Genomic DNA, 144,179 nt, shown 5'->3' with positions numbered 1-144,179 from the left:
AAAATCGTGCTGTGTCTGTCCTAGTGCTGTGCTCATGTAACCACGGAGACTGGACTGCTGAGCAGAGACGATGATGGTGTGAGGCTGGGATGGAAAATAGTGTATTTGGCAGCCATCAGCAATGCTGTCAGCACTGCAGCTCCTTGGAGAGGCTCAGGAGAGAGTCTTGAAGGTCTGCGGCACAGTCAGGCAGAGTCAGTGCTGACCTCTCCAGTGACTCCTCTCAGGTCAGAATCAGGCCCTGACCAAAGCAGGTCACAGCAAGGAAGTCATTTGAAGGGAGGACAGAGGTGGTCCATGATGTGACCAAGCTCTGACTTTGTGGCTGGGACCCAAAAACCGTATGGTTGCGCTCGCACGACTGTACCTATCCCCATGCTGGGGCACACTGTGCCGGGGCTGAACCCCTGCTCTCCACACAACTCAATGCGGGGTTCATCAGTCTTCAGTCACCAAGACTTGGTGCCACTCTGCCGAAATCTCAGTGAATTGGGGAAGTTTCTGTCCCCCTGCAACCTACCAGAGAGAGACACAGCCCACGGCCAGATATGGCTGCCTGCATGTGGGGAGGTGACCTTGAGTCCCCATGGTTCTTCACTTGACACTGCATAATAAATAAACCCCAAACCATTGCTGAGTACCTCTGATGGATGCATAAATCATACCACTTCCCTCCAAGTCAGCAGAATAATTCCAGGTGATACCAGCTCAACACCCAAAGCTCAGTCTCTCTCCCCTTGCTACATGCCTACGGCTAAAATTCCCGGCAGGTAAACGGCTCCAGACATTCCCTAAGCCTGAGGGTAGTAACAAATCCCAGCATAACGTTTGTCAAGTAGGGACAAGACTGGCTGAAGACTGGCTGTGTGCTTTAAAGTAAGCTTCTGCTTAAGTACTTACTTAATTGGGCTTTACTGCAGTGCTTAAATACAGTTTAAGAGATAATTTCTCAAAAGCATCTAAGTGGTTGGAGGATCCCAGTCCTCCTGCCACTTGCTATGGCTCAGGCTCCTAACACGCAAGGCAGTCACTAGATGATGTTCTCAAGGTGGTTTGAAACTCTACCTTTATTTCCTCAGCTTTCTAGAGGTCCTTATAGGAGATCTGTGAGGGAAATGAATGTCTGTAAGACACATAACTGAATGGAATAAATAACAATTAGTGAAATGAGAGGGTAAGTATTAAACTGATTAAAAGCTATCCAAGCTGAACAAAACTAAAAATAAATTAAATCCAGCTACAAGCCTAATGGCCTTCACAACTGTTCCTAACTCATCCTTCAAATAAAAACATACACACTTTTAAATAAAATTACAGGGTTTTTTTAAATAAAAATGTTTATTAAGAAGAAAAATTCAAATAGGGCCTTGTAAAGATTCATTTGTTGTACAGGGAGAAAATAAGTCAGAGCTCCTACTTTCCCCCCAGTATGTATTGTAAGAAATCACCAACTGCTTTTCTGCCCATTCATAAGCAAGTCATCTCTCTCCCCTGTGTGCTCATCCAGCATTAAGGACAGCCAAATGCAATTTAACCAAATTCACACCTTTCACTCCATAATAATCTGTGATCTCTGCATCAACTTTCTGTGCAGGTAAGGAGGGCCACAAGAGGCCAAATGCACTGCTTGGTAACGGTCTGTCCCTTTTCTTGGCTTTCATTCGCTTTTTGTTCTCTGCATGATGGCATCTCCCAGCTTTGAGATCCTATTTATACTGTGAGCACATGGGCACCTTGTGGTCAGGCCACTGCTGATTCTTTTTGTAGGCACAAAAGCCTCAGTTTAACACAAATCCAATTTTAAATGCAAAAGCAGGGGCTTAAAAAAAAAAAAAAAGGCAACCCATCAAGGTACCAGACTGCGTGATGGATACTTGCCATGTACTTAAGTGTCTTGCTGAATCAGGGCCATGGCCTATCGATTACAGACAAGATATTAATGACGTCATTTTCTCAGAAATGATGATGGAGCCTGTATCTTAGCCAAGGTACAACACGTACAGCAAGGCAGACCAACAGGAGTCACCTGCAGTCTGTATACAGTCCCAACAACAGTCCATGGATTTTCCCCCACTTCTCCTGGCCTGATAGCACACTTCTACATGTCCTGTGGGTCCAGCATGGTGGGTCCACAGGGGTGGCAACACCTTGTCCTGCCAAGGGCAATTCTGAGCAGGGAAGATTTGTGTTAATTGCAGATGGACTGTGCAGAGGTTTATAGCTGTGCCTAACCATACAAGTCACTAAATGAGACTTAATTAATAAAAATTAATTAGCTAGCATTAATCAAGTAAAATCAATTAGTGAACACTATAATAACAGCTGTACAGTAAAGTTGCAAAGGAAAGTCTATTCAAGATCTAAACTACTGCTCCGGCACCATTCCCACAGTCTATATTTAAAACCACCGCCGTCTTAATATTCAGGGCCAGTTCCCTACATGGAGTGAATCTGAAGACTGCTAGTTTGGTGCCTGCCAGGCACCAGGCATGGCTCTGCCCTCACTGTTACAGGCAGAGCTGCAGTCAGAATAAACAGCTATCACGCAAAAGATGGTGCTTTTCTCTGCAGTATGTTGCAAAGAACTGACCCAACTAGAGGCAAGGCCAGCTTGCTGTGTGGTCCCCATCTTTGCGTCCCCTCAGCCCACCCTAGGAATGTACAGAGCCAGAATATACAAATCTCATCTCATTTATCCTGAGCACCATCGTATACTCCTAACGGGGTCTGTGGCCTCTTCATCTTCCCACAGCATTGCCACAAGGTGCAAGCCTGTGCTTACAGCACCTTGTAAATGAAGCCAAAGTGCTTTAGAAGACAGGCTCCCACCAGTCTGGACCACTGCTCCCAGTTCTGGGGAATGGAAGTTTTGATGGTGGTAGCTCATTTCTCTTGTGTGAGCCTAGGAAGCTGGAGAACACAGTGTGAGCAAAGCAAAATATTAGGGCCATATTGCGCTATAAATGCTGCAGCAGGGGAATACCCGCAGACTGTCAATTCAACATCGCATTGGCAAGAGCTGTTTTTATTGACATCTGCTGTTTTCATCATTGCATAAGGAAACAGAAGGAAGAAGATGTTCAAAAACAGTATCCAGGCCAGGTCCTGGGAAGCTGCACTCTGTGTGTCAGTGTACCTGTCCTGAAGCACCCAAGCCATATGCTGCTGCACCTACTCAAAGCATGGGAGATTTCCCCTCTCCTCCCTCTCGCATCTTTTCCCCAAATCCATTTTCAAGCCACCCACACATAAGCCTATTGCCAGGGTGAGGTTTCATTTGCAATATATAGGGGACAGCAATCTCTGGCAGTTTCCCCAGGAGTGGTATGGATTCCCCCAGGAGGGGGGGAATCTCCTTCACTCCAGGAGATCCAGGCACCTGGGCAGACACAGCTTTGCCACCCGTGCCCTTCTCAGAAGCAACCAGCTTCCCCATTCACATCCCAGAGGCTGCCCTGAATTAAAGCTGGTTCATGCTCAGCAGCGAAGCCCTGGCACAGCGGTCTGCCATTCGGCAGGGCAGCGCTGAAGTTAATGATGCAGGAGAGCAGTCGGGTGTGACTTTGAAGAAAGGGGAGAATGTGCTTCTAAGCTTTCCCATAATAGTTAATCATTAAAACCTTTCATGGTCACAGAAGGTGCTGGCCTCCTTACAAGCTCCCCTTATCAGCCATAATTATTTCCTGATCGGCTCTCGCCTAACTACCTGGCAGACTTATGCACAACACCCTTGAATCACCTGACTGCATTTATTGCCCTATATTCCCAGCCAAATGGGCCTCTGCTGTGGCAGCTGCAATATTTACAGCATGTTACTTCTCCCAGCCCATGCCCAAACATAAAAGCTGTTCTGCCCCCTGCCTTCCCCTTTATAACATCCCTCTTTCCATGATGAAGCAAAACAGAGCAGTTATCTAAATATCCCAGTACTTCTTTCTCCTCTCCTCCCCGAAATGCCACAGCTCCTCTTGTGAAAAGCCCAGGGGGTACTGCTGCCATCTCCCTAATTCCACTTTAAGTTTTCAATGATCTTGTACAGGTATCTAAAATAATGCATTTCTATTTACACTTCTGTCCTTTTTTATTTTCTGACAAAGACTAGGTCACGTCCCTAGAGGACAGAGATGTAAATCCAAGCAATAGACCTAAACATGTCACCTACACGGTGTGTTATTTGCCATGTCAGAGCCTGCTTCCAGGGAAGGAGAGTTCAGAGTTACCAACTTAACTCTGTTATTGAATAAAAATGGATAACCCTGACCAGCAAGGTTGGTCTGAACAGATGAAGTCAAATCCTGAAGTCCTATATGGGTGGAGCCAGTGGAAATTTCCAAGAGCGGGAAGAGGTTTTGTACTTAGGTAAATAAAAGCAACTTACATAAATAAAAGAAAGAACTGGAAATCCAGTTCTTATTGCAGCTCTGATTAACAGGTAGAAATTCATCTGTTCTCAGTGAAGCAGAAGCAGCTGTATAGTCTATAGGTAGCACATGCCTATGTATACACACGAGCTGCAGAACAAGAGCTTTATATCAAAACATACACAAAAGGGGATGGAGGTCTCCAGATACAGAGGGGAAGAGATAAGAAATGGGAACAGGGTATTTCATGATCAAATTCATTTTCTCAGTGAGACAACAACATCTACAAAAAGGAATAAAAATGCATTGAAGGGGGATTTCATCTTCACTGCTTAAGTTTAGGTAAAAACTGTTTTAGGGAAATTCAAAACCACAAAACAAGCAGGGGATGTACACGGAATAACCCCAGGGCCAGATTACACTGCTGTTACTTAACAGCACCAGCATCTGATACATGGCTGATCCTGCAAGCAGGAGATAGCAAGGTCATTCTGAAACACTTGCAATCTACAAATCAAACCAATGTTTCCTCTTTCTTTCTAGCATAGCATCCACGTAAAACAGCTGGTAATTCAGAGAGTTCTCAAATATGACCAAGAATTTGGAAATGCTCTGTTCTGCTGGTCTTGCTCACTGCAGACAGGTCACTTCCAAGGCAGACCAAGCAGATGTGCACCAAAGGGACACCGGCCATGCTCCGAGAGCACAAATAATGCACTGGCAAAATATAAAATAAGAAGTGTCTACCTGCACGTGTGGTTCTCCACTTGGTGAGCATACTGTGCTTCTTTCTGCTCTCACAGACATCTATCATTTTGCTTGGGGTTGATGCAGACAGTGCTTTAAAAATGCCAGCTCAAGGCTCAGGAATGGTCACAAAGGCATTCAGGATCTCAGAAAGTGTTACTGAAAGGCTAGAGAAAAGGAGGGTAAAGCCTTCCTTTTTTAAAGCCACCTTAAAAAAATGACACTGTGATGTATCTAAATCATGATTCCTGGGGGGGGGGATGGGGTGTCTCTTCACCCTCTCTTGGAAAGGGTAGACAACACATGGAGAAGAAGAACAGACTGACCAGTGACTTTGCATCCTGCACAGCTCCTGTCTCCATGTGGAAGGATGGAAGGATTCCTCAGCTCAGAAAAGAGATGGCAGGGGGAGGTGACCGAGGTCTGTAGAGACAGAAAGGGCAGAAAGGCCATTAAAGCACAAGTGTTCAGTACTTCTCACCAAAAAAACCAACAAAACAAACACCAAAAAACCAAACCTAGAACCACTGCAATTACCAGGTCCACCAAAAATCACCAGGATGCTGATGCCAGAAGATGGAACGATGGGCCAGAGGTTATGCCAGAGGAAGGATCACACTACGAACAGTTTCTCTCTTATGCTTTTCCTAAGCATGTGTTACTGGTCACAGCCAGGGACAGGGTACTGGGTTAAGGTGAGCCTTTGGCCAGAGCCAGTACAGATGCTCCAGTGTTCATGGTCTCATTACTGGAGCATAAGCTGAGAGCTTATCTTGGGAAAAAAGACACCTTCCATCCAGAGCAACACCCAGACATGTAGCTCTTGGAAGCTGCTCATTTGATTTCTTGCAACCTTTTATTTCAGACCCTGTTCCTGTTGCTTTCTTTCAGCCTCTTTTCTTTAGCATTAAAAATATACCCAGATTTTAAATTACAGTGAAATAGACTGCAATAATACAGCCTTGGTATTAGCTGTCTGTCCACAAATAATAGCTCCACCTTTACTGCTGCCTGTCCATGTGCCCTGACCCTTAACTAAAAAGGTCTCTTCTAGAGCGAGCCCAGAGCTCATTCCCTGCGGTGCATTCAGTCTTCAGCCTCTCTGCCAAGGCAGCCAACACCAGTAGCAATTATGGAAGTCACTCACTGTAACGTGATGTCCCGTTCATGGGGCACGCAAGTCAAACTACGCCTGCAAGACCCACCGGAATGGGGGAATCACCATGAAGCAGAGCCCAGCTCACTTTTCTCTGCGCAGCACGTCTCACTTTTTCATTACGACGACACTGCAGCTTGACCTAACCGTTGAACTATCTAATGCAACATGCCTACTATAATCAGCAGCCATGAAAATTAATAGCACCATTCTTTCCATTTTTAATGCAGTTTGAGAGACTAATCAAATCTGATGAGGGGCAAAGTAACCAGTGATGAAGTTATGCAGGAGGGAGGGAGTGTGTTACCTCAGTGTTCCTAAAAATCTGCTACCAGAGAAGCTTGAACAACCTTTCAGAGGCTATCTCGGCACTACCAGACCACACAGGGCAAGCTACAGCCGTGCATTTTGAGCTGCGCCATTCCTTTATTCGAATTTACCTACCTGCTGAATTGACATAGATGGTGTTGAACTTTCTGCCATGGGTCCAAAAGGGATGCTACTTCCTTGGTTTTCCGTGGATTTCTGTGCAAAGTTCCCCCTGAAGACAGATTTAGGACCCTGGCCTTTAGCAAAGACCTGTATCTTCCTGTTCAGACCTTACTGAGCTGTCGCTGGGACACGTTCCCAATGCTGCAGTTCCTGGTTCACTGCAGGCGTAGGTGGGAGCTTGCTGGCTTTTGCCAGCTTAGAGCCTGTGCCCGCGAGCCCCAGGGTGTGCAGGGCCCTTCAGCACCATCAAGCTTCATCTTGCCCATCCGCTGCTCAGCCTTGTTTAACCACAGGGAGTGAGGCAGGGAATTGTTTCCTGCCTTCCGAGAAATGTTTCATGGAACTGGAAAAGGCTTATCAGTATTTTTCTGAAGGAGGTTTTGGTTCCCAGATAAGTCTGCTTTCCAAAAATCCAAGTGAATCACATATACAACCCCCCAAGAAATCTCACCTGGGGGTATAGAGGTGTGGGAAAAGTTGGGGTCTGGTTAGCAAAACCTGTGGATTTTTCTTAGGTTCCCCCTCTCACACACACTCCCCCACAAAAACCCTGAAATGTCCTGATAGAAATAGCTGCTTTTGGGACACACATACCTATCAAAAAGCCCCAGCTTCAAATGGGGGAAAAAAAAAAAAAAAGAAAAAGGCTTCTGGCTTGCTTTATGCTCTGAACCAAGCCAAGAGACAGGGCTAGTGACTGAATCACACCAGAGTGCATCTCATGAACCAGTGCAAATCACTGCCTTCTGCTCACACGCGTGCCCCAAAGATGCTTCCAGGCGTTCCTCCTGCTCTACCAAAGCTGCAGCTCCCAAGTCTGCTGCACCCCGTGCTAAGCTGCCAGGGCCGCTTGCTCCCAGGATGGGATCCCCACCACTGGCATGGACAGGTGGCATCAGTCACATCCATTCCCCGTGGCACAGCCAATGTGTCAGCCCCAGTGACAGCTCTGCGTTGTGATGGCTCGTGAAGCCAGCAGCACAGCCAGCACCCAGAGCACAGCCAGTGCTGAACACGGACGGAGGTCTGGGCCTGCCTTTGCACCTCTAAAGTCACAGTGGTCGCTCTGAGTAAATAGCTTTCACTCCACTTTCTGGGTCTCTTTTTTCCATTTCCCCATTCCTGTCTCTTTCTCATCACAAAAAAACAACCCACCCTTACTACTAGCTATATAGAAGAGTTCACGTGCAAAACCCCTGGACTTCAGTTCCCAGAAGAGAGCACTGGAAGACAAAACAGGGAAACAAACTGCATTAATATGATTTATCTTTCACAAGGGACTCCACCCTCTCTTTCAAGACCATGAATTCAGATAATGAGAAACAGGGCATTCCCACCCCTCATGCACAATCCCCTTTTTATTTCCTATGCAACGAGGAATGAAGACAAGAGACTTTCTCAACCACTTCCCACAAGAGCTGTCTCTGGCTTTGGCTTTGATAATCCAGTTTGACTGATCTTTCTTCGGCGGTGGCACTGGTGTCAGCAAAGTGATGGATGGGCTTTACAACTCAAACGGCCTTTGGGATAGCTGGTTGAAGATAGGTACCTAAAATTCTCAATTTATGCTTCCTCAAATTCCTAAGCCATTGGATGTTCAAGGACACCTTTTTTTCTTTACTGTTAGCTTTGAAACAGGAGCAAAACAAAGTTGAGACTCTCAAGTAGCTACATTGAATCCTTTGCTAGAGGAAAGTGAATTATACGACAGGAAGTGGCAGTAGCTCTGAAAATTTTCTACCATCCCATATTCTTGATGACATTAGCTCATACGCTGCTTTTCTAGTTTCTTTCCTTTATCTGAATTTTTACTCCATGTCTGCTGGGTCAGGTGTAACAGGAGTGAATGCTATTGCCTACAGGTAGAAAATGAAGGTCAGAGACATGGGAAGACCAATAGTCAAGCTGCCAAAAAGACAAAATCGCATCAGTATAGTCTGTGCATCCTGGAAAGATGCACACTAGTGACTTTAGACTGTTGCTAGAGACACCACAGTTGTCAGGTCACAATTTCAGCTAAACTCATATTCTCCTAAATCTTTGTCAAGTTATCTCTGCCCTCAGAGGATTTGTGATCACTCAGGTAATATAACAATGGCTGAAACTTTAAACGCAGTAAGATTGATAGGCCCCATTAAGACGCTCATCAAAAGCTACCCAAAACCTACTGATTTATGGCTACCAGCAGGAAAGTGTTGTTACAGGCAGTTATATTTTTCTTCTTCAGCTTTCAGAGGTGCTTTTGTAGAGGTTTCACTGTTTAAGTGTTTAGAGCTTAATGAATACTCAAACAATTGTTTGATTTTAAGCTCTCGGGACGGCCAGTGATGACTGAAGTTGAAGATAACTTAGAAAAGGGTCCAATAGCAAGAGGTGAGCACCAAGGCTCCTACTGATAAGCACAATTGCCTGGTGCCCTTCAGAGCTTAAATTCGTGACCAAGTTACCACAGAAAAAATGTAAATGCACTTCAGATGACACCATCAACTAGCTGTGTACACAATTTTAACCCTCAGCAAAGATAGAGGGGTCCAAGTGACACAGACATGCATGTACATAGCAGTAAATGTAGGCCAGAACTGAGCTGAACGCAGCCCCAAACACCCTTCAAAGTCAAAAATAGAAAAGAAAATTGTTCATTTGGTTCTTCCACACTGATACAGACCTATAACTGTTTCCAGGGCAGGGACTGAGAGGGTAGTCTGAGATGTTTCTTTTTGACATAAATGTAATTTGTACTTAACATCTTGGAGGTATAAAATCATGTTGGCCCTCCTGGAGCTCAGCAGCCAGGAGATCCTGAGCAAAAGCACACAGCAAAACTAAGCTGTGTCTCAACATCTGAGAAATATTGGGACTGACATGCACTTGTTTTTTATCAAGGAATGCAACATCCAACCTGCTTGCTCATTATAAAAGCAGTAGGACTACGTTTCTAGGAAGGAGCCAGTTTCGACTTTCTTTGTACTTGAGGACTTTCCCAACCATCATACAACCACAGATTAAACAGATGTACCAGGGTGAATTCGGGTAAAGAGTGACTCAGGATTTCTGAGGCAGCATCAAGTGCAAACAAGACCTTTGCAATGAATTACTGACTGCCTCAAAGTGAAACAGCACTGACAGATACACTCTGTGTCACAGGGCAGTCACCTTTTCCTCTTTAGAGGTGATTCCTCCCAGAGATCAGACATATGAAAGTGGCAACTTCTACCACAGAAGTGACCTGCAGCTATTTCCTCCCAATACATAAGGGAGACAGCCCATATGCGTGGTCACACCATGTGCCCTGTTGCCTCTGGGAATTGTTGTCCAATTTCAACTGGAATTGGAACAAGAAGAGAAGCCACCAACGTACCAAGTTCCTATGAATTTTGAGAAAACTGGGGCTCAAACAGAGCAGAAAGTCTCTGTTGGTGCCCTACTAGGGGAAGGGCTGATAAACTGAGCTCCCTTGATACCGGAGAATGCCCAGAAGGACATGTTAGAACACAGATCTGACTCCTACTGCTGCTTGTGGAACTGCTGGTTTCTTCCCCCATTACTGTGTGATGTACCCTGACATTCTTCAAGCAGTTGAGCTCCTGTCTTGTAGGATGCTTTCTGCTCCCAACCACTTGTGCCAGGCTTGCTTGTCTTGGACTTTTTGATACTCTGCCTTTATCCATAGCTTGGGGTGGCTGTGGATTCATAGTTCAAACTCTGTGCTTTTCTTCTCAGAAAAGGCAGTGGTTCCCGAAAACCTCTACTGGCTTTTGGAGTCCAAACTCTACTGGCTTTCAAAGGGGACTTTTCCTCTTCATTGCTCGCAGTGCCTGAAACCCTCTCAAGTCAGTTTGTTCCTGTAAATGCTTCGAGACTCCTCTAGCTTCCTAGAGTGCTCTGAGCTCTCATCTTTGGGATCCCTTTGGATGCAGGTCTGGAGGATGCCTAGCTAACAACCCACTTCCCTGCCACACTGGGGGATCTGATTCAAAGCCTGACTGCGCAGGAAGCTGAGTCCTGACTTCGGCAGGCCTGCAGAATGACTCATGTATCCACTATCTGTGAGAGAAATTCCTGAACCTTTGCTCACAGTGAGAAGCAGCTGACACTCTTAATCATCACAGAGAAGAAAGGAGAAGGATGGAAAAATGTCTGACTCCCAGCTCTCTTACTGAGGCTTTAGGATGAGACCTTTCCTCAGTGGGGGTTGGTTCTCCTCCAACTTTTTGCATTGTTCCTTTGAAGCATCCTGCTCTTAGATCCTGTTGAAGACAAGGTTCTGGTAGTCTTAGTGGGCAAGTTATTATGGTCTTCCCCAAGCAACTAAGAAAACTGCAGACAGGCCAAGTGAGAATCCTTCCCATACCTATTATGAAATGACCCTCTGAGACTGGAAATACTGAAACAGCCTAACAGTAGGATAGAGTACCAGCACAATATCAAAGCCTCTAAAACAGAAGTTCCCCAGATTTTCCAGTTCTCCCTTGTTGTTCAAAGACTCCTCCTCCATCAAAGCTCAAACCCTCGCAGGACCAACAGATCATGTGAGAGGCATCAGAGGATTATTAACTTGAAAGAAATGGGTGGAAAGTGTGTCAAGCACGCCCAATCTTTGAACTGGGTACTTTAGAAGATCATTGCAAAATAAAAGACAACTGCACATTCATTTCTCTTTAGAAAGAACATATTGCACAAAGCCACGAAAGTTACATGACCTTCATGTGAAGGAGAACAGAAAGACCAATCTTCACTCATTGTAAACTGAGTTGGAAAGGCAACAAAGCGATGCCAGTTTTCACCAGCTGAAGATACGAACAAATGTCTGCGGTACACTGAAGACAAAACTATAAGGCCTATTCATTGCAAATGCTTCTGGGCATGTGTTAATCAGTGAGAAATTTCTTTCCAGAGATGATTATGGTGCAAATAAAAGTCTGTGAATTTGGACTATTATGAAGACTGCATCTTCCTCTAAAGCATGCAGTGGAGGGTGGGATCTATTAACATCATCTGGCTGCAGGAAAGCCTACAGTCTCAGAGTTGTTTCTGTCTGATAGCTTGCATTTACCTGCAAGAACACCTTTACTGTGCCCTCTCCCAAATCCCTGTCCAGGGATTTGGGACAGGCCAACAGCAGAACAAACATTTTTTCCATTGACACTGACTGGTCCAGCAGCATTGAGCAATGCAAGAGGGATCCATGCCCTGTCCCCAGTTCTGGCATCTCATGGGAGAGATACGAATCAACACCTCTGAACTGAAGGTTGCTGTTAATGTGCCCTTAAAGGACAATGACACTGGCCATCAGCCTAGAGGTCAAGTCACAGTCGGTGCTTTGTTTAGGTTAATTTCCTTCTAAAAGTGAAAGGGAATGCTCTGTATTTTCTACAGCAACATAGAGACCTGAAAGAGGAACTTTGTTTTTGTAGAAAAACCCAGCTGCTCCTGTTGCATAGCAGATGGCAAAGAACAAACGGTGAACATACATACCATCCCAGTGCGTATTGCTGGCATCTCTAAAACACCCCAGAACTTGGTGGCATCACCACTGAGGTCATATCCAGCATTTTCCACTCTAAGATCCTTACAGGACTTTATACTGGGGGCACTAATGCTAGTCTCATATTCACTGACAGGGAAATGAAGATACAAAAAAAAATATATATATGACCAGTATTCAACTACCCAGCAACCAAACCAAGAATAAAAAAACTTCAACCATGGGGACATCTGGCTTGTCAGCCACCTACCTGAAACAGTGTATTGCTAAGACATCCAAAAACCACCGACAATCTTAAGCAGAATGAGCATATGAAATCATCTTAAATGCATTGCAAAAAAAAACCCCAACAACAACAAACCCCACCAAACAAACAAACAAACAAACTACAAAAAACCCCATCTATATGAATGTCAGCTAGATCTCTTATTTGCTTAGGGGAAACTCTTGGCAGGAAAGCAGTGCTGACCAATTGCACATGACAGAGTTCTGATTCCCTCTAGTTTTGATAACGACATTGTAAGCAAGGACATATTTTGTAATCAGAATTACCCGTACACAAACATTCAGCAACGGATAGTCACAACATCAAAAGAAAACAGATTTAGGGAGTTTTCTTTTTGTATAATACAAGTAACTACCACAGCTCCTCACACTTACAGAAGCACTGGCCGTGGTGGGACAGAGGGCCTTCTGTCCCTAATTCTTACGTGTACTGAATGTTGACTAAGGCAGGAAGCTGTATTACACAGACCAATCAAAACAGCATTTCAAAATAGCTTTTTTTTTTTTTTTCCCCCTGAAACTGTAAAAAAGCTCTCATGCAGGAGTTTGGCTTACTTCATGAAAAAAGATCTTGGTCTGTTTTGGAAAGTCAGCTCTTGACAGCCTGACCGTCAAGAGCAAGGCTGCTCCACTGTTACAGAGCTGACGTGACACTTGCCGTTCTCCGAGGTAGGACAGCATGCATCTTTCCATGTGCCTGACCTCCCCTTCATGCTGGAGTTCCCAGTTGGGTTCAGAGGTCTTTATCCCTTTCTTTTCATTGCGAATCCCTCAAGTATTTTCTGTGTAGACAGTTTGTGATAAGAATTTCTTGAAGAAGCACCACCACCTATGCAGACATCTTGTTTTATTACCCTGAAGTGTAAGGGCTTGTGGTGTGGATTGGAGAGAGTTGCTTACCTGGACAGCTGAAGTATGTAGCACGGTGTGATGTTCCATCTCTCTGAGCACATGCGCCGCATCTTCAGATCTGCACCAACAACAGGCAGCTATGGGATTTTGGATAGCATTGAACTAGGTGTCCTTCAGATCCTATATCACTTGTTGCCTCCCAGAGATTCACAAGATGAAAGATCTAAAACATAGATAGAAGGAAAGAAATAAATTTAAAAGGCATGCTAACTGATGTACATCCACCCACCTCCACTGCCCAGCCACAATTACCCATTTATTTTGTTACGGGCTGAATTTTCCGTCTTTGCCAACAGTTTCCATAATGTAAAGGGAGCAGCTTGGAAAATGTGTCATACCATTGTGTCACCCTGTCACCTTTCACAGCAGTCAGCTGCAAGCAGCCAACATGGTGGCACTGTGCTTCAGGGGACCTGCTGGCTGGCCTCTCTGGTTTCCACCTTCAGACAGGCAGGCTGGCATTGGCACAGGCTGCAGAGGGGCTCACACATTAACTTACTGTGCTCCTTAAAAGAAAAATCCTGAAAGGATCTCTAACAGTAGGGAAATCTTCCATAAAAAGCATTTTAACATATTCTCCATGGAAAGATAACTTCTTGGCATGTGCTGTTCCAATGTAGATCAGTATTACGATGCCATAAAAATGGAAGAAAATGGGTATTTTTTCTGTAGGAGCTCAGAAGGAATGGAGGCAAACCCACCTTCCCCCAACCTCCCAGAAGATGAGCCTCAAAGTCCAATATTGGACTCAAAAGTCAACTTTGTTGCCTCCAGCTTTGCATCTGCCCATTTCCATCGGCTCCACTGGAGCCATTCCCAATTTACTCCTTTCTCTTTAGTTTACAAGTTTATTAGCAGCAGACTGAAAGAAGAAAAGGCCATTATTTAATTTAAATAATGGACTGAGCCTCTTCTGGACACTGAGATGCCAAATTTCCCAAACTCCAGTAGAGTTCATAGGATGCAAACTTGTAGTTAACATGCCCCCCACCCAAATCTTGTCTCCAACATCTGCACAAGAGCACTGGGTGCTCTATACAACTTTGACATAACCTGCGCTGCTGAAGGGATCCCAGCAGCTATGTCCCAGCAGCTGAGCACACTCCTCAGTGGTCAGAATACCCCAGAGAGGTCCTTTTTGTGTTTCCACAGCAGGGAAGCAGACAATAAAACCCCTCAGCTGCACCTCCAGAGGCACGTGCTGTAGCACACAGTGCATCCGTGGTCTAGAAGGTTGTTTTAAGGCAGAAACAGTAAGTCACAGCTAGTGGGGTGAGAAAGGTGTGAAGCCTGGAGGGCTCTGTAAAACACAAAGGTGGAAGACAGATCCCCGAAGAGCTGTAAGGTGCAAATCTGGCTACAAGCAACACTAGCTAGTGCATACCTATACACTTAAGTGCATACTTACACACTTAAGGAGGAGTGCCAAAATCAGGACAGAGTTCACAGCAGTTGAACCTTTGCACCTCTGAGTCTGCAGGCTCTGCCCCAGGGAGCTGAACTCAGATGCCTCTAAAGTAGAAGGAAGAAGGCGGCTTGGCTGGGTGGATACCACATTGACATCCTAACCCCTGAGCAGGGGACAGCGAGAGCAGCAGCAAGCGGCACTCTACAAAACGAGCCTTTTACAGTCACCCTGCACCTGCTGTTAGGATCATCTTGGGGTACCAAAAGAAGAATCTCCAAAGTGCATGAGGTCCCAAATCATGCTAGTGACTGTGTCCCATGAAGGGAACATGAGCTCCTGCAGAGACTGTTACAACCCCACAGGCGCTCGTGCAATGCCAAGCAGTACAGCGCTCTGAGCAGCATGTCCCAGCATGACACTGTGGTGTGCACCACCGAGCCCCACTTAAATGGGACTAAGCAGAGCCAGGAAGACCCCGTAAACTTGGTGGATGCTTCCTCCTTACTCCTCATCCAGACTCACATCAGCTAGAGAGCAGAGTCAAGCGCTGTTTTCTATGTGCATGTGAAAAATTTGCACTTGGGTTCAGCAGGTTGGCTTTCCCAAAACTAGGGCTTCTCTCACCTACCCTACACAAGGCCCACGCGCACTGCCAGCATGCCTTAGTGCTCACTCTATAGAAATTAAATCAACTCAGCTACAAACAGTACTACAGCCCCATGACAGCCTCAGCCCTCCCAGTTCCCCTGGCCTTCAAGAAGGCTGTGAGCCCAGGAGCGACCAGTCTGTCTCACATCCACATCTGGCCTCTCTGCTCACCAGAACTGGCCTTGGTTTCTAAGTCGTCACACCTTGAAAGTAATCTTTTTGCCAAGGTAGTCCAGCTGATTTCCAAAGATGACACAAAAAGAAGCCAGATCAGAAAAAGGTGGCAGGCATGGGGGGGGGGGGGGGGGCGGGGAGAGAAGAAAAAGAAGAGAATAAAGGGAAATATGGAACAGAGTGATCTTCTGCTCTCTATTTGTGTCATGTTCTCACACACTTCAGTGTTCCTCTCTGCAGCCCCCATATCAACACAGAGTGCAGAAATCAGGCTGCTGTTTTGCATAGTGCTCAAGCACATGCACTGCTGAACAAGAACAGGGCTAAGTCTGTAACCAAGTGCCTTGCAGCCACCCCTTTCCCCATCGTCCCTGCCCTCCTGTCCAACCTGATCAGGGGGCAGGGGCTTTGATGCCCACTGTAGTTAAGCCCTACTCTATTTGGTCCCTAGGAACTGTCATAATAAACTCAATGAATAATGGATGTGTTGCTTAACTGAGACTATGAAACAGCTTGTAAAGAATTCACTAAAAGTCTCGGTCTTGCATTGCAAAAAGGAATGTGACGTCCAAGAGGAGTATAATTAGCAGCATGGCCTGGTCATGCCTGTGCTCCTGGTTTCTCCAAGTCAACAGAACTCTTTGACCATGAGCAAAAATGACAGGATCAGACCTAAGTCATTAGTGTCTTCCTTCCGCATCTCTGTGTTATCAGAAGTCTCACTATTTACAAAATTGTTCCAAGCAAATGCTTTAGATGGGTGGGAGAACCATGCACATGTTAAAAAATCACAGTCCTTGGTGGCTCTGGAGAAGTTCCTCTGAAGACCTCAGAGCAAACATGGCAATGAGCGACACAGAGACAGGCTGTGTCTCGGTTACATTTTCTCAGAGCATCTGCACAGAAGGCCAATATGGAGGCAGAGATAACAAATCACATCTGCCAGCCAATACTTTAAAAATGGTATTTCCCATATAGTCATCATTGAAAAGTGCCAGGGAAATACGATCTTCAAATGAAACAGTTCCCAAACAGATTCTATCCGAGGCAGTAAAATATGTTTACTTTAAGCCATTTTTTTTTAATGAATAACATTCAGTAACCAAATAGAGTCAGAGATTAATCATCACACAGATGGTATGCCTCCCTGTTAAGATAAGATGATTATTAAAGGATAAACCACAAAGCTACCTTCATTTGGATAGGGCTCCCATCTACTTTCAGATTAATATTGAAGTACAATTTTCTCCAGATCAGAGAGCACCATATCCTTCTCTCTCTTTAAATATCACAGATATATCTAGAAAAGAGAACAGAGCATAACTATACTCTGATTTTTTGTTTTCAAGTGCCAGGCTACATACTTGATTCCTTCCCTGTTTCCGAACTCAACTCTGCCAGCACAACTCTTGTTGGGCAACATGTCTTTTGAAGTCTTGCAGCAGGACAATGGTCTACTTAGAGTGAGTGAAGGTGACATGATATGTCCCGTACTCTTCTTCCCACATTTTCAGACAATCTTCAAAAGGCATTCTGCTGCTAACAAATGGATTGTGACTCACTGAGATGTTCAAAATTACATTCCTGTAATTTCCATTTTCACTTTGCTCATTCCAATCCAGACCGTTGTTGCTTGCCCAGCTTCTGTTTGGCAAATACTCACTAGCTGGCCTCATATGGCAGTAGAGTATGTTTGAACATCAGCTTGAAATGAGATCTAGCCAGGACAGTGTTAGAATAGACCATTTTCCATAGACAACAAAAAGCAAAATGAAGAAGTCCAAATGAAGAAAAGACCTGAAATATCAGTGTCTCCTCAATACTAGTAATAGTCTCAAAAAAATGAAAAACAAGAGCTCAAGACCAACAAGGGCAGTTACAAAGAAGAGCCAGAGTAGCAGCCAGCCTGAGACTTCCCACAAAACACATCGCCACTTTGTGTCATCACAACATCAGCACATTATCAAAAGAAGCTTATATAGTTACTCTCTGAGCTGTTAAGTCACAGTGCTAATTATTTTGGCTAGTTATGTGAGCACCACATAGATATGTCTTTAACTGCCATCATATCAGATAACTATCTTTCATGCTAATCGTTTAATCAGCATCAGGGAAGAAGCAGTGTTCCAGCCCAGATGGTTCTTCGATTTCTATCTCCTGCATCTAGATTACCCTCTGTGCAACCACAGAGCACTGAGCCATGCCTGTACTATTATCCTGCAAAGATGCAACCACTGCTCTGCCCAGCTGGGGACAGGAAGGACCCACCCAGCAGGCTGCCTGAGCTGGGCACTGGCTTTGCTACCAAACACGCAATGAGCTCTAACTTAACATCCCAGATTTTATTCCAAATCTTGTGATATTTAGACTCCGAGACCATTAGCTGATCACTCAGGAGGATGCCATGGGGCCTGGAGCATCTTCCCCAACATTCAAACTGCTTCCGGATAACAGATGGGGAAGACAGACATTCCTAGGGCTGATTGGGAGCAAAGACACTGCTAAGACATGTCAATACTTTGTCTGGTGTCTACTCTGCGATTCTTACAATTGTTGATCATAGTATTTGAATATAAGGCTTTTTAAGAAGAGACCCCCTTCAGCATTTTCACATTTATGGGAAGGTTTAAGGACTACATTACACTTAGAACATATTTAAGATGTTTTATTAATTCTTTCCTCCAAGCTGACTACAGGGCTCTACCTAAAGCAATGTTCATGCTTCACTGCCATGACTGACATGGAACCTTTCCCAGCTTCACACAGTAGCTTTCACCGGGCAGTGCAGTGAAAGAAAAGGCAATATATTTCACCTTCCTTGTAGCAACACTAATCCTAACTACCATTTTTGAGCTGATGGGACTGACCTGAGCCAGTCAAAGATTGCTGTTTCCTGGCTCTGACTCCAAGTTGTCCTGAAGAAATTTAATCACCCCACTACCCACCCAGCTTTCCTTTCCCACTCCCAGCTTTCCTATCCACATAGATGCCCCAGGAGAGCCTTGTTTAGAGGACAATAGTCCTGAAACTCCTTGCAGACATACCCCTCAATTAACATGCTCAGGAGCATTGCTGAGTCTACAGGCAAAAGAGAGGGAGGAAAAATCTGTGCTAAAAGACCTTCTCTTGAAGAAATAAGTAACTCAGAAGTGATTTGAGGAATGAGAGAGGCCATGGATTTCTGTTCACAAAGATGCTGAAAATACTGAAGAATTTATTTTAACCAAGTAACTGCATTTTAAAGGAATCTTTGTGGAGCAGAAACAGCCTTTATAACAACATGTTCAGCTTGATTTGCTTTTCCTAGGGCCGTTATGAGTTATATTTGCAGGTAGAGAAGACGTCTGGGCATCTGCTGGGTTTACTTTGTCCTGTAGGTTCCCAGAAGAACATTGCCTAAATGTCTGAGGGTCTTGACATTTCAGCATTTTCTACAGCAATATTTATCTGCCTAGCTTCCTAATCTAAATGGCAGTCATGAAGCAGGTTCTCTAACATCCATTTACAATTTCTCCAGAGTAAACACACCAGAAGCTGCTTAATGTTCTCTCTCTACCTATCAGACACTCTCAGCTATACTTTACATTATGGTAAATGTTATGTTTACATAATATATACTTTATGTTACAGATTACATTACTGTACTCCTGGCACAGCCTGTCCAAGACCTTTCAGCATCTAGCCCTGTTCTCTATTGCACGCAACTTAGCTAAGTTTTAGCTCCTTGTGTTGCAATTTTCCAAAACAGGCAACTACCTCAAGCTGGATTTTTAAACTATTTTTAAGATTATATCTAGGAAAATCGATGGTTTTTACAGTCTAACCCCCTCTCCCATGCCACCCCAACTAGACAACCATTTCACTGAGAAACGCTTATGTCTGTATGATTTGGAACAAGATTTGTGATTTGGGAGCACTATGAGGTTTGCCTGAGGCACACAGCTGTACTGGTTTTCCATTTTCCCTGCTTTCCTTATTCCTCTTGTTGCATATTTTAAGTTTTCCCTTCTCTAAATGAGATAGAAGACAAGAAATATAATCTGTTCCAATGATCAGCTGACGAAGTTTGGGATTTTTGGAAAGGACTGAATCAGTTCTGAAGAACCTAAAAATGCTCCATACATTGATATCGTCCTCCTTCTTATGAAGCTGTACTTGTAATGGAGAGGAATTATAGAATGGTTTGGGTTGGAAGGGACCTTTAAAGATCATCTAATCCAACCCTCCTGCCATAGGCAGAGATATCTTTATCTTTCATCAGGGTGCTCAAAGTCCCAGGTGAAGAAATAAATCTAATAAATCAACTGATAAACTGAACCTCTTATACATGGTTGTACACTGCTCTGCAGTTGCACCTCAAGTCTGACCTGACTTATTAGCCAGTCTTTGTCCTATTTTTAACAGTGTCAACTGTGCACTGGTTTACTTGACTGAATTTAAAAAAAAAAAAAAAAAAAGCAGCAGCACACACCCCCCTGTAGACTCTAGGAGTTGTTAATACTCATTTTATGCTGTGACCTAAGATCTGAACCTAGATATCCAGAGGATATTCACCTTTTAAGACACAGTTTCCAGTTCCCTGCTTATGGCTCATTCCTTAACACAAATACAATTTGACGGTATCTGGTGCATAAATCAACGATGTGGCTAAAGTCTCAGTCAACTCTTCTCAGAATAAATGTTGCCATTTAAAATGTGGCAATCAAGCTTGTAAAGGGAAGGAAAGAAATGTCACTTGCAACCCAAGTGATTCTTTTAACAAGCTAGGTTCCTGCTTCAGGATTTTGTCTGATAAAGCCACTTATCTGACTGTATGAAAGGTCATAAGTAGTTGTTGGAAGAGTGGAAAGTCCACACAAGGCTTTTTTGCCATCCTGCAACTTTTGTTTAACGTTTTAGTTGAATCATTATTTCAGTTCCTGGAGCTGAGTCATTTAATCTGCCGCAAAAAGCAGCTCTGCACTATGGAGCAGGCACAGAACAAGAAAGCAACCTTGATTTTACAGGAGTGTGTATTTCCCTGCATGTGAAATGCAATAAGCTGCTCCACTCATTTCAAAGCGTTCGCGTGAGGGTGCACAGCATTCCTCACAGCACAGCACAGCGGATGCGTGAGGATGCACAGCACAGAGGATTCACTGCATTCCTCATCAAACCTCACCCCAGCAGATCCCACGGCAAAACCAAAGCCTTCACCTCAGTCCCATTGAACAGACAGAGCCTCAGAGGAGTGACCTTGCATAAGATATGGTTCTACAAGGTAGAGTGTTTAGACAGGACTAACAACTTTCAAAGGTGGGGAAACCCAGTAGCAGCATTGTGCTAAAATCATGTGTCCTTTTATATAGCCCAAGTAATTAATTAATTAAAAGAGGTATCAACTCTCTGAAGGTTGTTTCTACAGCTGCCTTTGTATGATATGCACATGCCATTTGTTGAAATATTATAAGACCTTACAAACCACAAACGTTACTAAAATATTTTTTCCCACTCACGCTCCCTCCCCCTTCTTTATTTCAAGTCTATGCAAAACCTTTTGCTAAAGATCCAGATTCTCCCACTGAAACCAAGTGCCACTTGTCTGGAAATAGATCTTCTCTGCCTCAAAAAGCATCCAGAGCAGATGGCCAAAGACAAGATGCTCTGGTATCACGAGCTCACGCTGCCTCTCTGGTTACACATAAGAGGAATGGTCGTAGGGAAGCATTAACCATTACAGGTTGCTTTACTGAAGGGACCAACATCTGGCTGAAGTGGAGAAGAAAATAGTTCACGTCAGTATTGAGGATACCAAACTGGATCTGAGTTTAAAATCTGCTAATGCTCAGCTTCAGTGTCAGGCCACAGTAAAAGAGAGTGCTCCCAGAAAATGCTGTTCGGGAGAGCTGTCCAGAAACAGGTGATCCACACTAACAGTAAAATGCTCAAGTCTTCTCTAAAGAACTGGGAAAAAAAGGTCCTTTTGAAAGTTCAAGAGCTGCAGCCCTCATTTCACAGGATACAGGGCTGCTTGTATCAAGCTTTATTTTTACAGAACCTGAATCATTTCTCAAACGAAGGGAACTGGGATCATTCTGCTGTCAGTATCTCTGCCACCAACAGTGCTAAAAGGACAAAAAGCTCCAAAGTCAGCCATGGCGTGTTATCAGCTCTGGACCTTTCTACGTGATCGCTGTGTCTCTTGCATCTACTGACAAAGAGCAGGAGCTGACACCTTTCAGATCCACCTGTTTAAGAGCGTAGGACCAGGCCCACTCTCTGCACACACATACTGAAAAAAGCTCTTGCTTCTCCATTTACCCCCAGTAGTAAATATTTGATTTTTCCTCCTGTGCTGACAAAGAACAGCAGCCTATAATTATAGCTAATACCATAAAAGTTGCTGTGCTGTCACTCATTTTTGCCCTCAGCCATGCCTGAGAACCGAAGGACCGTACAGTTGCCTTCACTGCACTGAACGAGTTGCTTAGTTCACGCCCAGCTCAAGAAGTCACGCAGTTGTGACTCTTTTCCCTTCGATAAGGATGACGTGTGAACCAGAAAGCATCATAAGATCCTTTTCCAAAACCCCTTTGCATTTTTATGTCTTAATTTGCAACGACAGCTCGAGAATGTACATTATCCAAGTTTGTCTAACAAATCGCAGCTAGAGAGCAAGCCAGTAACAAGCCCTTCATTTTAATTGATCATTTACATATACTTTAACATCCACCCCCTCCAGAAGAGAAATTATCTTGCAACATATGAAGATAGCTGTGCTAATTATGATTTCAGTTGCCATGAAACAGTTTTCAAATGTGGTCCCTCCCATCTTGTTATAAACAAGGTCTTAGGGTGTGGTTTGCTCAACAAGGAGCAATATCTACAGCTTAACTAAGTGTATGTTTTCACATATGGTGGGATTGTGCAACCGCATGCCACTTGCCGTTGTAAAGGCCAGAACTGGGTTTTGCACCAACTTAGACAAATTCACAGAGAAAAAGTACATTGGATGTAGCCTCTGGTTCTGGAAACCATTAAATGACTGTCTGATGGAAAAGAGAAATGTGTTCAGGGAGGAACTGGTCTGAACAGCCTCCTCCTGGATCTGGTTGCACAGCTGGATTTTGGGAGATGGGCTTTGGTCTCACCTCCTTTGGCCATTGTAACAAGCCAGCTGGAAGTTGGGCTTCCCATCAGGTTTGATCTAGCAGCAGGCTGATGGGGTGACCTGTTCGTTCTCATCCTCACTTATACGAAAAGTGCTTTGTCTAGGGAAAGTGAAAGAAAGAAAATGCTCTTTGTAGTGCTGTTGGATAGGCTTTGAAACAGCTGTAGTTTGGTTTAACAGAGAGGTTCAGGACTCACATTTCATTTGGTTTATACAAGGTAATATTTCATTCAGTGGCATAGGAATCTCATCTCATTTCCCTTGGCAGAGTTGCTCTTTTGTGTCTTGTCTCTAACTAGGTGATAAGTTGATATTTGAACATATAAGAGTACTCTCTGTATATTAACAGGAGTTTTGATACCCAGTGAATTTCAGCTTGGCATGATCTATGAGAAGTATTTGTCTGGCATCATGGAAATGATGCCAGGGCAGAACACATATCTCTCAGAAGACAAGGTACATGACCCTGCCAGTATTTTCACTTGCCAGACAGAGCAATGGAAAGATAGAGAAGAGACGGTCTCAAATCCCTTATTGCTATATCAACCTTCTTCCACATGGAAAAGGGGGCTTCTCTTCACCATGCACCAAGCCTGACCTCCAGCAGAACAACCCAAGTCCTACCTTGGAAGCCACAGTGACAACAAGCCTGGCTTCCAGAGGACAATGGGGCAAGGAGCTGCTGTCCTGGCCATTTAAAAGAGCAAAACTATTTTGTTCAACTCCAAACTAACATTCTTGGTTTGTTCTTTTCAAAGAGCAGATTGGAGAGTTAATGCTCAAGCTGACCCAAACCAGTGTCACTGTTCCATTAACAAATGAGAGTTTTAAAACCAACTATTCTGACAGCACTAACAGCAAGCCAGGATAGGCTTGGCATGAGAAGGTTAAAAGAAAATGCTGCCTGGACTACGGAGATTGCTGGTCAAGACACGGAGGGCTCTTTCACCTTTTCTGTCATTTTTGCTGATGCATACAGGTTTTGCTGCAGAACTTTGTTCGGTGGAGATAAACCACGTGCTCTCTATGCCCAGCATTCAGACTCCTAAGTGCATTGCCCTTCTTTTTGCCCCTTGTCTTTGTAAAGATTTATATAACAAATTTTGTTGGATCACTTCAACGCTGAGTTATGTTCTGCAATAATCGTGAAATCCCTGCGTGGTAGGCTAGACATAACAGAGAGGATCACTGCAAAGGGCCTGCTATATATTTTGCCCAATGTCCTGTACATCACGAATGGTGTTTATTCCCAGTGTAACTATGCCAAGCCCAAGTGAGTTTCATCTTGGAGGAATTTTTCCAACAAGTCTCATCTCAATGAGGAAAACAAAAAAAAAATCATTCTCTGCCACCCCCCAAGGAAAACCAAACCAAAACATGTGGCTTAAGGCCAATACAAGGCTCTCCCAACCTTCGAGCTAAAGATTAAAATACTTTAAAAGCAAACAACTGTTTGGTTCTGTATTTCTCCATCACTTTCCAGACAGATAATGAAGCAAAAAAATGGAAGGACTGCAGATGCTACAGGCTTCTCCTTACATCTGTCCTTCATAGTCATTTGCTTCATCCTCCTCACACACCCTTTTCAAAGATAAAATCCTATCTTCAAAGCTACCTCTTTAAACCATCACTAACTGCCTCATTGTTTTTGTTTTGTTTTTCTAGACAAATTCTCAGGTTTCAAGCCACTGCCTTTAGGTGCAGGTGAGTCAACACCTTCAAGAGGTGGGAGGCACTTCAAGTTTTCTAAACAGGGTTCAAGCAGTGAGGACAAAGAACTGGACTCTGAATCATAACAAAGCCCAGTGCTATGAGATATCTGCTCATGGAGCAAGAGCAACACCCTGGCACCATGGAGGTCTCTGATCCAAGCTGGGTTAGGTACCCTAAAGGAAAGCTGAGACTTCCAGTGTCTCTTCTCCCCTTGTCCTGAGACAGTGCAGGAGCACAGGGCTGCGAGGGTGGTGGGACAGTGATGTAGTAATTACCCTGGAGCTTGATCCTGAGACCCAGGACTCACTCGCTCCACAAAGAAAATACAGTTAGGATCATTAATAGCTGAACAGCCAGAGCTGTGCTGTACATCTTCAGCAGATGCTGCATGAGGTGAACTTGCATCCCAAACACCTGGCTGCAGTCCATTTTGGTTGTGAGAAAAGGGTTGCTCTTTCCCAAACCTCACTGTCTTGCAAAGTGTGGGCTTTTCCTGCACCAGGGGTAGCCCCTGCTAAGCTGTGAGTCCCCAGAGCCATCAGTCTGAAGTGCACAGTGATCACAGAGGAGCTGATAATTGCATGCTGCTATTGCTAAATGGTTTAGTCACTTGTGTATTTAATAGCAGTCAACTCTGCATTTATATTCAAGACGAGATACAGTCCCATGTTAACAGTAGCATCTCCTAAAATGGGATTTCAAGAAAAACTTTACTATAAGGTCCTGAATTCATTCAAATCAGCACAGCCCATTGACACCAGCAGAGGTTCAGTTCACACCAGTTGGGGACAAGACCAATTGCTATTAAATTTGCAACACTCTGGGTCTGCGTTTGAACCAGGCTGATTGTGCCCAAACTACTAAGTGCTTCTAGAAGGCTGATGGACTGATGTTATTGATTGGGATGATGTGGCTGCCAACAGAGAGGCTGCATAGAGCATTTCAAAGCCCAATTTTATTGCAACACTAAGCTGCATTGTCCTGTAAAAGCCTCGGAAAAAGGTTGTGATCAGAGTTTTGTTAAAGTTGGAATCAGTCCCCTCCTAGAAATGCTGCCAAAAATGCCTCCATGAGGCTTCTTAGGTAGGTCTCATCGCTCTTGCCTTCACTTCCTATTGCCTAGGACTGGCTTTTCTCCTCCTAATTTTATCAACTTGCTTGTATCCCTCTCATCCCTCTTGCAGTCTCCAGCATTCCAGTCTCCTTAGCCATCTCCATCCCCATGGACTCCTCATGGTAAGGACAGACCTCCAGCATAGACCACAAACACCCAAGTCCAGTGGGTACCAGCTTGGCTCCCTCAGCATTGCTGGTACCTGGGGACTGCTAGCACAGGCTACAGGGCATGTCCATCATGCTTATGAATTATGTCCTTGCAGTTTCATCATCAAAATTGGAAAAAAATTATTTAATGCTTTCCTGAGTTTTCCTAGAGGGCTGATTCTTTGCTGTTGTCCTTAAAGAACAGAAGTACAACTGGGATTTCCTTGAGGCTGACACTAGAAGGTATATAATAATTCAGATTTACATTATGTTGCTTCTTATGGGATCCCCTGGCCCTTTACAAACTGCACAAGCATAACAAAACAACACAATAAAACATGCAAACATGTTAACTGAAAGATCTATCATTAAAATTTAAGTGCCTAGGTACTTCCCACCAATAGTCTGCAGTATAAACCAGTGAAATTGGGCTAGTACTACAAAAGCAAACACTTCTTTTAACTTTGCAGTCAAATTAGGACGAAACAGGAGGAGAGTGAGCCAAGCCCTTCCTGGTGTAATCAGCTGCAAAGCCATTCAGGCAGTGTCTTCACACCCGTTTACAAACTTCAGCTCTGACCCAGCTCCTCAGCATGCATCAAAACAGCGTCAGCTTTGAGGAAAAGAGGAGCAATGCTCCTGTCTCTGAGGCTCAGCAAATGTTGGCCCTGCCTAATTCTGTGAAAAACAGTTTCCCAGTTGGGACCACTGGCTGCCAGCTTTCTACAGTCTTGGTGTAATACACCAGTCAACTGGTGTAATATCTTAACTAAGCTGGATGGACAGGTCTCAAAGATATTACGTATCACATGAATACACCAAACTTAGTCCTCTCTTAAGGAATCATTTACTACAATGCAAATAGGTCCTTGCTCCCAGCAGGGAGCAGTTACAGTGCAGTCCTCCATCCAAGCAGGAACAACAAAAGAAAGGACCTAGATAATCACTGAGGAAAAGCATAGTTCAAAACTACCCAAGCACCTGACCACCGGGGCTTGAGGCCACCACTGCTCCCCCTGGCATTCCCCTGCGTACCTTGATGAATCCTCTCTTGTTCAGATATAGAAAAGGCTGCTGTGAAAATAACACTACAGGTCACAACAGATCACTTGACACTGAAAAATGCTTGTATTCTATTTTTCTTCAGTTCTGTTAGGCTTTTGGCCATCTTCCTAAATATGACAGTAACATCTGTCACGTAAAATCAATTCTGGATTATTTTTTTTTATGTCTTTATATGAATGTTCTGCATTTTAAAAGGCAGAAGGTTGATGAGAACAGGAGAAAGAGGGACTAACATATCCCAGTGTAGTTACAGAGAAAGAGGTTAGCAAATGCCTGTGCTGCTGCTGTTACAGCAATGTTGCTGTAGTCGCAGTGGTCTAAGGATGATTAACCAATTAATGTCTCCCTAAGCTTCTATTTCAGATCTGAAAAATCTCCAGGGCTACTTCTTGTCACCTTTATCCCCAGCTGTATCAGCTGGTTTATTCTGAGATACTCTTCTCAGAAACCTTGTCTTGCTGGCACTATTAGAAACAGTTTCACTATTTCCAACATCTTGTTCTTCATGGTCAAGTTTTACCAGGCATAAAACCCAGTTTATCATCCTGGACAACTTCTCACAAACAGTTACACAATTGGAAGAGCAGCCAACAAGGGTGATAAAATTCCAGCTGGAGTATAACCACACAGGTCCCACATCTGAGCCTGTCTCCACCAGGACAAGGACATCACCTCCAACAGGAACAAGGTGTTTTCCAGTGCTGGCTCCTCCTCTGGTCCTCTGTCTGAATGTTCGAGATTTCATTATAAGGCCTGGGAATGGGGATCATGTCACTAAGTGAGAACTCCAGTTTCCATTCATGTGGTTAGAAAGAAAAAAGGAATAACTGCTTATAACCAGATTTTTGATTGCCAGACGCTTTCAGTGCTGCAAATCTCAATTAACAGCTGTCCAGCAGAGACACACCAGTTTACTCTGCTTTCTGAATGAGCAGTGCTTACAACACTGTCAAAGCTTTGACTCAAAGCTATTTGTGGGGAAGGGGATGGCAGACTCAGCCTGTGGGACAAATGTGAACGCCTGACCTAATCAAGCCAGTCTCAGAAGCCATTCAGAAGGACTTTAGGAGATTAGCCCTTTAGGCAGAGGTGAATTCTAGATATCCTTCTCTGATACCACAGAGACATACATCACCAGTTTCTATCACTGTCAGTAGAAGCTAATGTCAGGCCTCTGCAGACAGCCCTGTGACCTTCTGTTTAAAGATTTATCAGCTTTACACCATAACACTGATATCAGCCAGCTTTTAAAAACAGCTTCCAAGTGCACAGGCATGAGCCTGCTCACAGTTACCCTGACTAAGCCAAGAACAGAATTCATTCCTTATGCTAATAGGAGAAATGGAACAAAAATGAAGCTGCTGTAAATAAACCAAAGTAAAGGCCAACTTCTGCCCTCAGCTGTATGCGAGCTGGAAGGGGTCATTCAAGGAAGACAAGCTAATTGAGTCTGGGGAACGATGCCAAGGACGGGGCTGCATACCTGTTTCTGTGCCTCACACTTCCCCCAGCATCACCAGCAAAGCAAATTCTGCCTATTTCTTGTGTAATCAGGCAGACTCTGGACTAGCCTGCAGTCAAACAGGGACAGCCACAGCCAGTCTAGACACATCCATGCCAGTAGTACAGGAGGTAGACTAGATACCCATAAGCAGGCAAGCTGCAGTGGTGCAGGATCAGTGCAGAAAAAGTTGTCTTAGGTGAGTTTTTCAACAAGGAGGTAAACTTCTGTGCCAGATGCTCTGCTGATATAGGTAGGCCAAGCTCCATAGATATCGATGCCTCTGCCGGTGGCTGGCAGCTAAAAGTTTGGCTCTGAATGGCTTTAACCACATCAACATCTGCTACATTTCAGGTTGGAGCAACATGACTTGAGGTTCCTCAAATGCACCTTTCAAACCACAGTGAAGGGAAGCCACAAGGGAAAGGCTGATGCAGTATACACATGAAGCAAGGAATAAATTTACTAGAAAAGCTCCCCTTGTGACATCACCTTTCTCTCCATGAGGTTTCATTACTTAGCTGTACTCCCCTTTGGTTTGTCAGCCTTCTTCTTCCTTTATTAAAAATAAATCATTCAAACTCTGCAGCTAATTCAGATGAGAAGACTATAAATATGTGCTCTGCACCAAAACACCATACAGCCCCACATTTTCTTTTACAAAAACAACCTTTCCAAAACTCAGTAGTAGAAGGATCAATTTAGGCCATGCTGCTGTAACCCAGCCATTATTTAGCTCCTCCTGGCACTGTTGTACATCTCTGCATTTCCCTCCTTGATGAATTACATCTCACAGAAACCTGGCCTGGCTCTTAGCTACTCCAAAACCTGAGCCAACACAGGAGTGGGGTTGACTTTAATCCACCTTGATGCTTTCATTAGTTAAGGACTATTAGAGGCTGTACCTATCTCAGGGAAATTTAGACTATGCTTCTCCTAATCCTGGCAATGGAAAATAAAGCAAATTCTACTAGCAGTAACAAGGGACTAGGAGTAGGGATAACATCTGGGCTTCCAGGGAAAGCTCCTAGGAGTTTGTTATGAGGGGACTGTGTCCTTTCTCTTACTATCTGTTTATTCAGCCAGGACTGGATGCTTTAGCCACATTGTAAGGGAGAGTCACCCCATTACATCTCATGGGAAACTCATTTTCATACGAGTTCAAGTTCACTACAGCTGAAGGGATTTGTGCAAAAGGAGCCTGTTAAAATGTAACCAGTCATCGGATGTGCCAGTTAATCATCTACTTTGAAGCTTGTCCCCTTTGATAATAATTTTCCATGGTCACAGAATTAAAGCTTAACTGGTCATTGGCTTCGAAAATGACCTTGTCTGACAGGGAATGTAGAAGAGGAAACAACAGTAACATGACCTTCTTGTGTAAATTCTCGATGGGGAGAGGAGAGAAGGGGAGAAAAATACTGCTGGCAATTTCCAATTGACTCAGCGATTTATCTCAACCGGCCTGTAACCTCCCCCCCAGTCATCTCCAGGCACCAAAGAAAAACCAGCTCTTGCCTCTAGGAGCTCTAGAGTAGCGTCAGATTACAAAGGCAGCCTGAACACTGCGTTTTCTCTAAGAGCCCTACCAATGTGGTGTATTAGACACACTCTGGGGAAAGCACTGAAACATTACAGCTTTTGGACTGACCGATGAGGTGCCAGCGGGGATGGATGCCTTTCTGCTCAGCCACCCTGAACATGGGGCCAGGACGCTGCTCGAGAAAGGACTGCAGGGATAAACTGGTTCCAGTGTCAGCAAAGACATGACGAGCTGAGCGCTTTCTTCCTGCAGTTACTGACCTGTCTTCAAGAAATATGATGGAAACATAATAAAGAAGTATTTAAAAATCCAAACTACAGGTGAGAGAATTTCCAAACAGATACTGAGTGTGAGAGCTTTCCTCACCACGTCCAGGATCAGTAGAAACAAGTAAGAGGTTAAAACACTGCTTTTCCGCTGAACTCACGGTGTTAACACAATTTTACTGCTCTACCTCCTATCACTCCAGCATTACATGTGGAGCTATTTTAGCTGGCTAATGATGGGATGGAAATGAAACCTAACTTTTCCTAGACAGCCAACGAACACTGCAAAGCAAAGGACAAGGATAAGACACAAACATCACCCAACGTGAAAGCCTCAACTTGCTATGATATCCATGCCAGACTTCACCTGGCATCCAGCGTTCACTCAGAGAAGATGCTGGGGAGTCAGGGCTGGTCACACACATGGTCACCAAAAGAATTTTTTGGGATGGGGCAAGAGGGGAACATAACTCACTACCACATTTAAGGAAACAGTCACAGAGTAATGTGTATAAGTGACTAGATGGATTGTCAAAACAGAAGAAGCTCTTAGAACAAGTCCTCTCTTTTCAAAAGCACCTTACATAAGACTTACAACTCCACTTCACTGACTAGGAGTGAAATTTAAGCTTAAAATCCCTGAAAACATGACTCAGTCCAGTGAGATGATAAATCAACGACATGAAGAAACAGCCATTCATTTATGTAATTATTTATCCCATGACCTAAGATAAAATGTAATTTAAGTTGGTAAAAACCACAGGGAGAATTAAGCATCTAAGAGAATACTTAAGTTTTTTTTTGTTTTTGTTTTTTTTTTTTAAAGATTTTGGGTCAAACCACACTGAAATCAGAAATTTTCAAAACTCCTCACAAATTAAGAGCTCCTCAGCCAGAAGTCTCCTTCTTTCCCTGCTTGTGCCCACTCATGGTCTTGGTTTCACTGGACACTTGCAATGTGCAGGCTTGGAAGAAACACCCTGTCAGGGCTGCTGAACTGAAGTCTCTGAGCTTTCCTAGGTGCTCCTTCAAGCCAGCTTCCCCAGGTGAATTGCCCAACAGCTGGAAACCTGGTATTTCCAGATCCACTCAGCTGTTTTGCCCAGAAAAATGGTTTTCAAGTCACCTACTCAGTAAGATCTTGCTGGTTTGGAGATTGTCCATGAGGAAACTTGGAGCTGCACTTTACACTCTGCAAAAGTTCAGAGCCTGAAACACCTTCATGTCAGAGACCTTGGTTTCATGGGGAATATACCAACCAACTCCAATGACACTACTTGCAGATACAGCTTGAGATCACAAGAGAAAAAAACCCACAGTAAAAAGGAAGAGAGGACGCTTGGAAGAGTCTTGCAGCTGTGAGGCATCAAGTACTCACTCTTGTGTAACCAAAAAATACTCCAGTGCCATGAAGAGCACAAAGATGATGTTTATATTCGCTGCCTGACTTCAGCAAGCTATTTTGTACTAAATTTCCCTGCTGATCCAGTTGCACTGTGATAGCAGGTGTCTGCTACCATCAATCACACGTTATTGCATTTTTCTCTTCCACCTTCAGGTGTAAGAGACACAATGCATCACTGTACAATAGGAGAGGAAGAAGACGCTGCCTAATTTCCCATAGGATGCAATATTTATCCTGTAAGTGCGGATTAACTGAATAACTTGCTAGCTTTGTGTCAAGGCTTGTAAGAAGTGGTGACTAATCCTAGCTAGTGGGGATTAACAATGTTTGCTGTGGGAAATGTGCCAGACTTTTCAATTATATCATGTCTTACAAACAGACTGCAATAGTTCTAAATGAATACAACTGTTTTCTTGCCGCAGCACAGTGATAAAAGGGTATATCCTTTCTATTTTGTAATGCCACAGACTAGAGCAAGCCCCAGCAAGAACATCACGTGAATGGACAGCAGTACCAGAGTCTGTTCTTGACTTGGAGTAGTGTAAGAGGAGGAGAAGGATTGGGTGTGCAGTCAGAAGTCCTGAAGTTACACCTTAAGAAGCTACTGTTGAGTGTGCATCACCTGTGCTACCCTTGTAGGTCAACACACGCATACTCACACACTTTCCAGAAGGAGCGAGAACCAGAAGGCAGCCTTGAGAAGTGGTATTGAAGACTCAGGCTCCAAGCAGTACACAAGGCCACCTTCACAGCTGTGGAAGATCACATGATTAGCACCCTTGTCATCATTAAGGAAAAAAAGCAGAAAGAGGTAAAAACTGCTAAGGAAAAGTGTGACCACTCCACCTGGTGCAAAAACCATCAGCAGCTCAATTTAGACTTAGTTACAAGAACACCACTGAAAGCAAATGCAGTATCATAGTCATTAATTCACCATGTGGGTGCTAGGCTTCCTATGGGACCCAACATCTACTGCAGCTGCAAAGCCAAGCACCTGTGTTTAAGTCCCCATTTTCAAGCCTCTGCCCTTTAGAGAAATCTGGTCCTGGAGTGAGCTATAGACCTATGAGACAGCTACAGATGGCCCTCTCCGTATGAGGACTTCACTCTAAACCAACTAGCTCAAGTTAAGGACAATCGATCTGAGCAGGACAGCCAGGGTGCTGGTCACCTCAGAGAGGAGGCACTGAAAGCACAGAAGGGAAGACCAGAATAGTAACTGTGATGAGCAGCACTGCTAGGACTAAAATAGAACTGCAAGAGCTTTCTGATGGTGTTCCACTCAATTTTTATGGTCAGCCACAACACTTGGGCAAATATAACTAGTATGTACTAAGCAATCCAAGAGGTCCTTGCAAGAAACCTTTCCTCCATGTCCTTTTCCAAGCAGCTGCATGGGTTAGCTAGAGTTGCAGAACACCACAGTTACAGATAGGTTTGGACGCCTGGCTTTCGAGGCGTAGTACCCAGTACCACAACACAAACAGCTTCTGCATTCTTTGCCCTGCTCTTGACCTGTGTACAGTCAAATTCACTATGCTAGTGGCTGGAGGGCAACAAAACACTGACAGAACATGGCCTACAATGGGAATCCAGGTGCCAAAACACTATTTTTCCGGCCTCTGCTTCTCCCCAAAGCAGCCTCTCACCCTGTGGCACAGACCATGGCACCTGCAGGCTCCGTCCTGGCTAAAGGAGAGCTATTGCAGGGACACTACAAGTGCTTCAGCAAACCAAGAGCTCCAGCTGGCAAGCGCAAGCGTCCCACTGTGTTCTTACCCAGAAACCCTTCCCCATGCAACTGTGTTGTGCAGAGGTGCAGCTCACTCAGCTTTTCATTTCACTGTATCACATCAGTATAATGGGGAGACACAAGACTCCTTACATTAAAGAGGTCTGTGATACAGGACTCAAAGCAGCTTGGAGTGATACAGCCCATCTTGACCACTTCAGCTCATTTCTACATACCCACAGTCAGACCAAGGGCTTGACTCAGCACCAGTTTGGAGCTTCCATTTGGTTTCAAAGACCTCTGGAGAAAAAGCAAACCAAAATAAATACAAAAATAAAACAAACCACAGAGGCTCAACTTGTAAGTATTGCTCTCCTGCTTGCTGACCTGACAGAGTTCAACACCCAGGAACCAAACCACTTCTCTTCTGAGTATAACTCTTCTGGTAGTAAACCTGCATTCAGACGCACCCATGGGAGCTTTATGCATTGTACAAGACAGAACCCCCTTTCTGTGCTCCTCCTGGAGCTCTCTTAATGAGCCAAGTATTAACCTTGATTTCTCCCACATGTATCAGTAGTTATTACTACTTAATAGTGCTCCAAGGTCCTTGGGAGTAACAGTAGCACAGAGGTAATTAGAGGAAAAGGAACATCTACTTACCAGTAAGGTATACATAGCTGAACAGAGTATTTCACAATGGCATGACTGCCCAGTGACAGCTGTTCCAGCACACCAGAGATGGGCTAGTCATTTTCCAGGTTGGCAACAGATTAGCCCATGGTGACTGCACCTACCTCCACAGGGACCTTGGCTAGAAAGGCAGAAAAATCACAAAATGGCCCCCAGCCAAGTAACAAGGCCATTCTGTGGCACAGAAGACTTAAATCAGAGATTCTGCATCTAAATATAGAGAAGGGATTTGAAACTGGGTCTTGTGCCTTACCTAGCAGTGCTCTGAGCAGCTAACTACAGGTAGGAGTACCACCACACACTGGTTTTCTGAATATTTCCATATGGAATATTTAATTTATGATTTATTAGTTTAACTGTAGTTATTTGCCAAACACAAACAAAAGCTGCAAGCAGCTTAAGACTGGTTGAAAATGCACTTTGGGAAAAAACATAAGCTTGAAGCAGTATGAATGCCAAAGGTGAATTTAGGCTTCATACATGTTTTTTCTGGCTACTGTTCATCAGTAGGTCTCTGCTGGCTGATGCAAATGTGGCCAGACACCATCACCCCCATTTTGCAGTCAAGAGAACAGGGGGACAGGGAAGGGAAGTGCAGGATGTCTCACAGGCAGTGCTGCTGCTCCGCTGAGCTACACTCAACCAAAAGGTTGGCCTGGTGAGGTTCTCATTGCTCATATATGGACATCTTAATATCAGCAGAGACAAGTTCCTCCTGTTTGTAAACAGTTATTTAAGTAACAAAGTTAAACATTTCCACTTATTTCTCATTCCTACAATCTTGTAAGTCTTCCTGATGATTTTCAAGTAGCTCTGAAATTTGCTGGGAGCTACAAGAAGCCTCTCTCATTCCAATAGGCAGGTCTCCAAGGTCACATAAGCTAAAACCAGAAGTGAGGCATGACGTGGAGCAGGGCTTAAGCTGCTGTGTTCCCCAGGCCTACCAACTTGGGGTGCCCATTTGCTTGGCCGCACCTAGCAGCAGAGCTGGGCAAGAATGCAGAAGCCTGAGGTGGGAATCAGGCAGGAGCAGTTGTAGGGGGATGGACAGGAAGGACAGGGAGACCAGACGTGGGTAGGTTTGGGGTAGGGGGGAAGGTGGTGACAGTGAGACCTACTCCAAAAACATTGGTCTTTGCTGCTTCAGATTCTTCAGTAAAATAAGGAGCCAGAAACCTACTGTCAACCTCAAAGAAAGCTTCGGTCATCTCCAGGCTGCTGCAAGGAGAGCTGCTCCCACAAGCATTTGGAAGTTCTGTCTCCACCTGTCCACTCCTGCCTTCCTTGTACTGAGTATTATGTTTAATGAATCATGCACCAACCTCCCTCCTTGACTTATTTGCCAAAAAAAGATTTGCATGGGGTGGGAATTAAAGAGGTAGAATGTGATATTCATCAGTTTGTGTGCCTCTGAACCTGACCACATCCTGGTGCAGCAGCTCCTCACAGGTGTTCAGATACTGTGGTAATGGGTGTTTGTACAAAAAATACAACACAACAATTACAGCAACACCCAGTGAAGCACTCCACAGCTGTGTCCAGGAGGCTGATAGGAAAAGGAGTCATGTATTAATTTCCCCAAAACATGCTTTAATGAATAAGCTCATTAACTCTATTACCGGGCACTGTTTCCAACCTGCTGTGGGACAGAGGCCACCAATGCCATAGACATTAAGCTGTACATCTGAGGGTCCCAACCCCAGATGCCTTAAAAATGGGCAGCATCAGGAGTGGGGCAGAAGTCCCACACCATTGCAGCTAGCTATGCATGGCTAGCGAAGACCACATATACATAACTTTGTCTTCATCCCAAAGAACTATATTGGCACATGCAAGGTGAGAAAAGGACACGGGAGCCACCAACACCCTTCTCCCTAAAACTGCAGGAAACCTTACAGCAAAGCTTTCCCTCCACTACTGCTCACAGAGCATCTGTCCCAGGACTCTTCCACTCCATGCCCAGATGCTTCCCCAGCCTCACAGGGAGCTGAATGCCTGTAACAGAAGAGACAATATCTACAGTGTGCCATAAGGAGGGAGCAGGAGAGACAAACAATGCTGCCCACACACAGCCTGAGCACCTGCATTAACAAGGGATTTGCCAAATTAAGATGGAGCTAAAGCAACTTCTACCTGAGCCTTGCACCAGACAGGCTTTTTCTTCTGGCCCTCCATCAGGATGGCTCACAAACTCACCCCAGTCATATCTACCTCCAGAGATCCATTCTGATCTCCAGGAGAGGCATGCCTGCCCTCACCAACACTAGGTAATCCATCCTTCCTAGCCATTTCCCAGAGTATTTAGTATTTGATGACAGTTTGGGATGTTCCTTACAAGCAGCCCCATTCACTCGCCATGATAGTCTGCAAACCTTTTGCCCAGTTCTTGCATCCTGGTGTACTCCTAACACCACAGAAACAACTACCATGATCACCATGCTCTTCACTGGCCTTGCAAGCAACAAGTGACTTAACACAATCTCCTACAAAGGTCAGGCTTTTGTGGATCTGAATTACAAACTCTCCCTGGGACACTGCTGGACTTGACAAAGTGCATAGTTATTATACCATCAAAAGCAAAAGGTGGGAGAAGAGAGAGGAGGTTCCTCAGAGGAAGAGAGGATATGGGCTGGGCAGTTCCATTCCCTGCAGTTTTCTGATCAACCTTCAGAGATTTCAGTCAAATGCAGGATTCTAATGAAAATGTTAGTGGATAATATTTAACAGATATAAATTTTACACACCAGGTACTCAGTATGCATACTATATAAAAATATTTTAAATAATTTTGTACTAAAACCCATACTCTCCTGGAAGCAAGTAAAAAAGAATATACTTATATTCTTTGTTTAGCTCACTTCCTTATGTAAAGTTCATATTTTCTTCTAACGCAGTTGTAGGAGAGTTGTGAAATACAAATAGTTTTTCTTTTTACTCTTCATCGTTATGTACAATATTGACTGCTCCCACTCACTAAGATTAGCTATATTTTGTAAACAGCAAATGCACTTTAGCAGTGCAGATTTTTTTCAAGGCTTTCTCAATTCTGCTGACGTAAAACTATGCATTGATCTATTAAAATTGCTCTTTCGTCTAAGTACCTTCTAAAAGGCCATATTCCTTTCCATGGCAATGACCATGGTCTTTAACCTGTACTTTTCACCACTGTTACAAAACTGTCTCCTTCCCCCAGACCTACACCACATTTTTGACCAAGTTACAGCTTCATTTGAGAATATTTGATTTGTGATGATCCAAACATTCTGGAAAACATTCCCCAAAACTTGGCTTTTTTCTCATTTTCCAGGCAATGCGCTGAACATTCTGGTACTTTTTGTCCAGAGAGATAAGAGCTCTATAATTTGTGAACCTTCCTAATGGGTTGGTTTCACACTTCTTTTCCTAGTATTTAGATGAACATTTTAACAATGTCAGATATTGTTTAAAAGTCTAGTCCTGTACAGTATAAACATTATCTAAAAGTATTTTTGTAAAAAACCTGTATGAAATGCCTGTGTCTTTCAGGTCCTCAACATACACTTCATTTCTCTAAGTACTATTTGGGCTATGTCTTAGTACAGGACCTCATTGCTTCTTCTATTCAGCCAAAATCATCATCAACACCAGAGTATTCGGCTTCTCAGGTGAGAATGGAATGTGCTTTTTTGGCACTAGAATGGTTAACAGCTGACATGATACTTTTAAGTTAGCTATATCAATTATTATGTCAATATTTCAACTTTTCCACTGACTTGGGAGTTTAGTGTTGCTTCTGTTGCTTTTCCACTCTAATGTTCTAATTTCTCTTGAGCAACATACCCCCACCCCCCATTTGTTCAGCTGTTTAATAAACCATTTCCACTTGTATTGTGCATGTAATCTATGCCAGAAGCATTAGCTGTAGATTTTATAACTGTTACTTAGCTGGTATAAATATCATCACTCAGTCTTAATTGCCAAATTTCTGCAATATATCTTTAGTGTCAATGGTTACACTATTTAAAATATGAACCAGTCGGTGTTGGTACAGCATTTTCTCATTTGAAGAGAGATTTAATAGATTTTCTTGGACTACAGACGCTTTGGAGATATTAGTCTTTGAAATCTAGACTGTCCAACTGGACTGTTTCTTAATTACAACAAAGAACAGGCTATTTCTCTCAACTAAGACTACTAAGGATGTAGTTGCTCCCTTCAGCGTTGCTTTGATAAGCAGATGGCCTGTGGTCATTTCTTCAATGCAAAGCATATACTGGTTGAAAACGGAGCTGGTTCAAAGTGAGCACTGCCTTCTTGTTAATGCCCATGGCAGAAATGAGTTAAAGGTAACAGGTTGGCACTGACTCCTGTCTTGTGCTAGGAAGCGGCACCTTTAGAGCGGGAGATGTCAGGAAAAGGATTCTTTGTAATGGAAACGATGCTTCTTCATTACATTACCACAGGGAAAAGGTGTAAGATGATGCTGATCCTGTCACATCTTTGCCTAATAGTCTTCCTTCCTCCTTTCATTCCGATTCAGTTTTGGCCCCTCACTACAAGATAGAGATTGAGGTCCTGGACTGTGTCCAAAGAAGAGCAACAAAGTTGGAGAACAAGTCTTATGAGGAGCGGCTGAGGGAACTGGGATTGTTTAGTTTACAGAAGGCTGAGGGGAGACCTTATCACTCTCTACAACTACCTGAAAAGAGGTTGCAGTGAGGTGGGTGTTGATCTCTTTCCCAAGTAACAAGTGATAGTATGAAAGGAAATGACCTCAAGTTGCGCCAGAGGAAGTTTAGACTGGATATTAGGAAAAATTTCTTCACCAAAAGTGTTGTCCATCATTGCAACAGGCTGTCCAGGGAAGTGGCTGAGTCACCATCCCTGGAAGTATTTAAAAGATGTGTAGACGTGGCACTTAGGGACACAATTTAGTGGTGGACTAGGAAGTGTTAGGTTAACAGTTGAACTCGATGATCTTCAGGGTCTTTTCCAACCTAAATAATTCTAGGATTTTTAAGAAAAGGTTTTCTTCCTGCTGTTTTCTTCAGTACTTTAATAACACTTAAAAAAGGTGAGGATTGGAAAAATGCCCCTCCTCCTTTTGTCCAACACTTTCCCTGTGCTTTGGACTACCTTCTTCTATACCTAGTGTAGGCTTCTTCCTACATACTTGCGTACTTCCTACATACTGCTCTTTGTGTTTACATCATTGCACAAAATAGGTACCTAAAATATCTTGGATCATGTTTCTTTACAGACACTATCTCAGTGAAACAAAGAATATAAGGACACTTTTGCAGGTGTCAGGGGTGCCCAGCTGAAAAAATTCCTGAACGGGGCGCTGGGATGTCCAATGCTGCAGCTGTCCCCCTTCCTCCCTGCAGACCCACTCTGGGACACAGCCAGACACAGCACAGTCCTCTCATTGCCTACAGCCGTTCAACACAGCTTCACTGACTCTGGGCTCTGGACTCCCACCACCAGTGGCTCTGGGAGTGCAAAGCAACAAGTGTTCTTCAGCAGGTTCTCCTCTGGCCACTCTGGAAGCTTCTGCCAGGGCACCATGGCAACCATCACCGTGGTGTCCCACATGCATCACGGCAACGGGTCAGGAGAGCCCACTACCAACAGTCAGCAGGTGGCAGTTGGCCTGGGCTAGCTGACTGGTAGGACAACGCCTGGCTGTCCAGGGCGATGGCCAGCGAGGGAAGCTTCGGTCCAGCTGGGACAGAAAAAATGGAAAGAGAATTTTCATCCCTCAGCTTTCCACAGAAGCTTTGGAGCATAGTGGAAAGCGACAAGTTTCAGTCCATTTGGTGGAGCGAGAGCAGAAAATGCGTGGCCATCAATGCGGAGCTCTTCGAAGAGGAGGTGCTGAGCAGGGAAGGACCTCTGCGTGTTTTTGGCACACAGAAGATGAAGAGTTTCCTGCGGCAGCTGAACAACTATGGATTCACCAAAATGCGGCGGGATCGCCAAAGATCTGCCTACCTGCCTGAGTTCCTGGCAGAAGAAGCAGCGGCTTCTGCTCACCACCAGGTACAGCAGTTGCTCTGCACATCAACTAATGCTCACAATAGTCTTGGGGGAGAGACAGACCTACACATCAAATAAGGTCTTGCAATAGAGGAGGTGGGGATGGTAGCACACGGCCTGGTTTTAATTTCCTCCTCAGGTCATTTTCAGGAAGGTTTGAGTTAGTCTTTCTGACTAGTAGGAATGCAGCTAAAATATAGTTTGGTTGTATCCACTGAGTCTGAACCCGTTAAATGGAAAGACAGACTCAGCATAACCTGATTTCTCTCAATGTCTTTGCTACACGTCTTGCTGTACCAAATCTGAAACCTTCCTGGGGCAGCTGCTGAATGCCGAGGAGATACATCTAAGGACCATAGTATTGCCTGCTTGCTCATATCCACACAGAAGCTGCTGAAAAGTCATGGTATTTGGCTTTCAAAAGCAGTTTTTCTGCTTTTGAAAATTCCTACACTGCTCTGTTCCTTGACGGCAAAAGCCCAGGAGTGGCGATGACTGAACAGAACCATCATGTAACATTTTAGCCTGAGCTTTAGGCGTCAAACGCCTCTCAGAGTCCTTTTCAATGCCCATGTTCGTCTTTTGACACTCAGAGTCTTAGTTCTCGTAGCTTGTGGTTTTCCAGCCTTGAGATGGCGTCAACTAACTCTTCACCTTTGTTTTTTTTAGATACTCCACTACTATAACCCCAGCTTTAACAGAGAGCATCCCCACCTGCTGGCACAGTGCAAGAGGATAGTTGGCCGCAAACGGAGAGCCCCGAAGGCACCGGAGGTGGACAAAAGGCACCCGGCCAGCAGCCCAGATGGTCAGTCTGCAGGGGACACGCCAGCATCTCCACCCGTGCTGACCATACCCACCAAGCGACGGGCTGAATCACCTCCCAGCCTCGGCAGTGCCCATCCATCTCCACAGGCAGCTGCTCTCACACCTCCAGAGCCTGCCGGAGCAATAGGCAACGTGGGGTTCACCCTCGGCCAAATCCTGGGTGGCCTCCAGGATGCTGCTGCCGCTTCTTCACTGATTGCAGCGCTCATGCTGGGAATAGCCACAGGTCTGGCGGAGCCACTCCAGAGCCAAAGCCCAGCAATCCCCCACTGCCCCACCTGCACCTGCAGCCTGCTGCCATTGTGGCCCAGCCTGGCACATCCTAGAGAGAGCGTGGAGAGCTGGCAGCAGGGCAGTAGCGTTTAATTAGTATGATTAGTATTAGTATTGATAATAGATATAGATTAGAAGAGTAGATAATAAACTGTTTGAATGATAAACCTTTCCCAGTTGTCCTCTCCTGTTTGTACAGTGTAAGCCCAGACTCAGCTTACGCTCACAAGACCTTCCCCCATCAAAGTAGAAGCAACGGGTCCACAAACACTTTAATCGCTTCCCCTAACAATCAAGCTTAGATTTTTAAATTTTTTTTATCTTTTACACATGTATTATAGCTCTAACTTTAAGAGGGATCACCTCCAGCTGCTGGAAGGTGCAAGCCAAGAGTGGGACACAAAATGAGAGCCCCAGATGCACTGTGCTTTGGTGAGGAGCTGGATGAGAAGTGCCCCAGAAGTCGCCCAGATCTTTGGCCTGTGCAGGGAACCACTGCTGGGGTGGGGAGGAGGTGCTCACACCGGCTCCACCACAGGACACGCAGGCATCTGATCACAGAAAGTCCACACTGGCCCCACTAAAACAGCTGATAGCTAACGCCCGTCCCCGCATCCACAGACCCCGTGCAGCTTCAGACACAGGGGCTCCCCCCTCCCGACCCTGCTGGAGCAGCGGGCAGGGAGAGCTCCAAGCCTGGGCCCCAGCCCCAGCCCCCAGGCCCCGGCTGGCCTCCAGCGTGCGGCTGCGGCCCTGCCCCAGGCTGCACACACACACACACACACACACCCCCCCCGCCCCACAGCTGCCCCCTTCGGCCCCGGGGCGGGGCTCTCCCACCCCCGCCCCGTGCCCCCGGGCGCCGCTGGTCCCCTGGGCTGGCCACTCTCCCAGCTGCAACCCCGGGCTGGCGCTGCCCGTGCTGGCAGCAGCCCTGGCCATGGCCCTGCCACCGCCACCCACCGCCAGAGCTCAACAGCCCCGCGTTGTCCTGCCCGCACCTGCACCTCCGAGGCTGCGGGGGACGGGGCTGGACCCAGCGCGGCACATGGCAGAGAGAGCAGAGACAGTCGCTCCGGAGGGAGTAGAGCCCAACAGCCCTGGAAATAAATAGGGTCCAATAGAGTTAGTAAGAAATAGAGTCTAACAGAGTTATGAATACATAAAGTCTAACGGATTTTGTAATAAATAGAGCCTAATAGAGTTAGTAATAAACAGAGCCTAGCAGAGTAGGAAACAAACTGTTTGAACAGTAAACCTGTCCCAGTTGTCCTGTCTGGACAGTGAAAACCCAGATTAATTTTTTATTTCACCAAAGTAGAAGCAAGTGGTCCACAAGCAATTTAATGACTTTCTGTAACAGTTAAGCTCCAAATTCTTAGTATTACTGAGTAAAAGACGGATTATGCATTGAGGATGTTCTTCTAAAAGTCTAATTACGACTTTTGAGACAAAGGGGTATGCCATCAAAAATTTTGGAAACTATGGCTCTAAAGAATAAGATTTAAACAATTGCCCTCATTGTTTAAGGACATTTTTTCATCTGTATCAAAACCATGTGTCACTGCCCTTTTTAAGTCGACACCCTTCAGAGAAGGCAAAGAGATTACTCAGAGACAGGTCCTGACCAGCATAGCTGTGCATAAGCAAGCAAAGTTGAAGAGAGTCCTTTGGCTGCTTTTTGGATGGGAAAGCATCGTCTTGGTAGTCTCGGGACGACGACCATAAGCACAACTTGCAACCACCTGACCCCAGGCTATGATTTGCCTTTCTCAGAGCACAACAGGACTGGGTGTGGGCAGTGCTGAGCAGAGATCCCACAGGAGAACGTGAGCAATTCGGGAAGTTGCGTCTGACTCAACAGGCAGCATGCAAGCACAGCATTAGGGCACTGCACTATTTTAGGGACTAGGCCTTGGATGTAATGTAACATGTACAGCCCAAACTACAGTCATCACCAAAGACTTTAGAGCTGCTCTTGGGAAAAGGCCTATTCCCAGTGATTTGATGATTGACAAATAGCTACTGTTTATTCTTCCAGAGCTTAGGCACTTTGGAAGTTTAAGCAAGAAGTAAGAATTCTTCACTTCCCATCCTGATAAACCAGGTGATGTTGTTCTGAATGGTTTATCAGCAGCATCTTAGAGAGCACCATTTCAATAGAGAGGTAAAGCTTGAGTGCATATAATTTCTTCAGTGACCATTTTGAATATGGAGTGTTATTTAAGTGCATGATCTTATCTGTGCAGTCACAATCATATTGGCTTCTTAGCAAGCTTTGCCCAACATCATGTCAACCCTCAGCCTTGCTTTCTCTGTTGTAGCCTGTTCCAAAGGGACATAGCAGAAGATTCACATTACTGACCAACTATAAGCCATGTAAATAGATGAGTGCTTCATTTGCATATGCATATATCTGATAACCGCATGTAGGGCAAGCCTACAAAAAAAAAGCACCTCATTTTTTCCTCATGAGGTGGGACTGATTCTCCACAAAGTGGTTGTAGGATAGAAAAGCTCATCTCCTGTGCAACTGGCACAATATAAGCCTTGGACCTGAAATGCATTTATTCTGGGTGTTTGATCTGAGATACCACAAGGGACCTCTTTTTCTGATGTTAGGTTGTTCTGCTGCCTCAAGATCAGTATCCTCCTGGACACCAGAAAATGGACTCACTCAAGCTCATTAGTCCCTTCCCTGACCTATGAGTCCTCACTGTCACCAACCACATACCCCGATGCCTCCAAACCCAAGTTAGTCTCACTGTCACATTGACCAGCTTCTCTTCATGAAATATTTTAACAGGCACATAACTCTCCACCTCAGTAGCTTGGCTGTAAGTCTATATCCAATTTTAAAAGAACCCCCTGCATATTGTATGGAAAAGTTGCTGTGCTCTCTTACAGTCAGGGATAGAAGGGTGTAGGGGGAAGACCTTGAAGTCTTCCTGTAAGTGATAGCTTTCACCCTTATCTTCAGCCTTTAAAAAACTCTGTTCAAGGGGAGAACTACTACAGTCAGCGTGTCCAAAGAACTCTGTTTCTATGAAGGCCAGTCAGTCCTATCAAAAGATCTCTTAACTTCAGTGGTGGCTGGATTGGGCCCTTAAACTGCAGCAGTTCGAGGCAATAGGCACTGACAGAACAAAGATGTTATTGTTGTTGAAGTTGTAAGCAGATTGTTTGAAGATTTGGAAGAGCCTATTGTTAACAGCTTTGTTATATTGCAATAATCATCAAAAATACATTTATCTAAATTTCCTGCATGCTGATACTGAGCAGAATAGCCTTTAGATCATGGCCCTATTTCCTATAAGCATATATAAATGTGTATAGAAGAGCACTGTCATGATTCAGTGACTGTTTATATCAAACTGCCTAGGTAAGTACTGACTTTTCAGAAGGATCCAGTGAAAAACAAAACCAAATGCCAAATATTTGGGAAATACAGGTATTTAGAAATTAGATTACAACATCCATGTCAGAAATACCTAGAGTTGGAAAAGGGTCAGATAAGTTGCAACATCGATTCTACAAGTAACCCCTCCTCTTGAAACTCACTTTGATGTTCTAGTCAAATATTTCAGATTGTAGATCAAACCCAACTCTTTTTTTGGTGGAAGTGTTTTTATGAAGAATTTCAGGAGTCAAGGATTTGGGGGTTGGCTTCTGTAAACCAGTAAGCAGGTTTTCAAAATAATAACCACCACAGCTATAGAGCAGAGGGCACATGTAGTGCTGTCACAGCACTCCCCTTCCGAGCAGCTCTGGGGTCTGTGCAGGAGGGAGTGCTGTGGCTGGTATGGGAGACTTCAGAAGAACACATACTTGCCTTGACAGTGTCTTACAATTTGTAAAATTTTCTCCCTTTCCTAGCACTGCCAGAAAGACTGAATTAGTGTTTAAACTATATATGTATATTCTCACAACTTCAGGTTCTTGGTGCCTGTGCATGCTTTTAAGGATCCACATCAGTCAGCATAGCAAGTTTCTACAGCTATGGCTCAGAAATAGTTATTTTGCACTAGAGAAAAAGCTAGACTGTGGCAGCTTTGTAGCTTCTTCCAACGGGAAAAGGAGTTGCTGTCTTCCCAAAGACATCCTCCCAACACTGCCAGGACAGTCCTTCTGCAAGAAGAGCTTTCTTCAATGGATACTACAAAAAGAAAAATACTAAAAATGCAGAATTTTGACACAAACCTTCAAAGGATAACACCGTCTTGTGGGGCAAACAGTACTCTTCTCAAAAAATGCACACATAGCTTAGCTTTCTCCTCCCCCTGGAACAGCCAGGCCAGGAGCATCATGTACCTTTACCCTGACCTCCTCAAGGTGCACAACTAGGGAGATGACCTTACTTTGACAGGCAGGTCTGACTGTCTGAGACTGGATGCTTGCAATCGTATCAGGGCATCACAGAACAAGCCTTGCACCAATCTTGCCTCTAAATGGCAACACCCCCTGACTGAACACCTTGAAGGCTGTGGGGAGCTCAAAGACTGGAATTTGACTACTGTGAGGGCTGAGAACTGACCAGGAGTGTTTAATTTCCATGAGGTTAACATTTCTGACACAGAAGAGCCTGAACTGTCCAAAAGTTAACACAGAAATTGATTGTTCAAGGTACAGGGACAGAATGGTAGAAATGGGCCTGGAAAAAGCAAGTGTTTGCTCTGCTTGGAAGACAGAATACTGCCCTGGGGGGTTACCATAGTGCCTCATGCACCTAGGTCTACTATTTCCAGAGTGTATCAGCGCTATCCTGCAGAGATTTCCTGACTCTTGAGATCAGTGTGTGACAGCCTACCCATGGATTTCTCCGCAGCGTGTCCCAGGCCCTGATAAGGAAAACCGAGGACTTATAAAGGAGAAGAGAAATAATGACACTTTTTCAGTTCTCCTACACTGTCACAGATAGACCATTTGCAGAGCTTTTCTCATAGATGAGTTAACGACCTCATGTCGAACATCTGTCAGTCTGAAAAACAGGCAGAAGAAACGGGAGATAATGGACTGTATGTGAAAGAGTATGAAACACCAGGGTCAAGAATAAGAGAGGAAGGGCTGAAGAGCAGGGATTCACAGCCAAGGGCTCTGCTCGTGTCATGGATTCACCCTGGCGCCTTGGGCAACGTAGTTTGCTCCTGTCCCCAGCTAAGGTCAGGTAGAGCTCTCCATATGACCCGTGTCAGAAGCAAAACACTTAAAGGAAAGCAAGGGAGAGAGACTGGCTTGTCTGCGACGCAGCCACAACACCATTTCCAAGATACTGAGGACCTCAGATGAATGGAGTTCTATCTCTGTATACACTTAATTATCTCATTTAGTCCCAAGATAAACAGCAGGAAACATAAATAACTTTATGGCAACATATCAAACAGGACAAGACAGCCAAACAGTTTCCCTCTCCCTCTCCAACCCTGCTAATGCTGTTTCAGGCTGCCTCTAACCACCATTCCCCTTCTTCTGAAGGGGATTTTTGGGGGTGAAAGAACATAGGTGGAACAGGAACTCCTCTGACAGAAGAGAGGAGTCACAGGCCTCATTGGGTGTCACTTGGAGATGGCTCTTTTGCCATGGACTACTTTAAATTTAAATGTTTTCTGCCCCTCAGCACCTTTTTTTTGATAAAATATATCGATGGTATAAGCTGTTACAGCAGGAAGCAAAACACATGATGCTAACCACTGAGTCAAATACAGTTCACTGGAAGCATGGCAGACTTCCTGACATGGGGAAGCAGGGAACATGCTTGACAAGGAAAGCTGGTCTAGTCCAAGGCAGGCGAGACTGGAAGGGTCACATCCTGACTGTGAAATGGGAAGGCAGACCAAGACTGTGGAGGGAGATCAGTCAGAGGTCAGGAAAAGCAGCATCCAGGACCAGGATGAGGATGGCATTCCCAGGACAGCCTGTTATACAGCTTCTGAGCACTGGATCAGTGCAGTTCTTTTCACAACATAGCCTCACCCTTTGTTTCAGGCTCCTCTTTCTCCCTCCCCCTCTGCCCGCAGTGCAAGGGGCAGCACACTGCCCGGGAACTGCCAGGGAGAAGCAAGAGAAATAATCCAAGCATCTTTCAGACTGCTTGGTCTGAGCAAGGAACTGTCATCTTTTAGGATCAAAGAGAGACTCCAGCTGTCCCCCACAAATTAGGGAACAAATTCTGTCCATGTCAGCTAGTCAACGGCCTCATCTTTCTCCTCATGCAGGACCTCTGACTCCCCATGCTCTCTCTAATCAGGGGAAAGGCAGAACAACTTCAAGAGGTCGTTCAGTCCCCTAAAAGTCAAAGCTGACTGCAGAAGGCAGGCATTGTGGGCAAAGGGAGAACATGTCCCCAGTACAGTTAAATGCTGAAGATCAGGTGATGGAAACCTGCCAGGAAGATGCTTATGATCCTTTCCCTCTCAGAGAGGGACACTGAAACAGCAGAGGCAGCGATGGGCTGATTTGACTGCAGGAAGCTCCTGCTTGACAGAGCTGTTCTAAAGCTACCACAAATTATTTTCTTTATAAAAATATTGGGTAGAAGTAGGCACTAGGAAAATTGAGGGAAGAAACATGGGGAAGTACTAAAGGCTCCAATATGTCTCTAGCAAGAAGCAGCGCTCTCTCTTACTAAATCAAGTTCGACCTGCCAAAACTTTTTTGGTCTGCTACTTTAAATGGATAAATTGTGAAAGTTTTTAATCACAGAAGAGTGATTTAGGAGATGGAGTTGAACAGACTTCCCTGAATCAGTCAGGTCTCCATCTCGTCTACACCAGGGTACTTTGCTGGGAGAAGGCAGGACATTTCTGGCCAGTAATGTGGGGCTCAGCAACACCCTCCCCAAGCTGAGGGGACCATAGCACAGCTGTGACTGTCAGAATGGCTTTATTTCCTACACATGCCATGAAGTATGCATTGAGATGAGAGATGTTTATTGATTTCACCATATGACACAAACTATGAAATTATTAAGACAAACGAGAGTCTAGTCCTGACATGGTCTTTAATTCTGAAACCAATATTTATCTCTGTGTGACAGAAGATGAAAGATTGGTAGACTGTAATGAAAGGGAAATGAAGGTTCAGGACAAATTCCATTTCCCTGCTGTAGACAAGTTACAGTCAAGATACCAACAGCTTGGAAAGTATACAAGAAAAAGTGAAAAAAATATTATAAACATAACATAGGAAGTTCAGAGCATCTCATGCTGTTCTCAGCTACTCAAAAAGAGACAATATGAACTGTTTTCCACATCCTGCTGTGCTACCTTGTTGACAGAGCCCCCAAGCCTGTTGGTCCTTTAACAACAGGCCATACGTGCATGGATCATCCATTCCTCCTTATCTCTCATTCGATGCCTGCACTCAGGATGAGCCATCTGGGAAGACTATCAGAAGTAACAGTAGAGAATAGATGAGATACATTCACAACCTTTTCCCTTGTGAATCCTGGTGCCCCAGGCAACAGCAAGAGTTTCGCCTATTGACTTCATAGGCATGTGGGTTGAATACAGATAGTAGCTAAGCACAAGCAGGGATAAAATCCCAAATTATTCATTCCTTACAGTCTTTTGCAGTGAGCTCAAGGAGAGCTCCTACACAGTGGCAGCAGTAGTTCTGGCAGTGGCAATGTCATTTCGGGCACACATTATTGGCAGGCCAGCAGTGAGACAGTGGTGCCAGTGGGAAGTCAGGCCTAAACAGATGGGGAATCTTCAGACTTGTGGCAGTCACAGACCAGAAACATCATCTCTCTCAGGATGCACTTGAAACCACCGAGCCAGTGGGTGAAGGAAGCAGACAAGGAGCATAAGCAAGAACGAGGTGAAAGCTTACTTGAACTTTGCCATAACTCCTCAGCTGTCTGTATTTTATGGCCTGTCATTATTTTTGCAATCAAGAAAGAAGCAAGGAAGAGCCCTTTCCCATCATTTAAATTCATCTGTCCCAAACACCTCCTCAGAACAGGCCCCAGGCCAAAGAGGTCTGGCCAGGTTTGCAGACCCCACGTGAATTGGTCAGTCATCGTGGAGGAATGGGAGACATGTGTCTACGACAGACGGGCATAGCAGTCTCTGTCAGCAACTTACTCATCTGCTCCTGTTCCATAACACAACCTGTCTGCTCAAAATTGGGTGGAAAATCCAGGGATGACTGGGCAAAGGCTTCACACACTGGGTGACTCACATACATAATGCCTGTACTGCTCTGAATTTTCTCAAGCCCTCATATCCTGGGAAACTGGCAAAAAAGCTTATTCCAAATATTAAAGAGAACAAGGTTGAAACATGCTAATGCAAATCCAGCCTACACAATTGATATATCACATTCAACAGGAGTCTGTTCTCTAGCTTCAGCAGGCTGATTATCAGGCCATAGTTAAGGAAAAGAGAGAGAAGATCGCCAACTTCTTGAATTAATAGAGCTTAGAGAAGCTTTGATCTAGCCATGCTCTCTGATGCCAAAGAGGACAGGGCAACAGCCCTAGAATGTTATGATGTTTTCAGTACACTATAGCACATGGGGTCTGTTTTGTCACTCACACTACAGTCCCGAATGCTGGATACAGAGGAGAAAACCCATGAGAACCATTCACCTTGAATACAGTTTTCTCCACAGGCCACCAAACACCATTTAACTGTGTGCCTAAATTCACATGCATGAGCAATCTTACTAAAAGCAGGTTGGAAGTTGAGCACCAGCTTTGTTAGATCAAGTCTCAAAGGGCAAACTAAGCCTTGTCTAGAAAGCACAATTCTGATTTGCAGTATGGTTACAGAAATGCTTCTCCCAGCTGAAGCTACACACCTCCTAGCTCCTATTCCAGTGCAAATTCTGAGCAGTAAATTGAACCATATGCATGTTTGGGGATGGGGGGAATAGGGAGAGGAGGAAACACAGGGCAAGTCTACACTGTACAACAGAGCACAACACAGTATTGGGATGGCAGCGCTGGGAAGCTGGGTTGCCCTGTCCACACACGCCGAGAAGTACCAAAAATATATAACGAACCAAAAAATAATATTATATGTAGAAGTCTGACATAGCGAAATCTAGAGACATCATTCTGCTGGTCAGCAGTCATCCCAAGTGATTTTTTGGCACACATGTAATACGTAGGCTGGTAGAAACACAAGAAACATGTTACAAGTAAATGTAAGGCAAGAAGGCAGCAGTGGAGAGAGGGGTGCACTTCCATCAAAGCCCTTGGAGAGGAAAAAAAAAAAGTATGAGGAGTTGTAGTGTGTGGGTTGTTACATTTTGGGCAGGTGTAGTAATCCCTAGGAAGACAGGAAGAATTTAAACAATGACAACTAGTGAGTGTTAAACAGACCAGTTGAGAAGCGTGGTAGAGGGTTAAATCACGTAAAAAAATGGATTCCTTCTGTAGCTTGCTGGTGCTCTGGAGAGTCTTGGAAGCTATCTCCAGCACCTGAAAGAGGTGGAAACACACATCCATGCAACACAGCCATTCACAATACTCATGCCAAGGGCCACATGCCCTTCAAGCTCCTGTTTCTCCCCTACATAACGTAAGGCAGCCATGTCCTCTTTACCTCCCCAAGGGCAGGATGGAGAAGGTGACATGGGACTATGTGTTCACAGGGTCCTGCCTGTATTCCTCTCCCTGCTCCATCCAATGTCTCACCAGCTGCAGGGGACAGACCTCAGGGATGGCCCAGTACCCTGAAGTGGAGCACTAAAAGGAGCTGGAAGGAGACAGGCCCACAAAGGTCTGACCTTTTACTCTTATTTGATTGACATTTTTTCCAGGAACTTGTTAAAACTACAAATAAAATTGAGTTTCAAATGGATTTTTGTGCCAAGATGGGAGGAGGGGAGAGGGGGAAAAAAATAAGCCCTTCATATAAAAGGGAATCATATGTCTACAACTTTAAACTTGTTTGCATAAGTACTTTCAGAACAGGAAATTTATTAAATCTGATCCTTTTCCACAAAGGTCTCAATTTCAACAAAATTTTCTAATAAAAACCCTTTCATGGAAATATTTGAGGCCAGCTTGCATTTTATTCTATTCCCTAGGACATGCACCTTATGAGCCTGGAAACAAGATGGTAGTTGTCGGGGGCATAGGCAAATTTTTCACTTTAGTACACAACAGTTTTGCCTAAGCACCTTACTCTCACCCAACAATTGGAAATGTTCTATTTCACATTTGGTTTCTATTAGCAGAGATTTTCACAGCTTCATGGAAAAAGGCTGAAGCTGGTACTTAACTGTACTTCTGTCTCCCCAGATTCAGAACTGAGCCTTGACATTTATACATGATTTCACAATTTCACCATTCAAACAAACCAAAAGCCAAGCCTAGTCCTGCCAATATCGACTCTCTGGAGCTATTAACCATTCCCTATTGCTATGGGGCTTCTTTGCAAGGGAGCCTGCTTAATCAACAGCTGCAGGTCTCTATCAGTATTCTTCTGCTCTTCAATACCCTCCCAACATCTTTGTGCCCACCAGCATCTGAAAGGAGTCAGTACACACACAGACATCATGACCAAATTCATGCCAGGACAGGAAGGACAAAGTCACAGGTGTAAGAAAATGGGATTATCTGCATGGCTGCTGCTTGCTCTGAAAAAGTTGCAAAGTCCAGCACAGTAAAATTTCCACTGATCTTGCATTTTCTGTGATGCAAGTATCTTAAATGATTTAAAAAACATAAAAAATGCAAACCTGCTGCTGACAAAATCCCATGTAAACTACGTCACTTGTGATTAGGCCTGCCACAAGTCCACTAACATGCTGAGGAGCTGGAGGCTTTTGTTCAGCAAATAGATTAAGCATGTGCCTGTTTCAACCTCAGCACAAAGAAAGGGGTAACGCTCCTCAGGGAAGCTCCGATACCCAACTCTCCCTCTGCATGGCCACCATGCCCAGTAGCTTCACCTTCTCTATGTTCCAGGTGTCCCAGAAACAGAACAAAGCGATTGCTTCTCCCTAAAGAGCCGTCAGCAATAAATACAGCAAGGCAAGCCCACAGCTAAGTGGCCAAGATGCAGGTGCACGGGGGAAGCATGGGCTCTGCTGCTCCACCTCTTTCCTCTTGATTGCATCAGCCATGTTACACCTGATGCAGGGCTGTGTCCAAACAGGAGATGTATACAAGTCACCCTCCTACTGTTAACAGCATGTTAGGACGGAAAGAGTTCAAAATAATCAGTCTTCGTTTAAGTGCAGGATATTCTTGGGTACCACATTCCTATTGCTTTACCTTTTCCATGTCCAAACTGCATCCCAGGCTTGGAACTGGGTGAAGCTCAGTTCCACTCCAGAGGCACAGAATCTGGATGCACCCGCACCAGATGCAGGGAGCTCGGTCATTGCTTCAGCAAGCACAGTATTTATCCCAGACTGAATCCCATAACATGGCTGTAAGAACAGGACCAGAGCTGAAACCAAGAAGGGAAAAGGCATTAGTTTTGATGCATTTAATTTGCTGTTATTAGGGCCCCAATTCCAAGTCTCTTCTACAATCAGCAGAATCACCAATGAAACGAAGCTCACATGCTTACTTCTCTCATGTCTTTTGGTTGATCAGCTTACTAGTTAATACTTTAAAGAGGTTAAAAAGAAAACACATTTTGAAATTACATGAATGTTTGTCAACGTAAACTTACTATTAATTTGATGAAGGCTGTATCAGATACAGCCTGCATTCAGCTTCCAGGTACATCTTCAGGATAAATTCAGTAGTGATGAAAGCAGCCACACCACTTACATTTCAGATAAGAAAACAAATGCAAGTGATTAAATATTATTACTACCTTGTTAGCAGACAGGAGCAGGATAGAGGGAAGAGTTTCTATTAAATCACTGTAATTTTATGGACAAAGGTAGGTGATTGTAGAAGACTACACTAAAGCATAAGTTATAAGCAGCACCAGCCTATAACACTGCATTGAGATGATGCTGTATGCACCTGCTTGGGACTTCCCTTGGTATAAAACGGGCTCAGCTGCAAACAAGTAGCCTGGAAGCAACACTGACTCCAGATCCTGAGCCACTGCAACATTTACCCCCTAGATCCATTCAAGCAATCTGAAATACAGGCATTAGTTGCAGACTAAAATTTCCATTTTATTATTTTCCAGTAGAAACTGTTTTACACCAAATCATCCCCTGCCAGCACTCATTTGTATCCTGCTGCTCTGTTTATCACCACACACTCTCAGGAGGTCATGAAGCAGAGGGGTCCATGATTAGATGTAGACCAAAACAGATTCCCATTGGGGAACCATCTCCACATCCCCTTGTTGAAGACACTTTCCCAAAAGCTTACCGTACAGCAGCTAATTAGACAGCGGAACTAAACTGTAGCACCTTTTTTACTCCTCCTCTCCAAATAAGAAAAGCCCTTCAAACTGCTTAGGTTGCTCTTTGCTGCAACCTAAGCCTGATCAGAAGTGTGGCTATGGGAGCCCTGAGAAGTCTGAACCCACCAGCTTGCCCAGCCCCGAGTCCAAGATTGCCGATTCTCTATCCTTCAGTCCCTTCTCCTGAAAGCAAACACTTCACCATGATATTTTATTAAAGGCACCTTGCTTGGAAGCTTGCTCAGACTCCCCATCCCCAGAGCAAATCTGGATTTTCCAGGTCAGGGATGGGAGATGAGCTTTCTGACCCACCTCTCACTGGGAAGACTGGCACATTCAGGATTTCTCTTGGGATCTCCTTCCTTTGCTCCCTGCTTCCGGACAGCAGGACCCTAAAAACCTTGCCCTGAAGGTAAGCAGTGCTTTGTGACATCCTTGTTCTTCCTTTCAGCAACAAGACAAGCCTTTCCTGCCCTGTCAGATCTAACTGGAAACAAGGGTTTGGGACCTCCTTTTCCAAGGATGAGGCAAGGCACTCAACTGAAATTGCAGGATTCACCTTAACATGGCTTCTTGAGGAGATCGGAGTTTAAAGGGACAAGTATTCCCATTCAATTGAACAGGAGTAACAACCAATGGGAGCTCCAGTTTCCCTTTCATGGGACTCAGCCTTGTGAATTCAGTGATGGTACAATACAGCTCTCAATGGCAAGTGCTTGTCCAAATATCACAAAAATTGCTCTCAAATTCACAGAATATTCCACAAGTCAAAAAATCCTGGTATGAAATTAAGTATCGGTGAACAAATCCATGCAAATTTTCCTTCAGTTCTTTTTCCGAATCTCAGAAAAGACAAAACACTAGGGAAAAAATTTGAACATGCATCCACACAATTATTAGTCGACGCATTTTTCAGCTGTCTCAGTGTAAAAACTGAAAGCCACACTTTCTAGGAAACACATTTGAACTTTAAGCAGCAAGATCTCAACATGATCCAAACTGCAAACTGCATGTGAGATCCATTTGTAAGACTAATCTATCCTAGAGATTTTTGCCAGAGCTGTAATTGTTGTGGAGTTTTGTAGACACGTTTGTTTTAAATACACTAGCAGGCAAAAGGGATAGGAACACATTCTGCAATGGGGGAGGAAGGGGATCGTTTGTCCAGGTAGTACTTGTTTGGTTCACTGATATTCTCAAGACAAAAATAATTGTTTTTTCTCCTGGAGAGATGAAAGGGACTGGTCCTGCTACCATCACACAGTGCGACTGAGTTGACCAAGAGACCAGACACGCTCCAAATGATCCCCAAGGAACAAGCTCTCAGAAAAATGGGAAGCTCTCTTCATTTGAACTTTTGGAAACCCTCCTGTCCCTAGTAGCAGGGACATAGCAGCAAAAACCCAGGTCACAACATCATTCCACCAGATCTAGTCCCCTGGGTCCCTGCCACGTCTTTCTCAGCAGACAGCCAACATCCCTGCCACCATAAGTCCTTTCATAGCTCACAGAAAACAGATCCTCCAAGTGCCTCAGTACATAACACCCTGGGATATTCCCCAGATGTAGGCCGAGCGTGGCAGCATGGTGACAGTGCTTTGGGCATGTTTTGGGAAGAGCGTGCTAGCATTAGTCTGGCACTGACCCAACTGCCAAGTCACCCAGGGCAGCTGCCTGCCAAAGCCAGCCCTAAGAACTCATTTCCCCACCAATAATTTCTACAATGTTTGGGCTCCTCACTGTTTACCTTAAACCCCAGACATTTCTGCTAATCCAGTGAAGGCGTGGAAGACTCCTATGACTATCATGTTGATCAGCACAACATCAGCAACAGCTTTTCTGCAACTCCCTGCCTGGCACAAGTCTTCTCTTATCTGTAGGCTCTTGGCAAACAGGGCACTGCTGGCTCTCTCAGGCTAGCCTTTGCCTCCACCACCTACCTCTCTGTTTATGTTACTTTCCCAACACATTTGCAAATATGATAAAGGTTAATCTGGTACAAAAGGTAAATAGGGTTACACAAAGCTGGATTTAGCAATTTAGTTTTATTGGCCACTAAGGAAGGCAATTCTTCGATGCAGGTAATGAGGAGATAGCCAAGGCAGATAAAGGATCTGTGCAATATAAACATCCTCCCAAAAGCCAGCTCCCCACTTGCATAAGCGCTGTAATCATGAAAGCAATTCTTAATGGAGCCACTTGGCAGAAGCCCTGGTACAGCAAGCTGTGAGCCTCTCCCTAGCTGATGGACCGGCTCCAAGAGCATGTTACTACAGTGCTGCAATGGGGGAGGAGGAGGGGCAGGGCAGTAGGGGGGTGGTGCGAGGGAGATTGATTGAAAGCTGGATCGAGTCTGTAAGCAGTGGCACTGGAGCAGGACCAGGTCTCCTCTAACACGTCACCTGTGTGGTTTGGAGCAGGCCAGTTATCCTCCTGTGCTCAACTCTGCATCTATAAATTAAAATTGATGATTTTCCCTTTATGCCCCATCTTTCATAGGTAAATCCTTACAATGAAGGTTGTTTCTTACACATAGAGGTAGGTGCTTCTGGCTGAAAGTGTTACTGTCACTCAGAAATTTGCAATAATATTCCTGCTAATAAATGACTTCTCATTCTTCCTGACCTTCCAATATTTGCCCTTTGCCTTAAAGAAAGAAGAATAAAACAAATCAAGATCTGAGTTTCCTGAACTAGCATCCTGCCCTCTTTCACCTCTCTACACCAAAACCTAGGGACAATCTGGAAGACTGAACAGAAAACCTTTTGCACCCTGTGTTTTGGGCTGTTCAGTTTTGTTTTCTCCTTTGATATCAAATTTAGGATGTCCCCCAAGGAGCACAGAAGTGCCAGATCTGCCTTGTCTCTCAGCAGAGAGATCAGCAGTGTTTCACACTTTCCCACTGCGTGGCTTCCCATCAGGGTGATGGCTTAGGCACCGCACAGCAGGACGTAATCCTCAGCAAATTCAGTCTGTTGCACAGCTCTGTTTTCCTGGCAGTCCCAGGACTAGTACACTCAAGGCAGGAAGAAGTCTCAGGAGTGTCTCTGTCCCTGTGTTTTACATGAAAGGTAAAAGAAGAGAGTAAAGTTTACTTCACCCCAGAAGTCACTAACTGCAAGATAGGTCTAGGAGTCACTTGCTCCTCTCGATGTGGTTTTCTTACCAGGGCAAAAGGAGCCTCGTTCCCATAACAAAGAGTACACACTTACCAGCTGCAGGACTGAATCAGAGTCTAGGCATTCACTCAAATATCCATTATGCTGATTTCCAGTACCATACATTAAGAATTCCTCCTTGCCTGCACTCATTTAGCTTTCAGCAGGGATCTTCATCAGATTGACCTAGGAATTTTTCCTATCCTATGCACTCTAAATAATTGTTGATAAATTATCATATTGGGAGTAACAGTGTCATCTATTGAGGGGTATTAAACTAGAACTAGCAAGAACCATTTTCTAGTCCACAGCTTGCCACTGGTCAACTTCAGATGAGTAACTGCACTTTGTATGACTTTTCTGTGCTCTCTAAAACACAAATAAATGTACTTCTGCAAAGTGCTTGAAGATCTATGAATAGAAAGTGCTACATGACAATTGGGGGTTATTATGCAGAGCAGGACCCACACTGGTCTATGTAACTGGCCATTCACCAGCTGTATCAGAGGCCAGTAGTGTTATATTGGCCAACAAGGAATTATCTCCAGCTGGCAGGCAGAATACATTTAGACTGACTATGCTTCTGGACTTAAATTTTTTTTTCAATAGGCAAGTTTAAAATGGACCTTTTGCAGAAGTATGAATCATATCTGTAAGGATTACGGGCTTTTTCTCTCAATGAAGATAACACAACTGTTTGCATCAACATCAATAAACTATCCAGCAAGAATTTACTCACCTAGGCAGCCCCACTGGCACAATAAGGAAGACAGTCTGTCTTTATAGGACTGGATCCTACAGGAAGACTGCAATTTTGTTTTCCATTCTTTCCAAAAAAGCCCAATATCTTTATCGCATCCATGTTTGAACCAGGACACTGGGCTAAGGCAGTCACTTCAATTTATATACTGCAACGATTGCCTAGCAGAGGTGACAGCACAGATATCCTCATGGTGCAAAACCTACTCAAATGTCCTTGTTTTTCTCATTCACCCTTTTGCAAACCACCTTCAAATGACTACATGTCACAGGCTGTGAACAAGCAGTTTTCTTCACTAAAGATAAGAGGACAGCTGCCAGCACCTTGGATTCTGGTTTGAGTTTTTTTGCAGCCACCCATTTGGCATCAGTATCTTCATACACTCCAAAGTGATATTACTAAAGACTGTAACTCTTCCATACTTAATCAGCACCTTAAAGGATAACCAACCTGCTTGCTTTCCTTTTCCTTATACCTGGAAACCCTCTGACCTATGAGCTTGCCTTATTCAACTTTCAACTTCAAATCTTATCACTTAACCACCTTTGACTACAGAAAAAGTAACATGTCTAAAGTTACAGTCATTTTCAGGACCAAAGCTGGTTTAAACTGACCGACCTCCACTGGAATTTAGGAAGCTATCTTGATTTTTTTTTTTTTTTTAAACCAAAAGATCTGTTCCTTTAGATGGCATAAAATAATACCTGACAAGAAAAACCTTATCACATGTGTTACTTAACCAAGTGAACAAGCAAGCAGCCTGGGCATTCTTCTGAGATCAAATAACAAGTGTTCTTCTGCTGATAATAAAGGCTAACTTAAGCCACCACGACTAATTCATAGTGCAGGCTTGACACTTGTTTATCTGGACAAACAATTATGAAATGTTCTTTTGTCCCTGTGAGTACTGCGTAGGCAAGAGTCATGACTTTCTGGGTTACTTTAAAGGGCCACTGTTTAGGTACCTATTCACTGCTCAGGAAACAAGAGATGCCTTGGGCAGACTCTGACCAAGCTTGAGGACCCCAGTTTCCTTCTGGCTCCCTTCACAGGACAAATTCCAGTCTGCCCCAGCTGGAGATCTGGGGCACGATTTCGCAGAAGTTGCAGGGTGAAGCAAGAAAATTATGTTTTCCCAAGGCATTTAGTTCCCTAATAGCAAACTGTAATCAGGCATACAGGAGCCCTAAGTAGTTTTTGAAAACAGAACCTGGGAGTCTAAACAATTTAAACACTTCCATCATTTTTACGCATATTTCTGAACTGGGGCTTTAAAACAATCTGTCATTTTTCTCATTCAGAAATTATTAATAATAATAGGCCACATTACATTCTAGACCAGTTACATACAGATACGACGATCACCTCTCAGCATCTTGCCTGGTAAAGATGATTGCATCCCCTTTTCTTGCAAGGGGAAGCAACTGCTTGCAGACCCTCACCCCAGGCATCAAGCTGAACTGTATAACCCCAGTCACGGGGCTAAGGGTAAAAGCTCCCAGGGAGCTAAAATCAACATGTTTTCCTGCCGTTTCAGGTTGAAGGTGCCCTATTGTCTGACTGCATGGTCCAGGGTGGCTCAGTTCTCATCACAATCTCTGCTGAGCTTCTGAGGAGCAAGTTCCCAGGGTAACGCCTGGGAGAAGGAAAGAAAAATCCAAAGCTAGTGCAAAATGACATCTTAACAGTTCTTTTGGGAAGCCAGGGCAGAGCTGGGGCAGAGCAGGGACAGCCACATTGTTACATCCTTCATATGTGGTCATGGGAATGCCATTACTTACACCCCACATCTGTTTCAGTGCAAAAAGCCTTCCCCATAGACACCTCTCAGTCACCGGTGAGATAAGGAGGCTTTTGAAATTTATTTTGCATATAAGAAATTGTATATTTAAGTAAACCAAGCCGGTCAAATACAGCAGTGACTTACAAAACCCCTGCAATATACTTGCATATGGAAAAACCTTATCTGAATGTTCCTGTGCTGCTAACTCATACCCCTGCTTTCAAACACAACACACTCCTAGCTGACATTGTGGACTTCACCTTTTTCTAACACAAAAGGAGGAGAGACCTGCTTATAAGGAGATTCAAGAGCACAGGCTTTGCCAGAGAACAAGGCTGATTAAAGCTTTCAGAATAAGATCCAGTACCAGGACAAAAAGTATCACAGATGGCTTCAACCACAACCTATAAAACCGCTAATTGCCAGCAGATGCCAAGGATATCAAGAGCTTACCAAGGGTTCAGACAACAATTTTACAAATTCACAGGAAAGCCCATTGGAAGCTATTAAACACAAGACACATCTCCATCAGAGAGCACATCCCAGAAGGAAGTATCACCACACACTTGGTTTATGCACTGTAGCCACTGTCAAGAGCCAATACAAGACTAGATAGGGGTCTCACCTGGATCAGCATAGCTATACTTCCCTTTTTAGGAAGGAAACATGAGGGAACAAGACCCAGAGTACAGTCTGCAAGAGTACAGTCCATTGCTCACACCATCCAACGGTGGGTGGAAAGCTCCTTCAGAAGCCTCACACATGAAGGAAGGGGTAAGGAGAAGAAAAGCTCCACAATTTGCGGTCACGGATGCAGTCAGCCTGTCAGCATTCCCATCTTCTTTCAGCATCCCCACATATAAAACCAGCTGATGGTACTTTCCAAATAGTCATGTCACTGTTTGCCCTTCCCCGACCTGGTCAACAGCACATGGTGAGCCAGATCCCTGGAACAAGAGCACAGGAACAGCTCTCAAACTCAGTCTCACCCACTTCCTTGCCCCAGGCGAGATCAATTACAGCTGCATCTTTCCAGACAGATGTCTACCTAACCTGTTCCTTGAGAACCTCCAGTGATACCAACATTACTCGTTGCCAGGTCATCTGCTCCACTGCTGAAAACCCCAAATCCACAGCAAAGAGTACAGCAGCAAACATATCTGTGCCAGGTTAATATGCCCCCCAGATAAGTTGCTTGCTACTATGAACCAGACAGACATTAAATGTATTGTCTTTTTAAGGTTTACGCCAGTTCACAGCAACTGAGAAGTTAACTTTATACTTTTTTTCCCTCCCTTTGTCTCAGCCTTATTCAAGATATTTTGCAGGTGGAAAAAATTAACAACACAAGGTCAAGTTAAATCAGGTTTAAGGGCACCCTCCATATCAAACCAAAAATCTATGGAAATACAACACTTCTCCCAAGGCAGGCAATTTATTGTAGCTATGCTTTTCATTAGCAAAGTAGAATATGATGAAGAAATACCCTTCACTTTAGATACACATCTCACCATAAATAGACTGCCTAATTAAACCACTTGTTTTTAAAGGGGAACTAGAGAGATTTGGCTTGTTCATAAAAATAAACGAGCTACGATTAAAGTTCTGAGACTTGCTATTGTCAGGACAACCTGCCAGCTTCTCCCATCGAGCTCAGTGCCTTATATAGTAGATGGCAACAGTAGGGCTGCTTTAGCAGCTTGGTTTCAACCACCACTAAGACTTCACCCAGGGCCAATGGACTTAGTCAGGCAACGTCCCTCTCTCTATTGCTGAACAGTGCAGCTGCATAATCATGGTGATTCATTAAAATAATAAACTCCACATAATAAAAATGTTAAATACTCAGTATATGCTGGTAGAAGTACAATAGCTTCTTTCCCTGTTAAATGACATCCTGATAAAGATTTATGTCACGTACACCATTTACAAGAGTACAACACTATCCAAGGTGACTGTCCTGCAGGTTTTTGATCACTGTAATCTTATTTTTGAGCAAGAAGTGCTGGTACAGATTGAGAAATGAGCAATAAGTCTTTATCACATAAATTAGCTCTCTTCAAGGCAGTGCTAATGTTGATAAGATGTCTGGTGATAGCATGTCATGCAGAGGGACAAGAAAAGCAAGTGACTACGTGGAACCCTGAGTGTAAAAGGGAGCAGGGCCCAGCTCCAAGAACTGCCCTGGACCTGTGAACTGTTGGCAAAGGCTTTACTTGGGGAAAATAGCTCATGTGAGCCATTCAGAGGTGAAGGCATGATCCAGAGTGGCCGTTTCATCTTTTCAGCTGAGGACATCTTCCAGCACGGAGATAAAAGAGGCACCATGAAGAACAGAGGGCAAGAACAACCCAACTGGAGATAGACCCTCTAACTACAACATGAACATCCACCCAACAGCCCAAATCCAGGCAGCTGTACTACTTTACCAAGTTTGTTTTTCTGCTCTTTCACATCTACAGCTCAGTCCTGTTCTGCTGAACCCATGAAGTCAAAGTTCAGTTTCACATTTACTTTCACTGGCTGCTTTTTGAAGGCTTAGGCTCATTAGGCAAATGAGCATGTGACAGCTGCACTGCTGTTGCACAGCCACCTTGGCCCCAAAATTGCAAGGTAAAGGCACTGAGAAACTGGCAGGCACCTCAGAAGCTGCAATCCAGAGTACCTTGTACTTGAGTACAGACCAAAGTCTTCTCTCTTAATGGAGGACTGAAGATTCACAGAAATACACTGAAGATACACAGAAATAGCCTGTCATCACACTCAGCCTCAGTGCTAATCTACCACCCTTTCTTATCAGGGAGCCAGATACCAGGTTGTGGGTGCATTTGGTAGCCCAGGCCACTGATGAAAATGAAAGAGCCCAGGCTAGTGCCACGGCTGTGACGGACACACACACACACAGATCCACTGCCCACATGCACCTGGGTGTGGGACATGTCCAACCTCCTACTTTCAGAGGTGCCTGTGTCGGGTGGCCTGTGGTGGAGTGGCAGGGAATATTACACATGCTTGCCAGAATCGGGGCCTATGGTCACTCATCCTTTTATCTTCCTTCTGTGCTCTCATTTCTCTTCTGCCCTGAGTTCCTGGCGGTGTGATGCTACGTAACAGGATGAGCCATCTCTTCTGCAATAGGATTGGCTCACCCTCCTCTCAACTGAGGGCCATTGGTCCCTTCACTTATCATATTATCATCATGACACACTTTTTTTTTTTCTTCCTGCTGTTTATTGCTGGGAATTGGTTTGATCAGAACCAGTGAATCATGAAGCCAGCAATAAAAAAAAAAATTCATGAAGCAGAGAGGCTCAAATCTCACGACACTTGTAGCTTTCCTGCATGAGGGAAGATGTGGGTCTCTCCCTTCCCTTGAAATGAAATTGCTTCTAACAGCCCGTGCTGGAGGGGAGTGGGATCTGCATATTCAAGTTAACAAGTAAAATACACCTGGAAGTCCAAGGTGCAGAGGCCTACAGCACTGCAACATATTCTAGCTAACTATGTTGTAAGCAAGCTGTTAGAGATGGAAAAGGGAGGAATGGCCATTTTTTACCTACATTCTGAAACTGAAGCAGTATCAGATCCTTTACGTCTGTTCAAAAACCTAAGTGCAATATTCAGAAAGCATACATACTACACAACACATTTGGGAGCAGGGAGGGGGGGAACAACAAAACCAAAAAAACCAAGGTCACCAAGCACACCAGCAGTAAATCTGGTAACGAACCCATCTCCCTCATACATCCCAGCCCAATAAAATATTTTGGTGTTACTTGCCCCCACCAAATTCTTTTCAATTTCCAAGTGTTTCTACAGTTCCTAATGTTTGTCTGGCATCAGAGAAGGCTGCCCTACCACACTGAAAGCCATTCTTGCAACATGCCTGAAAAACTTTGCCTTTGGCATGTTACAGCTGACATTAGATTTACCGCAGCTGCAACAGCAGTGCTTATAAATCTGCTATTTGGTGGTTGTAGATTTTGCCCAGATCCCCTCAGACGACAGGAAGTCTTACACTGGCCTGACAGTTTGTTTCAGCAGTCATTTCTCCAGGGCATGGTATTAATATATCTTCATTGTTAGTCAAATACCACACCGGCCAGAGCACTCTGGCAGGAAAAATCCTCTCCCATAAAAACATGAGCTTGAGTCAAAGATTGAAAAGGTTTGTATGCCCATAGAAATTACACTTTTGGGATGCGTAACCCATCTCAAGAGACTTTAAAAACACTGAAGGACTAAGAGTAGAAAGCTCTTAAGGATAGATTGCATTCTATAACCTGCTGCTCTCAGCCACCTCCAAGACACAATGCTTTTAAGAAAGCAAAAGAAAACAGCTGAGCAATGGGTTTCATTACTGTTATTAATACTGAATGGAACTTTTTTTCCCTGATAGTTTGACAGGCGAATCAATGGTGAAACCTGGCTGCTCGCCAACCCCAGTGGCACTGGGGAGTACACTTTCCCAACCCCTGTAGATATCATCTTACAACCTGAGGCATATGATTTGATTACCCTTATCTGAACTTGCATGTTATTTGTATCAATAGAGTTGCTTGGATGCAGAAATCACTTCAATGACTTCCCATAATGCTGGATGCCTCTAAGCTTGAGGGTCTGAAGAGGCATTTCAGATACTTGCTCCAGGTTCATTAGCAATGTGAACATTTGTCAGCCTAAATCTTAACATATAGTCCTACTGTGACACAATCACTTTTGCATGCAAACTTTTTTGAATGAGAATTTCTGATGCCCAGTCTTTCATCAGGACCCTTGCAGCATTAACTTTTTCTTGGAGCTTAGCTAATGGAGCCATGTTGTTATGTAAAAATAGCAGCCATCATTGCTACACAGAGGATCACTTTAAAAATGGATCCTAAAGCCTCAAACACCAGAATGCAAATTAAAGGCAGTTTCTATTCATTTATTCAAACTATTGTTTTTACAAAATATATTCTGAGGGTAGAAAAGTCCCGATCTATGATTTGACAGACCCCTAAAACAGGCAGTATGCAAAAAGTTGGGAGAACAGGGAAAATAGCTAAAAACCAAGAGCTTCAGCAGCCAACAGAATGATGCCTGACACCACAAAGATGACCAGAAAGCTGAACTCAAGTCCAAATTCAAGTGGAAATTAATGGGAATTCAGGTTCCCTTAATGCAGGGGTAGATACCCAGAAAGAGGTACAACAGTTAACTTCTCAACCACCATAGCAAATGAGTTATCTACATCTCATAATATTGAGAAAAAAAACAAAACTGAAGAGCAACAGATGGAGGTTAGCAAGAGCAGAATCAGTCTTCTTGAGCACTGCTTTTACCAGACAGACACTGCACAAAACATGGAGACTGCAAATCCATTTCCCGTTGGTTGACTCAGGTTAGACAGCCAGCACAACAGCATGGCTGTGGATTAAAACAAAAAAAAGCCCTAAGTCTCTGTCCACATCACCTCCCATATTTCTCCCTTTCCAGATGGACTCTTATAGGCCAGAAAGCAGAGATCTCTTGCTAGACCCACAACTTTTAGCACAGTGTTTTTGTAACCCTTTTCTTGAAAACAGTTGATTATATATTGCTGTCATAAATTCAGCCTAGTAACAGCTGGGACAGATTTACAGGGGATGTGTTTTTTTTTTTATGACTATCTATTATTCATGGTGTGTTAGCCCTTACAATGTGTTTAGCCAAGAAAAAAAAAAAGATAAGATATCCTCTGGTTGATTATTGACAGATACTTGGCAGCTTGTGTCTCCGGGACTGCCCGGTCACAAATAAAATGAATACAGCCTCTAAAAGCACTGATTCGATAACTTGACCATGTCAGACTGGGAAATGATATGGGCTGAAGAGGATACTGTATTTTTATCTCTTAAATCTCAGGCAAAAATTTGTCAGAGGCGCTAAGCTGCCAGCCCAGGAAGTGTGCAGTAAACACTCCCCTAGAAACAGCCCTAGCAAGATCTACTGACCCAGAAGCTTCCGCCACAGGAAAGCAATGTCTGCTCTGGAGGTACCACAGCCATATGCAAGAGGGTTTCAGGTGATGAGTGGGTATCCCAGGAGACTATGTCAGGTATCAGTCAATCACAGATGTCCTTGTAGGACACGGACAAGAAGCCAATCTCATCTCAGCCCAAGGAACACCTTTGCTAACACACACTGCTCTAGCTGCGTACACAGCTACTTGGGCACGTTCAGCTAAGCTATAGACAATACAGATCAGTGCCTGGCTGGTATGATTTACACCATGCCAGACTTCAGGAGACATGGGTATCAACTGCAAACCCACTAGCCAGAACAAAAGTCAAGAATCAGCCCCAGGCTGTTCAACATGCTGGTGTCCCCAGGACATCACTTTTCTTTCTAAGCAAACCAGAAGACCCCAGGACACAACACTGAACTGTGTTCCTCTTCAGCAGTTGAAGCCTGGTTTCTCCCCAGATTGTGCCTATTGAGCTTGCCTAGTTTTGAGCAGGAAGCAGCTTCCAGGGTCAGGGGGAATTGCCAGCGGCACTCCTGACACCAGTTTATCTTGCCAGTACCATCCTTTAAAAAGGGGTAACAGGGATGAGTTAGGTCCCTCACTTCACACACACACAGTTGCCATTAAAGCACTAACCATACATTTTTACCTTGCCTCTATCCTACAGAGTTCAGATGCTGCTCAGGAATTACATTCCTGCTGCACTTTAAGAATCTACAAGGCCTTATCCTAAACCATGGCATGCAAGGACTGTATCTTTCAGAGGCTGAGCTTCCCAAAAGAGGAAACCTAGGGAAGAAACCTGCAGACATGTGGTGTGTTGAGCAGAGGTACCAACAAATACAGAAGACTGCCCTCAACCCCTTTGAGTGCACTACAATTACAGCAGCTGGATTTTCTCCAAGGACAGGTTCACCCCCCACCCTCTCAATGAACAAAAATGCTGCTGGGCACATCTCAGCAGCTCAACACAATCCTCTCACTGGAATGTGACTGTCCAGACTCTGCCTACGCGCTACTTTCATCTCCCCTCAGTCTGGTTTGTTTCACTCCCCTCCAAGCCACCATTGCTCATGTAGGTGTATAAGCACCAAGACAAGCTTTACAGATGTAATTTCTTTAAAACTAGGCATTTCTATTGTGCTCTGAGCTGAGGATCTCTGCCAGCAACACAAGCAAGAGATTTTTTTGGTCAGCTGAGCAGGCCCCTTCTGCTGGGAATTACAAGGGCCGATTTCAACCCTGGGTTTATTTTAATCTTAGTCAAGTCACTTCGTCCCTCCAGAGCTTTTCTTTCCAGACTCGCTTGTCTGCTGTTGACTACTGAAGATGAACCTACGCCAATGAAATAACAGTTCTTTAATTAGCTTTTCCTTCTCAACAGTCACGTGAAATACTGTTTGCTTGCACAGCAGAAATAGTAAGATCCAAGGTGAATGTGTTTTGTTATTGATCCTGCACAGTTCATTGTGCTTGCAATTCCCTCACTTAGAAATAGCAAGACAATCGGAGATTGGAGATGGCTTCTCAGAAGAGTTTCCCTTCTCCTTATAACCCAAAGTGTTGTTTTAACTCTCATTCATCATCTGTTTGCTTTGCCTGTTGGCTAGGTACCTCACCCCACCCCTTCATATGACCTCTTCCTTTGGTTAGCTCCATGCATGACTTGACTTCTAAACTGCAAGAGGTTACCTGACACACAGCACTGTCAAACATTAACTCTGCAAGCACCCTGGTTTCACCAGGACACCAGCTGCCCATACATCCTGACTCATGAGTTGCCAAGCTAGGTCATGCCACCTAGCACATTCATGTACTACACCGCTAAGTCCTCTTACTACTCCATTAGGAGCCATGTGCCTTTTAGAGGAAAGATAAACTATTAGCTGCATGCTCATCACTCCAATGAACAAGTTCTAAGCAGCCTCCTGTCACTGGGAGAGAAACCAGGAATCCCCCTTGCCAAACATTTAACAACTCCCCTGAAATCCCAAATTGGTTTCTGTTTGTATATCTTTACTAGGCATTAGTGACAAAAGCCTGAACTTAAACAACAAATACCTTACTACAGTCAGCACTATTGTCATCGCGGGGGCTGTGTGGCAGCGTGCCCTGACCTCGGAGCAGTGCTTGAGCTCAGAGGGCAAAGCCTGCGTATCTACCCATGCCTGCCAGGGGAGAGTCCCCCACAGCAGGCGAGAAGTTGAGGCCACAGCAGACACAGAAAGCACAGCCGGGCAGCCAGATCACAGCAGAAGAGCTGTGACAATCAGCGAGTTGGTTAACTGAAATAAAGCTCAGCTTGTGCATGGGAGGGACAGACTCATCTTCACTCCTGCTAAGACCTTCAGAAGGTGCTAATTGCTTTCCCTAGGAAACCGCATTCCCCAAACTCCAGTTATTTCAAGACACATGGTTCAGCTCTGTTTCATCTCTGGTTGTGATACCAGGTGGGTGAAACTGCAGCAGGGAAAGGAAAAAAACAAGAGAAGGTCTTGTGTTTTGTGACGGAGGCAGTGACGCATATCAAATAGAAGACTTCAAAAGCTCTTATCCAGCGCAGGGCTGGGTGATGATGTGTCTCCTCAGAGAAAGCCGATAGCCTTGAGAGACAAAGGGCCCCCCTAGAGCCAGGAACACTGCGCCTCCCCGCCTGCCTTCATTAAAGCTTTGGGCCAGTTCCCAAAGAGCCATGTCTCAGCGGTGAGGCTGCTGCCAGGGTGGTAGATAAGAGCACAGATGAAAGAGCTGCATCTGCAAACCCTTTCCCTCCACTCCTCCTCCCTGTGCCTGCCTGTTGCACCAACACATTAACCTTTGTCACTTCCCATCCTTTGTTTTTTCTTCTCATGTGCATCTTCCACCATCACTCCAGTCCCCGGGTACAGAGGCTGCACCAAAGCACAGTAGCCTCCAGGCCTTGGAAACCTTTCAGAAAGCACTAGTCTGCCAGTCTTAGCCTTGGTTTCACCCAGGACATGCAAACCCAATGACCACAACTTGCAGGGAAGGCACAGGCATCCCAAGGGCAGACAGCCAGCTTCAAGCAGAGGCCTGTGAAATAATACACAGGAGTCACACTGCAAATTCAGACAGGAAGGAGGGAGATGTACCAGACCCCACCAGAGCCCTGGGGAGACTTCGGCAGGTAGGCTGCTTTTACTCATACTGTAATTCATCTGAGAGAGAACTTTCTTTGCTTCCCATTGTGCAGTTATCACCACCACATTTTCAAGTACCTTAACCCATGACTCAGATAACCTTCCCTCTTAAAACCACCAGGATTTTAAAATAACTTATCAATTTGTCTTAATCAATACCATGACCAAAGAGTTCTTAAATGTGTGAACTGGCCTGGAACAGGGACAGGATAGCAAAGAGGCAATACCATAAGAGATGAGAAAGTAAACGACACCTTTATCTTGCACAGTTTTTCCTTAGGAATCCCACCATTTGCTATTGCTGGACCCTTTGCAGCCCAGGTTAAAAAGGACACACATGAGCAAAATCCTAGGGGACAAGTTTTGAATTGAAGGTTGCATCAGCACAGGGCAGATTACAAAAGAGGCATACTATGATGTCTGCATCAGGTCACCCCTTCCTAATCATCCTCTCACCAGGGTGCACTTCTCTCTCAGGCACACACAGAGGTGTCACAGAAGACTTCAGCACTGCTGGCACACAACACTGTGGCACAACTTTTGGGCTCTGGCAAAGCCACATGCAGATATGGTGCATTCTTCTCCCAGTCCCCAACTCTGACACTCAGCTGACATTGCTCTTCAGCAACTTCAGGTTCTCCTCTCAACTGTGGCTGGAGAATTCATTTCCTTGCAAGCAGCAGCTTTGTAAAAACTCAAGTTACTTAAACCCTGTGACAGGAACTGCTGATACTCTGATGCCTCATGGGACCATGTTGCTTGCGACCTCTGCTTTCCTACCCAAGCCAGAGCTGCCAACAGACTTGGGGCAGCTCCCCATTCAGAGGCACAGAGAGGGGCACATAAATTTCAAGGCTAATGGGCTCAGCTGTCTAGAATTGGTGATTTGGGCTTACCTTATGTGCTACATTTCAACTCCCAGTCTGAGGCACCACACAGAGAGGCTTAGATGGCAAAGAGCATGCCTGCCACAGATCTGCCTGCTATGCAGCCTCAGGACTTTAGGCAGATTGAAATGTCAGCTCTCCTTAACCAGCAAAGCCTGCCCTGCCAGAGACAGCTTTAAGCAGCCAGAACACAATATTCCCTTGATACCTGGGAAGAACAAGAGGCCTTTTGGACCATCTGGTATTTGTTCATAAGCTACCTTCACTGCTCAGGTAGCAAAGCTGTAGCTCACCCTGCCTTGAAACAAAGAGACAAACCACCACACCACTGTTTCACACAAACACGTGAGAGTACCCAAAATAAACTTCCAAACACAGAACTTGTTTACGTCCATGGTCCTGGATGGTTCTTACTTCTCATTGCTTGCCAGAGTGAATCTTTCTCAAGGGCTCCTGAAAGTCTATGTTCCCCAATGCAAGACAGTCAGAAGGATCTCTAAGCACAGCTACAGGAGACAGCTTTCTCCTCTTCCTGAATTTTGGAGACAGTATTTCAAAGAAAGCTGCTTAAAACCACCAAACTAGCAAGATCCCCTCATTAAAAGGGAATTGCTGGTCTACCAGATACTGCTGCCATACTCCTGGCAAGCACTGTTTGCAGTATTGCCAGTACTAAACTAGTGGTAATTAGTAACATTATTAGACAGGTCACACTTCTGATGTATTTTACAATAGGCAGAGAAGGATAACTGCTCAAAGCCCACATACTTTGGTACTTATAAGGAGTCACCTTAGAAAGCCAGCTGCATAAGGTAACTCTGGATGCTGAGTTTTACATGAAAAGGAGACCATCCCTTTATGAGGATACCTACAAGCCCTTTCCATTAATTGCTTCGTTAGTGGAGGGAGAGTTCTGGGCACTCGAGCAGTAAAACCTAAGAAATGCACCCTGCTGGCAGGTGAAATCGCTGGCCAGAATCTGCTCGCTTTGCATTTGCTTCCAAACTTGAAGCTGTGCCCTAAAGAAACCACAAAGCAATCATTCTTCAAAGCGAACCTCGACAGGGGGATGGGATTGGTTTGGTTTTCCTTGTTGCTTTCCAAAGTCCTAGAAAAGAGAGGATATTATTTGTCTATGAAAATCTCATATGCAGAGTTACATCTGTGGAAAACAAGGAAGGGAGCATTAATGATAGAAAAGCCAAGAAATAGCTCTAAGAGTTGTGTGTTCATGAAAAAAACTACTATTTTTCTTGAGTGTAAACATATTTAGGGAACATGAAAATGCAAAGAACCAGGTTACATTACAGATCTGTGATTGCCTGGCTTATTTTACACACACACACACACACACAACCCCCATCCTTTCAAGTTACAGCTCAAATTCTGCAGTACTCTCAAAAAAACCTGTGAAACTTCCAAGTCTGAAAAACTCCTGGCTTTCACTCTTGTACCCAATTGAAACCCTTGACAAGATTTCTGACCAGTTATCACAGCAGCTCAAAATTAACATGGATGTGACTGAGCGAGTAGTTTTGATGGAACTTGACAAGCCAATACAAGAATAGATTGGTGAGTGGGTTTTTAATCTTTAAGTCTGAGGGTTTCTTTGAATCCAAAAATCAAAGCAAAAATGGTACAGTTGTAAAATCCCATAAGAAGTTTTGAAGTGATCTGAAGGGCCCCTTATAAGCCAAAGCCTTTGAGTTTCTCAGAATCCAAGCTTCTACCCCTTTCTGATGGTAACAGTCAGGTCCTGGGCACAATAATTGGGGAAAAGCAGTTTCCAGTTCTTCAGGTCAATGCCCAGAGCAGAAAAACATGCCACAAATCAACGGACACACTAAAGCACTGGAGAAGCCAACAGCAGAACAATTCAGAGCCACACCACCATCTCCTGCCGCCCTGGCTTAGGATGTATTCTAAGCATTCCGCACAACTGCCCACACTGCTCACCTTCCAGGAGCACCACGTGGCACACCACGGGCTGCCCACCACAGCCACCATGTGCTTAGTGGCACCGCTATGAGCTGCTCATGTGTAACAGCAGCAGAGCAGCACCCTGCAACGTGGATCATGCAGCCTGCTGACTCCAGTGGTGCAGGCTGGAATCCAGATGTCCAATTGCTGGAAAAATTAGGTTCCCTTTTTTTTTTTTTTCTTTTTTAAAATATGTATGGCCTGGACGAGGCGCTTGTGAGGCTGAAAGGGAGAATGGCACACTGAGGAAAGAGGGAACTCCATCTTTCTGTTCAAACACAGCCCAACCCCATGTTCTTGTGGTAAGCACACAACAATAATTTTTAAAAGTCCATTTTACATGTTTAGAACAAAAAGCAGAAATTAAAGCAATGTCAACTATTAGGGAAGACCAGCAGGGAGGGGAAAGGGTTATAAGTTCTTGGTACGAGCCTTACATCCTATTCGTCAAAGGAACTGCTCAGAGGAACATAGGCTACTCTCTTAAGAGACAGTTTCACCCTCTCAGCTCAAGGTGATTTTGAAGCACAAAAAAATGCGCCAGTGGAACACAGCATCACCTATATTCTGCTTCAAGGAGCAACTGTTCAGCAAGAGGAGCATTCAAATGAAGTGAATGGCTGTCAAAGCACAAGTTACTTGGGTATCCAAAATAAGAATACCTGCAAGATGCATTTTAGAAAGCAGACCTGTTACTGGGAGACACATTAAGATGCAAGAAGTATTTCAACAACAGCAGTTTACCAGAGCAATCTGTTAGAAGCATTTAGGCGAACTAAAAGAAAGTGGCTTCACAATTAGTCATCATAATTATTGCATTGAGTATAGTCAATATATATAGTACAGAGAATTTAGGTCTGTATCTCTTCTTATTTATTTTGATTTTTCCATCTCAGGTCCTCTTTGTTTGCATCCATTCCTCCAGCATAATTGCACCCGAGTGAGGCAAAACATCTTAAAAATCCTTCAGATTTACCTGTGGGGTTTTTTTGTTGTTATTTGCCGTTGTTTTGGTTTTAAATATCCTGCTTAAAATTGCTTGCTTACATTGCACCCTTTTCATATTTGGCATTTCTGCTGACACCAACAAGGAAATGAAGAAGGAAGGGCTTTGCTACTAGAGAACAGGGAAAGGATGCAGGTCCAATTACTGGCTGTCCTACAGGAGGCCCTTTTGGGGCAAATCAGCTTGAGAGGAATTTTCAAAATGCTCCACGATTCAGAAATAGATCAATTTGTTGTTTAATTACACCTTGCCATACATCAGTCCCCAAACTCTGCTTGCAGACTGCATCTTACCCATGCTGCCTTCTTGTGGGCACCTCTAGGCACACCCTTGGCACTAAGAAGATCATTTTACCATTACTATACCTTAATTTGCAGTGATTTCCCTGAAGCTTATGACTTTGAAACTTGCAAAGCCCTTGCACTTAGTGATACTTGAGCCTTTCTGCAAGCTTACGTGGACTTAGAGGGGATGCACTTTTACGTGTTCGTTTCTCGAACATCCCTAGAAAGCAAAGCTGAACTCTACAACCTTTGCACAATGCCAAAATCCAAACTGACACCTACATGATATGAAGATGGCTGAAGTGCAAACTCTTGTTCAAACTGAGAAGACTCCAAGAGGTGCAATACAACTGTCGTACATCACCTCAAAAGGAGAAACAACATACCCCAACCAAGAAGCCCGTACAGTAACATATGGAAGTCAGAAATCACCACTCACCTATGGTGATGTGACTTGTTACCTGCTGGACAAGGCAAAGACAGCAAAGCTAAAAAAGGAGCAATGAATGCTCTTCACCACAGCCAGAAACATGGCAACAAACTTGGGATTCTGGGGGAGACAGCACCGGCTGTTTGCCATCACACCCCACACAACAGATCTTATATTAATACTTTCCATTTAAGAAAGGAGATGGAAAGGTGCGTTTTCATTCCAATGCAGAGTTGTAGAGGATGAAGCTTGCAGCTTCAGGCCCTCCTGCTCTCTCCACCCCAGTTCCTTCACAAGTGCAAGTGTCACATATGCACAGGCTTTTGCTCCAGCTGCTTTAGCCAGATGACATTCCTGTTGCCTGTAGTTCTGGACCAGTGAGCAGTATTTGCTTGGTGAGGCTTTTAAGACATCCCCTGCTGCACAGTCCTATTTACCTTATATTCGGTATGTTTAGACATGAGCCTTGACTTGTACACACAACTGACTCCTGTTAGCCATGGTGCATTTAAAGTGATCATTTCATGCTTTCCCAGTGTGTTAGTTTAGCAAACACAGTGTGTTTGTCACTTAACCACAGCACAAATCACAGCACACTGCTCACACTCTTTCCTTTCAGATGGGGAGATACAAGACTTGCCAGGAACCCAACAGACAGCACTGGGCAGATGAGAGCTGCAGGGACAGGCTGCACCCCAGTCCCCCTGCAGAGCCAAAGACTCTCCCCTTTGGGATGTCTGAAAAATGCTTGTAGCTCCATCACAAAATAAAACAAAAATCACTTTAATCCTAGCAACTGCATTGGAAAAGATGAACAACAAGCCGGATGGGATGCCCTCCCACAACAATTTGTGAGGTTTTAAATATCCCAGTTCAGAGAAACTAAAAAGTAAAAAAATCTCAAAATTTCCCCAGAAATAAGAACACTGGGGGAGGAAAAGAGGAAGAGAACATTTTGTTTCTATTCATTTTCAGGAATTTCATTTCAGTTCCAACATTTTTTTTAACCTTCAATTAATGCTAGCTATCAAAATGAAGCAGCATTTGGACCTAAAAACATTGAAACTTTGCCATTTAGAAAAGGTCAAACAGTTTTCAAAACATTTTTGTCCAATATTTTTCAGCAACTGAAATTCATCAAAACCAACATTTTCCCACGAAATTGTTCCGTCTCAGATAACTGGCATTTTCTGAGGCATGATGCTTCTCAGAAGATCTCCTGGCCAGCCCAAGGTCCTTCCCTTTTGACGCTATCTAACCTCTTCAGCAGGCAGGGCACACTATACTTTTGGACCTTGGTAAAGTCACCCAGGCCCCAGTTCAGAAGATCAAGCCAATCGAGGTCAGACACCAAGCCAGGGTACACACTTCTACAAAGTTCATTACATACCTCACATCTCAATGTTATATTTGTGCATTTTGTATCTCAGTTTCCTCACCCAAAAACCAGTTACTGGGCAAAGGGGTAAGGAGAGGTCTTTCCTTAGATTTGAGATACTCTTACAGTCAATACAGTACAAAACAGCTTGTTTTAATTTAGCTAGGATCCAAATCTATACCCCACCCAGCTGAAGCTGATGCATGCACTAATAGTCCCTGTGCAGAATTACCTGTCTGGAACAACCATTTTGACCTAAAACTACAGCTGGCTTTTCCACCTTCTTTGGAAGATCTTAAATCCAAAGGCTGTCCTCCACTCACCTACAAAAGGTTAGAGATACCACATGTTACATGGAGTAAGGATATGCTCCAAGAGAGTGTGTTCATTTTGCACCTGAGCCCTGAAAGCTATCCTGAGGAGCAGAGTTCACGTGGCACCTGCTCCTGCTGCCCATGAGCATGCCATGAGCCCAGAAACCTGCAGGTCCCAAACACCTGCCTTCTCTTGGATGGGATTTAATGACAAATGACTGTACACAGGGAAGCTGCACAGCAAGGGCTTCCTGGGGGTAGGCATGACGTGCAACAGGGATGCAACCATCTTCTCAGCCACAGAAGGTACTTCCACGGGTTGTGAGCAGAGCTCTATAGAGCCTGGCATGCAGTTGCTTCTGCTTTGACTCCATGCTAAGAGGCATCTGGCTCACATTCAACTCCATCTTTGCATAGGCAGACAAGCTCAGGTTTGTCTATGCTCATCTGTGTAGACATGCTAGGGCCAAAGTCACAATCTAGTCTGTAAACACAGTCTCCAGCAGAGCAGAGCAAACCACATCAATTAAAGGAGGAGAGACTAGGAACTTAGAGGGGGCTGAGTCAACAGGAATGCAGACATGCACCTGCACTGCCAGTGTTGGCACGGAAAGCAGGAATATCACCAAACAACAGCCACAGACTTCCCCAAAATTTTACTGGATTTTTAAAAACAAAACACAAAAATCTTATCTCCTCTTCTCTATATACACTGTCTTTCCCCAGTCTTACCCATTTTGAAAAACAGAGCAGGACTGAAGGAGCACCTCCATAATTCAATACAACATAAACAACACCCCCACACCAAAATTATCAAGATCTGGGTCTGCAAATTCAGCTCTTGACACCCGTTACTCTGTAATAAAAGCTTCTTCCAAAAACACTCTTACAAACACAACCCCAAGGAGCTATTACAAGTGAGCAGGACTGGGAACTTGCAGGGTCATCACCTACTCATTGATACACAGACCCACAGCACTGTCCCCAATTAAAGAAGCATTGAGTTAAGACTTGCTCTCCAGCTCTGAAGCCTTCTTGCCAGACATCTACAAAAGAGCTGGCTGTTGAACGCTTTTGGACTGTGCCAGTCACCATTGCCTGTAGGTGGGAAAAGTGTTGTGCAAGGAAGGTTTTCATCAAGGACCTGTTTCCAGTAAATCCAGCTCTAACACAGAATGCCAGAGGGATTTCTCTCACAAACAAAATGCTGCTGGACTCCTTGCAGCGCTCCAGCCAGCAAGCTGAAAAGGGCCGTGGCACAGTGCCCTCCCTTACAGTACCACCACAGTGGCTTCAGCTCCAAGAGAGAGCAAATCAAGCATACATATTTTTCTTTCAACCTGGAAAGATGATAAAAGCCAGCATCGCGGGAACCCAGCGTGATGGGATCCAGGGCAGCAGATGGGAGCTGGAGAATCTGGACAAGACTAAGGTCACCTCAGTTCCCTACAACAAAAACCCAAACAAGCCCCTGAAGACTCCCAGAAACCAGGCGCAGAACTGAGTGCACAGGTTATATCATCACTATTCTGTGCTTCAGCTGGATAGTTCATGTTACTGAACGAGCAGTCACTGTATCTAGTAGGGGATGGGTGTTTTAAGCTGTTACAGGAAAATCACAATTCTATGACTTGAAAAACCCATCTTAGGGCTTTTTCAAGCTTTCAAGTCCTTCAAGACACACCCATTTCCCATATCTGGGTCCACACTGTGCAAGGGCCCAAAAGGGACGTTGATCCATAATCCCACTTTAGAGACTGGGTTTCTTCTGCTCACATACTCTCTGCAGAAATAATATTTCCCACCTTCTACATGAGCCCTCAGGAAGCTCCCCAGCAGTCAAGGGGGAAAGAGTCAAGGCCGTCTTGTAATTTACATACACAGCAGAAGCTATCAAACAACTTCAGGGGTTTTCCACTGAAGTGAGAGCTGCTTAAGCATTTTTCAACTAAAAACACATAGGAAACATTCATCTGTAGCCTTACCTTCAGCTTCTTGAATGTTTCTAACTGTAGTTTTTTAAGCAATGCAGAACAATGCCCCAGATCTAAACTGCAGGTTGGATTTAGAGGGAAAAAAAAGTTTTTCCAATATGAAGGATGGACAGAGCTCCGTTTCCAAAGCCTGTGTTTCTATCTGTGACAACCAGTAGTGGCTGGCCCTCCTGCACACTTCATCTGTCACATGGTGGTGATGTTCTACTACTCCTGAGCCTTTACTGGCCACCTGGAATAGGGACACAAGAGCTACCCAGACCCAGTTCTTCCTTACATACTAATTTTCACAAGATCTATGGAGCATGGGTACAAGCAAGAGCGGTTACTTTACACCCCTCTTCCCCTATGACCAAACTAGCTCTTTCAGATCACGTTTCTACCTCAGCAAAGGTAACAGCAACCCTTTTCCTGAGTTCAGCAAGTCTGTGAGGAGGCAGAGCTGGGCGCAGGCCCACAGCACGGGGACACTGGCAGCACAGCAGGCAGAACTGGGCCAGCTTGACACTGGTCAAGGATATTGGCCTTGGTTTGCTCGCAAACCACAGGTGGAAAGGAGAGGCAGCAAGAGAAGAGGGGAAAGAATTAATTTGGAAGAGCTGGAGCCTGCATCTGCATGTTATGCTTGACAGGATGGGGCTGGACGGAGAGAATTACTGTTTGTTCAGCATGTTTACACAGAGATGCTCTCTTTCTGGGAAATATTCAATATGTGATGCCACCCAAAAGTACCTGGCACCTGGAGACCTGCTAGGCTGGGCTGACGCTCAGCTGGCTCCTACACCAGATGGACACCAGTGTTTGTATAAGTGGTACTGACCAATTGCCTGGCACATAGCAACAGCAGATGGAGATGATTTATTTCTCTTCAGACTTATCCCCTTTTGCTACTGCTGTGCCTTGTTTTCCACCCACCTGCTCAGGTAAAGAAGGTAAAAGGAAACTGTCTGAATGCAAGAAAAGTCTTAAGTCTGTGGCAGAATGAATTTTCATGAATTCGACAAAAGAATTATCCAGTCTTTCCCTCTCTCCCTAGCCAAACTCACATTCCTGGGAGGAATTTTGGGCAAGTTGTTGGGTTGGTTATTTTTTGCAAATTCACACCTGAAGCCTCCTATAAAAAAAGGAAGATTTTCAGTTCTGAGATGCAGAACATCATTGAACCACTTTGCTTTGACCCTCATACACACAAAAGGGACACCAGAATACTACACAACATCCCAACAGTTTTGTAAAAATAACAGAGCCTCAGAAGGGACAGGGATTTTGTGACACTGACAGCATTTTCCTCAAGCCTGCTTTACCTTTTGGACCTCTATCAAGTCTCATTCTTTGCAAATATCAAGGTATGCCAGTGTAAACTGTTTGCTGAGGAGGTAAGAGTCTCCATTCAAGGAGGTGTTACTGCTGGGAAGCTGAAAAAGAAAAGTGATATCCTGCTGAAGTCTTGCTTCTCCTCCAGTACTTGTTCCATGCAGATGAATTTAGTTCTGCTGCACTAAAAAGACACGCAGCAATCAGGGTGAAGAGTGCTCAGGCTGAAGGGCAAAGTCAGCTTTGGATGGAGGGCAACTGAAAGCCAGTTAGATGAACATTAAGAACAGATCCATTATCTTGGACATTCCCTTATTATGCATTGCTCAACCAAGCACAACTAGCCCTGGAAATCAGGAAGAATTGAAAGGATGAAGGCAGTAGTGCAGGGTCAGCTGCAGCCTCTGGACATGGGAAGATGACCTGAGCCATCTACTCAAAAGTAGCATCTACTGGTTCGAGGCATCTATGGCTCATCTAATACATCGACCTTGCAGGTGCTTTGCTGCACTTCGTTGCACTGGCTGCTCTGGTACCCAGCCACACTGGTGGTTTCTGTGCCTTGGATCCCAGACCAAACAAGGGACAGACCCACATGGCTCTGCTCCTTTACCAGGTTCATCTCAGAGGCCATGTCACAAATGTCACACCCACACTGAGATGCAGCCTCTGCATCAAGTCCCCTGAAAACTTCAAACTTGTGTACTCATCAGAAGTTCATTAAAAAAATAATCTTTACATATATTTTACAAGGTACAAAAGAGAATGCTCCTTCCCATATGGTAGGGGGTGGCTTTCCAATATACAAACTATTCCCAGGAAGTTATAAAGCCAAATACAGATTTCCTGGAAGAAAACCTAAGCTCAAAACCGGTACATGAAGGACAGCCTCCACAGAAGCATACATTATTGAGCACTGCAGGCAGCAAACACCCCTGCCAGGCAGGGAGCTGGAACCCTGGTGACCAAAATGCTTGTCCAGCTCTGCTCCTTGCAAGCAGAGCAACTGTGACAAGCCTTTGGTCTTTGTTTCTTCATTAGTTAAAATCTGTTCTGGACTGGGCCAAATCAGACAGAACTGGAGAGGTGAAATTGCCATATCTGGTCTTGGAGGCAGCCAAGCCAGAAGTCAAAGGCTTCTGGCCCCATGACTCGGTTTTATTAGAGCACTAAAAAGGTACAAACAGGACAAGATAACTCTAAACAGAGAAAAGGCAGGCATACCACGTGAGACAAATTAAGTCAAAAGCTCAGAACTAAATCTCTCTCTCCCACTGTCTAATCTCTCCCAGGATGAATGCCACTCTCCAGTTTATTCCAGCAGCTTTTGGTGAGCTCCCAAGCTACACTGGGCAGCAGGCAGGTCTAGACCTGGGTGCACCAGCATGCCTCTCACCTTTCCTTCTGCTTTACGGCTGCTGCCCTGAAGTCTCCCTGCACTGTGCTCAGGTCACCCCTCCCCGAGCAGGAACACCCCTCAAGCATCAGAGGGGTGAGCTCATTCACATTCCGTGGAATTTGGAGGATAAAAGGGATTTAGGATAGGACAGGTCTTTTCCCCATCCTTGAAGTTGTGAGCCACAGCTGGGCTCCAGAATTGCACCACCAAGGCTTTGAGCTATTGTCCTACGCAGCCAGGCTACTTGAGGAAGCTCCCGACTTAGTCAGCAAGTGATGCCGGGGTACAGCCTGGCAGGAATTTCCCGAGGAGGTTTCTCACAGTGCTGATTCACTGAGGTCTAATCCAGCTACGGGAACAGACCAGTTTCAGCAATCTCCCAGTTTAACATTTTGGGAGGGGGAGGCATTTGGAACAGGCCAGAAACATTCTTGTTTTAGAAAGTTTGGGTACCTTATGTGCCTTTTCTGCTGGTGCCAACCAGTTTGGGTTTTTTGTCAATTATCAGGAAACACAAAACTACAGTAAAACTCATTCCAGTTTGGGAGAAAAGCACCAAAAAAAAAAAAATCTTGAAAAAATCTTACAGCATGAGAAAACTTCCTCCTCCCTTCAAATCCATCCTTCTGATCCAAAAATGAAGATGAGACTGCATGAACATTTGTTATTCCCAGAAAGACTCCTTCCAGCAAAACCAGAAGTTTCAGAAGTACCTACAATCACGTGCTGAAACATGAAATGACAGAGGAGAGGAAGAAGGGTATCAAAGTAGGGAAATAAGGCTCCGAATTTTCTAAGCAGTTGCTTTTGTTAAGTCCAAATCTAACTTGGCTGCTCCCAGACCAAGTGGTTACAATTTGGGTTGAAGCTGAGATGCTGGGTCAGAGTCTAGTCAAAGATTTGATCTCTTTGAGCAATTTGCTGTGGCACGTGTTAGAATAAGGGAACAGCCTCGAGGCTGCTCTAACTTAGTGCGGTTGCTGTGGTCTTGACTGAAGGATTAGGACAACACAAAGCCGAGCTTCAACCCAATGCAGGCAGTGTTCAAGAAGAAGCAATTCAAGTCTGCGTCAGCAGCAGGAGGAACAATGGTGCAACAGCCTCTCCCCGCACTTCTCTCTGCAGGGCGGATAAAGCCAGCTTTAAAAATTCCCACAAGAGGTTTAATGGCCTTGTTACACTGGAGAGTCTGGCTTTTGTGGCTGGAATTTCCAAACAGGTCCAGCGTTCACCAGCAGCAGTTGATTTCCAAAGGAGTTCAGTGCACCACATAGCGGGAAATAAGAACGAGGAGCAGAAGAGGTAGCTGTAGGAAGCAAAGAAGACTGGGAAGAGAGACTACTGAAGCAGCTCAACTTTTCTCAAGTTATAATGACAGTAAAACTCAGAAATGGAGCATGAAGGAATCTGAAAATCAATACAGATAGTATGTACAATATCAATAGAGATATTCTGTACAGATAGTACAGAAGTATGCTTCTGCCATTAAGATCAAGGGCAGAGTCCTGTTTCTCTACCACAGATCCGCTCTATGCTCTGGGCAAGCTATTATTATTACTTTTGCCTCTGCCTTCCCCACAAATAATCTAGTTATGCCAATGCCTTGCTGGGCTGAGACTGCTTGATCTCTATCCCAGAGAGGCTGTGGCATTGCAAGGGAGTAGGTACCAAGACACCCATCGCATCCAGGATGCACTGCAGTTAGTGTCACCCTGCAGAAACCATTTGACTGCTATTTCTGACCCACTGCATATATTTCCCTTCCAGGAAAAGTCCTGATTAGAAAAGTAAGTCTGGATAGCCTGGATGGATGGTAACTTCACACCAGGCTGTTGTAAAGGTACAGGAAATTAAGCATGTCAACAGAAGGTACAATGGGAACATGATACTTCAGTCTGATGGTTATCTAGAGCTACCTCCACTAGGTAGGACCTTCAAGGGACCTTGTGTCCTTTCTGGCCCACAGCTGTCATACTGAGCCTCATTCACCCCTGTTAGCATGGGCATTTCAGGTACCAGCAGGCTTGCAGATTTGTGCCTGCCCATAAGAGGCAATTCTTTCTACTAGTGTGAATAATTTGAACTCCCAAGGAAGCACAGGAAAAACAACTGGGGTACTTTTCTGGCACTTTCTCAGAGCTGCTGATGGAAGTACTTCAATTTATACCAGCTAAGGAATTACTCCAAAATATTTATGTTAGACTCAGAGAAGTACTAGAGACACCTGCTTTTAAGAAGAAAATACACATTCAAAGTTCCATGCTTAAAGCAATGAGGGTGGCTGAGTCCTGCCAATCCCCTAAAACAAAAACTTTGTTCACTGATAGCAGATTTTCCCCTTTTTTTATGGGAACAATAAAGGATAGCAAGCAATGGAAAAGTCCCTAGGTGGTGAGGGTCAAGTGGAGGTACTTCTCAGCAGGGAAACCAAAACAACTTGAATTTCTGTTTGTTTGCTTGTTTTAAACAGGTTAGTTCTGCATAAGATTAGTAAGCAAAAAAACTACCTCCACCATCCCATAAATTGCAATAAGCTAATAAAGTCATAATGTTTGTAATTCAACAATGTATGCGAAGGGAGACATTAATGAATTTTACATAACTAGCAAGCAAAGAACATTACTTGTCAGACTGCCTCAGAAATTCATTAAATAGTCCTTTAAGAGACATGGTTCAAGTGCAGAGCACTAAAATGATAACAAAACCTATTAAGGAGCCTGTTTAATTAAGCACATACTTGCTGGCACATCTGACACTCATACCAAGGTGTTTGAGCTAAGACAAATAAAGTCTTTCTTTTGAAATACAGCCAAGGAGACCATAGTCAAATGTATTCCTAAACCATAAAGAACTCTCTGACTAAGCAGTCAAATACCACACTGTGGAAAATCTATACAAGTGCTAAGGGAATTGTGCATCTTTTCTGTAAAGGCCTAAATGAGATTCGCATGTGCTCCCAAGACAGCTGACTGACACAGTTTGACTCAGAGTCATGCCAGAGATATCTGCTACATCGCAGAGGAGGATGGAAATAGCTCACGCTGGGCTGATCAACTCTAGAAGGCTGCTCCTGAGGAACCTGTAAAACACCAGCAAACCCCTGAGTTCGGGGGCGTGGGGTGGGCCAAGCGGGGTGGTCGTTGCACCACGCAGAAGTGGCTGAGAAGCAGGGAGGCCTCGTGTCTCCCTAGGGCACATTGTAGCCCTGTTCTGCACCTTTGTTTCCTCTCCCACTTTTGTTGCATGAACTGCAATGCACTGAAACCTTGTGCAATTCGTGAGAGATTTATCATTTTAAAAGCAACAGACATGTAAAGGGTGGCTTATACATGTATCTGTTATGCAGTGATGCCTGTGAGGAACAAGCTGCCTAGCAGTATGGTACGCCCATCGCTCACTCCCTCAGCCACGATAGGGACAGAACTCTAAATACGTTCCAGTCAAACCACCCACATTCTCCACATGCTCTGCAAAAAACAAAATACCATTTTACATTCTTCACCAGTAACATTTCTCTTCCTGTCCTGCCCTTCTCCTGCTGCTTTTTTGTTTTTGATCCATTACTTATAGCACATGCATCTTAGCTCAGTTACAAGCTACAGCTTAATCATCATCTCATCAGTTCTTTGGGGATGTTTTACCACAACTGACCCACCAACATTCAAGCCTATACAATATTATCAGAACACACTGTAGTTTATCATTGAAACAAGCCAGCTGAGCAAGTCAGACCCAGAAACTCCAATTAAAAGCACTCTGATCCCACCTCCTGCCAATGGGCACAAAGAGACAGTTGTCTGTCAGCTGAATCAACTTATGTTGGAGATAGCTTCCAAACAAGCAAATAAGGGGACTACGATCTCCCCTCATGCTGCTGGGCTTCCTGGTTGACACCTTCTTTGGCTGCAGGGTTTTCACAGAGGTTTAACAGATCTCAGTGCTATAAGCAGATCCCAGTCAGTCTGTGCTTCTCTCCTACTTGGCCTTGTTCTAGGGCTCCTGGATTTTAGTACTGTGAGACTGGGACTCCTGAGTTTGCAATTCCCCTGCTGACCTGGGTAGCCACCTCTTATCATCCTGGTTTCTTTGTAGTCAGCACTTTACAAGGGGAGAGGACCAGAAACCATCTGCAAAAATAACCCATTTCCTTTTCCCAAAACTTCCCCCACAGGGCAACAGTTTTGTCAGCTCTCAATTCCTGCATTTTGAAAACTCTAGCTCCCTTACAGCTTACCCAGCTGACCCCCGTGTCTCCAGGGTTTTTCACAGTCCTACAGATCTGTGTATCCTGTGAGCAAACAGCTACCCAAATAACTCACGGCTTAGGGTCCAGCCACTAGTGATGTGTTTAGGTAGGGGCTTCCCTACTACCCTGTGGCCTGCCTCTCCACCAGCAACATCCAACACTGCTCTCCTCAAGCCTACGCACACAAGCTGAAATTACAGAAATTCCTGAAGCGGTTCAAACAAAAGCATGGTTGGAGAAGCTCTAATCTTCCATTAACCTGGGGAAGCACTCAGGAACAACAGACCTGTTACTCGCACCAGGGCAAGAAGTCCCAGGGCAAGCACCAAGGAGATGGAATTGCATGTGGCAAAGGGCTGAGACCTGTATGGGAAGGTAGAGCTCCTTCCCCAGATACACGTAAGATAACCAGTCAATAAAACCCAGATCACCTGTTCACTCAGTCACCTTTAACTCAGGAGCTCTCAGGGTGATGCTGCTTCCAGACAACACCCAGCACAACATCACATGCCCTGAGGCAGATCTCAACTCATTACTCACTGAGTTCTCAGTAAAACTCTTCCTTGAGAGATGCTTTCACAGCTTGGCCCCAGCCTTTAAACACACACACAGACCCACAGATTCACACTGTTTAGGGTCTGCCACCTCTGAGACTGAAGGAAAATAAAAATAGTAGAAACCTACCGCATGTATGAGAAGTCAGGCGTGTTCTCCCTTCTCTCCCCTTCTCACACTTGCAAAGTGACCAAACTTCCCAAAGCAAAGAAACTCCAGACCTGTTCAACCAGCACAGCTCTAACAATTTCAGAGCCCTTCATCCCCACTCTGACTCAGATCCAAGTTCTTCCCCTGTTCCCCAAGCCACCAAATCAAAGGTAACAGTTATCACCTGCCACTGCAATTAGTGGATCCCAGCACTGGCACAGATGAGTCAACCCACAGTGACCCTGGCAACCCTGCCTTGCACCAGGTGGCTGAGGCCACAAAATCATCTATCTGGTATGCCAGGCTTTATTTCAAACACAGCTTTATATGGCTACTTCTCTGTTGCTCTGCAACAGAACAGAAACAAAGAGGAAGGCGGGAAGTCTGAATACAGCAGTGCTGAAGGAATCACCGCATTTCAAAAGCCTTTATAAATAGTTATTTACAAAACTAAGGGTTCTAACTACCCTATTCATATGCATTTTAGACATACCTGGGTCTAGAGTCACCACACTGGAGACCAGGGGAAGCCTGACCTTCCCTACCATTACCGAAAGCATGCAGACCTCTCCTGGCATCTACAGCCGAGACCAAAAGCTAGACACTGGTAGGCAATCCCTTCCAGTGCAAGAGGTGAAGGTGTCTACCCAAGCTTTTGCAAAGCAGCTCAGCTCACTCACCCGTGGCTAGGCTCATCTTGTCCCCTTCTTTCTGGCTGCTGGGCTGGCAAAGCCAGGCACAGTCATTGCTTGGGCTCACATCTCCTAAGCCATCTGCTGTTGCTCCTTCTCCCTGGTCACTGTTCAGAAAGGATGGCAGCATTCTGTGCAATCCTCTGTAAACTGGAGTGCAGGTGCAGCCTGCAAGGAAACCCAGATTGACCACACTCAACTGGGGAGTAAAATGCTTTATTAGAGTAACAGTAACTAGCAAGCAGAAAGGCCCAGGTGAGGTTAGCCTAGGAGCTTAAGGAAACCTCTTTCCCAAGCATTAACAACCATCTTTCTTGAACCGAGGGATTGAAGGGCTCCTACAACGATTCTGGTCTTCATTTCAGTACAGTCCTTTTATCAGGCAAGTCATCAGAAAGTTCTGAAAGTCCTGAGGATTCCCTAGTAATAGTTCACTGCATTATCAGAACTCTCCATCTTCTCATCACCCACAGTGGTGCAAAACTAATTGAATAATTAAAGCAATTCAAATTGCCGACAACTTGTTCCTATCTCTGCTTTCAATTTCCTCCTTCAAGGGCTGATTGAGGAATGTCTCACCTGTCTCCTGCTGCCAAACTTCAGGCTAAGAAGGAATTTTCCAGGACAGCTGCACTTCACCCTTTCCACTGCAGTGTGTAAGTGCTGCGCTTCCCCAGACAGTGAGAAGGATCTTTCCTCCAGCATTCCCAGTCATTGGTGCATTTCTCCTGCTCTCTCTTGTTTTGCAGATTGCTCTTTCAGAATTTTTGATCTGAAGGTTTAAGGTAACTGAAGTGCCCTGTGGAAGGGCAGCTCAAAATGAAGTATTTTCTCCCCCTTCCATGCTCACCTTTCCCTTACAATACAACCACTGGTTTCACTAAGAGCACAAGTCTATCAGTGTGTCATTACGCTGCAAGCCCCTGCTTAGCAGAGTTGGCAAAATACATTTTGGAAACCAAGATTTACAAGTTCTGATGTTTTTTCCCATTTGAATCTCAGGGGAAAAAAAAAAAAAAATCACCTATTGATGATCCAGTGGCAGAAAAGCAGCTCTGAAGACAAGCAGGCTCCAGATGGTGCATGTTTTCCAGAGCCACTGTCCCTAGCTCACTGGAGTTGTAGTTTAATCTAAGTTTCCCCTGAAACTCTGTTAACATAATTCAACAGTACAATTAGGTCTGAGTGTGTCATCATCAGTGATACACTCAACCATGCTTTTGGGTTATTTGGGGTATATTTCTAAATTTCAAGCTCTTGTACAGTTTTAGGACTAGGCAGTCTTCTTATGACAAAGAAGAATCTAGCAACCATCTTCTCTGATTTTAGAGCTAGAGGTAGGATGACATGCCATGCAACAACACCTTATGTATTTAACACCTCCAATCATCTAGAAGCCCAGCTCTGGCAAAAATGCAATTGTAATTTTCAATTTCAACAGTCAGCAATACAATAAAAACTATTTTCTAGCAGATTCATTGAGTAAGAAACAGTAAAAAGCTACTCCAGAACATGTGCGCTTGTCTGTTTCTAATTAATTCTGAAAGAGCTGATTGGGCTTCAAAGGTGAAAATATATCTGGTTCTCAGAGTAAGTATCTCTTTGGCAAAGATATTATGCCAGGATCAAGTAACAAACAATTTCACTGGACACATAATCCTAGGCTTGTTTATCTCAGGACTGGGTAGAGGAACAGGGCCCTCAGGTACTTCTGAGGGCAGATGGCAATGGAACATCTCAGAACAGAGGAAAAAGTAAAGATAAAAAGTTATATAAAAAAGTAATGCCATTCTGACAAATACTACAAGGGAAAAAAACCCTGACCTGAACAATTTGCATTCCAAACCATCCTTGCTAGAGGGGAAGCTCAGAGATCTCCAGGAGTTTGAAAATGGACAAGGATCTCTCTGGTTGTCTTCAGTCAAGCCCTGCACAACAATTACAACATGATGATGGACAAAGAACATTAGTCTCCCTGCTCACGATTTTGATTCATGTGGGGCAAACATTCAAACAGGCAGTACAGCTTTAAGAGACAAAAACCACAACATCTTACTTCCCAAAACTCTTGATGAAAAGAAAACAAATGCACTGAAAAAGAATGCAGGGGGATTTTGACATGGCATAATTTTTTTCAAAGGGTGGTGCATAGATAAGACTGCTTTGCTCTTTCACAATAAGCAAATGACACTCTTTCCCCATAACCCTCAGAAACATGGTTTCTTGCCAATGACAAGTCTCATCCCTATTTGTGTTTTTTTGACTCTGTTTCCATGTCCCCACAATGCTGTTTCATTGGGAAAATACTCTATAGGCTGATAAAGAACAAAGGGTGCCTCTCCACGACTGAGAACACCAAGTGTAACCCTCAAGACATTTTGCCCATTTTCCCCTGCACCAAAACTTCAGCCCATTTCCCTCTCCTTGTTTAACGAAAAACAATCAATCGAAATCTCTCTTCCTCCTGTGGGTGATGATTTGGGAACCTGATTTCCATTTCAATAGCTCCCATGGGCTTACACAATGCCAAAAGGGAGCATTTCAATAGTCTACTCAGGTCTTCAACAGGTATAAATTTCTTGTGGCACAGAAATAAAGGATTAATAGCTCTATTAGCATATCTTGTTCAGCATCACAAGATACAGTAGTTCCTCCCCACCCAGAAGGAACCAGAGAAATCAATTCCTATGGAACAGTTTCTATTTCATAAAAGATCAGCTTTCTCGGGAAAAAAAATGTAATTTTGCAGATTCAAGTTCTTTTCTGCAAAAACCAAAGGTTTCAAAAAATGTAATTTTTTACACCAAGAGGACTGTCAAATGCATAATACATCATCCCTTTTTTCACAATGTCTTACCAATCAGTATGTCTTGAGGTATCAACTGAAGATTTTACCCAGCTTCCAAGTGTCCAAAAATACAGAAACTTCTTAACATTAATAAGACTGTCCCACACAGGAGACCCTGGTAGGGATGTGAGTGACTATTTCTGCCAACACTCAACTCTGAAGGACTGACTAGCTGCTCAGACGTGACCTTTTTATAAGAGAAAAGCAGCAGCAGTGTGCCTGATGGGTTTTGGCTTTGGAATGGTAAGTTCAAAAGATTCAAAAGGATCAATCCATTGTAATTATTTTTCATTAAATGACTGATGAGGAAGACAGAAACAAATATAATTTTCTGATCACATGCTGGTTCTGGTTAAAGATGAAGGTCTCAAAGCAGCAGCCCTTAGCCAATATTTGCCTTCTTTTAGATAGCAAGTCACAGCTCCTTCTCTCCAGCAATCACCTGGGCTGTTCAGTTGTTGCATTTGCTGCATATTTGACAGGCCTCAGCCTTCCATTTTGTCAGGACTATTTCTGAATGTATTCACCCCACCGGTCCTTTATGTATAACTGAGAGCTTCAGAAATCACCTTGAAAGGCTGAGCCATTGAGTCTTTTCTCAAGATTTTCTTGGTGATGAGGTAAGGAAGTTGAGTACATAGACCACAATAAGCAGGTTTTTCTCACTGTCTCTCAGCTACCTGCTTCTCCCACCTCAATACTACTGCAAGCTTTATGTTCACTAGAGGGGTTGGACAGCAGAAGAGATGGGAGCCGCAAGCAAGTGAACCCTTAACTTCCTACTCGAGATCAACCAACTGACAGCAGACAGCCATTTACACACTTCACTTGTGTCTCGAGTTCACAGATGAGATGTGCTTGTCTCACACATGCTTAGGTTACTTCAAGGGCCAAATGCCACATACGAGTCACCTCCTAGGGATAATGGAAGAAATGCAGATGTTTCTGGATACGTCACCCTTTGGCCTCTGGTGTAAGCTTTTAGTAAATCCTTTGATAATGAGCTGATAAATAATAGGTCACTCCAGCAGAAGACAAGCTGATCCAGCTGTCTGAAGAAGCCATGAGAAGGTCAGTGAAAAAGCCGACAACATTATCTCACAGATAAGAACAGAGATCAACCAGCCATTCTGTTTCTGTGGAGCAGCAGATTCTTCAACCCAGAGTTCATATCTCATCATGATGAAGACTAAAGTTTAATTCCCATTAAAAAATCTTATACTCCTGATGAATTTTTTCCACGCTCCAAGGTATTTGCCTCACAGCCTATTCCTATACCCCATGTAAGTGCTGATCACTCCTATGCAACACAAGGATCCTGTAAAGCAACCAGAGGCACGCTGAGCTAACTTCTGTATTTCACGCTGCAGTACTGGCAGAATTCACCTTCTGTCAGACAGCACAGAGAACCAGCCACTGGCCCCATCCTTCCCTAGCACTGAGCAGTGGCAGGGGAGCAGCAAAGCACCAGTGTCAGCAGTGTTGGAAGGAAGACTATATTCATTCAGTTAAGAGAACAGAATTGTTCCTCCAGTTACACCTTCCAGCTAGAGAGTAAACCTACCTGTAGCATGCTTTGGAAAAGCCTGATGGTCACTTCTCAGCTACAGCATTTTGCAACATCTGCTATATTTTTTGTGGTCAAGCTTCCTAGAAGTGTAAAATTACTTTTCCTTATTCACCTTTCTCTTAAACCTCCAGCATTTCACAGTACTTGGAAATGTAGTTGTCATCTTAAAGCAAATCCCACAATTCAGAGCAATCTTTAATCAGTGATGACAACTTATTTCAAAAAGAAAGAGCTTCAAAGGATAGCTACACATAACTTTCTGCAGCTCATTTTGGAGGATAGCTACCTGTTAATGTTTTCCATAACAGATCCAGGCTTGTAGCTAAGGATTACTGTCTGAAGTTCAGGAAGCAGAAGTCTCCAGATCAAGTCACGAATGCTGACTCAAGAAGCAAATTGCTTCTACTAATTGCCTACTTCACAACTACAAGAAAGGGGATAGAAGAGTTTGCTGAGGCTCACACAAAATCAGTAGAAGAGAGGATTCCTACTCCCCATATTCTGATTATACTTTATCCCAGGAAGAGAACAGGCATCAGGTTAATAGCATCATGTAGAATCAAATAAGGAAGAAAATATCTGCTTGTGGCCATCGCAGAGCTGCTAATTCACAGCTCCCCTCCCACTGAACATGTTATTATCATGCATCCACGATGCATGGAAGGAAGCATCTACTGTAAGATGTACATTGAAGAAACAATTAGTTGAATATGTAGTTACTTTTAATTTATTAAATGGGTGGATATATTGAAGAGTAAACACCACTGGTCGAGGGACATCTAATATAAGAGTAGCAGTGTCTCAACGCCAGACTGGGAATATAAGATTTGCAATTAAACCTTTTTGCATCTGAATTCTGCCTTTTGCACAAGCAAGAATCCGTGTATGAGGGAAAGCATTCTCATTCCACAGATCTTCCAGTGATGTGGGAGGTAGGATTATGCAGGAATCCCTCCTAGCTGTTGCTGGTTAGCTTGAAGTTACCATTACTCTAGATCAACACATGTAAAATCTAGCTCTTCTCTGGAGCTAGCAGCAGTATCTGTCTCATTGTGAGATCCCAGCATAGAAGAATTCAGAGGCTGATATTCTCTTTGGTCAATCTGAAAGCAAATCATCTCACTTTTGGATGGAAAGATCTGCAAACTGGTGTGCAGGTAGATTTGGCAAATCAGCATTACATAAGAAAATGTACCCTAAAGACATTTTTGAGTCATGGTAATATATGCAACTCCAGTGTGGTGATCTAGATTTGCCTCAAAATAGAATAAAAAAATGTGAGCGGAAGCAAGAGATCATTACTACAGTCATATCTCCCCAAAGAAGCATTGTGTATCTTTAGCTGATTTGTGATTGTCAGAGGGAACCAAATCCCCACCCATATGGTAAATAGGAACAAAGGGAAATGAGTTCACCTAGAGCAACATCCACTTACTGGCAGAGTTTCCTCAAAAGGCCAGCACCTGCTACACTGGCTCAGGACAGCCTAGCAAAGGCGAACATCTGAGTGGTTGATCACTATTTGAAAGAAAATGCATATTCTTGATTTCAGCTAGCAGGTAACAGATGACATCTTGTACATTCAAGAGCTCTGTATACATGTTAGCACATCAATTTAGAGGTGACAGGGAGCTTAGGATCCACCTTGACCTGGTAGTACACATGCAAGTCAATAAACCCATATTAAGAACCCATCTTTTCCCCCTGTGATGACACTGTGGACAGTCTAGGCTGTAGGAGCAAGCCTTGACAGAGGATCTCTGCAGTGCTTGAACAGCTGGAAATACTTTCCCAACACCAGGCCAGCTCCAATGCAGTCCCCACATTAGAAGCCCAAACTTAGGTAAGCTAGGGATAATTCTAGGATCTTATTTATAATCAGAGCAGGGTTGTGTTACTTTACATTTTACTTAGGCACAGTAGTGACAGTAATAATATAGACAATATTTTAAATCTCCAGAGAAAGAAATTGCTCAATAAAGTGCAAGAAAAAAGCAAACTAAGTTTAGGAGCAGGAACACATTCTGGTTTTACAATAATTAAGAGTCACGCAACACCCATTATGTGGGTAAGTGAATTATGTTTCACAAGGGATCACAATAAAATTTTTCTTCAGCTTTGATTCAACTTGTTCACATCTCCCCAGTTCCAGACTTCCAGTTTAATCCAGTCCCAAATCTCAAGCAACACAACAGCACTCTTCTGTGACTTTGTGTGGGGGAAAAAAAAAAAAAAAATTGTCTCTATTTTCTGCAACAATAAGATTCTTCAGCCTTGATTTGTCTCCACAATAGTTAGAAAAGCTTCAGAGGAACATGGTGTGAATTATTACTTTGACAAGGACCTGTGCCTTGTGAGCTGTATGTAGTAAATCCAATAAAGCTCCTCTGGGGCTACAACACACAAACACAACAGGGGCTGCTAGGTCACCCAAATCCCTTCATTTGGGAAGAAACAAGAGAGCAGAGGCTCCCAGTGATAGTTAGCCCACCTTACCCTTCAGTGACAAACGGGAAACTCCAAAAGGCCATGGACACCTCCCAGCCATCCCCAGAACACCCCTTATACTCTGCCCTCTGAGATGCATAATGTATGTGGGAGGATTTTGCTATAAGTCTCTGAAGGTTAGCAAGAGCTTGTGACCTCCACTATCTGCAATCATAAGTGAAGTTAGGAGCCTCACAGAAAAGGGGAAAAATAGGTTGGTTTGCCATCAGCTTGAGACAAACTCAGCAAGGAAAGAGAGGGGAGCAGGAGGGACTTAGTACAAAACAGTGTTGAATTAAGAATACACCTCGCAGGTGAGAAGATGTTTCTTGCACTGCAAGCCCCATGCAGACCTCTTTGGGAGGGCTAGTCCCCTCTGTACAGCTGTCTCCATCCCCCCAAGACAGCAACAGCCAGCAGAAGCTGTGACATGCTTACCTCTGTGTATTTACCTGCCCATGTGATGAGACATGCAGCTGCTATCAGGAACACCAAGCAAGTGGGGTGACCTGGCAGTGCCTCTCTCAACAAAACCTTTGCTCCCTCAGAGACAGCTGCCCTATGGCAAAATGCACTGCTTTGCTTTGCTTAACTGGGCCTGGTCTCCCATGGGACAATGCTGCAGCAAGTCAGTTTACACCACAGCCTTATCAGTGAGGAGGCTTTGCTTCACAGGTGGCCTCTTGACATGACCCATCCCCTCCCCAGGAGCTGCTCCCCACCCCCTGTCCCTCCTTTACCACCCCTGGTTTCCCAGCATTTTCTCCCCCTTTCTCATAAAACTTACTTATCTAACCCAAGCATTTTTCTTCCCTTAGTCTGGCTCCTGTTCTCAGAGGAGCCATTTCCTCCTGTCTATTGTTGATTGTTATTGTTTCTTCTCTGCAAATGCATCTGTCATGATCTTTGCTTCCAAGGAGCGAGCAATCATGAGTTCCTCATTTTTCAGGGAACCTGTTTAGCAAGGATTCTGCAAAAGAGTGGTTTCTCGTCCTGGGAGGTTGAAAGCCCCACAGTACAGGGCAGATTGCTGATCCCAGCAGAAAACACTAGAAGTATTAGAAGCTTAAAAAGCAAACAAGAAACAAACCCCCAAATCCCCAAACATCTTTTCCTGGGGCTGGAGAGAAGCTCTTGCCTGGCCAGCCTGCTGGGTTAAGAACTACATCACATCCCATGGCTGGAATGCTAATTAATTTTGCAACTAACGAGCTGGTAAGAACCTATTTACCATGCTGGAGATTTAAAGGAAGGCACAGCTTTGATGCACAGTGCCACCTTCCCCAGTGGGCAAACAGGATATCCCCAAAGCCACATGCTCTTGTTTTGCTGTGCTACTCATTGAGGAAGTGTTTCACACCAAGATGAGTCTTTCCAAAGAATCACCCCTCCATAGAGACCTCTCAAGGGACAGGGATCAGCAAGGGCTGTCAGTTCCCTACGGGATGAGGAGTTGAGGAGGATAACTCGGCCAGCAGGGCAGGGCTCGCCAGCCTGGGCCCCATCCCATGGGATGGGGATGGCAGCCAGGGTCAACCAAGAGTCCAGATCATTTGTGGTGATAACACAGGTCAAGCCAGGAAGTCAAACTGCAGGTCAAAGTCAGCTCCAATGACGGTAACCAGGGTCAGAAACAGTCCAGTGGTCATCAGGCAGGTCCAACATCAAACTGGGAAGTTAGTCCATGGGTCAGAGTTCCAGTCTGAGGTCCGTGGCCAGGCACAGGCATGGCTGTATGGAGTGGAAGACACACACACCTACACTATAGCTCAGGGAGCAATTGAAAGTCAGGACTGAGCTTAAACGGAGCCCCTGAGCCTTGGAGCAGGGGAGTGAGTGGAGGCCCCGTGGCAGGCTCATCAGGGCAATTAAGTCCTATTAGGTACACTCAGAGCCCCGACACTTCATCTCTGCAGCCTTGGCCATTATGACAGCCAGCCACCAAGAGATGCCTGTAGATCCCACGCCATCTAAGTACAAATGCTCATACCAGGTAACTGGTATGACTTACACCTCCTCTGCTTCTCTGCACTTGCCAAGAGGTTACAGATGGATTTTGCCACTGTCCCCCTTAGCTGCAAACTCCACGGTCTTCACAACAAACATAAAGACTCCTTGTCCTTCCCCCCTCAGAAATAAGTAGGTGGAAGTGTTCTCCTGTCAGCTTTGATATTCCATGTTACAGAGCAGGCTGTGTCTAAGGCAATGAAAGAAGACACTGCAATAACCAGGAACTGCTTTTCCTCCCCACACACTGATGTGCCCTGGGGCAGAGAACAGCAGCTGCAGGAGCAGCACGGTACCTCCCAGACCATGAGTACGGCAGCCACGGAGGCAAAGACAAACAAAGATGCAGGAAGTGATTACACCTTCAGATAACAGAGCTGCAAAGCTGAGTAAGCAATTGTTTTTTTGAGTTTGTCGCTAAGCATAGGGCTTTCATTAGAGACAAACAACCTAAACCCAACAACACAAGTGGAAGTTGTTCATATCAGCAAGGGAAGTTAAATAATCTCCTCCAATGGATACTGCAAAAGCAGAACATGTGAGATAAGAGTGACAGTAGCATGAGAGAGGCTGGAAATTGGCCAAGACACAACACACGCCCCCACTTCATATTTCAGGAGTATTATGGAATGCTCCTTTCTGGGTGATATTTAACTCAGCCTTCAGACCGCAGCCAAGAACGCACTCTGCAATAACTGGCAATGTCCAGTAATCAAAACCAGAAAAATCTTTCCATTCTGTTGCTGAGTTTTATCCCTGTCATGGTACTCTTTGACCCTGTGTCAGAACATACAAGCTTACAATCAGAAAGATTTAATGAAAAGCATGCAATGGCCAGAGATTCTGCTGACAGGGGAGGAGGGGGAGAGAAAGAGAGGAAAAATATATCAAATGGCTTATAAAGAAAAAAGCATGTGCACTTCCTAGCAGAGGATACAGTGTTTTAAGCCATCCCACTTGGGGGAGCTTCCCTTAACTCTGACACTTCCTTGAAGGCAAAAGATAAACAGATCATGGGGCCAGTATAAGGGCTGTGCAGCTGCACAAGCCTCTTAGAAGGTCCCTTTTGTATTGCCTTGGCTTGTTCTTCAAGCTCAGAGGGAAGGTTAAGTTGAAGTCACCTGCTCCCTGATTCCCTGTGTATGCAGAACTGGCTGCAAAAGCATACTCTAGCCATCACAAAGGGAGAGGCAGGTTCCACGAGGTACAAAATTTATGAAGTTAGTATTTTTAAAGTGAAAAACAAAGGAAAAAGTCCTGCATTTCTGCTTTCAGAAAAACAGTTCTGGGAATACGCCTGACACAAGGTCCATGTAGACATGACATTAAGCAGTCCCTCAAAAATCCCTCTGAGGAGTTGTCAGACCTGTCAATATCAGTATCTGAAAAGAAGAGAGCCTGGCTTCCAGTTCTGAGAAAACCAAGCCAGCATCACTTCCTTGGGTTGGTTGAGCTCAAGAGCAAACAGAGCAATGAGACATGCCCACACCTTCCAGCTCAGAGCTTCGTTTTCACCACCAGTTCCTACCCCAGCCCAGTCTAGCTTGTGTGGACTCTTGTCCAGCTCTCCCAACCACCTATCACTTTGTAGCCAGGTGAAACTTTCCAAGAAAATACAGCTTGCCAAATGTTTCTTTTCGGAAGTCCCACTGTAGAGCCTTCACCTAGATCTCCCCTTTGTCTTCCGTCCCCTCTTGTGCATGGCAGCCTTACTCCTCTTCAGAAGTCCTCACACCTCAGGGGATACTTCCCTGGGCAAGCTGAGTCCTTCTCATTTACAGCTTATGTGGTCAGGGACAACATTAAGGAAATAATCACTGAGACTGCTGACAATTTAGAAACAGCTTGGAAACCATTTCTAAGGAGATCAGCCATCCTTGTGATGTTCTAGAAAGCTTTAGTAGTGCTGATGCTTCTTTTGGGGGACTAAAAAAACTTAACAATATTGTCTCCAGGCTTAATTGTCTCAGAATTCCTGCATCAGCCATACATGTCCACACCTAGCCCACTACTGTCTCCAACAAAAACTATGAGTTGACACCTAGGAAAGAGTAAGAACAGGCCAAAAATATATGGTACTTCCCTCCCCAAACCCAAATTATTTACTTAGCCTTCAATTATTTTCAGCTGAAGAGGCTTTTCCTTGGCTTTAGATTGTTTCTCTATTTAGTAATCCCTAACAAATCTTACTTTCAAACACTATTGTCTTCCTTTGAACACAAGTATGCACGTTGCACCCTCAACACACTTTGACAGGAAGTTCTCCAGGTCTACTACCTGGTACATCCAGAACCACCACCCTTCATTTGCTTGAAATCTGACCCCACTGCCCAAATTTTTTGGCCTCCAGTTCTTGCGTGGAGAAAGGTAAGAACAGTCAGTCCCTATCTACTCTATTTATGTGACTCCAGATTTTGTAGATGTCTGCCACATTCCCCCCAAAATCATCCCTTTTCCAGGCTGAAGTATCCCAGACTGATCCATTGCTCCTTGTATGGAAACTTTCAAGTCTGGACTTGGAAGGTCACTGACACCAGGATTGAGCTAGAGGTCACTTGCCAATATCAGGTCAAAATTCACTGTTGGTGTGGAAAAGTATCATATCCCCCACCTCTGACTTAGCCCTATTTTTCCAGAAATGAATCTGACTGGTGCTTTCATAAGGCTTTTACAGAAAGGAGAGAAAGAAAACACAAATAAACATTCCTCTTTTACAATCATTTTTCCTCCCTTTGAAATCAAAGGGAACACTTAGAAAGCAAAACTAATGCTCTTCTAAATGCACGAAGATCCCCTTCTCAGAAGTGCAAAAATGAAAGATCATGACTCAGACATGGGGCTGTAACTTCCTCATCCTATTACTCAAACCTTTGACCTCCAACATTTCTCCATTTCTGTGTGAGGTGTCATAGGTCTAGCTGATCTCATGATCTGTTGTATTGATCTCAGAGATCCTTAGCACTTTTCAAATACCATTTGGTCAACTCAGCAGCATGCATAAGCAGCACCTAGGAATTCGAAAGTTTCACCTTGCAATTGTGACTTTCTTTTACGAAGAAGAGATTTGGGAGAGTGGGGAGGAAATGGCAGGGCAGTCAATGACTGGGTGAAGAAGAAGGTGTTGTGTTTACAGAATACAGCTTAACAGAAGCATCCATCATAACCTCCCCAGCAATTCACAGACTTCAGGGACCCCACCCCTCCAGCGCAGGCCAGAATGGTTTCCTGGCTAATGTCAGTTAAGGGAAGATACTTCTCCTACATAGATGCATGAAGTTAAGTGGAGACATATTTTATCATCCCTCGGTTAGCCTGGAGCAGTTCACTGGTGGTTGAGAGGATCAACATGTCCATAGTGCTGTGATGCTTTGATGCTAGATTACAACACTGACATCACCCTTAAATTCAGCAAGTCAAAGGAAATAGTTGGAGGTTGTTTTATTTACTAAACCCAAAATAGGTAATAGGATTAAAGACATGTAAAATCAATTTTTAAAAAACTACAAATGAGCATTTAGAGTAATTTTGAAGGTTTCTCACACTTAGTAAGTATCCAGTAAGGATACATAAGTAACTCAGTTAAGAAGTCAGTTTTAATACAGTCCTTCACAGTAAGGCTGTGTTTGTGGCACAGGGCATTTCAGGAGGCTCAGACTTCATTTCATAGCCTAAAGCCATTCAAGGATCACAAGGATTCAAACCCACTAATTTTCCAAATCTCAAGTCAAATCAAGAAAGAGTTTGGACCATCCAGTCACTAGATCACTCTCTGCCCTATCTCCTTCTAAAACATCAGCACTGCTCGCAGTTATCCCTGGCCTAGGTAGCGAGTGCAGTGAGGTTACCACTGCCCAGGGCCTTGGCTGAGATGCTGGTTAATCTCTGGCCATGACCATTCTCTCCCACCTGATAAAGCAGCTCCCAACGGGGACCTCTTTCAGCAAAAGCCAGCTTATCCCCCAGCTCTTACATTCCCAGACTGGTCTGGAGACACAAATTCACGTAGCCCTAAGATGACAGCCAAGGCTGAAAGTCAGTGAGAAAGCTCTCAAGATGAAAGCCTTTGCAGCTGGAAGGAAATCACATTCTGACATATGATGGTGTTGGGAGCTTTATTAAAAAAAAAAAAAAAAAAAAAAGCAGAGAAGCAAGCACAAAAGGAGCAGGAGTGGAAGGAGAAGCTTCTGATTGTACTGCCACTAAAAGAAATGCTCAGCAAGTCATGACCTCAGCATGAAGCCTCTTCATAGAACAACCTCTGTTTCACATCTGGGTATAAACAACCCCTCCACATTATACAGACACACCAAGGCATTTAATGAACACAGATTACAACCAGTTTTGGTTGCCGTCCACCAGCTCAGAGTAACATGTTAGGAAAACAGCGTTAAGGAGAGGGAAAGAGGGATTGTTGCAGAACAGCCAATATTTATTCTAAAGAATACTGAGTGCCTTTAAAATTACTATTTTTAGATTTCTAGATTTTAAGAGGGCATCAGGAATGCTCATACTGGTCTCCTGTTCTGGAATTTCATCTGATGTCCCAAATTTCTTCTGTCTGTGATAGCAAGACATGGTTTCTTCAGAAGCTTCACGTGACAGAAGAACCACTGTATTCCTTGGTAATTGGTGATAGTAGTTAACAGTCACTGTTAAAACCATGTATACCTAATTTCTAGCTTACATTTATTTAAATTTAATTTCCAGCTGCTGGCTCACATTATGCTTTCATCTGTTTTTCATCCATAGGAAGGCATCGCTTTACCCAATGAAATTCACCCCTGCATTTAGGCTGACACAGCAAATGACACTCAACAGTTTCAGTCAGGAAGAAAAGCATACTGCATCCTGATGCGTGTGTAAGGGCGCCACAGAATTCAGACAATCAAGTCTAGAAGTAACATTTGCTTTGTAATTAAGGCTTGCTTATAGCAATAAATCCTCAGCTCAGGACAACCAACATCCCCCCAGAACCCTGTTTCTAGAGCTTTCTGAAACGGTGACCTGAAGCAGCCAGCCAGCAAGGCTGGTAACAGCTGACTACTTTTAACATTGCTTGTGAACTACTGCCATCATCAACCAAAGTTATGAATAAAAGACAGCAAGTGCCATCGAAGCTGCAGAGAAACAATTTTGTAACCATTCCACAAGGGGAGACATATGTAGGCAGAGGTGAGGACACATGCCCCCCAACAGCTCTGCACTACATGGTTGTGCTGCCATCCATGACCCTGAACTTGCTGCTTACTGCTGTGCTTGAGAAACAAAGGCAGAATTACCCCTTACCTAAGGGTTTGGGCCAAGCTTGAACAGTGTCAGGCTTCTCCAGCTGAAAGGTCTCTTGTCCCATGACACAGACTTTCTGGAGGCTGATGCAGGGCACAAGAGCCAGCTGGGACCAAACTGTAAATTGAAAGTTTTGAGAATGTAAGTTAGAGTCCCATGGGCCTTACAAAGGCATAAAGAGGCAGAAAAGGAGAACCCAGATCTCTCTGTGAACTGCGGTACCACGGTCTGTCTCCAGGACAGCAATGTTGTTCACAATCACAGTGGGAAACATATTTGTAACAGCAGTATCATGAACAGGCTGCCACTCCACACAGTAATGACATGATGGAGGATGCAGCTGGTGCAGCCAAACAGCACCAATTGGCATTATCTTAACATGCTGGGCTCTAAACTGTGTCAGAGCTGCTTTCTGCATGGTTCACTCATTCTTTCCATGAGGGCATGAGTGCCTAGGGCAGGGGAGGGCAGACAGCCTGCCCAGAAGGCCCCTGCAGCTCCATACCAGCACCCTGAAGCAGCAGCTCCACAGCAGACCCTTGGACACTGGCAAAGGATTGCTACAGTCTTCAAAAAATAGCTGCCAGGCTTTGCTCTCCCAGTCACAGCCTCAACACAAGCCACTTTGGCAAGATGAGGCTTGGCAAAGAAGGCATGTCTGAGTATTGAGATTAGGAATTTCCCCACTCTGGGCTAGTGGGGGAACCAAGAGCAAAGGGGAACCAGCCCACTACATTTAACTGTGTTGTTAGATCAAACAAATCTGTTTTCCTTATGTCTGTTGTCAAGATCTAGAGGATTTTTTTTCGTAAGAGGACTGACAGTGGGACCTGTGCGTCAGATGTAGGGAGTAGGTCTCTGCTTTTCTGTGCCAATTAGTCTCTCCCAAACAACACACTCTTTTTAACTCCAGGTACTTCTCAGTGTAGAAGAGGTTCCAGACAGGACCGATGCTTGCACAGCTGGGACTCCTCCTCTGCCCTGAAGCCAGGACAGAGCTAGTCCTCCAGGTAGACTGGGTGTCACAGCCTAGGAAAATTCCTGCTTTTTACTGTGCCTGAGGTATGCACGCACGCGTACACACACACATCTTCCAGATCCAGCTGCAAAAGTTAGCAAACCTGCTCTAACTGGGACTTGGAGTTAGCAGGCACAGGAAGAAGGCTGAAACCTGACTCAAAACATCCAGTATTAATTTGGCCCAAGTGTTCCCCTTTTCGTGTCTCAAGAATTTTTCTCTCCCCTCACCTGCATGCAGCCCCCTCAGCCATGCAATCACCAAGCCTTATTCATCAACTTATCTAAATAAGCACCCCATGTTTCCTAGCCTACCAGCATGGAAAACCTGTCTGACAGCCCAAGCTCCTGCAGGAAGCATGATGAGGTGCTAAGAAAATAATTCTGCTTACAAATTCTTTGGGGTGAAACAGCTGCTTTTGTAGTTGGATGGGATTTTGGCTGGCAGTCAGCTCTCCCTACAAGTCATCTCTACAAGACACTCCATTTACTTCCTGCTCCCTAGCAAGTCCCTGCAGGAGAGCAAAGAAGCTGGGATTAAACATATACGACAGAGCCTGGCCAAGACACACAATCCAAATTCCCAGACAAAGTACAAGACAAATATAAGCATCACAGAGGAACAAACATAATGTGAGCTTAAGTCTAGCATGAGCCCTCTGTAAATGTGATCTGAACAGCAGGCTGCACCTTCCAGCCTGGCAGATTCCATAAAAGCAAGGTCTGCAACACAGCAGATCTCAGGAAGAGAGACAGGAGGGACCAGGGATTTAGAAAGAGGCTTTAGGGATTCACCTTGAATGACACAGAGCCGCTACATTCAAATGGCAGTTGGTGCACTGATGTAAAATGAACGGGTTCTCTGGGTCCCAACCCAGTTCTGCACAACTGAAGCTACAGGACTCCAGCTTTTTGGTTGAGAAAGGAGGAAATTAAAAAACCTGTCTGAACTGTCCTCTCCCTGTATGTCTGAGACAGGCACCTGGTGGCCCCTAATACCATAAGAGCACCCGATGTCTGAGTGATGCTATCAGTGTACCTCCAGCTGTACGACCTGCCATAGGTGAGCCAACAGCAGATTAAAGGAGGAGTAAATGAGTGAAGCAATATTGCCCAGTCATGGCCAGATGGTTGATGTTATATTCTTAGTTTTCCTAAAATAGTTCTCTGGACTCCCAGCACAATACTCCAAACACTAAATTTCTTTCATAAGATTGACAAATCTAGAGGCTGCCTTCTACACGTGAAGGATTTAAAATAATACCTACTAGTAAAAGCCTCAAGTGTGAAAACCTCAAGTATTTAAGTAGAACGTAGTCTTCGCAGATTCCTCCTCTGCTGAGGAGGAGCCTGAGACTTCAGTTACCATGCAGGTCACACCATGCCCCCCTCACCACAGGGGAAGTCCCACCAAATCCGACTGCATTGTCAGCCCAGCAGGAAGCATAAATCTCACAGGAAAGGCTATTCTAGTGATGTTTCCAGGACAGTTTTGCAGATCAGAGACACTTCTGGACCAAAGCCAAGGTAGAGCTGGTTATCACCTCCAAGAAGGTGGCTAAGTGGAAAATCTCCTCCAAAATGGTAGAAAAAAAGAAGACAGACACTTTTTGTGAAGTTTTAATTACCGATGACAGCAATGGGAAGTTTTTCTCTCCCCCTAAAATGTTGCATTTGTTTTAGCAGTGAGGAAAAAAGAACCCTCTCTCCATCATACATGCATATTTCCCCATTACTGAAGTGACAGAGTCTGCAAAATCTGAAAAGGAAAAAAAAAAACTGCCATCAGAGTCATAATTTTTAACAAGTATTTGTAGTATTCACAATGAATAGGGAATATCAAAGCAACCAACTCCACTTCATACAGTTGAGACTTCTCCAGGAAACAAACATCAGTGCCACAAGGACATTTTCTGTCATGTTGTGGGGGTGGGCAGTGAGCTGTAGACAGTGGCAAAATGAACTCTATTCAGATGCTTTGCTGAACTGGTGTCTAAGCGAGGAAATGCAAAGGGAAGCCTGGAGCCAGAGCATTTCCCATGAGACAGTGAATCAAGACTTTCCTCTCTCCTGTGACTCAGTGTCACAGGAGGCAAATTGCTGATGACTTCTGGCTGGCTGAAGCTGCAGCCATGGCATTGCGAGCAGACTGGCTCCTCCGGATGTGTGCATGGAGACGGAATGGAAGCAGGATGGGAGACCTGCTGGGGAGGCCCCATGTTGCAGCGGCTTCTGTTTCAAAGCCTGGCTAGCATCAGTCGTGCTGAGATGATGTCAAAGGGGTAGCAGGCACCTCTGGCCTGTGCTTCACGCACAAGGAGTAGAAGAGAACAAGGAAGAACAAATCAAAAGACTCAGAGGAAAGAAAAAGCTACAGGCTGGTAAGAAAAACACATTCTGGGTCACAAAGAACAAGCAAAGCACGCACAAAACATGCAATTACCTGCTGCAGAAAAGGCAGCAGGATCATCTCATTTCATGCAATACACGGATCCCTTAAGAAAATGCAGCCTCTTTCTGCCACTCCATCTTGTTTCAGAGGCTTTATTTCATGCCTGTGTCTCTCCTTGGCCTCATGACTGATTCTTTCCACCCAGGTCTCCATTGTCCATATGCAGAGGAGGGACACTACTGAGGAGCAAAACAGCTTGTGCGCTTCTGAGAAGCCTACATTCCTCTCTAATCACTAAAACACTCCTAACCAACGAGAAATGTTGACTTCATGAAAGAAAACAAGAGGGGGAAAAAAGGAAGATGGTTTCTAAAGCCAGCCAAATATTAGAAAGTAAAGCCATTCCATTCACATATAACACAAAGCCTCTGTTTCAGTGTGACCACATCAGAGCCTGCGAGGATTACTAACAGCTTCTGCACGGGTTTGCTGCCCACGCCCATTCAGCCAAGGGTACCCACAGCTAAAAGAACATGTGTCGTCTTCTGCTTACTTATTCGGAGCTCTTGTTTGAAAGCTTGAACTCAGAATACCAAGACCAGCTATTACCAAATACTTCTTAGGTGGTTATTCATGCACTTGCAATATTCCATGAGCACTTGTCATTGCCGATTATCCTAGCAAGCACTGTTTGCAAAGCAGAGGTGAAGGAATGGTGCAAAAACAAGCAGTTCACATCCCATCTTAAAACAGGCCGCCACTGTTGTGTAGCCTTCCTAAAAGCTTCTAGGGACAGACGCCACAAGCTCCCCAGACAACCCACCCATCACTTCCCAATCCTTAACTACTTTACAAAGCCTTTCCCCTCCAAAGTTTCATGATGTATCAGCCATAACAGCCACCCCTCAAAGCAGAGATATGTGATGAAACATGAAAAAGAAAAAAACCTGTGTGCAAGGAAACCCTGCAATTTCAATCCACCTCATGTGGTTAGCCTGAAGAACAGGAGGTGAAACCCTAGCTCTAGTGAGAACTGCAGGAGTCTGGCAATCAGTTTAAGAGCTGCCTCCGGTACTATGCTGAGGAGGTGCTGCAATCTCAACCCCAGGATGGAGAGAGCACAAACTGGATTAAAAAATCCAGGCTGAAGCCCACTCCTTGACCATGACAGAAAATAAACCCATGAAGGATTGTAAGTTAAGTCTTCATCAATTCTTACTGCAGGGCCAAGCTTCTGTGAACAGCCCTCAAACATACACTAGACACTCCTTGTTTTCCTCTCTTTCACTTCAGGTGTTCCCCACCAGCTGTGAGCTACCCACCTGCTTGTGTGCTTTCACACAGAGGGTTTCAGCAGTGGCAAACAGTGCTGCATGGATTGCGCTGGAAAGCATGGTCTCTACTTCTTCACTCACCAGGGAGGGCTGTTGCAAATTGCAGAAATTCAGGGATGCCAGGGACCCACCTGTGAAGGGAAGAAGAGGCAGCAGGAGTGAGTCAACCAGAGTGGCTGGCTTAATCTGACAGCTGTCAGAAGGGCCGGTCTCAATTCCACTGTTACACTGATGTTTCTGGCACTCGATATGCTTCCATAAGTCAATTCAGTTCACTGAACTGGCAGAAAACTAACAGAATAAAAAACCACTGCGGCAACAATGAGCTCAGCCATCTTCTCTGGCTGCATCCTCTGAGTGCATGCAAGACTATCGCAATGATGTGCCAAAACCAGGTATATTCAGCTGAAGGAGCACTAGACACTTATTCTCTTGAGAAACTAATTTTGTGCACACTGAACTGACTTTGCTGGGCCCATGTGCCACTAGCCCACCAAAAGGACATGGGACAGTCAATGATCCTCTGCAGCTTTTCCCAGATTTCCCCTTATCTATTTAACATTTTTTGTGATTTAGAACAATCTCTTTCTATCTCTGCATTCCTAGCACAAGAGGATCCCATCTCTGATGGGAGGGCTTTGCACACCACAACAAACAGCAGCAGCAAAAGCCCTGCCCTCTACTGAAAAGCCCCATCTCTACGTAAAAGTGGTCACTCCTACCTCACTGCTGGATTAAGACATTTTCTTCCTCCCACATGAGATAATCAGCAGAATCTGTGCAAGTCATGCTTCCCACAAGGCAAAGCAGCAGCAGGTAAGGCCAGCGTACGTTCCTTACAAGGAAGTGTCTAACGCTCCCTTGCTCATGCACTGGAAAAAACACAGCCACCCTAAAGGGTGGGGGAGAGATAGTACTGTGAGGCAGCACGAGAAGATAATGAAGAAAACCAAGAAATACGTGGATTTGTTACGTTATTCAGGTTTGAGTTCCTAGAAAAGATTTTTTTTTTCTGGTCTGCAGCAGCACGAAACATCCTTCAGATGACAGCAGCATTTCTAATACCCTACAGCACCATTCACGGCACTTGGAGAGAATTGGCAGAGTGAGTTCTGTCTGCTTCCAGCCACTCACTTGTCCGAGGCACCTCTCACCCCTCGGCTGCTGCACTGCCGGTCCCATCTGACCATAAGAGAGCTGGGTAATACATTTGGTTTTACAGAAAACAGTAAATTCACAGAAAAATGTATGAAGCTATTCAAATCCCCAAATAATTCTGGCAATAAAAAGTCCAAGGGTTACAAACCCCCAACTCTTTTGAAGCAGCCATTTCAAACTTAAGCTGATGGTTTTAGCTGATGAGATTACTTGGCGATAATATATTGCCAGATGAAAAAAGGCAAAATATGGGGCTAAATCTCTTCTTCCTTATTTGCCATCCCTTAAGGGGGGGATTCCTGTCCTTTCTGCCTTATTTTTCAGTTTGTCCACCAAACTTCACATCTGTCCTCTCTGTCTCAGCCAGGAGGCTGAGGAGCCCAGGAAGACCAGGCCATGGCTTTCACAGGGCTGGGCCAGCCTCTAGTTATTATCAGCTCTGTGCCACTGGGGAAAGGAGTTATTAGCTGCCTTCTAACCTTACTGAGGAGGCGTCAAAACCAACTTTCCCCTGCTGAACCTGGCAGATCTTCCAGTAACAGGTAAAGGTTTGTTCATTCCGTGGTTACATCAGTTCACACCACCCATAGCCAATGACTCTGTAGGAGATCACATTTACTGGTGCAGAGCAAGGCAGTTCCTTACAGTCACATTCCAAGCAGACAGGCAATAAAGGAATCAGAAAACCTATCCAGATCTCCTGTGCAGTAAGTGGGTACCCCACAGATTTCTGTATCGAGGCTCCCCAGGATCAAGCAGCTCTGCATCCTGACAGTAATGACTCCATCCGGGTCACTCAGAACTTTGTCTCCTCTGGGGGGAGCTTGTGGGGGTGCTTTTCTAATAAGATCTGCACTTTTTCTGCAACTTGGTGTGAAGAACTAATTAGATCTCATTTCCTAGCTACTGCTTATTTCCACAAATTTAAAAAAAAAAAAAAAAAAAAAGCTGGAAGTAGTATCTTTGAGTTCTCTTCCACTTTGCCAAATCTAGCTGAAATCTGCACATGGGCAGTAATGATACAGGATGTATTTTTTCACAAACCAGACTCAAAAGGACAGTGGGTAGGTGTTTCTACTGACACACCTGCGAAGGCAACTGAAAGAAGTGATGGAAGACCATAGTCATCAGTCCCTGCTCCCAACAGTCCTCCCAAAAATTTACACAGAGATAGAAGTCACACCTCTTGGCTCCCAAACCAGTATTGATCTATTAGGCCCTACTGTCCCTGACCTCTACATGAAAAGCCTTTCTGGGTAAAAACAGGGATACTGCTAAGTCTTCCTTACAGTTTCATGTTAAAAATGAGGAAGGCAGCCCAAGGTCCTTGTCACAGCTGCAAGTCACCACAGTATTACTTCAGCCACGATGGTACAATTGCAATGACAGGCTAGCATAAAAGCTAAATAAGGGGGCTGAATCAAACTTGTGATGCTCCCAAAAGATATCCTGAAGCTTGATTAAAAAAAGTGGTCTTCTCCTTTCTGTAGTTATTTTTAATCTAGGGTGGACTCTGTCATCTTGGAACTGAGTCAAATGAAAATGAGAGATTTAAAGCACTTCACTCTCCCCCTGCTGCCCCTCTGCTCTGTGTCAGTCATCACTTCTTGGTTTGTAAACGTTTAGCAGGATTTGCACAGGGCCAGGCAAATCAGGCTCCTCCATTTACTGCTATACAACAAATATATTCCGGTAACAGGCTGTTCTCTTGCCAATGCCTTCTGTTTTCCAACTCAATTCATTTTCTGTAGTGACTTTCTTTCAGACAAGTAGATAACCAGAGCCTTGGGTCGACTCCATGTGGATTCTGCCTCTCAGCAGTGCCAGTTACTTCTTTGCAGAAATCCTGCTCGTGTAGCAAGCAGGTACAAAATCTCTCCTCACCATGCCGGACCCAGTTTATTTGCTCCTGTTTCTGCTCCCTTTTCACCATCAGTCAGCCCACAAAGCACTGACAGCTTCTCTGCCCGGGGATCTCCCCAGCTGCTCCCCCTGCCTTTCCTGCCAGGCTCTCCCAAGGCGATAGCCAAGGAAACCTGTCCACACCTATCCAGGCTGGGGCTGTGCCTTTGTTTTGGGCAGTGATGTGTGCTTGGGGTGGAGGCCACCATTGTTTCAGCTCCCTGATTCCACAAAGGAGCATTAATAATTTCTTACAACTGCAGTAAATGAAGGGTGGCAGTTACACCCAACCTATAACATTATATATCATTGTTTTTCCTGTTACCTGTCAGAAAGGGGTTTTTTTCCTTTTGCTGTGGGAAGGTGGCTGAGGTTGCAATGTCACCTAGACAGCAGCCACTAACTTTAACAGGATTTGTCAAACACGTGGATCATATCAATGCACAGACAGAGTTGCCCTGCCCTGAGCCAGGCATAAGAGCTCCTGGGACCGTTTGGTTCAGAAATCAGAGCTGGGTTCCCTCTCCCACACACCATCATGTCTCCCCTCATAAGAAAGGGATGCAATGGATAATGCAGCTGCCATCTGTGGTGTTCAAACAAAGAAGTTTGACAGTGCTAGCAGAAAAATACAACTGTGCTGTGAAAAGCAGATGCTTTTTCACAAAAATGAAGTGACTCTCATTTAGCCCATGGAATGTATTTTTTGCAGAGAAGTTGCACAAGAGTAAGTCTGAAATGCTCTAATTTGTCTCAAGAGGTACCCAGCTCTTCAGGTGCTCTCTGACTTGGAAGAGTGCAATCACACACCAACCCTCAGCTTCTTCAAGCATCATATAAAGAATAGAAAATGGTAGGAAACATCCCCCTCCCCCCCACCTGTATAGCATGAAGATTATGTACAAGAACTAAAACATTACAGCCAGAAGCATTATTTTGCAGAAGATAATCTCATTTTTCATATTTAGTGTAACATTAAACCCATACTCCCAAAACTCAGCTGTGCCAAGGCTTATGCACTTAGACTGAAATTATCTCCAACAGAAAAGTTTTACTGCCCCAGCAAAAAGTGAGGAGTAGTGGAAAACACAAACAAAATTACACAAGTGGTGAAAAGTAAGAGGAGGTGGTTTAGACACATCCCATCTTGATATGCAATGTTTCAGTAACCAGGGTGAGGAAATGGGTTTGCCTTTTAAGCAAGGGTGGGCCAGATCCTTGGCTGGAATAAATCAGTGCTGCCCTGCTGAAATCAATGGATTGTTGCTGATTCACAGCAGCTGAGGGTCTGGCATGTGGTTTTCTCGTCACAGTATCACAGTAATTTAATTCTAAATTAAAATCACATGGAGATGTTGCTTTGACACAATATCATTAAATACCAAATATACCCAAACTGAACTGAACTAAACTAAAATTAACTTAAAATGAGAGAGTGTAAAGGGAATGCCTCTCTATTGTAATGTGGACTCAGAGGCTAGAAAGAATCACAGGACAATTTGATGAAATCCCTTGAAGCATTCTCACTGACTAATTAGTCTCTTCATTCTGGAATGAGGCCATTTGTGGTGTGAAGGTTTCAGGGTTTAACACATTTCCTCATGCTCACTAAGAGCTCAGCATAATTCCTGAAGCCAAAAGCACCAAGGATACAAAGAACAGCTAGATGAACTGGTGTGAAAGGTGACTATAACAGTGATCCTCTCTCACTAGCTCCCAACAGCACAAGTGGACAAGAAGGGCCTGTGTCCACGCTGGGCTTGAAGCCAGTGAGTCCTGCACAACACCCCACTGCCAACTGAACTGCTGCAACCAGCTGAGAGAAACTAAAGGATATTCTTCAGCTGCAGACATGGAAGCAGCACCCTGGGAAACCCTTGAGCACCACAGCAAACAGGCAGGGGAGAGGCACACCCCATTGCAACCACTTGTGCAACTCCATCTCATTTAGTCACACGGTGGACATGAGCAGGACTATTGCAGCCACACACCAAGTAGGGAATGACAGCCTGAGCAGAGCACCCCCAGGCACTCTCCTCCCAGCTGCCGCTCTCTCTCCTCCTAGATCTGTCCTCCCCACTATGGCAGTGACCTAGCTATCAGCCTTGCCCTGTCTGGTCAAACCCCAGTTCCCCCCAATTCCAAGTAACCAGGCCTCCAGCAAGTGCTCAGCCTCTTTTGGGATCAGCAAGGATGATGTTAATAGATTGCTAAAGCGGGTGGCAGTCTTTATTATGTTTCAGGCCTGAGAAATCTCGCCAGTGTACAGAGAACCACAGGGCTCCTTCCTAATTATACAGCAGAGCACCGCATGATTCATGTCAGCAGCTCCTCGGCCCCCTCACCTCAATCCTTGCTGGTGTGACACAACAAATCCAAGTGGAAGTGAATAGCAGGTTGCAACCGCAGCCGCCCTCTCCCCAGCACTATTAACAAACAAGGCGCCATGAATGAGCCGTCGGATGGTAGTCAGGGGCCTGTTGAATCATGCTCTTCTACATTGCAACATCGGAAGTTGCACTTTAAAACCGATTGCCTGGGTTGCTCTCAGATTTCCCAACGAAGGCTGGAGGAGGATGGAGAACCTGGGCTGAGAACATTATATATGCATTTTTAAATTCCCAGGGGAGGTTCAAAAATTAGAACTAGCTCTGAGGCCTTTTGTTTTTGTTTTCCCCTTCCCTGCTCTCTCTCCTTTTGGTCTGATTAACTTTGGTGACTGGCTTGCACAATTTTATCAGGTTGGGCCTGATGAATCATTCATCTTCAGCAAGCAACAGTGAGAGACTGCAGGCCAGGCAGGGTCTGTGTTTCAGTAACCAAAACCAGCAAAAAAACCAACTCTGCCAAGACAGAGGGAAGGGGGCAGGGAAAAAGAGACAGTGGGACAACAGCACTCATGGACAGCTTTCTGATGTCTGGTCTCAGACAACTAGCAGCACATTCATTTGTAAGACTGCCAGACCTCCTAGGAAACCTAAAAGGCTGCTGTTATTTATAAAGCTAGACATAGCTATTCTGCGTGCAAGACTAGCTCATTATATTTATAGGTACCTGTCCCATTCACCCACTTCAAGGCCCTCGTTCCCATAAATCTACAAGGCTCGCAGGATCTGCCTTCAAACACTAAGATACCTCTCCTTTTTCTGAGCAGGGCCATTTGGAAGTGTCTATCACCACTGCAGAGCTCAGCAGCATGTACACATAAATATATACCTGAAAGCCCCACATTTCTGCCAATGCACAGGAAGTCCAATTCAAGAATTTGTCTTCCACGTGGAGAGCACCAGATTTTGCATTTCATTTGTAAAAAGCTCTCAGTAAATCTTAACCACAAAGGCTTGATTTAAAGATGGTTTAAAAACGTCAGTTGGCTTCAGGAGAGAAGATGTATCAAGTCAGTCCAATCAATTCTGGCAGCCTAGAGTCCCAGCTCCCAGCCCCCCTTAAGAAGAAAAACAAAGTAAAATCAACCCTTCCAGGTTTTATGCCTGAACTTCAAACAGTCTGTCCATAAATCCAAATCAGAGCTCAGCTGGTCAGACATGAAGAGCTTTGCAAACACAGCCCTTCAGTGAGGCCGGGGACAAGGGCGTGCAAAGGCAGCTCCCTACAAATTGCACTGGGGACAGGAAAAGCAAGAGATTTGGCCTTTCCAGTTTGTGGGTGTTCACACACAAACACAAGAGAGCTTCTCTATTTTGGAGGCGAAAGACTTATTTCTCAACAAAAAAAGTAAAAATGGTACATACAGCTCTTACCTCCTACAGATAAAAAACAGGCAGGATTTCACTCTTGAGACCAGCTGGGCTCACTCCTGTCAACCAAAAGCCTTGCCCAAATGTAGATACAGGAATTAAGGCAAACTACTGCTTCCAGTTGCCCATATGTTAGCAAACTTTCAAGCAGAACCATGCTCTACCAGTCCAAATCCCAGATTTCTTGGGTGCTTCAATTTGTGCCATGATTTTAGGTACTGGTTACCAATTGCTAAATCAGATCTAAAACCTCATGCAGTTGTCCAGGCCTGGCTCTCTCGAGAAGCCACACAGTCATGGCAAGAAGCATTTTGGCTCACTGCAAGTTGCAGTGGGCAGGTCTTCAGAGGAGTCTCAAAGAGCCCCCTCAGAGGCAGAAACTTCCACAGTTGGGCAGATACCATTTTCCCTGCTTAATCTCTTGGAAGGATTCCTTGTCTCTCAGTCGTGAATTAAAAGTCATCCAGAGAAAAATATCTGCCCTTTTCCAATGTATTTCAGGGACTGATTATTTAACATTTGATGTGGCATAAATTCAAACCTTCTTTAAAAAAAAAGAACCAACTAAGGAAAGGGGCTCCTACAGCTTAGAGCATACCCAACCCCACATGTCTATCCAAGAAGAGCCAACAGTCCAAAGCTGAGAGGGAAAGAGGATGAAGATCAGTGGGGCTGGATCCGGAGACAGGAGCTTTCACATCTTAGCTTAAGTGTCTGATCCCAGGCCATACTACAGTGAGCAGGTGTCTCTGTATACCAGAGGTAGCCACAAAAATTTTAACCAAAATTTACATTTCTCTATTAAAAGTCATCATCTACATAACGCAGCATTTACTAACAAATAATCATCTCAAAAGGTTCCCAAACAGTTCTACTAGGAACCTAAACAATTCGGGTTTGGGTTAAGGGTGTGAGAGATGAAGCAAAGCTGACTCAAGCTGCTTCCAGTGGCTAAGCTGAGTGAAATGCAATAAATACAGAGCAAACCCAATTTTTCCCTTGCTGTTGCACACAATATTTGCAAGCAATTACACTGGCTGCGGCAGTTTAACATGCAGGAGAATAGTCAAGATACTTTGTGCATTATTTACACATCTAGTTATGAAAGTTCAGGCCATAAACTGAAAAGGAAGCTGGATTTTTAAAATAATTTCATGCCTTAAGACATCCATTTCAGGGACAAATGGAAACAGACAAATACATTTAGACTCTTTTCTATATGGTCTTCCATCTCACACAGCCATTTGCTCCTCTGATAGGGCTGACAGCAGCTCATAATTCCCTCCTGTATAGATTTTACTTGATTACTTCTGCCTTATAATCCATAACTGTGGATGAATTATAGCATGTTTTCTTTAAAAACCCTCTGGTCTCACTGTAAAGCAGTGAGGAATCCATGTTCTCTGGTAGGTTAAGGCCACAATTAGTTGACCTCAGAGGACTGAAGTGCCACCATGTGTCCTCAGAGAATGGAAAGGCAACAGCCCCTCTGGGAAAGGATGAAGAAAAAAATCCATGCAGAGGTTATTTTGTTAACCTAACCTGACCATCTCCCAGGTGCCTTAGAGAATACCTGAGGGCTTCTCTAGCAAAAGACAGGGTGATGCTGTAGGGCTCAGCTGACTGGTAACAAGATGGGTACTGTGCACTCAACAGTCCAAAGCTCAGATTTAGTTGAGATAAATAGTGGCCTACATGCACCATTACCTGAAGGCTGATAAGTGACCTGACCTCCATGGTTCAGCTCCTAGAAGACAGCCATACCTTCCCCATCTCAGCAGCATATCAAACCTGGAAGCTAAGCAGCCCCCTCCACCTAAGAGGTACTTCCCCTCAATATGAACATATATGGTCTACATTGATGCGATGTGTGGGCCACTTCACTGGGTCTGTACCCAGGGGACACAGAATCCCTTAGGATTCCTGACCTCTAGGTAGTCCCCTGACCTTCTGCTCACTTGCTTTTAGGGACTTGGAGACCAGGCTACAACAAACACCAGATGTCTAGTGTCTCCTCCTCATCTTCAGATATTCTCTGGTGCCCCCATAGGTCAACTCCCTGTCTCCAAAGCCAGCACAGATTTTCCAAGAAACATCTTTCGAAGGGAAACCTTCTTCTCTCCCCACTACCACCATCCATGAAGCAACACTAAACAGCTTCTGGAGTCTGTTCACTTTGCAGGAGGACTTCTGACATTGTCACCAGGACACCTTATTTTTCAGTTCTGAAGTGCTACAAGAAGAGACATGTCAAAAAAAGGAAGGTCTGGAGAGAAGTTGACTCCCTAGCTTCTGACCAACACTGAGCTCTGATGAAGGTAAGACACCAAAACAAACACTTCCATTTCTGAAGTCTGGGAAAGAGAGGAAAGCGACAGACCTTGAAGGAGAAGAGGGCTCAGATACCACCTTCTCTCTCTCCCTGTAGCATCTATCCATAAGTTTCTCTTTCAGGGTCCCAGCAACAGAGCTGAGCAATGGATGACAAAGACAGTAGCTCTCCAAGCCATTTTGGGAACATCCCACATCATTTACAATGCTGAAAGCAGCATTTACAATGCTGGTTTGCAACTGGGAGAAGAATCACAGTATGATCCAGTAATCAAGGAAAACAGTCAAATTCACAGAATATTTTTTAACCCATAATAAATAATAGTTTCCTAAACTTTATTGTGGTCGCAAAGTCAGAACAAAATTTGATAAAAAAATACAATTATTGTGCATAGAAAATTTTTAAAAATGTCAGTAAATCCTCGGGAGAAAAACAATGAGTGTCTTTTTAATGAAAACCAAGCTTACAGATTGCTGGTTTCTGAAAACAGCCTGGTAAATGTTTTTGTTTTCCAATAAGCAAAATAAATACTGGAATAGACCCATGGTCCTTTCCGTTCCATTGCTCCAAACCTCTCCATTTTTCAAAGTTGAATAAAGGATGCCTGTCCTGTGTACACGGGATTGCAATGAACGGACAACAAGAAGCAGAACCTGCTCCTGACAAACTAGATTGGGAAAGTGCCTGGAGATGGAGCTTATCATGCCACAACTTGAACCTCCCCAAGCAATTCACACACCCATGTCTCTACATGAAAGCAATGAGATGGGAAGGAAGCACAGTTAGGGTTTGGCGCTGCTCAAGCCCCATGCAATTACAGGCAAGAGTAAACATCTTATTCAAGGATGAGCAATCATCCCTCAAGGGAAAACCCTGGGGCTTCCAGCCCTCCCAAGAAGGTCACAAATGAGTACAGGAAACAAGAGGAGACTTGCACAAAGGGAAGGAGCTAAACCTCACTGCCCATGAGTGAGGAACTGAACAGACAGGTCCCTGTGCTCCAGCACTGGGCACAGATTTCAGAACAAACACATGGGAAGCTGTGGTGACACTTGAACCTTTTGTTTCTGAAGCTCCAAGGGCATTAGTCTTTCTTCCCAATACAGCAATTGCCATAAAATCTCCAGCTTGGCAGGGGCACCTAATTTAGTGCTCCTGACAAAAGTGTTTCCTCCGTGACAGGAAGAGGGGGCATCATGAAGTTGACAGCAGAGCTGTTCCTTATGGAGGCAAGGGATCCTCAAATTGTACCCAAACTCTGGTCAATCCTCCTTTAACACACCTACATGCCCATCACACAAGCTTCAACATCTCCAAATCAAGCCATGGCTTGAAAGAATAGTTTTTAAAACCATTTTTTACCTTCAGTGCCATCTGCATAATACAGCCAAGTTTACAGCCTTTCCAGATGCCATTTCCCATTCATTAAGGCCCAACAAGGCATGAGCTGTACAAGGTCTGACCCAAGAAATTAATACTCTAAAGACCTACTTACTGGTAGTTATTGAAAGCGCTTCTGCAGAGCTGTGGGGACTGCCAGGAGACAAGCATATGCACTTCTCTGTAGTCACATCCCTGCTACCATCCCACACAACTGGGCAACTCTCAGCAGGCTCAGAAGTCTTTTCTCCGTGAAGGAAGAGGGGGTATCATGAAGTTGGCAGCAGAGCTGTTCCTTACAGATGCAGGGGATTTTTTTTACATCAAATTGTACCCAAAATCTGGTCAATTCTCCCTTAACACACCTACATGCCCATCACACAAGTTTCAAGAGACACCTCAGGAATTGAGACAGGTAACACATGTCAGCACACAACATCTAGGTACAAAGGGCCTGAGGAAAAGTCCATTGAACTCCTTCAGTGGGCTCAGGAGGGGACAACTGACAGCTCATTTGTTGCCATAAGTACTTGCTTCTCAGATGCCAGGGCTGGGCCAGTCGATGCTAGCTCATTAATCTCCCTGAAAAAAATGAAACCATCTGGCTGCACATTAACTACTCTTCCTGGCTGGGCTCAGAAGCCCACATGGCACATCGTGGAGAGGCCGTATCAAATGAGCAACAATGGTAACGACATACTCTTTGCTGCTGTTATACAGCCCAAGTAACTGCTTAGGAAGTCCAGGCAGGCACCCAGCCTGCAGACATTTCCTTCCTTTGCTCAGTGTCCTGCTGCATGGAGAGATCCTCCCTTGCCCAAACATGCAGCTGGCAGCAAGAGGCCTCACAGCCATGGTGGTCTGACCCAGACCAGGGGCTCTCTGGCAAGGAGGCCAGAGCAGGCCCTTCCAGCACACCCCTCTGGCTGCAGCCTGAGGGCCAGCAAGCTTGTGCAGCTCTGGTCAAAAAGAGCAGAGCCAAGAGCACCGAGGTGAACAGGGGCAGCCCAGCTGCCTCCCAGCCCACCTACTTGTGCTGATCCTTGTCTGTGAACACTGACTTCTCTTCCTCTGCTGGTTTCCTGGCCTCCTGGGGAGGAGGAAGAGGGAGTTTCCCACTTTGCAGAGTCACAGTTTGACAGAAGCATCTGCAGCCTTCACAGCCCTGGGATGGCCATCACGAGTCCTTGGCTCTGCCCCTGCACAGCCAAAGTCATACACAATCCCTGAGCCAAGGTGAAGGCCCTAGGATCAGGCTCACAAGAGTGACAGATAATTACCAGTCATCACTCCAGCTGCTCTCTACTCTCCCATCACTGCTATGAGCAGAGGCAGGAAAAACAGTGGAGGAAACAAGCCTTTCCTGGGAATGGCCCAGCTAAATGGAATCAGCAAGTTTTGGAGGATGTTCAGACTAGGGGCCTCTGAGGGCCCTTCAGAAATGCATCCCTTATGTTGCTGGATATATCCACACATACAAAGGCTTTACATATTGGTCATATAAACAACATTTCAGGGTAGTAATGAGACAATCAAACCAATGGTTCATTAATAACACAACATTCAGTGTAAGCTTTTCCCTCACTAACCAAAGCACAGCCCATTACCAAAGCAGGCTCAGAGTTATTCTTTATTGATTTTTCTCATAACTAATGATGACAAAAACAAAGTGAGGGTACTAAGAAACCAACACATGTAAACTACAAAAATTCCCCAAAGGAACCACAAATCATACTCCACCAAAATCTGGTAAGATGAACAGAGCTGTAATTCAGGGACCACACGCTTCCCCCAGGAATGCCACGTGGGTACTCCATGCCAGCTGCCTGGACAACCTCATCATGTATGGCTTGCAAAGGTCTTCCCCAAAGCCAGGTCTTTGTATAGGGCTCATGTTGCAGCCTGACTGGGAAAGGAGAGGTAAAGAGCCTGCCACCTGCTCCCTACCATGCCTCCTCCTGTTTGGGGAAGCTGGACCTTTCCCTTTGGTTTTCACCAAAGGGCAGAGTTAAACTCAGCTCAAGGTAGGTAGAAACAGGCAGAACTTTATATCAAACATGCCTCAGTTGCTCAGTGCAGTACAACTGCAAGAACTAGGAGGAAGGAAGAAAAAAAAAAAAAGCCTTTGTGGTTAATTATGAGTATGCTAACGTGATAAGAAATAAGGCAGCAAGGATGGCAGAGATAATTACTCTATGAGCTGCATTTCCCTTTTGGACAGGAGATAATGAGATATCCTTTGCTATGCAGAAGAGTCTCCTAGCAGAGCAAAGGCAAAGGCTGGCAAAGGGCAAGCAAGTTGAAGCTGCAGAAACCCACTGCCCCCTTACCAGTGTTGGCCAACAGGGCCAAGCTTTCCTAGCAGTAGAAGGATAGAAAACAAAATTAACCAACTCCTGGGAAAGAAAGTAATTTTCCCTTCTCCTTGGGCACTACCTGGCCACCCTTCAGGATCCCCAACGTGCACAGCTGCCCTGGGTTTCTACAGGTGTCACAGATGTGTCCTGCTTGGCAGGGCCCTTCACGGAGTGATGCAGAGGGGACAAGTGCAGTCTGCTGCACATCTTGAAGCCTGGGCAGGCAGAAATAAGCTGCTCATGCTGGGAAGCCCCAGCAGACTCCAGCAAATGCACAGAATTGCACAAAGCTGTTTGGAAAGAGCCACAGCAAAGCAGCCTGCAGCCCAGTGCAGATTATCCTAAATCCCTTGGCTTCAGTGAGACAGGGACTGCTCCAGACCTGTCCCCTCTGAGAGAGGGCAGCTTTTCAGTACTCAGGCCCCCAGGAGCACTTTACAAGTGCTGCAGCCTTGCGAGGCCTGCAGACTATTCAGCTGCCCATGGAAAAGGCTCAGTGGGGGAACATTAAAATAAATCCCCCAAACTATGTGAGCAAAAATCATCGTCAGGTACAGAGTTACTCTAGCCAGCAAGGATGGAGAAGCCTCCTTTTGCAGAGAGCCACAGACAGAAAGCATTGCTGGTGTGTTGCCTTACCGGTCTGAGTTAGTTCTGGAGCTGACAGGGGAGCGGGATGGAGTTTCCTCTTGTTTATTTACATCTTGAGTCCATCCCAGTACCTCTTCCCCAAGAGCTCCTTTGCTGATCAAGCAAAGTTTCAGCTAATGAAACTATTTTAGCACCAATTGCTAGAAGATGAACCTTTTAACTAAGCCTCCTCAACACTTTAACAAGCACATTATTGCTGAGGGGAAAGAAAGAAAAAAGCTGAGGGTGGGCCTGTATCTAGGTCAGCATCAATCTCTCTATGTCACCTATAGCCTTGGTTTATGGGAAGCATGTGGATGATAAATGGCAACTAGGGAAAGTGGAGGGGAAGAGGCAATCCTGAGAAATTCATAGATAGGAGAGAAATCACATTAATAGGAGATAATACAAAGCTGCAAAACTGTTATAAAAAAGGCATTAGAAGAGCTCTGTAATTGGGGTTATTAGACACAACTACACCAGGCATTTTTTTTCCTTTTTGGATGCATGTCACTGTGATGGATGTCACTTTTGATGGTGATAATAACAGTAAAATATCCACGTTAAAGCTGAGTACATTAACTTTTATATTGGTGTAATTTACTGCGTTATGAGTTCTCATCATTCAGGAGCTAAAGACAAAATGATTCCTTACCATGTCGATAACCATGCATACACTTTACAGGAAGAAGTGTTTCTTTAAATACCTATTATATGTTAAATAATTCTTTTAACTTTCCATTACTCTTGTCAGAAGAGACAAGGAGCAGGAGAAAGGGGTAAGCTATTCATATTGCTAACATACATCATGAGTTGGATTTGCCATTGCTCTGTATCTGGTGAAGTCACTCACAGCTGCTTTTCTGGCCACACATGCAATTCGATTAGTCTGCTACATGGAAAGGGGAAGAATGGACTGGAGACTAGTTACTAATTTTAAAAACTACACATCATCAAGATGATACTGAAGGTAACATTAAGCATCACTCGCTTGCCAAAAGAAAAAAAAAAGAAAAAAAAAGGATTCTCCAGTAGAGAATCTGCTTGCAGCACTGTGCTGATTTACAGTGTCATTTGACAATGGGAAGGTGGAGTCCCTGTCTCTCAAAGTTGAAACGATGCTGTACCTGCTACAGCATTACAGCCATGTGCACTTTAGGTGTTTAGTTATAAATAGAACGAGTCAAGCCTCAACTTCCTTCTATCTGTTCTCCACTGCAAAAGCTAAATGACTGCTAAAGGAACAACAAACTTGATCGTTCCCAGGCTGTAAGCAGAAATCCCTGTGGCATCAACAACACAAGCGCTAGGTCAGGCTTAGGCTCCACGAGGAAGCAGGGAGGAAGCTGGCCGATGGCAGAGCCTCTGGCTCCAGCAACAGGAGAGCTACACTCTGCTCTCAGCTGCCTCCCCAAGCACCTCCGCGCCCTTGGGCAAGTCGCTCCTTTGACTACTCTTTCCAAAAAGTGAATGCCTCCAGCTAAGCACCGTGATTGTACAGGGACAAACACAATGAGGCCTTGAGGGACTGCAGCAAGAATCCTTCCTGCTTCAAGATAAACTAGTTCCAAGATAGTGTGGAGCTCTAAAGCAAACCAAACTACCCATATCAAGGGCAAAAGCACTCTTAGATAATTGCCTCCAAAACTGGGTGGAAGAGGACTTGATACCACTGTGATTTCAAAAATGGGGTGGGCATCTGGGGACTGTGCTATAGCAAGTTTTAATACTATTTAAAAACCACAAAAGAAAGAAATTTTCCTTCCTCCTGCAAGTCAGACTATATACTCAATACAACACAAGCATGTTCAGGTGGACTCCTGCTTTCACACAATTTCTCTCAATGTCTCTTAGTCAAGAGCCTGTGTCCATAACAGCGATGAGACCTAACAGCTCCCTCCAGCCTCTACGTTACTGAGGGCCAAGGGGTCTGTAGAGCTCTTGAACATGAAGATAGTTCTGCTCACACTCAGTTTTGCTTGTGAAATCAATCAGTTCACTTGCCTCCAAAAGGCAGACCTTCCCACCAGCTCTCACAGCATGAACACAAGAAACCCAAACAGGGCTGTGTGTAGCACAAGGAACAGGCACTGAGAAATGCAATCAGCTCCCCCAAGCTGCACTTTCAAATTGCAAATTACAGAATAGCTTCAATGTTAAGAAAGGATTAAACAACTCTGGTTTGTTTCCAAAACAAAACACTGCAGTGTGGCATTACTGAACACCATCCCATCCAAATGGAATTAGATACTTCATTCAAGCCCAAACATTTTTCTTCCATGTGTTCAGCTGATTAACTGAGGATTCAACTGTTTATGCCTACTATGTGCTGGTTTGGGGTTGGTTGTTTTTTTCCCCCTCTTAACAGTAACTGCATTTGACCTACACACATAAAAAAGACTTTAGCTGATACCTCAGAAGTGAAACAGGATGATTCTCTCCTTCCTTACCTCTGAGCTAGACAAGCTCACACCTACTGAAGACCCTGACTTTTCTTTCCTTGTTCCTCACCTTGTGAGACAGACTCCACTCCCCATCTCTGCACAGTTGCCTCTCTAAAAGGTAAAGAGGTCTCTTCCTGCTGGCTTCACTGGTGTTATCCACCCTGGCTCTGTGGTACTGGACCTAAGATATCTAAAGATATCTGCCATCTCTCTGCCTTCTACCATTTCTTTCACAATGGTTAGTCTGCTGAGAAAACATTTACTTTGCATCTGAGAAAAGGTCACTGACTGGTGGTGTAAACCACTCTTCCCCTGAAACAACAGGAATGGGAGTCAGGTCCTAAAAGAGAAAAATCAGCCTGGAGTCTTTTTCCTCCTCTCCTACTTCCTCCCACATCCCATTCAGATGGCATGAAAAGGCTCTCAGTGGCTCCAAGCCCAAAGATAGAAGGACATATCTCATCTCCCTCATGAAATCTGCCTCCATCGGTCCCTTCTTCAGCTCTCAGCAGGAAGCAGGGCTCGCCCTAAATAGTACCGAGGTGGGTAACAAAACAGGAAGATTCATTTCCTGTAGCACCATGGGGCTGGCAGGAGCAGCCCTGTCCTTGGTGTGCTTTCCGAGGACAGTCCTCCAAGGTGGCACGGGCAAACACATGAACTGGAGCAGAGGAAAGTTGCAATGACTGGCCTTGACTTTGAAAAACTCTTTGTTAGGTGTGCTCCTTATCCCAGCTGTAGAAGGAGTGACACAAGAGCACATCAGCTGCATCACTGTGCTGCAGCACAGCAGGGGATGCAGGATATGAAATGGGTTTGACAGCATAACACTTGGTCAAAGGAAGCAATGCACTTTCCTGTGCACAACACAGTGTTTTGTGTCGATTTCAAGTTCGCTTTTTAGCAGCAACTTGGTGGTTCCTATGCGGTTTCATGTACACAAAGAACAAAAGGGCATAAACTCTCTAATTTAAATGAAAAAAAATCTTCCACTCAAATGCAAGGAACAATAAAGTTAATAAACTATATTATTACAATCCCAGAGTACACATCTGTCTGTACAAAATACCCCCTAGCATAGTGACCAGCCACACAGAAAACCTGTATCCTGCAAATGCAACTGCCTGAGTAACATCAAGCCTAATTCAAAGGCCATTAAACAGAATGTGAGCCTGGCTGTTGGTTGAAGTGGCTTGGTCCAAAGCTACTGAAACACATGAATAGTTTTACCATTTATTTCCTTGCATAGGGATATATCTATCCATTCAGAGCAGCAACAGCTGTTTAACATGGAGCTGTGGTTGGAAAGAGAAAATATATCACGGAGGAGTGTGACTGAAAGAATATACCCTTGGGGAAAGGAATGGGGAGGAAAGGGGAATTGTAACAGGGATGAAGATCGCTGGTTTATAGAGCCCTATCTGGCTTTAAACAACTTAGCTCCCATGCTGTAACAGCACAGCGGCAGCAGCACAGCTTCAGCGTGTGCAGTTCTTCCTTCCTCAGATCCTAAAGGTGAGGTTAGTTCAAACTAAGACCTCATTTCATTTCACTCCCCACCCTGTCCCCTGCTCCCCACAGCACAGCTTCACTCTTCCCCGGGCCAGCTGCAACATCAGTCTGATCCCCTGGGGAACTGCTTCATCTCAAAAAGACAGCAACAAATAAGCTATTAGGGAAAGAAACAGTTGTAGTTTTTTGGCTGAGTGTGAGCAAAGCCAACTCACAGACAGGTAGGTAAGTAATCAAGCTGTTTGCTTTTTGCAAGGTAAAGCAGAGTTCTGCAGAAAGCACCAAACTTCATTCATCTCCAGAATCATCTATCCTCCCTGTTGCTCGCCAAGGGTTTTGCACACACACACTCAAGGAAGGGATACCATAGATAACAACTATCTGCTGAGGAAAACATCATGAACTGACTTCAAACATGAACAAAAAGCAAATTGTGGCTGGGTCAGGACTTCCAATTACTTTGAAGCCTTCATGGTCACCAAACGTGATATTTCAGGCAGGTCGTATTCCCTGTTCAGTGCTCAAGTCAGTCCCTCTCTCCTTCCAAGAGGCTCTCAGTCACTAATGGTTACTCCTTTCTGTAGAGCACTTACCAGCAACTCAGAGAGACTGCAGAATTGCCTTGCAAGGGTTCCACCATGCTTTGTTTGCAGCCAGCTTCATTGTACACGAGAAGGATGGAAAGGTGGGCTGGCTTGTTGTGCAGTCACTTTATCCACCGGCCTGCAAGACAAAAAGGTCAGGGAGTGCAGAGAAAGGACACTGGGGAAGTTGCCAGAATTAAAATATTAAGGAAACAGAGTTTCCACTACAATCATTTGTTGCAAGGTAGAGCCCCCACAGAGAGCTGTCTCTGTGCAACAAGAGCACATGGGATACAGGAAGGCAAGTACTTGGCCCTTGCTTTGCTTCAGTTCCCTAATCCAACACAAATGCATTTGGGGATTTATGGGTTTTTGGAAGCTTCCAGCAAAGCTCAGGGCCTGTTCCTTAGGTTATTGTTTTCCCATCTGTTTCTCTTCATTTTATTCCATCACAGAGGCCCCATCGTGGGACACAAGAATGTGACCGGAACAATAGGCAGAACTTGTTGCCTCCAGGACTGCAGCAAGGGCAGAGCCGCCATTGCAGGATGGGAGCCAGCAGTTTCTATATTTAGCCCTTTCTTGCTTATTCCAGATCACATTTGCACCCTGCACTCAAGAAGTCAGGAGGCTTTCACCACACCACTGTCCCTGAGCACTGTCCGTCCAGCACGGCCCCTGAACATAAAACATTAATTTCCCTTCTAATAAATGCCAATAGGAAGACTTCCTGCTCCCCCCTCCCCTTTCCAAATCCCTATTTTGACAGACTTTTTTCTTCATATAAGCAAACTAAACAAAACCATCTTCTCCTCTGCAAGGCTGGCGGCCTTGGAGCAGCACCAGGACTCTGGAGCATGGACCAGCGCGGCACTGCCTGTCAGAGGGAGAGCAAAGAGGCAAAAATGGGTGAGCTCATCCCCCCACTGTGTTTGAACCTGAGCTAAACTCACCAACCCACAGAGACTTGCCCCGAGCCCACACCCCAACACCTGAGGGCAGGACAGGTGAAGGACAGCCAGGTCTGAGCACCCGTATGGCCTCGATCATGACCATAGCATGTGGATACACCCCTCAAATGCAGTGGGTAGGGGACTGCTGAGCAAAAGCTCAGGTTTTATTGCAGAGCCTTCCCCACCATGTCCCCAGGCACCTCTCTATCACTTTGAAGGCTGAGGGGACTCTTGCCCTGCAGGAAGCCAAGCTGACTGTGGCACAAACCACAATGCCATTTAGACCTTAACTCATTTACATCATCAAGGTGAGGGGATCCTGCAGAACAAGAGGAAAACCCATTATGTTTCCAGAAACGCTTACCTCAGAGCTGTGTTGCTTGAAAATAGTTCAGTGATGGACAAGTCCTCTTTCTGCAGCTTCCACAAGGGTTGTAGATTAGGACCGCTCTGCACTTTGTCTCTCCAGTTCTACCAAAGGCTTGCTGGAGTCCCAGTGAGAGGTTTGAGCACACAGGTGCCCTCCTGGGCATCTTGCTGCCATCCATATTACTTCCCCTGCGTACCAACATGTTTCCACACCCTGTCTTTTCTCCTGTAGGCATTGCCATCACTGCCAGCTCCCCATTCCTTCTGAAAGCCCTCCCACTGTAAATGGTTATACCAAAGAAAGAAGGCTGATGCTGGATGAGATGTAAGAATGGGGTTTTTCCCCTTTCAAGTATGTCCATCCCCAGGAAATTAGTGATACCTAGCAGTGCCCAAGCATGGATGGAAAAATTACATCCTCTGGTGGCATCACAAACCATGCCACTAATTTGCTTTGTGGCCTCAGACTTGTGGCAGGTTAAATTTTCCTCCCTGAGGTATTTGCTTGCAAGGGCTGCTCTGAGGTAGGGATGTCTGATGAGTGTTTGGAGAGGCCTGGACAAAAGCAGCATAGTTACGAGGCTGAGCAAATTGTCTTCCTGCAGCTTGGGATGCATTGAACACCTCTGCACTGCCAGCACAGGCATGTCGGCTGCATTCATCTGCCATGCAAATCCCTTCTCCTTTACTTCTTTTGTGTCCTGGAGCCTGGCTTCCCTCCGCTCATGCCAAGGAGGCAGTGCCCGGTCAGCTCCCTGAACAACCAGCACATGCCAGCAAGCTGTAAACGAGCCCTGTATGCACAGCAAGTCTGAAAAGAAGGGAACGCTTTCCATCTGGCATTACTGCAGGTCTTGAGACAGCAGTTATTTATCCAAGGTAGAGGAGAGAAGGCAGCTGGAGTTTCCAGTGGAAGAAGCTGACAGAGAAGCAACACCAGCACTCGGGGCCTTGTGTAGTCAGCAAAGCACTGGATAAAAAATCATGCTGCTCCATCTTGCAGCCAAAACTTTCCCTTACATCTTCCCCTTCCCTCTCAGATCTGCCTTCCTGGAGCAGATGAGATGAGCTCAGACCCTTTGCAAGCTTTAGCTTCCACAAAGGCTTTGAGTTATTATCACCTCGAAATCATGGCAGTGCTCAGGCTCAGGGCCACAGCACTGACACCGAGTAAGAGAGGATGCTGTCATGGAGAGAACAGATCCAGCCAAGGAGAGGCAGGGAAGACTTGAGGCACACACAGGTAACAGTGAGTTTCCCGAAGGTCACACAGCAGGTTTTAGGGTAGGACTGGAAAATGACCTGAAGCCCTGATAAATCCTACAGCACAAGGACGTTTTTCCAGAATATCAAACATCGAACTTACACCACCTTTCTCAGAGCAGGGGCCATGCACAACCCATCAACCAGATCCAGACTATTCCTGCATGCCTCCTCCCCTGTGTGACTGAAACACCCCTACCACAGTGCCAAATCATAAGCTTTCATGACTGATGCCAGGGGGAGGAGGATGCTTGCACACCAGAGCTTTGAAGGCATGTTTTGCATGGCCCCTTCCATGAGGTTACGGTTACCCACCACGTGACAGGTAACACCACATCATGCAGTGTTACCAAGGAATCGTTTCCCATCTTGCGATGACAGACCTCTGGGGCAAACATGCCCAATGCATCTCATGATCTCCCTCTTGGTCCTCAGGTGAGCACACAAATTTGTTGCAGCTAGAGCAGGAGTGGTGACTATGGTAACTGCGGTGAATGCACAGGGTCCTTCGATAACCTTCCTTTTGACTTGCCAACTGCAATACCCACAGGTACTCAGGAAAAAGCCTACTGGGTATAATGGGAAGCATTTCTAAGCCTAGGCTATGCAAGTTAAAGGAAGACACAATCTCTCTCCTCAAACTGACTCCAGATAGAAGCCTGCAGCAGGCTTCATGGCTTTATGTATTATGTTCAGTTGCAACTGAACCCATCCCAGTAAGGAAGAGAGAGGGAAAGTTATACCAGTGGTCTCCTTACCACCCGATGTACATGTACTAAAATGTCTGATTTCCTCTGTCCTCTTCAACAAAAGAAAGGAAAGCTTGTCCCCCACTCCAGCTTTTCCAAGCCTGCTGTTCTCCCCTCCCCTCTTCACCCTTGAAGGATGCAAACCCTATACCCCTCCCTTCTTTCAGCTAGTTAGGGATGCAGCTGTCAGAGATACTAACTTTTGGTAAGTCATGCTTCAGCATTAGCCAAATTCATCTGCAGGACACAAGCACTAATGCTAATTCTAATGCTATCCCCCAACATTCTTACTCTGCAGCTGATAAACAAATGGCCGTGTCAGCTACCTGTGACACATCCCTTTAAAAGACACAGGCACCTCCAAAGAGATGTTCCCCAGATAAGAGGGCACCTTTCCACCCAGCAGTCCCATGGCATGTGAAACAATACTTTTGTATTGACACAGCATTTCCTCTACCTGCAGAGCCAAAAGCCTTTCAAGACACCAAACAGACCTTGAGAATCACAGTGCACAGGCAGAGACACACACCGGGGAGGACTTCCCAGGACACCAGGTCAAAGCCCTGCAAGCACAGACAGCATCATTTCATAACCAACCCTCTTCAAAAACCGATAAAACTCTCTCCACCAAGCAACTTGATCTCCTTCTGCCCCTACAGGAAGATGTTCCACATCTTAGCACCACAGTAAATGTGAAACACCTTTAATTTTAAACTCAGATTGATATCAGGTCATCACCAGTCTTATACCACCCTCCATTTTTTAATTCTCAGAGATCTTCCTCTTTCCTCATTTGACCTTCCTCCCATCCATTTCAAAGAAAAAGGAGTAAAATAGTTGTTCTCCTGGAAGTCAGATCTAGCCTATCTCCCTGCAGATACAGGGCATATACATCCTTTCTGATCCCCAAGGGGAGGGGTCCTCAACCCTGCTGTTCCATCACCAGTCACCAGACCCTGAGGAAATCACTTATTTCCTACAAGCACAGCTGGGCAGCAGGGCCCAGTGACGCAGCCGCTTTCCAACTGGGTGCAAGGCACAAGATGATAAAGACAAGTATGCAGCAGGGAAGGAGGTGGTAAGAGGCTTAACAGAGCCTTGCAGAGCATGGACAGAGAATAACAAGCAGACGTATAATACCAGAAGCTTTAACTGAGTAAGGATTATAACTTTACAGATAAGTTCAATCAATGCATATGCACAAACATTTGCGGTCAACAGTGCAATTTCATCCCTAGCTGAACGATCCACTGGGTACGCATGTTCAAATGTGCACAACACTATTACAGCACAACTAAAGTCCTTTCCCATAAAGCCACACAGACTCCCTTGGGCAGGGGCCAAGCAGTTAAATAAGAAAGTCTATCCAGAGTGAGAACTCTTCAGAGACATTTCACCATCTGGAAAGAGGAGGGGGTCTTACTATGAGAACACTTGGAGGGCCCGACCTACCGCGGTTAAACACGTGCCTCATCCAATCTTAATTCCTGGGGAAGAGCACTGCATCATTCCCACCGCCTTATGCGGCCAGACCTGCAGTGAGCAAGTGGGCCTAATTCTGCTCCACTCTCCAGACAAGAGCATATGGCCAGAGCCCAAGATGGGATGGCAGCTGGCCATTCAGCATTTGCTTTTTAGTGAGGCCAGGCTCACAATATTGTTGGTGACAAACAAAAGCCATTGCTCTTAGTGTGGGCTTCTTCATTTCCTTTTATTATATCCCCACCCATGTCATGTAAATAAAGCTGCAGTTAGCTTCCTTCGAAGCACTGGGGCAGTGAAGATTGTACTGAGCTTCAGGAGGGATCACAGCCACAGCCAAGGCAAGGGCACTACCTCCTTCCACCATTCCCTGAAGAGACTGGGCACTCCCAACAAATGGGAACAAGCGCTTAGAGCAAAATAAGATCACAGGACCTTGCTTTCAAAAAGCCTTTGATATGTGAGCTGGACTAGGACAGCAGTGGTCAGAAGAGATTAAGTAGGACATAGGACTTGGCTCCATTCACAGATCTGCCCCAGGAGGCTGTATCCTGGTAAAGAGTAGCATTTTAGATGGCCATATAAAATCTCTGTATTTCATAGTCACAGGAGGTCTGTCTCCTGGTGGGCTTCCAAGAGCTCAGCTAGGCAGAGGCACCACCCATATGGATGCAATTGCAAACAAATGACCTTGGAGAGATATGGCCCAGGAGAAATTAACACATCCAGCGCAAACTCTCATCCTATTCCCTCTCTACCAAGGGACACAGGAAACAGGGGAGCACAGAAAGTATCATTTGGCAGAACTCAACCTGTACCTACTCTTCTACCCAAGGCTGGCCCAACCAAGTCTTGGTACCCCCAACCCTCTCTTCTGGTGGCAAACCAGAAAGAGAAACACCTCTCTAGAGGTGAGAGAAGAGGCCAAAACCCACTGCCTTAAAGCTCAGAGCACATCATCAGTTAATGTCCTCAGTCCCCAGAGACAGCTCAGCTTTAAGAGCCTTCAATCCAGTGGAAGGTCCCAGGGATAGAGAAAGGACAACAGGGCACAGCTCTCATCCCTGTAGGACAGCATACAGCTAGACACAGGCAGCCAGTGGACCAAGCGTTATTCAGCACAAAAAAAATAAAAAAGCTCTTTCCAGCCTCTGCCTCACAGCTGCTCAACCATATTCCAACCCTCTGACCCTGACAACCCTTCTGGCTGAGAGGCATGGGGCCCATCATTTCGTCTGCTCCCTCCCATCATTCTCCCGTTCCAACATCCTTAGCCTACCCGCCCCTGCTTGCCATAAAGCTGACTGCTTCCTTCACAGGGTCACCTCCCTGCAAAAGAAAAAACCTCTCGTCTGGACACTGAGTTTCCTGGATGTCATCTGACCAGGACGGAGAAGAAAGACAGAAAGGTCCTCCTCCAGAACACAGAGATGGAATTGGTGGAAGCAGCTCCAATCAATTGGACTGCAGTATCCGAGATGGTATTTTGATTCCAGTCCTACAGCAAGAGGCAGCACGAGGCCAGGCAAGGGCAGATTACATGATCTCTCAAAGCCGCCTTTCACTACAGCACAACACGTCCTCTGTGTTATTAGAGGGCTTTTTCGTACTGAATGAAATAACACTCTACAGCTCTTGATTCCTACCTCAGGGCAGCAACAGCATCTCTCCTGCCCATCTTTCTCCAGGGAGGAGATTAAATATCAGAGATGAATCGAAATGCAGTCAATCAGGCAAGGCAATCTGCCAAAGTAGCAAGAAGGAAGGGAGCTGGGGGAGAGAAGGTACCTCAGTACTGAGGTGACCTGTTTAAATGCTGCTGCTGAGCTGCTGGATCTCTCCAAGGCTCTGAGAGACAGAGGAAGAGCACACAGAAGTGGGAATCTTCCTCCTGACCTGGAGGGTGGGAATGAACACACATCACTTCCCAAGCATCAGCTGCACTTGAGGAAAGGGACAGACTCAGCTGGAAGAGCTGAAGACACAGTACAAGGCTAGTCCAGCCTGGTTCTGGGAACTCAGATCTGGCAATGATCTAGAGAGGAGAATGAGACTTAAACGTGTGCACTGTTTCAGGAACGGAGGAAAATACACCCCTCTCAGCCCAAGAGATTACACAGCTGCAAGCGGCTTTAGGAAGTCCTAGCCCATGAGAACCTCTCAGAGCAGAGATGCAAAGATCAAGCCTCCAGACCCCCCAGGCCTTGATGGGTGTCTCCGCACAGGGCATTTCCACTTTCCAACAGCAGTAACATAGCTGGAGCCAGATCCTTTGGCCACAAAAGCACAAGCTGCTGGGGCTGGAAGCAAAAGAGGCTGTTTTAGTGCCTCTCTGTATTTTAGCCACATTAGGCCAAAGACAGCTGGAGTCTGGGAACGATTCACATTGTGCTACCACGTCAGAGTCCTACACTGAACCAAAGCTCTGCTGCACTACAGTGCTTTGCACAGACACACAGAGAAGGCTTTCCTCTTCTAACAGCATCTGCTTGCACTGGGCATCTGGGTAACCTGCAAGCCACAGCATCCACACTGGAGAGAGAAACTACCAACACTCAAAGAGCTGGCTGATTTCAGAAAGCACTGTCATATCTTGTCAAGGGTGCCTGAAAGGCTAACCACCTCAGAAATCCTGTGCCATCAGGGTGCGAGGCCAGAGGGCACAAGTCAAAGTTCTCAGAAATGGGTTGTTCACAGTATCATCTACATCTTCATGTCAAGCAGCACCAGGTGAACCACAGCAGGAAGGGAGAAGGGAAGGTGAAGCAGAGAAGCACCAGAAACTATGATGGACGGATAGAAAAACCACACCAAGAACTGGAGAAGTAAGCTGTGGGTTTCAAAGGTATACATGCACTCACACACAGGCGCAGTTTCTTGGCCTGTTTATCAAGCTCAGGAAGGAAGAGGGATCAGTCTGCCAGAAAGATCAGAGATGCTGGGGCTGTCATATGACACTCCCTTTAAGAAACAAAACCCACAGAGTGTGCACACACAGAGAGGAAGCTACAAGGAAAGCCTTGAAAACAGCAGAGGAAACCCTAACCCCACCCCAAAGGTGCTACCTTTAACTATACCCCATCCTAGAAGCTGATGAAAAGCACAGTCAAACTTGCATTATTTCAGGCAGGCAGAGGACAATTTTCTGTACTTCTCCGGCCCCTCCTGTCTTTATAACATAGCACCTGGACAAATCCTTTCTCAGCCTGGCTATGTGAAGGACAGGGAGCCCTGCTCAGTCCCAAACCTCTCCCAAGGGCACTCAGCTCCCTCTGGAAGAAACACTTGCTATGTAAGTGCACAGCCATACCAAATATCCCTTCCTCATTCCCAGAAGCTTTGACTCCAGCTGGTATAAAAATCAGTAGAGTCAATAAAGCTACTGACTGTGGACCCAGAACAAATGGAGGAAGTTTTGGCCAGCATAACAATTGTACCCTGGCCTAGGCAAGAGAGTTTGCCTCTTACCCTGTCAGTAAAGCCCTGTGCAAGCTCCTCATACAACCCTATTCTGTTTACAACCACTGCAGAAAAAGGGAAGAAAACCCTCAGCAAGTTGTTAAGAGGACATCAGGGCATGGCTGAGACTCCCATGCCTGCAAAAGCAGGGACACCCATGGAGGGGGGCCAGAGTGGGAAACACATCACAAGAGCCATACAGCATCAGATGCTCTCCTGCTCCGGTTAAAAACCACTCACACATGAAGCCCAGATGGTTTCCAGAGTGGGGGAGAAGGGTGTGTTGCTTACACAAGCAATGCCATATTTCAGTAAATATCATATGCCATCCAGACATTCTGGACTGGATCCAATTTCCGTTAGGCTTTGCTCAACTGGGGACCTGGCTCCTCCAGCAGACAGCAAACTCCATTCGTGTAAGGCAGATCTGTGTCTCAGGCAGACACACATTTTTACCAGATGATCCTTGTTACACCTGGCATGAAGAAAGGATTTCCAGTGTTCAGCCGATCAACCTCTGCTTCCAGGCTCAGCTCACCCAGAAGCCAGTTAACTCTTCCTCACCGGCACTGTGTAGGACTGTGCACCTGCTTCTCCCACTCACCTCTCTGGGGATCCTCAGAGTCTCCTCAGGTTCCTTTCACATGCTCAGAACTTCATGTGTGTACCTGCAGTGCTAGGAAGCACCTAGTCTGTTTGACAACTTTCACAAAAGACACAACACAATTGGTAATCCCCTGAGATGAGGTGTTAAAGTCTCTTTGTAACATCAGGTGGAGTACCTTGAGTTCTTCTTTAGGTCCTTTACAAATGATAATTGTTAAACTTGTCTCTAGCAGGGAAGAGCAGAGGTAGGAGGCACTTCAGCAACCACCTCTTAACACAGAAAGTTTAAAGAAATTAGGGAATTCTCCAGTATATACAGTCCCAGGGACAGATTTGTCCTTGCAATGAAACTCTACACATAGTTTTAAAAGATAGTCTCCCCGGTCCTGATTACTGCTTGCTGCACTAAAATGTTGGAGGTCTCTGCACAACCTCTGTCTAATAGCCTATCTGGCTTCAGGATCTTACACTAGCCAAGGCAAACAAGGCCTTTAACCAAAGGCAAACAAAGCCTTTACCAGAAAACAAGGCTCTTTAGCCAAACTCACCATTTCAGGACACAGTACTCCAAATACATGCATCCCTCAACCTGCCAAGGAGCAAATGTGACCATGAAAGAGCGGCAGTAGCAGGAATCAACAAAACAAGGTGGGAATCATTCCCCCAAAGAACCAACCTGTGTTTTCTCTGACCATAATTTTAGAATTCCCTTTCAGAAAGCATGGCACATCTTCCAGGCAGCTTTACTCACACCCTCCCTGGAAAAAAAAAAAAAAAAAAAAATCAAGCAAAACTCTCACAGGCTTGGCAGAGGGAGGCTAGATGTCTGGCTTGCTGGCAAAGATGACAAAAGCAGGGCTCCCCTCCTACAGTCCATATGCATGAGACACACCGGAATGGACAACAACTTTGTTGAAGCCAAACCAGAGACCTGACAGCTTTTCTGGACCCTGAAGCCAAAAAACGCACACTCATGAACCAGACTGGCATGAGTTTAACACAAAACACAAGTTTTGTTCCACTCAAGTTGGGGTTCGCCAGTGTTAATGTACTGGTCACAGCGCACAAACTGGAGTGGTTGTGCAGCTGCTTCCTCCCCACACACACCTCATGGGCTGAAGCAGGAGGTGGGCGCTGATAAAGTCACAGTATGAGGCACTGCTGAGGCTGTTCTTGCCTTCTTAAGGAGCACTAACATCAAGTTTGCAGGGCCTCTGTAGCTCATTTTTCTTCTCTTTTGTGACTTCGTAGCTGAGAGCCTTTCCTCTTCCCAGCCCTCCCAGACCCTGTGTACTAGATAACCCCCGCCTCCTCCCTGGTGTTATATCTAAGCTCCCAAATGAAAGGAGACTTGTGGTTCAGAGTAAAGCCTCAAATAAACTTTTCTTTCTGGGAGCAAAGGAGTTTATTTAAAAAACCCAAACCAGGTATCTAATATATAAAACACCTCTCTCAGATCAGAGATCCAGGCAGGTAGGCTCAACCCATGAGCACAGGCATCCATGAGCCCCATTCTCAGCTGTTACACTGCTGAGCATACATGACCATCCCTACAACAAGGAGGAACAAACCAAAAAACTCCTCTTAAATCAGACCAGCTGATGACATATTCCTTAAAAACTCTGTCAAGTTGTAACTATTATAGCACACTCATCAGCATGCTGCAGGGCACCTCTCCAGTTACTTCCATGGCTTCCTCAGCACCCTGGAAGCTAGTACTGGCCTTGTTCAGACACTTTGCTCAGGCCTTTTGGAAGCTCTGTGTGTCTCTGTACATCTCCCACGTCTACTCCTTCTGTGGGACTCATACTGTAAATCTTGGTATTGCTACAGCAATTTCCCAGTCTAATCACATGTCTTGTTGCATTACCACAGCAGTGATAGCTGGTTGAACCACACACCACATCCTTGCAATTGTTTCTATTACTCACAATTGACTTATTTATTAAATTTCAGCTTGCTGAGCCTTGCCAGAAGATGAGCAAGATCCCTGTCACCCCTCCTTGCTGTTGATCAGAGTTGCAGAGGGCAGGTGAGTAGGCTGCGAGTTTGAGCTGTGAAACAGCCCCAGCAATTTTGTAAGGACGTGCTTTCTCCAGCAGCCAGGCTCCCTTGCATCTAAGCACCAGGGCTTGAGTCCTGGGAAGTAAACTCTTGAATTGCAACAGAAATCAAAAGGGAAAGTAGATGCAAACGAAGCCTAAATTAACTCATGATTTTAGAGCAGAGAGGTATTTCCACAAACTTGCTTGTAGCATGGCATCAGCTGCAGTCCCTGTGTGCAGGTCTATCTCTGCACCCACCCTCGCTTGCAGATGTACCTAAGAGCAATCCATAACAGAAAAGTGAAGTGCCTCTAGATGCAAGTAACTCTGCTTGCGGGGGATTTCCTAGACTTGGAACAAACAGTCTGATGGGTCCTGGTTGCTTCAGAGGCCCAACCCACCATCTTATGCCTCACAAACACTCCTCTGACAAAAGACTTTGACTCCTTGCTTTCAAAGGGGAACAAACAGAAGACAAGTTCAGACAAGGCTAATGGCTGCTTGCCCAGCCAGGCCTCAGCTAGTCCTTCATAGTAAATATTTGTTCTTAATTACAGTGCCGTTTGCCCCAGGAACTTGCCTGCAATCTGTAGGAGGGAGGGGGATTATGTTGTTGATAGGTAAATAATAGCTCTTTCATCCAGAGAACCCAGTATGTTTTCCAAAGATGAAAGCCTCCTGAATACTTTCCCCATAGGTTAGGGTAAGGATTTTAAATCTTTGCCCCACTCAGGGGCATGCCAAAAACTCCCACAGTAGGTTGAGAGAGGGAGATTGGAGCTTCACTGCGACAGCTGCCCCTCCAGCTTTGCTGCGAGCAGGAGTCAAGTGGGACAGATTCAGCGCTAGCAAGTGGCGAAGCGGGTGTTTGGCAGGATCTGGTCTGCCATCGTAACATGAAGTGAGGACAGTCTGCTGCAGACTGGCAGCATCAAGCACACGCTGCTCTGCCATGCTCCATCATGCCTGGCCTCACAAGGAGACACCAAAGCCAGGTGGCCAACGTTAGATGGAGCCAGGAACAAACTCCATCCCTCCTGGTCCCCAGGTCCTGCTTCTGCCCAGCAGAGCGCCATGTTCCTTCATGCCCACGTCCTGTATGAAGAGCTCCCAAGGGCCTGGAACATCTTCTAGGGGAGGGCAAGGTGCTGCCCAAGCACAGAGCAGCCATGTGAAGCAATCCCACAGACAACATGTGGGAAGCAGCTAACAAGCGTGAGTTTTGATCTTCCAGCACTCAGCTTCCAAAACATCAAAAATACAAATATTTACCAGTGAGACTAAGGGAAATGTAAGCAGGAGAGCCAACCTCTGCTCTGTCTGAGGAGGAGGTGAGAAGTGACTTCCTCCCACCCACCATGAGAAAACCCATCTGACCCTCTGGGAGGCACTGAAGGAACACAAGCACTCCCCTTCTCCCCAAGCCACCTAGCTAATGTCACTGCCAAGGCATCCAGTATCTCAGTCAGAGGTCAGAGCCAAGCCAGCTCCAGCCCCAGAACACATTACCCATTTCTTCCATAAAGAAGAAAAACAAACAAAAACAACAACAAAAAAACCTACCATAGGCAATCAAAACCACTATCTACCCATGCTACAGCTCCTTCTTTCCTAATCCATTCCCAGTTACCAAGTCCAGCACAGAAAGCAGAGGAGAAATGCCTGTAAACACCAGAAATGAGAAAAGCCTTCTAAGAGCAGGACCTGAACTTTCAGGGGAGTGCCAGACACGCAGAAGTCTGACACTATAATATTTAAAAATCCAAGATAAACTGCACTCCTCTCCTCCCACGTTCAGCCCATCATTCACAAGAGGTTTTTTGCGTGTCCCAACTAGGCAGGAGCAGCCACAGAGATGATACTGCACTTTTAATGCCCAGGAAAGCAACACAAACCCTCCAGCACCACCTCTGCTGCTCTCCCCCCCTTTGTCTTATCATTTACAAGCAGATTTGCTGGGCTTGGTTTTGTTCCTCTTTCCAAACATCACCCAAGCCTTTTATTTTTTTTTTCCCCTCTAAACTCTGCATTAAAAAAAAGTGCCATTCCCTCCCCCCAGCTGTAACGGACTAGCCTGAAATCTGTTGCCAGCATGCAATAAATATTTGTACAGTTCCTTTTTAACTTCATTCATCTCTCTCTACTGCAACACTTAAATCATTTAGCATTTTTCCCTCTTACCCAAGGTCTTCAGGTTCCTAGACAGAGATTTAATGAAGCCTCTGAAAACCCCCAGTCCAATATTCTCTACTAATACCCTCACAGTGAGCTGGAGTTTTTCAGTTTGACCCATATATGAAATCAGCTGTGGTGTGAGCAGTGGGAAAGAGAAAGATCTGCTCTATGCATCCTCCCCTGTTCCCCATAGCTGGGGAACAGCCAGTCCCAGGCCTCACATCCACACTTTTACACAAGTCCCAACTCCATGAGCAGCTAAGACAAATGGTTCATTGCACTATGCCCGGTAAAGGACAGCACTGGAGATACGGGACCAGAAATGTAGCTGGTGTCAAGTCTTTCTTCTGGTATGTTGCTATGTCCTACCCACCTGAATCTCTTTATTACATCCTTTAGATGTTTACTTTGCTTCCTGCCACTAAATTCGTCAGACAGGCTTCCTTGCTATTATGGTAGTTATAAGGTACATGGTTAGAGGTATATTTTATAGTGTGCCTAAACAAGGAGTTAATCCTATAAATCTATGTAAGAAACACAATACATTCAGAACAAGAATTCAGCAAGGAGGGAAGTTTTAAAAGGACAATTTCAAAGAATTCTTGTTTATCCTTGACTGGTTGAACCTTAACACAACAGTCTGCCAACAAGCCCCAAACTATCTAGACCCTGCACCTGTACAAGAAAAAGGCACCTTAAAACCAAAAGCACCATTAGGTCCCTATTGCTTGCCTACTGTCCCTCTCCTGAGCAGTCCTGAGCCATCCAAACCCAGATCACCAGCTTACAACCATGTAAAAGATGGAAGAACTTGAATTTGGGGTTAATACACCTTTTTCCTTTTGAAAGGGGGGAGGGGTGGGGTGGGCAGCCAGGGAGCATAAGCAAATTTACATACAAAGGGTTGAAACAGAAAGAGAAAGTGTTCCACCAAAACAAATTACTTTCAGATTAATGTTTTTTCCTTTCCTGATGCAGGACAATCTACCTTAAAATGCTAGCAAGGAGGAAGTGTGTTTCTCCTAACGCTGTTCTCTAACATAGATGCAGACTGCTACTGGGGAAGCAGAGAACAGGGTTGAACAGATTTCTCACCAAAACCTGTAAGCCTGAAAAGAGCTATCAGGCAATAGCAACTACTGGTGACCTTTTGAATGAACTCACCTTGAGACCAAAGCAAAAAGCCCAGGTCTTGATCCTTACAAGTCCATTGAAATAATGAGAGGAAGGATGCACATATACTTAAGTTAATTCATTCAAAGTTTAGGTGCACACCCCCTTACCTTTGGCAATACAGAGCATAAATATTCACCAGGGAAGGGAGCAGGGCAGGGGAGACCAGAAGAAACACTACACATCTTGTGAGTCACAGCAAGCCATAACAGAGGATTCATTAACTGGATTCAGGTGATCCTATTAGCTTTGCAATTGCTGCACATCAGGCTGCAGAGTAATTAGGGCTGCAATTCAGAAGGATTTACCAGAACATTTTTTATTAAAACACAGTTGTTAATCGGTCTGACTAAAGTCTTCAGAGCTATTAGCCTGCTGCACAGAAGTCATAATTACTTCATCCACTGGGGAAGAAGGCATCAAAGAAACTGCCTGGGATCATCTGCAGGTTCAGAGGACCGAAGGAAAGCCAGGGAATTCAATGGGACATCTCTGTTTGGCATCACCACAGGCTTTTGATTAGGTTTCCAAGTGGAGCACCTGGGAGGCCAGCAGAGAATATAAGAACATCAAGCCTACACAGGAAGGATTTGCCATCGGAAGTATGCCAAGACAACACCCAGATGTATTAGTTGACTCAGAGTTACTGCATAAGTCCTAATTGCTGCCTAAAAGTTTAGTGGTCCACCTGAATTACATGATCTGTATCTGCTGAGGATGTTTGGCCACCCTGCAGCATCTTACAGAAGCAGGGCCCATATTTCCTCTTCCAGAGGCAGAGCATTTTTCAGTGCAGACAGACTCAACCACGCCAGAGAGGAGTAAAGGGCAAGCATCTCCTACCAGAGCAGTGGAGTGTGAGCAGCTCTTGGGTTTCTCAACATATGGCTAGCCATGGGAATAGGAGGACACATTCCAGCTCCAGTCCCTGGTCTCACTTCCACCAGGTTAAGGCAGGCTTGATTCAGGTGATGGAGAACTGAGCTCAACAAGTCTGGGCACGGGACTGAGAAAGAGCAAGGCATCTGGGCACCTGCTGCCTTGCCCTGCTCTGCTTCCGCAGACACTGCACACGCAGCCCTGTCTGTATGAGTGCAGGAGGGCAGAGACACCAACAGAGGTGAGAGAAGAAACAATTTCCCTCTCCACCCTCTCAAACCAGAGTTGGTGAATGTAGGACTGGGGCTCTGCGAGTCAGGCTGCCCATCCTCTGCCACCAGCACTGCCCGTTCCTCTTCCTAGCCCCCTTTGTTCATAGATTTACTACCAGTACGCAGAACTTTCCCAGTTTCATCCCCACCACACCAGCTGGCATCTGCAATAAGCACGTTCCCAGCAAGGGGGAAATGGCAGGCTACACTGCCCGACTGTTAGACTGTGAGACCACAGTTTAATAGCTCCTGTGCATCCGGGTACTCCATGAGAAACCCTGCCAGACCCTCCAAAACCCAACACCCTTACCCATATTAAGCAATACAGACAGTTTATCAACAGTCTAAAGGGAAGCTCAGAAAGGAGAACATGATAAAAGAGCAAGTGGAAATATGCGCGTGTACACAGGCTGTGAGGATATGAAAATAGCATTAGGGCAATAACAAGTAGCCAACCCCCACCACAGGCTCTGGAAAGGAGGAGATCTGTTTGTAAACCAGGCACCTGCAGAAGAGATACTTTGACTTTTATGCTCTGGAGAGCCAAGACTCTGATGCATTCTGCTATGCCTGAGGTTTCTAAATAACTGATCTGATGTGCCCCTGAACCACCGGTCCTGGTGTCTGGCCTGGGCTTGCTCCTGTGGGAAGAGCATGGTGGACCTCTGACAGGGTCTGCCTCAGAAACACTCAGATGCATGGCACAAAAAGCATAAAGGAGATTCCAACCAGTGGAGGATGTACTTCTGAAGAAGAATATTCTGTTTTAATAAGCAAACTAAATGAGCATGTTAAATATCTTACTATTCCGAGGGGAGGGGATAGGGGAGATTTTGCCAGCTTCCCCTCCTTGAGCACTTCAAACACTTGAGCACATACGCCCTACAGTGAAGCCTACACAGTGTGTAAACCTAGTGTAAGTTTTACATCATTAGCCTCATACAACACCTAGCACAGGACTAATGATGTAATGCAAATAATTAAACATAAAATCATGGTTGGCAGTTGACAGAAGAAGGGAGTTGGTTGGAACAGCTCATAGAAACAGCTTGTTCTTCTTTTGCCCTAATTCAAGTTGCAGAGGTGAAAAAGTGCTGTCCTGCCTGGCAGGATCACAGTGCAGCTGAGATGAGGACCCTTCCAAATTTCCAGATCAAATAAACTGCTTGTTAACCAACTGCAGAGGGGGAGAACTGTCCGGCTCTGACCTGCTGGCATCCTGCCAAAGGGGTTAAAAAAGAAAGAAAGAAAAAGACACTCCAAAGCTTCTGAAGTCTTTCCCAAATAAAGCAATACTAATAAAAATATATCTGATCTTCATAAACCATCAATACTGAGCTTAATTAAACATTTTAATCTTTTACAGCTGGACACTAGAGCTAGGTGTACACCTTGGAACCAAATGCTCATCAAATGATTTAGCTCCTCTGTCAGTTCACAAATTACCTAGGAACAGACTACAGTTTTGATGACTTTACTCATTATGTTCAATTATTCAGTGTATGGTTTATGTGAACATATTTCAGCTAATAGATAATTCACATATTATTCCTTTGGTTGCCCAAATCACATGGTGACTTTCAAACCTCAGATCACCTAAATCGCCTATTAAATTTGGATTCCAATTGGAGACAGCCTTAAGGGACTCGGTTTCCTAGAAACTAAATCTCACCACTGGTTTGAGGGGAACTTCCATAGCCACTTTTTAAAATCTAGGCCAGATTTGTCTCTTATTTTAAATTTGAAAGTCATGCAAAAGTTTCCAAATTACAGACTTACATTCCATGGACATTGCTGAGAATAGTCTATTAACATTCCCATGAAACTCTTAAAAAGTGCTGCATACACAGCCAGAAGCCCTATGTGCTGTTTCACTTTGAATCCTTCTGAGTTGCTTTTTTCCCTGAAGGCTTCATTGAGCTCTACTGGACATAAATAAAAAAGTTAAACATTTCCTTTTCTGGTACATCACACCAATTGATACTTGACTCACAGACCTTCCAGGCCCAGAAGGTTTTGCATTCTTAAGGGAATATGTCTCCAAAATTAAGTCTTTTTTGTATGTTTTCCTGTTTACACTTCCATGGTGTTCAGTTGTAGTTTGCATTTTTTTTTTCCATGCAAAGCAAGAAACAGTTTCAATTAACAAATTACAGATTCCTGTAAATATTCCCTACTCAGGGAGGGTAAAGGAGAGGCTTCTGAGACAAAGGAAGAATATAAAAACAGAATAAGGATTATAAAACTGAAAAGTAAACAGGCTAAGCAACTTCTTAAAAATCCCTTGCACAGAAGACACCTGTCTTCCAGCAGGCACAGCAGAAGCAGCCATGTGAAGCAGCAAAAGGGGATATACTGAGACTCAACATCAACTCAAGAGCTGTGAGGCTTGCTAAAAGCCACTGGCCTTTATCAGAAAGGTTCTGCCAACAGCAGAACCACCCGTTCCTCTCAGTCTGTGTCTGCAGGAAGCATGATAAAAAGTTCACCAAAATATAAATAAGGAGTAAGGACTTGCCAGCCTGTTATTTCATGTGACAGCTGTGCCACAGGGGTGCTGCCTGGGAGCATGTCCCTGCTGACTGGGGTACTGAAGAAAGTGGAGGGCAGAAGATGGTGCCCATCCAAAACTGGCTCTCAGTGCTTATTTTGGAGCCACACACCTGAAGTCATGTTTAGAGCCAGGAAGGATGAAGACATAGAGACTAGAGGTAGGCTGTGCTCGCCATTCAAAGCTTTGCTCTGCTCACCAGGAGTATCTGGCTGCAAGGCAAGTAAAACTGTCTTCTCTGCTCTTTGGTGTTGTTTGTTGCTTCATATTCTTGTCCACAGTCACTGGTAATGTAGCACACAACAAGAGCTTTCCCCTGCTCTTCCAAGCATGTCAGTTCACCTCAACCCCAAGACTGGGTGCTCACTCAGGAAAGGCCTCCACTTTCAGGAAACTGGTTACTTCCACCAAAGCTGCCTTGGTAGCAAGTTTAATGAATGAAGAATGCCCTAAGGAGAAAGGATACAAGCGAAAGTTTGGCACGGAGCATCCACCCCACCCTGCTCACTGAACACCAGTCCCTCCCAGTGCTGTGAAGAGCATTTACCAGGGCTGCCCCAGAGCTGGACCTGGAAGCCAGCCTGTCCTGAAACCCCACCCCAAGAATCTCCTGTGTGCTCTGCACCTCCTCCTAGCCGAGCCTTCTCTTCCTGAGGGCTTCCCACACGGCAGGATGCTGCTGCCTGCGTTTCTCCAGGACACACCTTCTCAGGTGGGGATGGCTACAGATCAGGACTCCAGCAACTGGGTCCTCTGTCATGACACCTTACACCTATGCTTAGAGCAGGCCTTGGGAGAAGGTAGCTGGGCCCTGAAGTTCTGATGAAAGCTGGTTTATTAAAAGCTCAGGACTCAATCCCTGCTCTGCCATCAACTTTCTGTTGGTGGCTCAGTCCAGGTTCTGCTCGCAGCCTGCACAGGACATCCCTTTCCATCCACCTCCTGCCTGGCCGAGCACACTGTGCCTGGTGTGTGTCTTCCACAGCCTGCAGCACAGGGACCCCCCCACTCCTGCAGCAGACCAGATCCCAACACCACACACAAAACAAGAGTTCTTGAATCTGTCTTCTTTCTGCAGCAAGCCTAAACTCTCACTCCAGTCTTTCCACTTTCCCAAGCTCCAGTGCCTCACCAAGCCACCCAGGGCTTTGCAGGAATGCTGACCCCTTCAGCCTCACAGCTCTTCACTGCAGGGGGTCTATCATCTGTAAAGGTGGAAATATCACACAGCAGCACCTGGTTGGCAAAGGATCAACATTCAAACATCCACGCTACAGAAGGATTCAGGCAGAAAACTAATAGACAAGGGTGGTCTTCAACCTGTGTGAAGGCATGGAGCATCTGGCAAGGATGAGAAGACAGGGAATGCAGCAAAATCCAGTGAGCTCAGCAACCAGACACAGCATTTTAGCAGCAACCATGGAGCACCACAGTCAATGTTTCCAGACCTGAGCGACAACAAGGCAGGATTAAAGCTCCACTTATAAAATTACAAGGTTAATAGATGTTACGAGCATGTTACCAGGTGTCATGACTTGCTGGAAGCACATCCCTGAAGATAGCAGAAGCAATTACAAGCACTCCGCTCACTATCCAGCTGCATCAACCACCCGTAGGCACTACTTAACAACCCTTTATCAAACTAAACTTAGCACAAAGGAGGATCTGGTGTGCCCACACCACTGTATATGTCCTCTGAGCCAGCCCTGCTCCCTCACAGAGTTCATCTTAAACAGACTCCAAATGCATCAGTCATTTTAAAATTAAAAAAAAAAAAAAAAAAACCAGAACAAAACACCAACCAAAAAAACCCAACAAACCAGGCATCAGAGTCAAACTGTGCACTGTTTATTATAAAGTAGAACCCTTAGATCACATAACCTGCTATGGTGAAAACAGCAAAGAAAACCACCCAGGAAAGGAATGGAAGTCCACATGGCATGACTCTTCTGCTGACTTTCAGTCAAAAATCAACTATCCTGGGAGGGCCAGAAATGATAGCAAGTGGGAAACTAAGATATGGATGGTTGAAAGGCCTTGTCCTAACTCATACAGGAAGCCTGGGACAGGGAGCTACTGTATCGCTCATCTTAGGCCAAGCCTGGTGAGATCTCCTATCCAAGCTGGACTATCTAAAAGGGACAGAAGGCTTCTAGGAAGCAGCAGGGGTTTTGTACATCACCGTAGCTTCACAAACTTGGTCAAAGGTCTGTAAATCTTCTGAAGTAAGAAGCAGTGATCAGCCCAGAGCTGAGCAATAAATAAAACACCAACACCATCAAGCATCTGTGAGCAGGATGGATAGTAAAAAGCCAAACTAGTCCAAACCCGCAAGGACATGACGGCATTTTCCAGGAACTTGTGACACCGCCTTCAGGGTGGGGATGAGCAACCAGTGTCCACACCTTGTTGCATTGTAGTCATTTGTATGGTTATGGGATCATACTTAGAATACCAGCTGCACATGAATACGTGGTGAAGGACCCTCACACATCCCTGTAAAGGCAATTCATTTCTCACAAACATGCATATGCTCTCACCCTGCTTGAAAATGAAACACACAGAGACATCACAGGCTCTGTGCATGGTGCCATGAGGTGCGCAGGACAGGGACAGGTAGGATGCAACTCTCCATTTTAACAGGTTGTCTAAAAAGGTTCATAAAAGCAACTGTCTGTAGAGAACTCCCCACCACAAACAGCTTCAGCACACTCCACCCAGCCCACATGAAAGGTGAGCATGAGGGACAGGCCAAGTCTCTGACAGGCTCCAGCTATGAGTCTAGGTAGGGGAAAGAAACACCCCACCAACCCACTTATGCTAGAAGAAAAGATTTGTGGTTTTCTGCATTTTCAGAAATGCCAAGCAACATTAAATACCTGATAGGTATATTAGCACATCTGCTTCAGGAAAAATCACATAGCCCTTTCCTCCTCCTCACTAGTGTTTTATCCAAATCAAAACTGAGAAATAAAGCACTCTATCCATGCACTGCAGCTTGAATCAGTACACAAGTGACAAGCAAATGCTTTTAAAGACACTTTTCCCTGTTCTTTTCACAGGCTACTACTCCTCTGGTGACACAAAGCAGAATCTGTCTCTTCCCCTCTGCTGAAGCTGAGATCAAACAGCCACTTTACCACATCATAAGTTACAATTAAGGCTACTCCTGGCAAAAGATGATCCTTCCCTAACTAAATGCTAAAGTTCTCCTGGCATTTCTCTTCCTATTGTCTGTATCCAGCCCTATATTTATAAGATTAGCTTCAAATTAGGACAGTTTCCTCATTCTTCCTTCACTCTTACTACAGCCTGGTTCCTGGGAATCTGATCCTATCTTCCACAGAGGTTACTCCCTGTTGATAGGAAATATCTAGTGTATGTGGGCAGGAAGCACCAACAGAGGATAATGAGGATTAAGAGAGAGTCCTTGTTATGACTTATCACCACAGCAGATCAGGAGACTCAGTGGGCCATTTGATCAACAGGAACATTACGAACTTGTCTCACACTCCCACACAGTGTCTCGCCCCACTGTGGTGTGGGTTAAAGTAGCACATGGGGGCTTTGAGGACAGGATGACTTGCCCTGGCCCATCCAGCTACTTCCATGTCATCCAGCTCTTCCTAACCAGAAGCATGATGGTACTTAAGTACCATTAAGCAACGGGAGAGGACAGGTCAAAGAAAGCAAATCCTTTTGGAGTTGGTTTCTTGCCCAAACATTCCTCAGAGGAGATAAGACAAGTTTGTTGACCCAGGCAATGGCTTTCTATCACCTAAGGAAACTGGTCATTTCAGAGTGACTGGTGCTGGTGAAGAATAAGATGTGTCTATTGGTTCTCCCTCCCTCTCCTTACTTTGGCTGTGCTATGCTACATTGCAATGTGCCTTTGATAACAGATGTACAATAGCTTCAGGAGTTTTCTCCTTTAGCCATGCACTTCGGCAGCTCTCCTCACTGACCAGAGAGAAAGAGAGCACAATATCTCCAACCTCCATACAAGCTCCTCGCACACACAATCACAGTGTGCCACACATGGCTTATTCCAGGACAGAATCTTCTTGGAAAAGCAGAGGAATCAGAGCCACCAACTGTGGTAAGATCAAGCTTCATCCTGCCCTCTGTCCTGTCTCCAATGGTACTTGATAGCAGCACTTAGGGAAGAGTATAAGAACAGGCCAAGCATGTAGCTATGTTTCATTACAAATGCCTTCCCAGGGGCCAGCTATTTGCGTCTGTGGGACTTTCTCAACAAGAAACTGTGTATTGATA

At 45.0% G+C, this 144,179-nt stretch overlaps 1 protein-coding gene across 1 annotated transcript; it reads left to right on the top strand.

Moving 5' to 3' along the window:
* The first annotated feature begins 39,499 nt into the window (after positions 1-39,499).
* LOC141947697 (heat shock transcription factor, X-linked-like) lies at positions 39,500-41,290 on the top strand. Its single transcript, XM_074879045.1, has 2 exons — positions 39,500-40,020; positions 40,687-41,290. The coding sequence occupies exons 1-2, from the start codon at positions 39,676-39,678 to the stop codon at positions 41,209-41,211; spliced, it is 870 nt and encodes a 289-aa protein (XP_074735146.1). The 5' UTR covers positions 39,500-39,675; the 3' UTR covers positions 41,212-41,290.
* Positions 41,291-144,179: the final 102,889 nt, after the last annotated feature.

The sequence above is a fragment of the Strix uralensis genome, chromosome 10 (genome assembly GCF_047716275.1).
Source record: "Strix uralensis isolate ZFMK-TIS-50842 chromosome 10, bStrUra1, whole genome shotgun sequence".
Taxonomy (NCBI): Eukaryota; Metazoa; Chordata; class Aves; order Strigiformes; family Strigidae; genus Strix; species Strix uralensis.
Note: the sequence above shows the minus strand (reverse complement) of the source record. Positions and strands in the feature narration are given on the sequence as shown.

Coding starts and splice junctions, on each gene's coding strand:
- LOC141947697 (XM_074879045.1), top strand. CDS start 39,676: ATGGCCAGCGAGGGAAGCTTCGGTCCAGCTGGGACAGAAAAAATGGAA. Junction 40,021..40,686: donor CGGCTTCTGCTCACCACCAG/GTACAGCAGTTG, acceptor TGTTTTTTTTAG/ATACTCCACTACTATAACCC.